At 31.6% G+C, this 108767-nt stretch overlaps 16 protein-coding genes across 21 annotated transcripts; 3 read left to right on the forward strand and 13 right to left on the reverse strand.

Annotated features, from left to right (window-relative positions):
• Nucleotides 1–5179: 5179 nt before the first annotated feature.
• Nucleotides 5180–6918, reverse strand: LOC107924954 (cytochrome P450 77A4). Its single transcript, XM_016855532.2, has one exon. It carries the CDS (start codon nt 6877–6879, stop codon nt 5344–5346), a length of 1536 nt encoding a protein of 511 aa, XP_016711021.2. The 5' UTR covers nt 6880–6918; the 3' UTR covers nt 5180–5343.
• A 4018-nt stretch (nt 6919–10936) lies between these two features.
• On the reverse strand, nt 10937–14602 carry LOC107925187 (beta-glucosidase 46). The gene is made up of 12 exons (XM_016855789.2): nt 14385–14602; nt 14247–14313; nt 13295–13356; nt 13130–13205; nt 12970–13044; nt 12799–12886; nt 12455–12707; nt 12255–12370; nt 11896–12151; nt 11713–11815; nt 11529–11637; nt 10937–11453 (listed from the first exon to the last, which is right to left on the reverse strand). Exons 1-12 carry the CDS (start codon nt 14562–14564, stop codon nt 11228–11230), a joined length of 1611 nt encoding a protein of 536 aa, XP_016711278.2. The 5' UTR covers nt 14565–14602; the 3' UTR covers nt 10937–11227.
• A 3590-nt stretch (nt 14603–18192) lies between these two features.
• On the reverse strand, nt 18193–26532 carry LOC107925188 (beta-glucosidase 46). Of its 3 annotated transcripts, XM_041079470.1 has the most exons (13): nt 26315–26532; nt 26049–26135; nt 25894–25960; nt 25662–25723; nt 25497–25572; nt 25338–25412; nt 25172–25259; nt 24829–25081; nt 24643–24758; nt 19050–19305; nt 18866–18968; nt 18683–18791; nt 18195–18595 (listed from the first exon to the last, which is right to left on the reverse strand). In XM_041079470.1, the coding sequence occupies exons 5-13, from the start codon at nt 25555–25557 to the stop codon at nt 18397–18399; spliced, it is 1260 nt and encodes a 419-aa protein (XP_040935404.1). In that variant the 5' UTR covers nt 25558–25572; nt 25662–25723; nt 25894–25960; nt 26049–26135; nt 26315–26532; the 3' UTR covers nt 18195–18396. The 3 variants fall into 3 exon arrangements, with proteins under 3 accessions (XP_016711279.1, XP_040935404.1, XP_040935405.1); XM_016855790.2 differs by lacking the exon at nt 26315–26532 and having other exon boundaries at nt 18193–18595; nt 26049–26247; XM_041079471.1 differs by lacking the exons at nt 25894–25960; nt 26049–26135; nt 26315–26532 and having other exon boundaries at nt 25669–25723.
• Nucleotides 26533–29406: 2874 nt separating this feature from the next.
• On the reverse strand, nt 29407–32078 carry LOC107925189 (beta-glucosidase 46-like). Of its 2 annotated transcripts, XM_016855791.2 has the most exons (12): nt 31910–32078; nt 31728–31794; nt 31592–31653; nt 31427–31502; nt 31263–31337; nt 31070–31157; nt 30727–30979; nt 30534–30670; nt 30199–30454; nt 30008–30110; nt 29827–29935; nt 29407–29741 (listed from the first exon to the last, which is right to left on the reverse strand). In XM_016855791.2, exons 1-12 carry the CDS (start codon nt 32039–32041, stop codon nt 29561–29563), a joined length of 1539 nt encoding a protein of 512 aa, XP_016711280.1. In that variant the 5' UTR covers nt 32042–32078; the 3' UTR covers nt 29407–29560. The 2 variants fall into 2 exon arrangements, with proteins under 2 accessions (XP_016711280.1, XP_040935406.1); XM_041079472.1 differs by lacking the exon at nt 30534–30670 and having other exon boundaries at nt 30199–30462.
• A 2531-nt stretch (nt 32079–34609) lies between these two features.
• On the reverse strand, nt 34610–38948 carry LOC107925186 (homeobox-leucine zipper protein PROTODERMAL FACTOR 2). 2 transcript variants are annotated; one of them, XM_016855788.2, is made up of 11 exons: nt 38359–38948; nt 37957–38241; nt 37763–37880; nt 37499–37687; nt 36920–37399; nt 36716–36817; nt 36136–36336; nt 35868–36042; nt 35505–35770; nt 35330–35425; nt 34610–35253 (listed from the first exon to the last, which is right to left on the reverse strand). In XM_016855788.2, exons 2-11 carry the CDS (start codon nt 38193–38195, stop codon nt 34885–34887), a joined length of 2235 nt encoding a protein of 744 aa, XP_016711277.1. In that variant the 5' UTR covers nt 38196–38241; nt 38359–38948; the 3' UTR covers nt 34610–34884. The 2 variants fall into 2 exon arrangements, with proteins under 2 accessions (XP_016711277.1, XP_040935407.1); XM_041079473.1 differs by having other exon boundaries at nt 37957–38246.
• Nucleotides 38949–42395: 3447 nt separating this feature from the next.
• Nucleotides 42396–44974, reverse strand: LOC107924995 (CRIB domain-containing protein RIC10). Its single transcript, XM_016855569.2, has 5 exons — nt 44569–44974; nt 44267–44397; nt 44053–44156; nt 43869–43914; nt 42396–43019 (listed from the first exon to the last, which is right to left on the reverse strand). Exons 2-5 carry the CDS (start codon nt 44328–44330, stop codon nt 42844–42846), a joined length of 390 nt encoding a protein of 129 aa, XP_016711058.2. The 5' UTR covers nt 44331–44397; nt 44569–44974; the 3' UTR covers nt 42396–42843.
• A 2328-nt stretch (nt 44975–47302) lies between these two features.
• Nucleotides 47303–48503, reverse strand: LOC107925093 (nuclear transport factor 2B). The gene is made up of 2 exons (XM_016855660.2): nt 48034–48503; nt 47303–47460 (listed from the first exon to the last, which is right to left on the reverse strand). Exons 1-2 carry the CDS (start codon nt 48334–48336, stop codon nt 47389–47391), a joined length of 375 nt encoding a protein of 124 aa, XP_016711149.1. The 5' UTR covers nt 48337–48503; the 3' UTR covers nt 47303–47388.
• Nucleotides 48504–50987: 2484 nt separating this feature from the next.
• Nucleotides 50988–53105, forward strand: LOC107924961 (probable xyloglucan endotransglucosylase/hydrolase protein 8). Its single transcript, XM_016855540.2, has 4 exons — nt 50988–51240; nt 51319–51419; nt 51507–51709; nt 52584–53105. Exons 1-4 carry the CDS (start codon nt 51093–51095, stop codon nt 52984–52986), a joined length of 855 nt encoding a protein of 284 aa, XP_016711029.2. The 5' UTR covers nt 50988–51092; the 3' UTR covers nt 52987–53105.
• A 2244-nt stretch (nt 53106–55349) lies between these two features.
• Nucleotides 55350–56600, reverse strand: LOC107925174 (polyubiquitin). Its single transcript, XM_016855771.2, has one exon. The coding sequence runs from the start codon at nt 56410–56412 to the stop codon at nt 55495–55497; it is 918 nt and encodes a 305-aa protein (XP_016711260.2). The 5' UTR covers nt 56413–56600; the 3' UTR covers nt 55350–55494.
• Nucleotides 56601–57880: 1280 nt separating this feature from the next.
• LOC107925122 (ubiquitin domain-containing protein 7SL RNA1) lies at nt 57881–59230 on the reverse strand. Its single transcript, XM_016855693.2, has one exon. The coding sequence runs from the start codon at nt 58925–58927 to the stop codon at nt 58118–58120; it is 810 nt and encodes a 269-aa protein (XP_016711182.1). The 5' UTR covers nt 58928–59230; the 3' UTR covers nt 57881–58117.
• Nucleotides 59231–59809: 579 nt separating this feature from the next.
• Nucleotides 59810–63750, reverse strand: LOC107924901 (tyrosyl-DNA phosphodiesterase 1). Its single transcript, XM_016855471.2, has 16 exons — nt 63590–63750; nt 63321–63500; nt 62976–63236; nt 62737–62898; nt 62593–62653; nt 62420–62496; nt 62079–62336; nt 61859–61948; nt 61622–61756; nt 61299–61448; nt 60983–61086; nt 60839–60892; nt 60608–60698; nt 60416–60502; nt 60190–60334; nt 59810–60086 (listed from the first exon to the last, which is right to left on the reverse strand). Exons 1-16 carry the CDS (start codon nt 63602–63604, stop codon nt 60019–60021), a joined length of 1938 nt encoding a protein of 645 aa, XP_016710960.1. The 5' UTR covers nt 63605–63750; the 3' UTR covers nt 59810–60018.
• A 1338-nt stretch (nt 63751–65088) lies between these two features.
• LOC107924912 (chaperone protein dnaJ 50) lies at nt 65089–67872 on the reverse strand. Its single transcript, XM_016855488.2, has 10 exons — nt 67633–67872; nt 67493–67555; nt 67330–67396; nt 67161–67220; nt 66931–66981; nt 66744–66824; nt 66432–66544; nt 66100–66217; nt 65791–65917; nt 65089–65534 (listed from the first exon to the last, which is right to left on the reverse strand). The coding sequence occupies exons 1-10, from the start codon at nt 67749–67751 to the stop codon at nt 65431–65433; spliced, it is 903 nt and encodes a 300-aa protein (XP_016710977.1). The 5' UTR covers nt 67752–67872; the 3' UTR covers nt 65089–65430.
• A 9748-nt stretch (nt 67873–77620) lies between these two features.
• LOC107925125 (gibberellin 2-beta-dioxygenase 8) lies at nt 77621–80880 on the forward strand. Its single transcript, XM_016855697.2, has 2 exons — nt 77621–78121; nt 80198–80880. The coding sequence occupies exons 1-2, from the start codon at nt 77676–77678 to the stop codon at nt 80751–80753; spliced, it is 1002 nt and encodes a 333-aa protein (XP_016711186.2). The 5' UTR covers nt 77621–77675; the 3' UTR covers nt 80754–80880.
• Nucleotides 80881–81943: 1063 nt separating this feature from the next.
• On the reverse strand, nt 81944–89835 carry LOC107925094 (uncharacterized). Of its 2 annotated transcripts, none has more exons than XM_041079474.1 (6): nt 89669–89835; nt 89365–89484; nt 89094–89270; nt 88854–88929; nt 88081–88282; nt 81944–82208 (listed from the first exon to the last, which is right to left on the reverse strand). In XM_041079474.1, the coding sequence occupies exons 2-6, from the start codon at nt 89389–89391 to the stop codon at nt 82127–82129; spliced, it is 564 nt and encodes a 187-aa protein (XP_040935408.1). In that variant the 5' UTR covers nt 89392–89484; nt 89669–89835; the 3' UTR covers nt 81944–82126. The 2 variants fall into 2 exon arrangements, with proteins under 2 accessions (XP_040935408.1, XP_016711150.1); XM_016855661.2 differs by having other exon boundaries at nt 89592–89835.
• A 5098-nt stretch (nt 89836–94933) lies between these two features.
• LOC107925117 (NDR1/HIN1-like protein 12) lies at nt 94934–95840 on the forward strand. Its single transcript, XM_016855689.2, has one exon. The coding sequence runs from the start codon at nt 94969–94971 to the stop codon at nt 95764–95766; it is 798 nt and encodes a 265-aa protein (XP_016711178.1). The 5' UTR covers nt 94934–94968; the 3' UTR covers nt 95767–95840.
• Nucleotides 95841–98152: 2312 nt separating this feature from the next.
• Nucleotides 98153–106340, reverse strand: LOC107925044 (putative disease resistance protein RGA1). Its single transcript, XM_016855611.2, has 3 exons — nt 105746–106340; nt 99001–99863; nt 98153–98863 (listed from the first exon to the last, which is right to left on the reverse strand). Exons 1-3 carry the CDS (start codon nt 106323–106325, stop codon nt 98153–98155), a joined length of 2154 nt encoding a protein of 717 aa, XP_016711100.2. The 5' UTR covers nt 106326–106340.
• Nucleotides 106341–108767: the final 2427 nt, after the last annotated feature.

The following is a 108767-nucleotide window of genomic DNA, read 5'->3' on the forward strand; positions in this document are numbered from 1 at the left end:
ATTACACAATTCGAGTTATCTAAAAATCTAAATAAGAAATGACAAAATTACGTCGTTTTGATAAATGTTTACTCATTAAGTTAAAAGGTAAAACAATTGTATTGTTTATGTAGTTCTTGTACTTCGTCTACTAGTTAAATAATCGATCAATATAAACGCAACATTGAGTATAAATAATATGATTTGTTAACTCGACTCTGACTTGACTCGAAATTTTTTGACTCGACTCAATTCAAAAAAAATTCAAATTGAGTTTGGTTGCTAAAATAGGATTTATCAACTCGACTAACTCGAATTTTTTTGACTCGATTGAATATTCACCCCTAATTGTAAGGTACAAATTAAGATCAATTCGACTTTTAAATTTTAGGGTTTATTTTAGTTGAAGCCAATTCCATTATTTCGGGTTTAATGTTTAGATTTTTTGGTTTGATTATTATAAGTTTTGAATCACTTCTAGTTTTAATCACTTTGAGCTTACTTCATTTAAGATAATTTTAAGTTTGAATCATTTAAATTTGAGTGCATTTAAAATATAATTAATTTGAATTTATTTTAAATGAATTCAAATTATAGTAAAATTGAATTTTCGAGTTCAAAAGAGAGTGAAAATAAAATAGTATTGACATGCCAAAGGCCCAAAATAGTGTCTCCAAACCAACCATAACATGAACTAGTGGGGCAAGAATTTTAGATATGGCCAGCTAGAAAAAAAAAAGCCCTATACTTTAGAGGCTCACACCTGCTTTAAAAATGGATTTATCATATTATTTATGGTTACCAGTAATTAAAAACAAATATATTATATTTTTCACATCATTCATTATTTCTTGTTGTCAACTGTACATAAGATGTTGAAAAAATATAATGTGTTTATTTTTAATTGGTAGGGACCAAGGATGATGTGGTAAGCATGGTTTCATAAAATAATTTCTCTTAAAAATGGGCAACGTTAATTTGATCCTTTTCTAGCTAAATTTTGTTATCAACCTTTCAAAAAGAATTAAATCGTTTTTCAAATAGAAATATTGATTAAAATATTAATTTTTAATGATATTGGAGTGCAAATTCATGTTGCAATTCACATGCACTTCATACTAATATAATATTATTTTTCTTACATGTTACGTCAATAAATAATTTAAAAGTTATAAAAATATTTAAAAATTCAAAATTCAAAAAATATTATAAAAAAACATAAAAATTAAAAAAAGATAAGCATGAAATACATGTGAATTACTATGTAGGCGCTACCATATTTAAAATTTTAAAGCTTTAATCATTATTTTCATTACAAAAAATAAATTCAACTCTTTTTAAAAGGTTGATTGTTAAATTTAATCCTTTTTAAAAAGTTAATAACAAATTTAACTCAAGAAAAGAATAAGAGCCAAATTCAAAAGAATGTAAACATAAAAGGCTAAATTAAGGTAAAGTACCATGGAGGTCCTTATAGTAAGAGTTAGATTGCATTTTACTCTATCTACTCAAAAAATAAGCAAATTAGTCATTGTACGTTAGATCAATGAGCATATTGGTCCTGTTAAAATTTTCATTCATTTTTACTGTTAAAAATTTGTAATTGTATATCAATATAAGGTACACGTGGTACGCCACATGTAACTTTTTAGTTATTTTGTTAGCTATGCTAGTTTTTAATAACAGAAATGGACAATATTTTTAACAGAAATAATCAGTTTGCTCTTTAATCCAACAAATATTAATTTGCTTATTTTTTAGGTAAGTACATAAAATACAATTTAACTCCTAATACAAAGATCTCTATTGTACTTTTACAGCTAAATTTATGACTTTAAAATATACAAAGTTAAGCATGATTCAAATTTTACTTTTTATATTAAAATATGGGTAAACTGAATAAATGATCATCTGACTATTAAAAATTTTCTTATTAGGTCACCCAATTTTAAAAAATTTAAAAATGATGAAAATGATGTGTATTAAAAATAAATATTAAAAAAAATTATTATTTTAACAGTCACATCAACCAACTGTTAAGTATTTAATAATTTTAAAACTTAAAAAATAAAAATATAAATCAAATAATTATTTTATAATTTTTAAAGTTAAATAACTTAAGAGTGCCCATTTTTTTTAGTTTACCCTTAAAATATTCGAATTAAATTTTACATTAAAAAAAAGGTTTAATGTCACATGTTTTAAGCTAGTTGGACTGAGCTTTAGACACTGCAAAAAACAGGAAGTGTGAAGCTCCACTCTTGGTCAAGAAACAATGTACATATTTGCTATGATTTAGTGGCTGGAACAGACCAGCTGGAAGTTAACAGTTGGCTGTTGAATTTTACAATGGCATTCATTGATAGGTAGACTTGTAATTGTCACATTTTTGTGCCGGATTCTGTGCCAAATTATTGCCAACATCTACCCGCATCATTTCAGAAAAGGAATGGATAAATTACAACTAAATTAATATTAAATTTATATTTTAGTAATTTAATTTTAAAAATTTAAAAATAGTCATTATATTATTTGAAAGTTTTCATTTAAATCACTAAATTGTTAAATTATTATTGTATGACTTAATTTGTTTGTACTACTTGAACTAACCAAAAGCTCTCATTTTCTTACTATTCTACAATTTATTTTTTTATGAAACAACTCTACGAACAAAAATCTAAATAACTTTATTATTTAATCTTCAACATATTCTGCCAAATTAACTTGGATTTAAAGTAGGTCTGTTATTGACATTTTTGGGCCCTAAGAAAAATAATAAATTAGGTTGCTTTTAAAAAAATTATAAAATATAATATAATAAAAGCTAAAAAGTTTCTGAAACCCTAAGAGATGAAGCATTTATGGTAAAAAATTGAAAGACTTGAGCATTTAATTAATTTATTTTAGTCTGCTATATTTTTCCGCATTAATAGCTGAAAAAAAAAGTTTAGGCCCCTTTCAGCCTTGGGCCCTAGGCGGCTACACTCTCAAACAATTCTAGAGTCGAGCCTCATTTAAGGTATATCATTCTACTCATTTATCGGTATTGATCTACCGTACCGGTCGTCGAATTCTCACTTAGAACTCGCTAGCCGGATTTAAAAAAAAAAACACAGTGACTTAAATGACGAAAACTTTCAAATAATTCAATCACTAATTTGTAACTTTTTTAAAGTTGAATGATAAAAATATAAACTTTTTAATAATTTAATGACCGTAGGTATAGTTTATCCAAAACAATATTAATGGATCTGAATGTTTTCATCAGATCATTTGAAATTTTTGAACATTCCACTTAAGCTCTCCAAAAGTTTTTAAGCTTTTAAATTTTTGAAAATTTTAGTTAGATACTCTTTTTTTAAAAAAAAAATCATTAAACCTATTAAAATTTTAATTACCCAAAACATAATACTAAAACAGGCTGCTGCATAACAGCACTTGTGAAATACCTGTGCATAGAATAAATTATTCATACAAAGAATACACATACACATGATGGATGACTTGCATCATTTAGTGAAGCAAAATCGTTGTGTTATGGCCAATAAATCTCGGCCAGTTTGCCCAATGCCGATGCCATAAATGTTCACCTACTACTAGCATTTAAGAGAAAGTGAAGTTGCTTGGTAGCGATTTTATTGGCCCTGAAACAGGTGGGCGCTGTCTTTAAAGTTCCAAATTGAACGAAACATATGAACTCCTTTCCCTTTTGTTTATGGAATGAGAAACATGGCGAGATCGGTGTGTGGTATAATCACAATAATAAACTTCCCATCAATTAGGTGCAATGAACCAATGACACTGTAACAGCAATGCTAAGGCTAAAAGGTTCACCCTTTCCCGCATTCCTAGGCATCATAATGGAAAATATTATATTAGAAGTGAAATTATATTTTATTCTTCTATTTAAAAATACTAATTTAGTCATTATATATTAAATTAAAAAATAATTTGATTTTTTTGTTAAAATTTGAATCTGTTTTTATTGTTAAAATCGATCTTTACATATCAAAATGAGATAGACGTAGCACGCTACATGTAGTTATTTGATTATTTTGTTAGTCTCCCCAATTTTAACAATAAAAATATATGATATTTTTAATAGAAATGACTAGTTTACTCTTTAATTTAATGTACTCAGATTAATTTGATCATTTTTTTAGTAAATAAGATAAAATGCAGTTGGACTCATAGTGTAAGTGCCTCCATAACTTTTACATCCAAACTCATAATGATTTTATTAAGAAAAACCCTAAAATTTAAACCTAAGTTATCTAAACACGAAACTTATATTCCAAAAACGGGTAAAAATACCATGGAGGTCATTATATTAAGAGTCAAATTGCATTTTACTCCTACTAAAAAATGATCAAATTAGTCCCTATACATATGATCAAAGTACAAATTGTTCATTTCTATTAAAAATTTATCCAATTATACGGTTAAAAATTAGTGTAATGAAATAATCAAACAATAACACATGGTATACCACGTGCGACCAATTTTTAAAAGTAAAAATAGATAAAATTTTTGTCAAAAGGACCAATTTGATCTTTAATCAAACGTATAATAATTAATTTACATAATTTTTTAAAAAGAATGATAAAATGCAATACAATACCAAATCCAAGTTCCTTCATAATACTTTTACTAAAAAAACTTAGATACAAGTTCAACAAACGTAAAACCATCCTTATCCTCCAAATGGCAGGTCTGGTCAAAGTGAAAGGATTTGAGGATAAAATATTCCATGTTACCTTATGTAGTATTATTGCATGTATTAAAGAGAGATAAATATGAAATCAGTAATGTGATGTCTGGTCGTTTATAAGTGAGTTTAAAAGCATCATTAGTCAAAAGATAGTCTTTACTTTTTAGCTCCTTTTGGTCTCTTTATTAAATGAAAATTTTGTATTTCGATTCCTCTTAGAAGTTAAAATTTCAATTTAATCCATTTAATACAAGCAAAAAAACAAAAGTACTATAAAGCTTTTTTTTTTTTTTGTATATGTTTTTAGCTATATTGATGGTGGATCTCTCCTTTATGAACCCATTTGGACTGGCAGCTAAATATTCCAATTAAGAAAAAAGCTAAAGACTTTATCTGTAAATCATTCACAGTCCACGAAAGTGAATGCAGCTCATGAAATTAAGTGGTTAACTATTAATACCATACATAAAACTATAAAAAAAAGAAAGATGAAAAGAGCATTGAAGAGGATTTAAATCAACCAAAAATTACATCTTTTCATGAAGCTACATCAAATCAAGTGATTTATAATTTCAGGGGCCAAAAGGAAATTTTACTATTACACTAGTTTATAATTTTTAATTTTTGAAAGGACTTAAAAGCAATTTCGCCATTTAAGGAATTTGTACTCGGGGCAAGATGACGGCCTTGAGAGGGTTCTTCATCACGACGGTGAATGCATAAGTCTCGGCAGGGTCCGGCGGAGCATCCGGTACCGGCAACCACTTGAAAGCTTGAACCATCTTTGCGATCAACAAATTTATGTGCAAAATGCCTAAGTTCCAAGCCGGACAAATCCGTCTCCCCGCTCCGAACGGCAGCATCTTCACCGCCCGAGTACCAGTCACGTCCACGCCGACCCCATCGCCGTGCAAGAACCTCTCGGGGCGGAACTCGCTCGGGTCCGACCAAATATCCGGATCCTCAGTAATCCATGCAGTGTAAATCTCCACGTAAACACCTGCCGGAATCGTGTAACCGGCGAGCTCAGTATCTTTTGTAGCTGCATGAGATAGAAGGAAATGACCCGGTGGGTGTCGCCGGAAAGTTTCTTTAACGATAGCTTCGAGATACGGCATTTTCTCCGCGTCTTCTTCTTTGATTTCCCCATCTTTACCTACGCAATCAATGATTTCTTGGTACAGTTTTTCTTGAATTTCTTGATTCATTACCAAGTGAAGCATAGCCCATTCAACGGTCGTGGCGCTAGTATCGGTACCGGCACTGATCGCCTCCGAACAAAGAGTCACGTACTCTTCATCACCTAACGGACCTCGGGTCGGTGGCTCGAGTCCAAAGAGTGAGTCTACATATGCAGCACCGATTGGACTCACCATTTCTTGGTTAGGGTTTTCACCTTTCTCCACAAAAGCTCTTCGGTTCTTTATCAATGGAACCAAGCACTCTAATTGTTTCTTCCTTAAAGCTTTAGCTTCTTTCATTTGCCGGCGAAACAACGGTGTAAGTACCGGCAAGAAATCCGGCAACTGTGGCGATGTTATCATCATTACATCTTTAAGTATACTTTCAATTGTTTTAATCCTTTCTTCAGAGATTTTAGCACCAAAACATAAACAAATTAAAATACTACATACAGTGAGTCTGCAATTACTCATCACTTCCAAAAACCCATTCTCAAACGCTTCTCTTTTGATTCTTTTCATATGATTTTCAATCGCCCATTTTCGTATCCAACTGCACTGTTTTACCCTCGTGGGTGTTATCAGCTCAGTGACGAAGTTCTTCCTCAAGGTTCGCCAGAGCGGTCCGTACTCAGCCGAGTTGATGGCACATTTCCCGACGCTGAACATAAGCCGAATCGGAGAGTCCGGCGGCCGGGAAGCGAAGTCCGGCCCTCTTTGAACTAACGCTTCATGAATGAGTTTGGAATCCGTGACGATCACCATCGTGCGTTGCCCCATTTGCATGGTGAAAATCGGACCATATTTTTTACGTAACTCACGTATTATGAAGATGAAATGTCGACGTTGGAGGATGACTTGGATTAAGTTTCCGACAAGTGGCCAACCAGGTGGTCCTGGTGGGAGGTTCTTTGGTCCACCGCCGGTGACTGACCAGTAGCGCCACCAGAAACGGATGAAGATAAGTGCTAAACCAATAATGAAAATGTCAATCAACTCCATTTTCATTTTTTTTTGAGAGGATACCACAATGTAGTGAAAATTTTTGTGGTAGGCTTTATAGGAGGTGAAGAAGAGGGAATTAAATGAATTTGGTCCACCAGCTATCCATATCTGTTAATTTCTTTCACCAGATACATTGATTCTATGTGTACAGATCATACGAGTAGTAGCAATTGGCAAATAATGTCCGGGTAAATTTATGAAAAAAAGGATCCAATATAATTTTTTTTATAAATAATTTAGAAAAAAAAAGTATGAGTACTTTTTTTCTGAGAAAAGTTAATTATTTTTTTTAAAATAGTTTTTGAGGGTAACAAATAACATTAACAGAAGGATCTTTTATAAAATTAGAAATATCGTTGAAACTTATGTATTTAGAACATAGATTTATAATTTTAAAATAATATACAATAAATAATAAAATGTATGATTTGAAATTAATTAATAATCACACAATTGATATGGATTCAAACAATATACATTCTTGCCCCATCAAAAACACAATTCTCACGCGCTTCATAATGATGGCTAGCTGACAAGTCCAACGTACGTTAACACTATATTATACAATACTCCTACCCATAAATACCCCAAGGCAAGGAGTGATGGAAAGGAGATCAACTCTTGAGAATACTAAGCTTATATTCTGCCAATACTCTTCGGAGCTCTTATCTTCGACATTCTCTCCACCCTAGTTCTCTTTAGCCTCCAACTTTTCATCCCGACTGGGTGAACTGAACTCCATAGCATCTACCAATCTCTTCTCTATACTCCCTCATTGTTGTATTATTGTATCAACAACATAATTTGTTAAGATAATATTAATTATTTTTAACCTACATAATTCTTTTAAAAATATTATCATTAACAATTAAATGTTTATGTTATTTTATATTATTACTTTAACCAATTTTTATATAATGAATTATTAGTCAATTATTAAAAATTTATTTATTATAATATATTTTGATAAGAATTGTTTATGGTAAAATTTTTTAATCAAATCTTTAGAATTAAATATGTTAACATATATTTCTTATCCAAATAAAATAACCTAAAATACATGTTTATGGTTTCTTAAATTTTAACGAACACGTATTAACAAATAATTAAAAATTATTTAATATTAAATATTAAATATTTAAAATTGGAATATAAATATCATAATCCCCTATTGCTATTAGTATATACTAAATTCAGGTCTAAAAAATATTTAATCTTTTTTTTTAATTTAAAAATAATAACGTATTAAAAATAAATTTTTATTAGTATCTATATATTTATATAATTAAAAATAAAAAATATATTTAAAATTAAATTAAATCTATTTGAATTTAAATTTGTCGAATCGGTTCAAGGATTAATCCGACAAGTCTAGTGCTAATAATTAGCATATTATTTAGAAAGGAAAATTATGTGACTATTATATAGTAATAAATATAAATGTCACAAAAAATTTCATTGTCATATAATATCCAAACTCCAAGCAGATAAAAAGGGAACAAAAATAATTTTGTAAATTTAGAATTTATTTTTTTAATTTAATTTTTCGGATTTTATTAAATTTAGTTTATTTATAATGTTATTTTTTAGTTACATGACTTCCAATTGAGTTTCTTTTTTCTATTTCAAAATGTCACACTAATAAATTTAATGAAAAAAATTTAACGGTGGTAACAATTTAACATGAATTTTAAAATTTAAAAAGTAGATTAATTAAATTCCCAAAAATAAAAATAAAGGACTAAATTTCAAATGTGGGAAGAGTAGAGGGATTGATAACATATTTTAACATTTAAAGATTTACCATGTGTGATTTCTATTCAGATATATTTCGGTTATTTTGTATTAGTTATTTATGGTTATAGACATAGTAACTTAAAAAAAATGTACAATTATTTGTAATTATAATGGCCGGAATGACAAAATTTAGACGATGAGTTAATTATTCGATTCAATATTTAATAATTAATTTTAATGATAATTCTTATATAAATTTAAGTTATAATTTTTAAAAAAAGTCAAAGGCGCAATTAATTTGGTATAAAATTGTAGGTGTTTATTAAATCACTTCTATTATTAGCTAAAAAAATTATTATCATGATTATTAAATTAACTCTATTATTAGCAAAGAAAATAGAAAATTATTAACATAATAATTAATGTGAATGCATTTATTTTATGAGTTGGAAATCAAATCAGAGATAGTTAAACTAATTAATGAATGAGTCTGCCAAAATCTAAACTTTTCTATTTTATTTATTTTTACAATATCAAGTGAAATGCATGCTATAAAAGTTTAATAAAAATTTAAAATATTTAATTAAGATATAGATATGATTAAAATTTTATAGAATTTTAAAAATTAAAACTGATTTCCAATATTTTAAGTGAAAATCTGCCTGCCCTCTTATAAAATTAATTCAAATTAAAACTTCACATCTACAAATTATTTTACTTGTACCCCAAAAAAATTACCTATCATTTATAATAGGTGCGAAGTCAAAAATTTTTTTAAGGGAATCGAAATTAAATTGTAATAGTAAAAATATAATTTCATCATTTGAATACCTTATATTTTTATAATTTTTAAAAGATTTAATCAAATTTCTATCATTTTTAAGTGGTTAAAGTATAATTTTAATTTTATTAATTTAAAATTTTAAAAAACTTAAATGAAAAATTTTCTATTTTAGGAGGATCCGGTTTGAGTCTCTTTATTTTCAATATTACTTCATCATCAAAGGCAAATCTAGAAGGGTTGACAAGGAGCCTGATTATCTCTAAAATGAAAAATTACTATTTAGACTATTTAAAAAAATTTAAATTTTAAATTAATAATATTATATTTTAATCTTTTTAAAAATATAAATTTAATTTAATATTTTAAAAAGTATAAAAATATACACTATAAAAATTAAAATTTCATTGTATAGGTAAAAAAATTCTTCTAATTTTGCCCTGTTCATCATTAATGGGTTGCCAATTTGATTTGATTTTTAAATTATTTTCTTTAAGCAACAAATTGGGTTGACAGTGGCATGCATTTGGCAGAAAAATTTATGAGTTGCATTGAAATTCACGAATTTCATGTCTCCAATAAAAAAACAAACCCTTTCACAGCTTCGCAAATGCCAGTCGGTTTAAATTTTCCTACTCTTATTTAATGCAAGGCTTACATCACTTTTATAGGTGATTAATTTACTCATCATGAATATTTAAAAAATAATAATTAATAATGAAATATGTTGTATATTTATAAGTAGGAATTAAATTATCGATTTTATAATTAAGAAATAAAATCAACAATCATTACATCACTGTCTCTCTTATAATTATTTGTAAAATATTCTAAGTTTATTATTATGTATTTTAAAAAAGTTTGGCAATGGGATTCTTGCTTCCATAAATCCTACGTCATGTAACTTTTTTAGGTTAAAATATCTTTGGAAGTCTTTATATTATAAGAATTAGATTAAATTAGTTATTATTATTATTAAATATATCAATTTAATCCTTATACTATTAAAAATAATAAAATAAGTCCAAATAATAATAGGATTAACTTTTATTGTTTAAAAAATGTCTTGAATTTTTTTCCAATTGCAATTAAAAGATTTTTCTTACATAATCATAAAAACTTTGAAAATATTAATTTTGTTAGACAATAAATGATATTTTTTAAAACAGTAAATATTAAGCTTATTTCGATTTGAATTTATTTAATTAACAGAGGGACTAATTTGATCCAACTCTTAATAATATAAAGATCTCTTAATACGTTGAACTCTTTTTGGTGTATAGTTTATATGATTTCATAATAATTTGGGCCTAAATTGATTTGACCCAAAGCAATACAAACTTGAAAACAATAATCTAAACCAAAATAACTTAAATAACATTTAAAAAAAATACTCAAAATGACTTGAAGTTAAACTAAAATTAAATTTAAAAATTTTGAGTCTCAAACTTAAATGATTCAAACATAAAACATGAAATTTGAACGAAATCAATGCAGATTAACTTGACCCAAAATCAAGCAAATCTAAAAAAAGGAGGGTAATTAATGATTAACATGAAAGAGATATATGTAGAATTGGGCCTAAAATATCCAGATTGATTACAGATAAATGGACCCAAAGGTTCAATTTCCAACCCAAGTTTTATCCTCATAATCTTAAACCCTCAAAACCCAAAGCTGAAAACTTTACAAACTATATGAATATGGGTTCATCAGGCTTATCTTTATAACATATATGTTTTATTTGAACACAAATAACTCTGGATATCGTTTTTGCCTACATGGTTACACCCAATAATTCATTGGAGCAAATATATAGGACCAAACTTAATCCTAGAAAGGGCTGTCGTCAGCATCTTCTAGTTGCTGCTGGTCTGGTCCTTTACATTTTCGATGCTCTGCAATTAAGTTTTTGTACCAAGTTGCTGACATTTTTGGTCTTCTCATCAGTGTCTTGTGATCAACATGGTGAAGACCGAACCTAACTGTATAACCAGAGTTCCATTCAAAGTTGTCTAGCAATGACCAGGCAAAGTAACCCTTTACATTTGCTCCTTTCCTAATAGCATTCACAAGAACAACATTAATCCCTTGTCTTCAATTAACCAGACAGGTTTTTAGTTTGTGTTCTTACTTGATTGCTGTTGACAGTGCATCTAAGTGTCTATCCATGAAGTCTATTCGTTTTTCATCGTGTAAAAGTTCATCAATGGTGGAATCTGCTTTGATCACATCACCGTATCCTATATAGAAACACGAAACATTATGAGTGTATAGGTCAGTTTCTTTGTGCATGAGAGCTTCGGTTTTTCGCCTACCGTTTTCGGTAATGATCATTGGTATGTTATGGTATTTGTGTTTAAGATATGTTACGATCTTGTCCATTCCTTGGGGATATACGTTCAGCCAACTTAACTCGGTCTGCATAATTGAAAAGCTTCGGTTGTTAGCTTAACCTGCTATGCAGCCTAGTTGTGATTTCGTAAATTCAGGTTACTTACAGGTTCTCCTATAGGGATGCCATTTTTCTGTGAGCTTTGAGCCCAAAATCCTTCGGTTTTCGAGGTCCCTGATCCTGGTTCACACGCGGAGAACATGCAATCCTTGACATAGAAACTTGTATAGTGGTTGACTCCGATGAAATCAAGCCCTTGGTTTAGTTTCTGCTTCTCGGATGTTGTGAATTCGGGTAAAATGGATCCGAGAATGTTTTGCATTTCGCGAGGATATCGTCCGTATATGATTGGCTCTAGAAACCTATATGCAATTTTCGTATTAGACACTTAAATCTCGAATCTCCACACCTGCATTACCTTCCCTAATCTGAAAACCGAGCAGCCTTACTGGTGAAGGAACGTACCAATTGATAGAGAAGGATTGAGCTCGTTCGGCTGCTAGCTTGTCGGCTACAGAGTTGCTGATCGGTTCATACCACATGCAATGCAACACGATTCCAATGCTACCTCTTTGTGATTCCTAGAGTTCGAGTTGGAAATGTTGTTTCGATTAAGCTTATAATGCATCGATTCGAAATTGGATGTTTAGTTCATTGATTGGTACCTGGTATTTGGTTCTATAAACATGAACAGCTGCTATATGTGCTAAGATAATATTATGGGCTGCTATAAACGGCTCCTTCTCCGAATCACCATAGGTACAATTTCCGAAAGGCCTAGAACATCGCGACGGTGGGAATGTACCTAAACGGTAACCATACTTGACCTGGAAATCGGGCTCGTTGAACGTAACCCAATACTTCACCCTGTCTCCAAAGGACTTAAAACAGATGTCTGCAAAGTACGCAAAATCCTCCCTGTGATTGAAAACAAGAAATAGAACCATTAGTGTCAAATGGCCATTTTAAGCCCCATGAAAGAGCTAAAAACTCGAACTAGATAGTTTACTGCGACTCCGGACTTAGCCAACTTCCGTATCTGTCTTCGAGTTCTTGAGGAAAATCGATGTGGGTCAATGTTACAAATGGTTCAATCCCTGCAGATAGTGAAAAAAAAAAAACATCATAGGACCAATATGTAGAAAGCTTAAAAACAGTGATTCAAGAAAGGCAAATAAACCTTTAAGTAGGAGACCATCAATAAGGTTGTTGTAGAACTTGATACCAGCTTCATTGATTTCTCCAAATCTCCCTTCTGTTAAGAAATTGAATTACATACATTCATTCATACATACATACATACATACAGATCATAACTGGGTGTTTTCAAAGGGACTTACTAGGTAAAATTCTGGCCCAAGAAATGGAGAACCTATAGCTATTAACACCAAGGGAATGCATGAGATCAATGTCTTCCTATATCACAAAACATCATATGCTTATGATTTTGGATCAGATGGTGAAAATCATGAGGGAATATGGTAAGGAAGTAGGTAGGCACATACCAAATACCTATGATAATGGTCCACTGCTATGTCTGCATTGCTTCCATCAACAATCAAATTTCCTGTAAAAACGTGTCCTTAAATAATATTAAAAAAAATATTAAAAGATAAACAAATGAGATATATAAATATTTTTGTTTAGTAGGCTATGAATAGCAAATAATAGCCAAATTCTACTATTAATACTCTAATTTGATCCAACTTTATCCATGGTAATTTTTAAATTTTTGAATTTCAATCATAACCTAAATAATAATAATTAAATTCGTTAGTTCAAATTATGTTATTAGACAACATTATACGTAAATGCTAGACTTAATCTCAAATTGATATTTTTAATCATTATAATTATGAATTTTGAAATTTCTATAGTATCAAAGGGAAGCCCTTGACACTTTAGCCAAAGGGTCAAATTACTTTTTAGGTCCTCACCAAAATTAAAAGATTTAGTTTTGATCTCTTTAACATTTGATTAAATGAAAAAATATATATAATTTTAGTATTTTTGTAAAATTAATAATTCAGTTTAAGATTTTTTTAATACAAAACTTTTAAGTTTGGTCTCCGAAACTTTATAATCTTATTTCGACTTCCTTAAACAAAATTTCTAGCTTCAACCCTGATGATGTTATACATATGATAAAATATTTAGAACATAAAATTTAGGAAATAGCAAATTTTTACTGTTTGGGTCAAGACTAAAATTTAAAAATTTAAAAAACTAAAATTTAAAAACTTAAAAAATATAGAACTAAAAATATAAATTAAAGCACAAGAACTAAATTCATAACTCATGCATACTATAGGGATTAATAATAGAATTTGACCTTAACAACAACAAAATAAAGTCAAGAACCAAACAGATAACATCAAAATAACTAACAAAAAAAAAAACCCAACTACCCCCTAGGAGCAATAATTGAAAGAGCAAAGATAACTTGAAAAATGTTACCTGGTTTATGGGAATAAACATCCCAATTGTTCAATCCTTTACCATCAGCTAAGTAGCCACCTTCATACTGTCCAAAAACCCAGAATTAATAGAACAACAACAACAAAAACAGAAAGAAAAAAGTGTTTTAATTTGAACCTGGTAAGCGGAAGAGGCTGTTCCAAAGAGAAAATTTGAAGGAAATGCAGACAGGTTGTTCTTCTTCAAGCTTTGTCTAATAACTAGCAGCTCACATGAAATGAAGTTGAGTAAGAAGAAGAACAATATCTGTAAGAGAATGAAGAAACTCATGTAAATCTTTTTCATGGAGATCTCCATGGCTGACTCACAAACAAAGCCTGTTTATCGGCTCTTATTTTGACACGTATATATATGTATTGAACTTTATAATGGAAGAAATGGACCTACCATACCTGTCTGCCTAGCGTAATGATGTGACTGAAATTGTCACATTTTTTGTCATCCTATTATATTTTAATGCAATGGGATAATTAGAAAATAAAAATAAAAAATCAATTCAATCTTTTTTTTTTGGGGGGTCTAAATTGAAGTCCAAATGTATTGATTCAACCTCTTTCTTTGGATTGGTCGGCCCCTATTCCAATAATGTTGTCACTGATCTTTGATGGTGAAAAATTGTTTGGTTAAGGTAAGGGTGTAATTGAATTGAGCTGAGTTTGGATACTAATAAAATATTTATTTTTAAGTTTGAGTTTAATCAAAATATAATTGAGTTACTCTCAATAATATAGATAAAAAATCTTTTTTTTGGTAGAATTAAATTGTATACTTTATGATAGTAAAAATATAATTTTATCATTTTAATAATTTATATCTTTATAATTTTTAAAGGATTAAATCAAAATTTTATTATTCTTGGGGGCTCAAGTATAATTTTATCATTATTAATTTAAAATTTTATAAATTATAAAGGGTCTAAATAGAAAATTTTCTATTTTAGGGGGGTCAGGCCCCTGCCAACCCCCATTGGCTCCGTCACTAGCTACTCGTGTTTGAGCTCAATTAAGCTTGTGTATCAATTTTTATACTCGAGCTTGATTAAAGTCGTAAGTATTCAAGTTCAGCTTGATAATTAAGGTTAGAGATAATAAATATATATTAAGAGTAAAAATGTAATTTAATAATATTAAATATATAATAAAAATCAAAAACTCGATAAGTCTAACGAGTTTTTAATATCAAGTATTATTAAACTTGAATTTAATTTAAGCTCTACTCGATAATTACTAAATTGAGTTTAAATTTTTTTTCTAAATCAAACTAATTTACTACTACAAATATAAAAGAAATAAAAAAAAGAAAGGATTATCCATATTGTTTGAAAACAACCAATAAGAGGAAAAAAAGAAAAAAAGGAAAAAGATGAAAGGCAAGCTACCTTAAGTGGGGAGAGATCTGACAATGAATATTTTTTATTAGTGATTAAGACTTGTTGTTTTAATTAATCCTAATAATGGAAACAAATGAGTTAACAAGTTGAACATTTCTTAATTAACAATCCAATCCTTGCTTTATTTCTATTCTCCAAATTTTCAAGAAAAGATTTGATGATTGAGGACATAATCAATTATTTTAAATCTAACTTGCGTAGAAGAAGATATTTAACTTAAAATTAGGTTTAAATAATAAAAAGGTACTTAAATTATATTAGTTTTTTTAAATTGATATTTCAAAATTTTTTTGGTCACCTAACCTATTAAACAGTTACTCATTTTATCTCAACTGTTAGTCCCGTTAAAAAAAAATCAGCCAATCATAATTTGTTATATAGATATCTATTTATTTTTTAAAAACATTAGTAAAATTCATAAATGCATTTAAAAATAGTTAAAAACATTTTTAAGCCGTAAGTAAAATTTTATTCCTCGAATATATCCTTAAAAAATTTTACTTAAAGTTCTTTCTTTCTTACTTGGCTGGGTGTAGTAGATGTCTTACTGCAAACTAAAAAAATTATGGTGGGTTGAGGGTTGAGGGCTGTTCATTGTTCCTCTGGATTAAGAGCTCCAAGGAGGAAAGGGAAGAAATTCTATGCTTGTTCAAAGTATAAGAGGTATTTTAATTTATTTTGTTTTGTTTTTGTTTCATACTATATTTGGCGAAAATAAATATTGGGTAGTTGTATATATCTATGAGTTTTTATGTTGAAGGCTTAATTTGACATAAATTTAGTTTTGTTCTGAATTAAAGACGTATTAAAAATTGGTTAAGGAATGTTTACGGTTAATATTATAGGGTTAATTTTTTAAATGAGTTTTGTTTGATATGAAGTTTAGTTTAATGATGTTGTTTAGTTTAAATGAGATATATTTATATATTCGAATGGTGTAGAGTGGTTGTGGTTTCTTTGAATAGGTTGAAAAACAAGATGATAATGGGAATATTGATGAATTAAGAAGATAGATCCAAATGCTATTGATTGAGAATAGAGAAATTAGGATGAGGAATACCGAATTGAATAAAATAGTAAAAGTGGATGAAATACAAAAGTTTGTGAGGAAGATTGCAAAGCAAAAGGAGAAATTAAGATGATATAAATTACTGGTTGCAAAGACCAAGAATAATGTGTACTTCTATAAGGTTGGTTTCATAATTTCATTGCATCATGGATAGATTTTGTCATCTTTAAATTTGTGGTCTAGAGAGTTCAATAATTATTTGTAATGCTTTTGCATTATTTAGTGACTTTGGAATGGAAGGTACTTATGAAATGTAATGAGATGATTTAGCTTTTGAAAATATATTTATAAGCATATTTATGTCGGATTATATAAATTTGGCATCCCCTTTTATTGGGAAACAACAAAAACAAGACTTTAGAATTGTACTTACAATTATTGTTAACTCGACTAAACAACTCAAAATTTGCCAAGAGGGGGAGGGGTTAACTTGGCCTTTTAAAATTTTGGTGAAACAATAAAAAAATGTTTCAATCGATTTAAAAATGTTTAAATTGTTTTCTAAGATGTTTGGAAGTTTTGAAATGATTTTTATGCTTTAAACTTAATAATTTCTTTCTTTGTTCAAAAATAAATTTTATTTAAAAATATTTTTATTTGTTATATCAAAATAATTTATCAAATAAAGCTAATTTAACAATTATTAACAATAATTTATCAAATACATTACAAGTATGACTGATGTAGTTGCCAAAATATTTAATAGTAGCACTCTTGCAGATGTAAATAAAATTCCATATAAAGATAATATAATACCAAAAATCTCAAAAATTGATATGTTGATATTGATGTTTTTCAATAATACAAACAGAACATAATACCAAAAATCTTAAAACTTGAGTAATTCACAACTGTAATTTAACTAATGAACTGTCTCTTTCAAGCAGGCCAATGACTTGATGAGGATGGTTGTGCAAGTCTTGATGAGATTATAAGCTAAGATAGTTCAGGTATTAATAAAGTAGCAGAGGATGTAGATGTTGAGAGGAGACAACAAATTGAGGGGATGCTGGTGCGATTGATGAGGAGGCTGGCTTGATGAGAACTTTTTCATCAGATTTTGAAAGAGTGTTGGCCCCTACATCATGCTGGTAATTTACAGGGTACTTAAAAAGCAAAGTTATTTTAATTCAATCCTATACTTCTTGAATTTTAAAATTTTAGTCCTAACCTAAACCGTAATGGTTAAATTTTTTTGGTTAAAGTCAATTACTAGTTATATGTTATTCGTGCACTTGTAGATTTAGTATAGATTTTCCAACCGGATCATTCCAAGTCGATCCCCTTTTTTTTTTAAATTTAATCTTGATGCGAATGACAATTGTTAATCCATTAATTGGATTTTTAGTGAGTACTATGTGCAAATAAAAAGCTAACATAGCATTAGACATAAATAATATGTTTGTCTCGTCAAAATTTGAAAATAATAGAACTTAACTTAATGAATTTAACATTTATTGTTGATGAAGACTGAAATTTTAAATTTTAAAAAATATAGACTAAATATACCAAATTAAAGTACAGGGACTAATAGCGTAATTTCAAAAAATACAACATAATGAAAAAACCATAAAGGATCCATTTAACCCCTGGTTTTATCACAAATGACCCTATATACAGTCTTGTGTACTCAAAATAGTATTACAGATAAGATTTAGTAAAGGGGGATTCTAAGAATGTTCTACTTTTGGTTCTTTTACCATGTGCTGTGATATGAAATTTTTGTACCAAGTTGCAGAAGATTTCGGAGTTCTCTTTAGCGTCTCGTAATCGACATGGTGAAGTCCATATCGAACCGTATATCCGTTGTTCCACTCGAAGTTATCAAGCAATGACCATATAAAGTAACCCCTTACATCTGCTCCTTTCCTAATGGCATTCAACAAAACAAACATTAATAGCTTATCTTCGATGTCACGGCAACTTAAATATCGAGCATTCAATAGAGAACCTTACCTGATTGCTGTTGACAGTGCATCTAAGTATCTGGCAAAATACTCGACTCGTTTTTCATCGTGTAGACGTGCTTCAGTGGTGGAATTTGGTTTGTTCATATCACCATATCCTACATAGGAACACTTACATGAGCATGTTAAAGTGAATGTATGCGTTTAAATGACATTGTTCCGTCTTGCCTACCATTTTCAGTAATGATTATCGGTATGTTATGGTATCTGTTCTTAAGATAAGTTACAATCTTCTCTATTCCTTCGGGATAAACATTCTTCCCGGCTAACTCGGTCTGTATAATCGAAAAGATTCAGCTGTTAGTGTTAAGATTCAGCATATACAGTTGTTGATATCATGTATTGATGTTACTTACAGGTTCTCCTATAGGTGTGCCGTTTTTCTGTGAGCTTTGCGCGCAATATCCTTCCATTTTCGAGGTTTCTGGTCCTGGTTCACACGCAGAGAACATGCAATCCTGGACGTAGTAACTTGTGTAGTGATTGATTCCGATGAAATCGAGCCCTTGTTTCAGCTTCTGCTTCTCGTTTGCTGAAAATTCGGGTAAAATGGATCCAAGAATGTTTTGCATTTGACGAGGATATCTTCCATATAAGATTGGCTCTAGGAACCTGTTGCGCGGAAGCGTGTGAAAGAGTAAAATTATTATACTGAAAAATCACACTAAGTTCAATTCCCAGGAAAGAGAGGTAGATCACAAAGATCACTTAAATACCAAGTCTTTCCTAGCCAGAATATCCCTCTATCGTAATTTAATAGCACAATAAATCACTACAATCACATTCACAAAATATGCAAAACAAATAATAAAGAACATCAGAATTTTAACGAGGTTCAGCAAATTTTGCCTACGTCCTCGGGCACTACCAAATATATTTCACTCCAAAAATTACAAGTGAAATTTACAAATAGAGAGAGAGAATAATGCCTTAAGTAGAGAATGACAATTATGGGATGAAGAAAGTAAGCAATGGTTAGGCCTATTTATAGTTGAGGTTCAAGGATCAACTTGCAATGTCCCTATACAATTAGGGACCAAAATTGCAATTATCCCATGCCAACTTTTAACCCAACTTGCCAACCAATATTACTTTCTACTTTCGGTGCCCACCCCATTTGACTTTTCAAACAATGGTGGGTTCCAATAATCTCCACCTTGAAGATTTGATTACGATAATCTTATCTTCATACAATTCTTTCTGCTTTTGACAACAATACTTGATAGTGCCTTCTTCAACTGTTAAACTTGCAGGATATTAATCAAGTTCAAACAATGTTCGAACTTGGTTGCTGTTACCACCTTGGTCATCATATCTGCGGGATTATCTGCAGTCTTGATCTTCTGAAGACAAATTTTCCCATCTTCAATAATTTCCCGCACAAAATGGAATCGTACGTCGATATGTTTTGTACGTGCATGGTAGACTTGATTCTTTGCTAAATGAATAGCACTTTGACTATCACAATACACGTTAATATGCTCCTGAACCAACCCCAAGGTTTTAGCCATACCTTGTAACCAAATAGCCTCATTTACAGCCTCTGTTACAGCCATGTACTCGGCTTCTGTGGTTGACAATGCAACTGTAGACTGTAGTGTAGACTTCTAACTTATTGGTCCTCCAGCAAGTGTAAACACATAACCGGTGGTTGATCTTCGCTTGTCCAAATCACCGGCATAGTCAGAATCAACGTACCCAATAACACATTTACCAAGTGTATTATCCTGCTTGAACAGTAATCCAACATCCACGGTCTTCTGAATATACCGTAGAATCCATTTCACAGCTTGCCAATATCATTTTCCAGGATTATGCATATACCTGCTCACTATACTAACTGCCTGTGAAATGTCGGGTCTTGTACACACCATTGCATACATCAAGCTACCCACTGCATTAGAATACGGAACTTACAACATGTATTCTCGTTCCGTATTCGTCGAAGGAGATAGTTGTGCAGAAAGCTTGAAATGAGAAGCCAACGGGGTACTTACAAGTTTTGTCTGCTCGTTCATGCCAAACTGCTGTAGTACCTTTTTCAAATACTGCTTCTGAGACAAGCTAACTCTATCATGAGCTCTATCTCTCCATATTTCCATGCCGATAATCTTTTTAGCTTCTCCTAGATCTTTCATCTCAAACTCGAGATTGAGTTGAGTCTTCAATCTTTCAATCTCAACTTTGCTCTTAGATGCTATTAGCATATCATCAACATATAAGAGCAAGTATATGAAAGTTCCTTCTTGTAGCTTCTAAAAATACACGCAATGATCAAATTTACTTCTTGTGTACCTTTGCCCTTTCATGAATTGATCAAATCGCTTGTACCACTACCTCAGAGATTGCTTCAATCCATAAAGCGACTTTGTCAGTTTGCAAACCCAATTTTCTTTTCCAACAACCTTGAATCCATCTGGCTGAGTCATATAGATTTCCTCTTCCAAATCACCGTGTAAAAACGCGGTCTTCACATCAAGCTGAACTAGTTCAAGATCATATTGCGTAACCAAGGCTAGCAAAATCCGAATAGACGAATGCTTCACAACTGGAGAAAACACTTCATTGTAGTCTATTCCTTCTTTCTGAGCGTAACCCTTTGCTATTAATCTAGCCTTGTATCGAATTTCATTTTTATCAGGAAATCCTTCCTTCTTTGCATATACCCATTTGCATCCAATTACCTTCTTTCCCTTGGGTAGTGTCACCAACTCCCAGGTCTTATTTTTATGAAGAGACTGCATTTCTTCATTCATTGCTTGCTTCCACTTTACACCATCAGGGTTACTTATTACTTCTGTGTAAGTAGAAGGAACATCATCATCTATAATTGGAAGTGCATAGGCCACTATATCATCAAAGCGAGCAGGCTTACGAATCTCTCTTCTTGGCCTTCTATATGCAATTGAATCTTGTTGTTGTAGAGATTATTGGGTAGGAACCTCTTCATCATTTGTCCCTTCAATATTAGCTGGATCATCGTTAACCTTTTCAAGCTCCACCTGCTGCAAAGTACTACTGGTTTTGTCATCCTTTTGTGAATCCTTGTACTTCAACATGGTTGATTCATCAAAAGTCACATCTCTACTGAAAACAATCTTCCTTGTATCAGGACACCAGAGACGATATCCTTTTACTCCATCAGTTATACCCAAGAATAATGCTTTCTTTGCTCTTGGGTCTAACTTAGATTCTTTTACATGATAATATGCAGTGGAACCAAATACATGCAAAGAATCATAATCAGTAGCAGATTTACCAGTCCACATCTCCATAGGAGTTTTTCCATTTATTGCAGCTGATGGCAAACGGTTAATTAGATGGCACGCATATGTAACTGCCTCAGCCCAAAATTCTTTGCCCAATCTAGCATTGGACAACATACATCGAACTTTCTCCAATATAGTTCGATCCATTCGTTCTGCCACCCCATTTTGCTGTGGTGTATCCCGAACAGTGAAGTGTCGCACAATGCCCTCATCTTGGCATACTTGTAGAAATGGATCGTTTTTGTACCCAGTACCATTATCTGATCGAAGTCGTTTGACCTTTCGACCAGTCTGAGTCTCCACCATCTTCTTCCATTTCAGAAATGCATCCAAAACTTCACTTTTTCTTTTCATTAGATACACCCATACTTTTCTTGAATAATCATCAACAAAAGTAACAAAATAGTGCATACCTCCCAAAGAAGCTACTTTGGTAGGTCCCCACACATCACTGTGAACGTAGTCCAGAATTCCTTTCGTATTGTGAATTGTTGGACCAAATTTTACCCTCTTCTGCTTGCCCAGAACACAATGTTCACAGAATTCCATTTTGCAAGAATTTGCACCTTTCAATAAGCCTTGCTTCACCAATGTCTGCAAAGCTTTTTCACCAGCATGTCCCAATCGCATATGCCATAATCTGGTAGCCTCTGAATCTACATCTTTTGTAGAAACTGTTGATGTTGATCCAATAACTGTACTTCCATTTAAAAAATACAAGTTATTTCTTCTTGTGCCTTTCATCACCGTCAGTTGCCCAGCTACTACTTTTAGTAATCCATCTCTCAAAGTGATTGTGAGCCCTTTAGATTCTAGGGCACCTAATGAGATGAGATTTTTCTTCAGGCTAGGTACGTAGCGAACATCTGTCAAGACTTGGATTGAGCCGTCGTGATTCTTCAATTGGACTGTACCCACTCCCATTGTCTTACAAGCACTATCATTGCCCATAAGAACAATTCCACCTTCTAGCTCTTTAAGACTAGAAAACCAGTCTTTATTAGGACACATATGGTAAGTACATCCTGAATCCAAAATCCACTCATCCGTTTGACATGCCATTGCCATGCCAACCAAGCTAAAGTCTGACTCCTCATCATGCTCCGCTACACAAGCATTAGAAATAGCCTTGCCCTTTTGTAGCTTAGGACAATTCTTTTTCCAATGCCCTTTTTCACGGCAAAAGGCACATTCATCTTTGGCGGGTCTCCCTTTGGACTTTCCCCTTCTACCAGATTTACTGCTGTGTGAACGACCTCTTACTATTAAGACTTCTGCGGTTGTATCTCTGTGATCTCTTTTATCTTTCTTTCGAGTCTCAGATCTATACAACGCACTACAGACTGCATCAAATGTGATCGTGTCCTTCCCATGAAGCAATGTGGTGGTAAGATGATCATATTCATCAGGAAGGGAATTCAACAACAATAATGCATTGTCTTCACTTCAAATTTCTCATCCAAATTTAGCAAGTCTGCTAAAATTTTATTGAATGAGTTCACATGGTCATTCATCGACATACCGGGTGCATACGTGAATCGATAAAGTTTCTTTTTCATATAAAGCCTATTTTCAAGACTTTTCGTTAGAAACTTTTCTTCCAGTGTATCCCATAACTTCTTCGCTGATGTCTCCCTCATGACAGAGTACTTCTGCTCTTTGGCCAAACATAGGCGGATTGTACCACACGCCTGTCTATTGATCTTGGCCCACTCCTTGTCATCCATCTTGTCAGGTTTTTCTTCAAGGGCTATATCTAGCTCTTGCTGACATAAGACATCCAGGATCTCACATTGCCACATACCAAAATTATTGGTACCGTCAAATTTCTCTACTTCAAATTTTGCATTTGTCACAGTAGTCCTTGCTGATGACGATGCTGCTACCATTTTTCTCCTCAATTCCGACTACTGTATACGTGAATAGTACCGTATACGTAAATAGTGCCGTATATGTGAATAGTACCGTATACGTGAATAGTGCCGTATACATGAATAGTATCATAAACGGTCGTATTCCCCAAGTACGAACCTGGCTCTGGTACCAATTGTTGCGCAGAAGCGTGTGAAAGAGTAAAATTATTGTACTGAAAAATCACACTAAGTTCAATTCCCAGGAAAGAGAGGTAGATCACGAAGATCACTTAAATACCAAGTCTTTCCTAGCCAGAATATCCCTCTATCGTAATTTAATAGCACAATAAATCACTACAATCACATTCACAAAATATGCAAAACAAATAATAAAGAACACCAGAATTTTAACGAGGTTCAGCAAATTTTGCCTACGTCCTCGGGCACTACCAAATATATTTCACTCCAAAAATTACAAGTGAAATTTACAAATAGAGAGAGAGAATAATGCCTTAAGTAGAGAATGGCAATTATGGGATGAAGAAAGTAAGCAATGGTTAGGCCTATTTATAGTTGAGGTTCAAGGATCAACTTGCAATGTCCCTATACAATTAGGGACCAAAATTGCAATTATCCCATGCCAACTTTTAACCCAACTTGCCAACCAATATTACTTTCTACTTTCGGTGCCCACCCCATTTGACTTTTCAAACAATGGTGGGTTCCAATAAAACCTATATGTAAGTGCAGTAAGGGTCATATACCCCTGTAGGTGCATGTTGCCACCCTTAAAGGTTGCATTCGGTTTGAATGGTGAATAAACTTACCAATTGATAGTGAAGGATCGAGCTCGTTCGGCTGCTAGTTTGTCAACCAAAGAGTTGCTGATCGGTTCATACCAAGCGCCATTCAAGACAATTCCAATGCTACCACCTTGTGTTTCCTGTAGTTTAAACCAGAAATGTTATTCATTAAAGCTTACATTGCATGATGTTTAGTGCATTGATTGGTACCTGGTATTTGGTTCTATAAACATGAACAGCTGCTATATGTGCTAGGATGATATTGTGGGATGCTATAAAAGGTTCCTTCTCCGAATCACCGTAGGTACAATTGCCGAATGGCTTGGAACAATGTGATGGTGGGAATGTACCCGTAAGGTAACCGAATTTGACTTGGGAATCAGGCTGGTTGAAGGTGACCCAATACTTTACCCTGTCTCCAAAGGACTTAAAATAGATATCTGCATAATATGCAAAATCTTCCCTGTGATTGAAAACGAGAAAATAAAGCCATTAGTGTCAAATGGCCATTTTAAGCCCCATGAAAGAGCTAAAACTGAACAAGGTAGTTAACTGCGACTCCGGACTTAGCCAACTTCCATATCGATCTTCGAGTTCTTGAGGAAAATCGATGTGGGTCAATGTTATAAATGGTTCAATCCCTGCAGATAGTGTAAAAAACATCATAGGACCAATATGTAGAAAGCTTAAAAACAGTGATTCAAGAAAGGCAAATAAACCTTTAAGTAGGAGACCATCAATTACGTTATTGTAGAACTTGATACCAGCTTCATTGATTTCACCAAATCTCCCTTCTGTTATACATATATATATGCAATATTAGATACAAATACTTAAGCTTCTACAGATCATAAATGGGTGTTTTAAAAGGGACTTACTTGGTAAAATTCTGGCCCAAGAAATGGAGAACCTATAGCTATTGACACCAAGGGAATGCATGAGATCAATGTCTTCCTATATCACAAAACATCATATGCTTATGACTTTGGATCAGATGGTGAAAATCATGAGGGAGTCTGGTATGGAAGTAGGTAGGCACATACCAAATACCTATGATAATAGTCCACTGCTATGTCCCCATTGCTTCCATCAACAATATTATTTCCTAAGATATCAACCAACCATTTATTATGGGAATCTCGTGGGACTCAAGGATACTTTTTTTCCCTCTTGTCCAAAAACTTTTTCATTAAAAGTCAAAAGGATAAGGAAGCTAAGAACTAAACAGATTCAGACACCATAATCACAAAGCAAAAGCAACAAGCACAAGTTTACCTGGTTTATGAGAATAAACATCCCAATTGTTTAACCCTTTACCATCAGCCAAGTACCCACCTTCATACTGCCCCAAAACCCAGAATTAATATAATAATAATAAAAGATTAAAAAAAAAAAGGTTTGCTAGGGTATTAACAGATTGAGACACAAACCTGGTAAGCAGAAGAGGCTGTTCCAAAGAGAAAGTTGGAAGGAAATGCAGACAGGTTCTTCTTCTTCAAGCTTTGTCTAAGAATTAGCTGGTCGGATGAAATAGAGTGAGGTAAGAAGAATATTTGTAAGAGAAAGAAGAAACCAATGTAAAGCTTATTCATGGAGATATCCATGGCTATTCAGCACAAGCATTGATCAAAGCATGGACAGAGATATTTTAAACTAATTTACTTTTTATAGACCTAAGAGTAAGGATGAAACTTACCTACTACTTTTTTTTCCTGCCGCCCGCAACTTGTGACGGAAACAGTGACGTTTGGTTATTTTATTTATATTAATGGAAGGGATTTATTCACCATTGCTGTTTGTTGTTAGTTTTGGAAAATCATTAAGAAAACAGAGAGCTGGAGTTGGAAGGAGACTAGACGAGAAAAATATCAGAAAATGTTTTGAATAGGGAAAATGCTCGGCACTTTCGTTGTAGTTTTGGTGAAAGACTTGTCCTCGCTACGGATCAGCTGGCCTGTTAGATTAAAAATTGATTAGGAAATTGATCCGGAAGATGGGTTTGAACCAGGCAGATTGATAAGGTAGTTAAAAATTGGTTGAATGTTCTTTTTTAATTTTTTTTAAATTTCTAATAATTTTTTAATTGGATTAATTGCACCAACAAATTAATGACCTAACCTATTCAACCATCAATCTATTTTAAAAAGCATTGGTCTAAGTTAAATTAAAATTTTAAAAGGGTATTTTTATATCTTGACTCAATTAGAGGTGTACATGGGTCGGGCTTAACTAAAATTTTAAGTCTGTTTGTTAGGCCCAAGCTTGGCCCTACCTAAATATGGGCCTAAAATTTTATCCAAGTCTGACCCCAAATAAAAATGTTAAAACTCAAGCTCGATCCGGCTCGCCTATATTAATTTTTATATTAATTTTATATAATTTTAAAATATATATAATACGTCAAAAATACTAAAAACATCAAAATAAATATTTCCCAACAAATTGAAAATAAATTTTAAAAAATATGTATACTTAAATAACACTAGGATAGATTTAACTTAACAAGCAAATGTCACTAAAATAATAACAAAATTAACAAATGTCTTTAAAATAATAACAAAATTAACAATAAAATAACTTTTATAGGATATCTAAACAATAACAATAAAATAGTAGCAACATAACAGTAAAATGGTAGCAAAATAATGAGAAAAAAATAAGAAAATAATATTTAAAAAAGTAATTTTTTTTGTCATTTAGTGAATTCGGGCCAGGCAAAAAATACCTTACCTGAGGTCCGGCCTGTTTTTTAAGCAGGCCTTATTTTTTTGTTTAAACTCATTTTTCGAGTCTATATTTTTGTCCACATCTCGAACAAGCCTTCGGGCTGGACTGAATAACCCGACCCATGAACAATTCTATCACTCAACTAAAATTTCAATTTACATTTTCCTTTTTAAAGTCTAATACGACTTACTATTACGTAACATTTTATTATATTACCAAGCTGCAAATTCATCAAAAATACTAGTCCTATTGTACATTCAATTAAGCGCGGTGAATGAAATAAAATAATTTAAAAATAATAATTATTGATAAAGTTCTAAAAAAACATAAATAATTATGTTAATTAGAGTTTGATAAAATAATAAAAAAATAAATAAATTTATTAATTAGATTTTGATTATATTGATAATGTTGAATTTTTAAAACTTAAATCATCTAAATTCAAACCTTTTTAGATTTTGACTCTTAATTTTTTAATTAAAATTTGTCATTAATATTTTAAAAAGTCGAATTTAACCATTAACATTTCAAAAAGAGTTAAATTAATTTTTTTAACAAAATTACTAACAAAAACGTTAAGTTTTTAGATATGGTAGCCTGTATGACAATCCACGTGTAAGTCTTTTTTGAATTTTTATGAGCTATTTATAATTTTTTATATTTTATATTTTTATATTTTATATTTTTGAATATTTTTAAATTATTTGTTGACATGACATACAAAACAAACCATGCCATGTCATCATGAAATATACATAGATTGTCTTGCTAGTATCATTAAAATTTTAATATTTTAGTGAATGTTTTCGTTAAAGAAAAGCACTTTGACTATTTTGAAAGGTTAATGGCCAAATTTAATTTTAAAAAGGGGCCAAATTGATAAAAAATAAAAAATATTGAAGACTAAATTTATCATTATACCATTTTCTTAAATAGATTAAATTACCTATATAACCTTTTAGTATATAACTTTTTTTAAAAAGTTTAATTCTTCGATAATTTCTTAATAAATTAATATCCAATTAACTCGTGACATCAATTTAATTAAAAACTTAAATAAAAATAAAAATATATATTATTCGTAAAACACTAGAAAAAAACCTCACATATCAAACATTCCTCTTTGAGATTTTTCTTGGAGATTCCAAACAATTTTTAGGAGTTCAAATTTACGTCTTGAGATAGTCTTAATATCCTTTCAAATGGACAACAAGATTGATTATTACGAAATTAAAAATAACTGTGAAGGTTTGATTAATTATTGTAACAGTAATTTTTAGTACACTAATATTTAATATTAGTTATATTTATGTTTAAATAGTATAAAAAAATTTATAGAAAATAATATAAAATTAATTCCTCCTAAAATATTTTGAACTTCATCTATGTTGCATGTTCCATAAATTAGTTTTCTTTAATATTTCTATTGCATTTTAATATCCCTAATTTTTATTATAATTTTTAAGGAAGTTTTTCTTAAAAAAAAGGAAAGTTTATATTTAAGTAAATTACATCAATATTTTTAGTGGTATTTTTATTTTTTTATTTTTTACCAATTGAGTTAGTGTTCAGTTAATTTATGATACTTGCTCAGCTAGGGATTTAATATTAGTAAGAATAAATCCACATGTTATTGAATATTTTAAGAGATAAATTTTAAAATTATACATGAACTTTAATTTTTGCAATTTTCATAAACAACTAACATCATTATCAATAAAACATCATTGTATGTTACATATTACACACACAAATACTTATATTTATTCAATATAAAAAATAAATTGATGCGCTCATTTCTTTAAACATGTACAATTGGATTAAAATAAAAGTTTTATATATACATTTAAACCAAAATCAAAATTTAAGGTGCATAATTGCACAAAATCAAAGTTCATGTATCAAATTACACATTATATCAAAGTTCATGTATAATTATGATATTTATCACATATTCTAATAATAATAAAGAAATAAACAAGGACCAGGGATTAAATAACCTGATTTTATCTTTGACAGTTCAATCAGGAATCTGCTAGGATATACAGCAAGAAAGCAATAGGATTGAAATATATTCTTCTGATATACCAGAATTGAACAATATATCATAACCAGACAGGACCAATATTTTAGTCCCTGGTTTTATTTATTACAATTAAACCTATAACATAATCTTGTCTAATCCACAACATTATTACAGAACATGTAATGTTTTTTAGTCTTTTACTATATGCTGCGAGATAAAGTTTCTGTACCAAGTTGCTGAAGATTTCGGAGTTCTCCGAAGCGTCTTGTAATCGACATGGTGAAGTCCGAATCGAATCGTATATCCATCATTCCATTCAAAGTTGTCTAGCAGAGACCAAACAAAGTAACCCCTTACATCTGCTCCTTTCCTGATAGTAACATTCAATGGAACAAAACAATAAGTTGTTCAGGTTCTTGTAATGAACCAGTTAATGGTTAATTATAGAATCTCACTTGATTGCTGTTGATAGTGCATCCAAATATCCGGCCAAGTACTTGATTCGTTCGACATCGTGTAAAAGTGATTCAGTGGTGGAATTTGGTTTATTCATATCACCATATCCTACATAAGAACACTTATATGAGCTTGTTATGCAAATGTATGTGTTTAAATGACATCGTTGGTCTCGCCTACCGTTTTCGGTAATGATCATCGGTACGTTATGGTATCGGTCTTTAAGATAAGTTACAATCTTCTCCATTCCTTGGGGATAAACATTCATCCCGGCTAACTCGGTCTGTGTAATAAAAAATAGAAAAGATTCTGCTGTTAGTGTGAGATGCAGCATATGTAGTTGTTGATATCAAAGTATTGATGTTACTTACAGGTTCTCCTATGTCGATGCCATTTTTCTGTGAGCTTTGAGCCCAATATCCTTCCGTCTTCGAGGTACCTTTTCCCGGTTCGCATGTGGTGAGCATACAATTCCGGACGTAGAAACTTGTGTAGTGATTGATTCCGATGAAATCAAGCCCTTTGTTCAGCTTCTGCTTCTCGGTTTTTGAAAATTCGGGTAAAATAGATCCTAATATGTCTTGCATTTCTTGAGGATATCTTCCGAATATGATCGGGTCTAGGAACCTGTAGTACTGTCTCTAATTCGTAAACTACGGCCTTGTTCGTATAGAAAATGAAGAAGAGAATGGTGAAAGGAATATACCAGTTGATAGAGAAAGATTGTGCTCTTTCGGCTGCAAGCTTATCAGCTACCGAGTTGCTGATTGGTTCGTACCAAAAGCAATGCAAGACAATACCAAGGCTACCGCCTTGCGTCGCCCACGGTTTAAAATGTTTTAACTCCGATATGTTTTTAAGTAGGCTTTAACATGAATGACAATGTGAATAATTAGTACCTGGTATTTGGTTCTATAAATATGAACAGCTGCTATATGTGCTAGGATGATATTATGGGCTGCTATAAAAGGCTCCTTCTCCGAATCACCGTAGGTACAATTACCGAACGGCTTGGAGCAACGCGACGGTGGAAACGTACCGGCTTGGTACCCCAACTTGACTTGGAAACTGGGCTCATTGAACGTGACCCAATACTTTACCCTGTCTCCAAAGGACTTAAAACAGATATCTGCATAATATGCAAAATCCTCCCTGTGATTGAAAACGAGAAAATAAAGCCATTAGTGTCAAATGGCCATTTTAAGCCCCATGAAAGAGGTAAAACTGAACAAGATAGTTAACTGCGACTCCGGACTTAGCCAACTTCCATATCGGTCTTCGAGTTCTTGAGGAAAATCGATGTGGGTCAATGTTATAAATGGTTCAATCCCTGCAGATAGTGTAAAAAAACATCATAGGACCAATATGTAGAAAGCTTAAAAACAGTGATTCAAGAAAGGCAAATAAACCTATGATTCAAGAAAGGCAAATAAACCTTTAAGTAGGAGACCATCAATTAAGTTATTGTAGAACTTGATACCAGCTTCATTGATTTCACCAAATCTCCCTTCTGTTATACATATACATACATATATACAATATTAGATACAAATACTTAACTTCAACAGATCATAAATGGGTGTTTTAAAAGGGACTGACTTGGTAAAATTCTGGCCCAAGAAATGGAGAACCTATAGCTATTGACACCAAGGGAATGCATGAGATCAGTGTCTTCCTATATCAAAAAACATCATACACTTATGATTTTGGATCAGATGGTGAAAATCATGAGGGAGTATGGTATGGAAGTAGGTAGGCACATACCAAATACCTATGATAGTGGTCCACTGCTATGTCTGCATTGCTTCCATCAACAATCAAATTTCCTGCAAATACACCAATCTTATTATCATCATTTCCATTTTTTGTAGAACATTGAGGATCAATTTGGGAATTTGACCTGGTTTGTGGGAATAGACATCCCAATTGTTTAAACCTTTACCATCAGCCAAATAAGCACCTTCATACTATCAAAGTTCAAAGAAAACCATTTTAGTACTACGTCTAACATTGGTTATAGTTTAAAACGAATTAAGGGTATGTTTAGATAGGAAATGATGAAGTAGCTGATCAAATCGAAACCTGATAAGCAGAAGAGCTTGTTCCAAAGAAAAAATTGGAAGGAAATGAAGATGAATTATTAGACAAGCTTTGTTCCAAAGACAACATGTATAAGAGAAAGAAACCAATGTAGAGCTTCAAAGCCACATCCATGGCTATATTACAAAGCTGCTGTTTGTATGTTACTATTACTTAACATATATATATAAACTCTATGCGGAATTGAAATAACTCAGAAAATTTTAAAATTCGAATTGATTTAAATCGAAATTGACCTAATCATTAGGTATACTGTTATGGAAGCAAAAGGTGAAGAAGAGCTTATCTATATTATGTTCTAAGAAGACAGTAAGAGAAATAAAACGACATGAGGGAAAGATGAGAGAGCAAATCTCCTTAGCTAGGAGATTTTGTAAAGACTCTCTCATGGTTAGGACTGGTTTGGCACTTCTCACGTGCTCTACTTGAAATTAAATATTAATTTATTCGTTTCGAATTTGATTTGAAATATATCAACAATATACTCGATTATGACTTAATTCGATATGCCGCAATTTTTAATTTTTTTAATTATTTTTATCAAAATAGAATTTTCTTTTACTTTTTAAGGATGTTAATAATTGGTTTTTAGGTATAATTATTTATAGAAAATATTAATATAAACTTTGTTTTCATATATTTTAAACTGATATTATATATAAAAAGGTATTTTGATAATTATATCAAATGAGATAATCTTTTCCTAAATTGGACTTTAAACCAACTCAACTAATTGAAGAACTAAACCCACCCAAAATTCGATTTCAAAAAAATTCCTAACCCTATAAAATCGAGTCGAGTTAGAACCTACCTTGTCCAAATTTTTAGCCATCCCTCTTATTAATTCAATGGTTCCTTACTATAAAATTACTTTTTTTACATTTATATTTTTTGATACATTACAAATAACTAATGTACTCATCATCCTATGGTACACGGACCTATTAGCTAGTTTAACCTAATAATTCATGTTTTTATAGATTTTAACATTTTTCTACGTCATAAATAAATCATAACTTAAATTTGTGCGAGTCTAAAAACTCCATTATCAGTATACCGAATATTTTCCGAAACAAATGTGATTTCTTTTGCAATTTGCAAAATTCGGCAAAGAAAACAAGAAAGAAGTAAAATCTACTAATTAATCGGAATGCCGTGCACTGCATCAAGGCTGACCTCTTTCATCCTTTTAAGGTAAAATTTATTTTCAAGTCCCTTTTAATTTTGATTTTAAATAAATTGGTTATTCCTAAAATAATCACTATCAATTTTGAAATTGAGTAACTTAGGACAATTAATTATGTGTTAATATTTTCCGCCACTTGTAAATAATTTTGATTGGTATAATAATAAATTTAGCCATTGGTGTTTATATATTCTACGTAAATGTTAGCAAAATGTGTAAATATTGAAGATTAGATTTATTAAATCAAGACTAATTGACAGAATGTGTAAACTTTGAAAACTAAATTTATTATTATATCAATAATAAATATATACATGACTAAACCTGTCCATTGAGTGGGAGGTTTGAATGAAAAAATAGGCCTAAAAAATAGGGTTTGACAAAAAAATAAGGCTCGTTTAGAAAACGAGTTGGGCCATTTTTGGCCTGAGCCTAGCCCGAACATGCAAACAAAAATTGTTTTCTTTTACTGTTTTGTAGTTGTTTTCTTTTTTCACTATTTTGCTACCATTTCAATATTATATTGTTATAGTTTGAATATTGTATAATTCTTATTTTATTATTAATTTTGCTACTATTTTATCTTAATGTTATTTAAGTATATATATTTGCTTTCAATTTATTTTTAATTTGTTGGGAAAAATTTATTTTAATGTTTTTAGTATTTTTGGTGTATTATATATATTTTAAAATATTTACAATTTTAAAATTTTAAATTAATAAATTTAAAATTTCCCATTTAGGCCTTATAAAAATTTTAAAATTTTAAATTAGTAAAGGTAAAATTAAACTTTAACCCTCTCAAAAGGATAAATATTTTTAATTTAATCTTTTAAAAATTATAAATATATAAACTATTAAAAATTAAAATTTAATTCCAACCCGAAATATAAGTTTTGAAAAGTTCCAGTACACCAAGCATGAACTGGTGCACCATAGCACGAGATCCAAACTCGGCAGCTACTAAGGCCTCCATCTTCTCAAACCAACGTGTGTACTGTTCTCTTCTTTCATAGCAATATCCTTCTTAGCTGTTTAATTAAGGCAGTGCTATATAAGTTTATTACTGTAGAATAAAAACGTTAACATACAACTAATAAAGGAAAAATAAATCAATAAATAGTGGGTCATGAATAACTATTATCTTAAAAATAATTTTAACTTGATTAGTGTAATCGACTATGAATGTCGCTTTTCAAAATTAACACAGTACTCTCAACTTCGTACGCACTTCTTTTTTTTTTTTATTAAATTGGATTTGACGATAGATTAAATTAGTTTTTCGCATTCCTTGTACCCCCACCAAAATCATAGCAGCCACTATTTCATGGCAGCAAAATTCAGTGATAAAACTGCTAAAGCCATCAAATTCCCAATAATATTTTACCAATTATATACTTCATGCCCTCATGATTGATTCTAGGCCTACTTGATTTTCATGCATTATTGTTTGGATAGATAGAAAACTTTTCTAACTGGGGGAGAAAAAGAAAATATACGAAAAAAGCTATTCATTAATTTTCAAAGATACCAAAAACATATAAAACCAGAAACCAAATGTTTGCCAATGGCTACTGTGGTCTGTGAGTCCCAATAATACTTCAAAAAACAAAAATATAAAAGAAAAGAAACGGTGAAAGCTCTCATTGTCTTTTTCCCCCGAGAAAGTCAATACCCGAACCAAACTAATTCTCCTTGCAAGGAACATGGAAGGTGCGTTCTTGACTTTCATTATTACTGTTGAGCTAGTCACCATTTTTTGTTTGCTCGGTCAAGCGTCATTACACATGACCGCAGTTCTGATCCTTTCAAGAGTGCATTTGATTAGGCTATTCACAGTAGCCACGGATCCCACAGAGATTTTCGAATTCGGAGCAGAATCAACTAAGATTTGGAACGCAAGGGTAACGAGTGACCCGCCGGAGCCGATTTCCGTGATCCCTATTCCTCTGTTAGGTCCTTCACGGTCGGGAAGTATTGCGAAACCAGAAGGTAAAAGCGCGACGTAATCAGGGTCTCCGCCGTTTAAGACTATGTTCATAGCGGCGAAATCGACCGGGGCATAAATCACATAGGACCCTGTAGCATCATTGCTGCTCTCTTGTAGGATTAACATGTTGCTTTGGCTTGCGTTTGCACCCTACAAAATTGGAAATGTTAGAATATTGATATCGAAATTAAAGAAAAAAATGTGACTGCGTTGTATTAGAACGTACTTTAACCCTAAGTAAGGAGACACAGTTGCCTGGATCACGTCCATTAGCTATATGAGCCATTTCATCAACAACACCACCGTTTGAAAGGATATCCCACTGTAAAACTCAAGTGTTAATAAAAAAAGCTACTGTATATTTAGGGTTTTGGATTTAGGTTTATCTTCTTTTTAACTACCTCGCTTCGAAATTTCTCGGACCTAAGGATATTGAATGCTTTCCTAGGCGGAACAGCGACCCAGAAGGAAGTTGCAGCACTTAGAACAATACCAGGAGGTCTGCCCGGATCGTCAATACTCTTCCTGGTCATGACCCTAATTTCATCGGATCCCGTTAAAGTCGTCCAAGCATGAGCGGTCGAAGCTCCGACTCCGGTACAAAAGCTATTCACCATCCTTTCAGCCAATTTCAGGATACTTTTCCTTCCATCAGAGCTATTTAAAACTGGCAGAACAATAATTGAAATGGTAATACATAATAACAATTAACAAAGAACATGAAGTATGCTACTACAATGGCATTAATTTTATTTATATATTACCGCCTAGATCCCCAGCTGGAATGTTATTAGCCATTGCACTTGCAAGACGTTCACATTGTCGATCTAATGTAGCCACCCATCGTTTAGCCCCAAAAGCTAAACTAGTATTCACTAATGTTTTGTATATGTCACTGACACCTCTATCATCCACTTCAACATTTTCCACCCATATAACCTGTAAGTATATACATATATATCACTGAATGAATAGATTTTGTTTGGTGTATACAGGGATTAATGTGAAATTAAAGAGTTAAACTTATTATACCTTTGAGTATCCATTTGGTAATTCTTGGATCAAACAACCCGAGGGTCGTCTTCTACATCTGGTGAATGGAGCATGGCGTAAATTATCCAATGAAACATCGACCACCGCCCAAATTCCGTCATGGTGTCGTTTACAGTACCTAGCGAAATAGTTCTCCCTAGTAGGTACGAGTGGTGAAGGGAGTTGAAACTCAGCTGTCATCTGAAAAATGTACGGTCTTAGGCTATATATGTGAAGACTTACGTCATCATACTCAAATATAGGTGCGCAGAGTAAATATTAATTGACTAATTATTTTAAGTCACAACAAGACACATCAGGGTCGATATATGTGAAGATTTATGCCGTTACACATAAATTAATACACGTAGAATAAACGTTAATTGACTAATTATTTTATGTCACAACACGACACAACAAGATCGATATATGTGAAGACTTATGTTGCCGCGCACAAATGAATGCCTGTAGAACAAAAATCAATTGATTAATCATTTTATGTTACGACACGACACGAGAAGATCGAGTTGGATTGTTACAATTATTATCATTGAATGTGTAGTATATAATTAATAGTTACCACTTGCAAGGCTCCATTGTAGTTTCCTGCTACACCAGTTGATAGAACATCTAAAGTCATAGCCCTTGAAACAATACCACAAAACACCGTAGACCATTGATTCTGGAAAAGGAAAACCAAAAAATTAGGAAAATAATTTTGGGGGTGATCAAAATTAGCTAAATATTTTGTATCAATAAAGAAAAAAAAAAGAAAAAACCATACCACATCCATGAGAATCTCAACTAGGTTAACAGGGTTCATAATAATAACAGCAGCTTCCCTTGAAGCTTCAGATCTGAACCCCAAATTTGCAAATGGTTTTGATCCAATACCCCTAGGGAAAATTCTCAAGTATTCATTTTCATTCAACACATCAATTGAATTCTCATCAGTAACCCACAATGGTTCACCAGATTGAGCCATTCTAATTAGTTCCTCCATTGCTGTAACTGCGAGCTCAACAATCAAAGGCTTATCAGCTTCATTGGTCACAGAGACTGGCCTTAAAACCTCACCAAGACCACCACCAGGACCACCAGCACCAACACCAGGGCCACCAGCAGCACCACCAGGACCACCATACTCTCCTAGAAACCCTGGTTGGGTTCCAAAACTGATAGGCGCTCTATCAGCAAAGCGAGAAAACGAAGGGCCTATAGGCTTGCCAACATATTTTGCTGTCACTCCAGATATCCTTTCAATCTGCAACAGAAAAAAAATATATATATCGAGCATCAAAGTAATAACAATAGATTACAATTACAAGTGTTATTTAATTTTAACGTTTTTTTTTTCAAGAACCTCTTCTCTTAACCGAGCATTTTCGAGTCTCAAATGTTGTTCTTCAAATGACATCTCTCCGAGAGCAGCAGGTCCACCACAGGTGGGGCATGAAGCATTGTTAAGAGCTTCCTTGTACCTATGGTTCTCAGCACGAAGCTTTTCATTCTCAGCCTTTAACAAACCATTTTCATGGCGTTCAGTTTGGGCCTGTCATTTTGCATATAAACATACGTAAGCACATATGTATGAGAAATCTATCTATCTATATATATGTATATATACCTTGAGTTGGGTACGCTTGTTTTGGAACCAAAACTTGACTTGCAGTGGGTCTAACCCTAACTCACGACTGAGTTGTTTCCTTTGCTTATCATCTGGATGAGGACACTCTTTGAACAAGCTGACAAAAAAAAAAGAATCTTATCACTTTCATGTCCAATTAAACAACAAGGCATAAAAAAGAAGAAGAGACATACGCTTCCATTTCTTGGATTTGTCGCTGAGTATGACGGTGGTAACGCTTCCTTTTTGCACGACGACGGCTAGGTCCACTAGAAGCAGGACCTTGATTATCATCATCAGCAGATGGTGCATCTACTTCAGTACCTGATTTTGTATCGTTATTATCATCGTCCCTTTCCGTCTGGTCACTATCAGACGGCCTTTGGAACATATCGAACATGTTGGGATTTTCATATAAGTCGGAGTTGAACATGGCTACAAATATAGCCAACCACCAAAGCTATCGGTTTCTTTCTTTTCTGTTCTACAAGAGAAACATAAACTTAAACACCATGGATATATATATAATCAAATCTTAAGTCAAAGATAAAGAGAAAAGCATTGGAAAATGAGTGAAAAACAGTAAAGAACATTACCTTTAGACAAAGGAGATGACTGAAAAGAACATTTAGCAAATGGAATTCTCTTGCTTTGCTTGTGAAGTGCCTATTAATGAAGGAATTTGGGTTTTTTATAAGCGAGTAAAGCCAATGAGATTGTTACAAGTTGCAACAGAAATGAAAGAACCGTGGAGGTTTCTGTGTAACCAAAAACAAATCTTTGGATTTTACTACGTGCAGATATGACTCGACTAAAGCAACTGAGTTCACACAGTGTTGAAAGCACGAATTTTTAGAATACCTACGATACTCCAACTTTGTAACGCTCAACTAAAGCTTATGCCAATATGTACTGTATCGAAACCACATTTTTTGTACTAGAATAACGGATAAATTTCTTTGAAAAAGGACAAAAAACAAGTTGATGGCATATCTGGAGAAGATGCATCAACATTGGTGTTTTTTGAGGTTTGTTTAGAATGGCGGTTTTTTAAGTTTAGGGTCACCTGAGAAACCAGCTATTGGAGGGTTAAGTATGGAGGAGATGAACTAAAAAGGTAACGAAAAACAAAGGAAGGGTAAGAAAGGGGGGAAATGCAGGGAAGAGGAGAGAAAAGGGTGTATGGTAGCTATTAGAGTTATTGCAGAGGGTGCAATGGCATTTATGGAGGGGTGAAATGTAATTGCGAGAGAGAGAGAAGGGGGGGCAGCTTTTCCCCTTTTCTTTGTTTAAATTTCACTTGTAAGAGTATTAAATAAATTATTAAAAATTAAAAAATTAAAAATTCGATTTAATTTCTTTCTTTGAATAGATATTTAAGTAATTCAGAATATATTTCGATTTTTTCAATTTCAATTAAAATTAAATTGAATATAAAAATAATTGAATTGAAATAGTTCATTAAATTTTTAAAAAGAATTATATATATTCTTTTGATGTGGTTGTTAAAATAAGATCGGATTAATTGGTTGAATATAAAAGAAATTATTTAACGAATTTAATCGATATCATAAAATAAAAAAAATGATTAATCGATAAAGAAATTGATCGAAGTGATAAAAAAACCGTTTGAATATAAATTAATTTAAATATTTAATTTTGTTTTTTAAATTTATAAAATAAATATTGATGTTTCTATTATTATTTGTTTTTATTTTCTTTCGAAGAAAATCAGATTAGTCCAACCATTTGTTTAATTCTTACAAGATAATGTTTTCACTAATTTAAGTATAAAATATATGTAATAACTAAATATAAATTAAATTTTAATTTTAATTTTTTTAATTTGTGAAAAAAAGACTGAACCAAAATTAATAAACCTTAATTAAAAACCAAAATGATTTTTTTTATTGGCCATGTGAATGATGGTTCTTTCACTCCATGGCTTTCACCTACTTTCACTGTAATTCTTCAACATTGATAGTTTTTTTTTTTTCATATAGGCAATTTAATAATCTAATTTTAGGTCCACTTGCTCTCTTTTTTTCATTAATAAATGCATAAATGTTTCACAAAATTAAATATATTTACCAAAAGAATTAATTAGGTAAAAAATAATTACTTCTGCATATCCACTAAGTTTCTTTAATTATCTAAAGGTTTATATATATATATATATATATCTTTTCCCCATACACATATAGAAAGCAAATCCTATATCTAAACAAGATGTCTTAAATAAATAAAATTTACTAAATTTGCATAAATTTAATGATTTTCTTACCAAAATAATGAGATTATTAGAAATATAAACCTAGATTATTATAACTGCTTACCAAATTAAGACCAATATTAGTCATTCTGTGGGCGAAAATAAAAAATATTAAGATAAATCTTAAAATTACATTTGAACTTTGGTCCAATGTGTACTATTATATATAGAATTTCATTTTGTGCAGTTTTATATATTAAATTTTGATATGATTCGATTTTTATGAACTATTAATACAGTTGTCAATGTAACATTGTTTTAAGTTTACATATTGAGTGCACAAATAATTTTATTTACATATTAAAAAAATAAATAGATGTATTTATTTGAATGTATACAATTGATTCAAAATTAAAATTTCATGTTTACTTCTGAACTGCAATCAAAGTTTTATGTATGTAATGGCTCTTGAATTAAAGTTCATATATCAAATTACATATTAAATCAAAATTCATGTATGATTTTGAGATTTATCTAAAAGTATTTGAGAAAAGTTAATGAAGTGATTTTTTTCCTTAAAAGAATTGCATGATAAATGATAGATAAGGTTATTTTTTAAAAAAAAATCTTATGAAATATGGAAAATAAATAAATAAATAAAGTTACATATATGTGAATTACTAAACCAATTATCTCATAAGGCTCAAATTTTAAATAGAATTTTTTTTCGTAAAATTTATGTTTTAGATTTAATATTTTTATTCAAATTCTCATAATTATTAAACCCTTCAAATTTTGACAAATAATCCAACCCTCTAACATAACATTATATTTTAAAATATGTTTTCTTAAGTAGTCTCAGTGAAACATTTTTAAAAAATTAAATTATAAAATTTTGGAACATTAAATTAAGTCTTAGACCTACTTTGTATTTATTTTTTTTAAAGACACTTAGTTGATTTTTTTTTGGAAGATTAATTTTATTATAAGTTCTTATCATATTTACTCTTTTTGATACAATGTTTAAAACTACCCATAGCCCCTCATTAACTCTTAAATAAGAGGATAATACGTTTTAGTCCAGTCGAAACCACGTCCTTCTACACTGATAACAATATTGATGCCAATCGAACTAAAACTCAATTGACTGTAATAAATACACTTTATATTATTATGTAACCCACCAACTTATGTACAATATGGATAAATATTATCCTCTTTCATGTATATATGATCCTAAGTGACCCTAACTACATTTTCTCTTACCCATTCCTCTCAAATCATCTATTAAATGTAGTGTATGAATCAGAGTCAAGTTTAGGCTCAAAAATTATTAAAATATTCTTTTAAGTTGATTTTTTTTAAAAGATTTGATAATATTTTTAACTAAAAAAATTAATAGTATCATTAAAAATAATAAATAATTATTTTTATTTTAATAAAAAATTAAAAATATAGCACATCGGGTCAGAATATAATCGAGTATAATTATAATTTTTAAGATTAAATTCGAAATAGATAAATTAAAATTCAATTTTAAATCAAGTTGAATTAATATACTTATCAATCTTTTCAAACAAAGAAATATTCATGAAAATATATAATTATACAAAAATGAATTTTGGTTGTAAAAGGAGAAAGAGATGCAAATAATAGGAAGATGTACAAGAGAGGAAATAAATAGGGTGTTTGGTTATAATATTGTTAATCATCATTAATGATAGGTTTAAAAATTCAGGATGTTTTAAAACATTTCAACCAAATTATTAACTAAAATGTCCTTCCATTCCTTCAATATTCTAATATGTACTAAGTTTTTATTTTCTTCTTTTGTTTATTTACTTGAGTTTTTTTTTGTTTATTTTGGACAAAAAAAAATGGAAACAGGGTTTGTAATTATTTAACATTCATTTTTGGGCATGCAAGAAGTGACATTACATAACAATTATTTAACAGTAGACTTTTTTGGCCAGTATTTTTTTTTCTTTTTAATTATAGGTTATTCGTTTCGAGGAGAATTTTTGTTTTAAATTTTAAGTCAATTGAATAGAGTTATTTTTGGATTAATTTAAAGAAGTATTTTAGTTATTCAAATTCAAGTTAAATTAAATTTTTATAATATGGATATCTGAAAAAAAAAAGTAATAAATTGATATAAATAGTAAATTTGGGTCCTATTCAATTTTAGAAATGACTAAATTGATCCATTTAAAAAAAAATCAAAAATAAAAATTTCAAAAAATAATAAAAACTCAAAAAAATTAAATTATATAAAATTTTAAAAATATTAATAATTTAATCCCAATAATACTTGTTTATTAAATAAATTAGCTTAAATGTCCGAAAATTTTTATTTTAACTCGGGTTCCATTACACTATTCCTAATTTTACCTCAGGACAAATTCTCTCAACAATATTTGCTTAATTCACAATACTCAAATCCAAAACTTTACTTCAAAAACATCGACTTCCATAGAAATTTCACTCATTTTATTAGTCATGATGAATGCATGCCACCACCAATAAAAATGGGCTTTAAAAAGCCTCTTTTATTATTGGGTTTCCACCAGGAACTGGCTGTAGGCCCAAACTCTTCTCTGCTATTATCAGCTGAGTAATGGGGCTTTAAGAAACTAAAACAAACAAAAAATTTCGATATTAATAAAATTTTATTCCGTAAGCCAAAATATCTTCATACCCTTTTTGGACCATAATCATTCCTTATGTTCATAAAATCAACATATGAAAATCTAATTTACACAAGCATTTGCTTTTTAAGTTCCTACAACTTACTTTGTTATCTCCATGAATATACCTTGAATCAGTTGTTTGAAAGTCAAAATCCACAATGCTGCATGATGATGATTTTCTAAGCTTCAAAGTCTGTTGATGAACCCAGTTGAGTGTATGTAGCCTTCAGTGAAGATTTTGATGAACTGCTCTTCTTTTTCCATTTTTGTTTCTTGGGAACATTTGGCATGTCCTTGGCTGATAGGTTCCTTATCATCTCTGTTGCAGGTTGGGATCCCATGGATTGTCCAAAATCTGTCACAACATATTGAGATCATAGTTAAAAGAAGAGGAATATGACAAAAAAGGGTCAACTTATGGTTTTGATCTCTCTACTATGCTCAAATTTGGATTTAGTCATCATGCTGACATGAATTTCTTTTGTATTGGAAAGGGTGTTTTTAAGAAATATCCAAGTGACTATTGTAACTGGAATAGTTAAATTAAAGTATAAGGACTCAATCCCACATTTGATCATATTAAAGGGATCAAAACCAAAATTTAACATATGAAAAACAAGAGTGAAGTTATTGCAAGGGACTAGAGAAATGATCTATTATTAGGACAAGGTAAACCTATATAGATTCCCCTTGAGATGAAAGTTTTGTCTCGTGACAAAAGAGCCAAAACTCTTCCTATTGGGAGCAAATAATCTAAAAAACTTTCTTCATATCATTCAAACTTAGCATCGACAAATTGAGACATTCAAAAAAAATCCCATGATATCTGAAAAAAGGTCTTTGTTTTTACTATTGTCTCATTATGAAACTACGCACATGATATAAACTTGACTTTTTGCCTACTATTCTCTGTATTTTAATATTCTTTTCTATTATTTATTTACATCTAAACGTCCATGCATATATATATATTAATTATATTTGGGTGTAGGGTGAAAGGCCTTTACCTCTTATGTTTACTACAAATTTCACTTTTCGTTTTCGTTTCAAGGGGAAAGAGATTACGAACAGAAACCAAACACAAACTTGAAAACACTTAAATTATTGTAACTGGACCAATATCTTGTTAGCAACGTGCACACATATAACTCTACATACAAAAAGATAAGGTAAATTGAACCATGTTGAAACAGGAAACTTATACCTATTGATGTTGTTGTGAATTCAGGGACTGTCTTGAATTCATTCATCTGCAATCAAGGGATCCAGGCCAAGGCAACAAATTAAGAGATAAAACACAACACACACCACTTTGGCCTACAATGATAGTAGTATTTGAATATCCAAAAGTATGTAAAAGTAATGCAAAATATTTAGAAAAAACATACCCAACTTGGTGCAGTGCCACTGCCAGGAGGGCCATCCCAGCCAATATGTGCTACATGTTTAACATCTGTGGGGTACCCAATTTCCATCTCTCTCTCCTTCACAACTACAGAAAAAAAGAAAAAAAACCCTTTTCCTACCTTAGTTGCAAAGCAATAATACCAGAAAACATGCTCAAATAAATGCATACAGAAGTGTATATGAAAAGGGAGTTACCAAAGAGTTGAGAAATGTATTTGAAACTTTTGTAGATCCCTTTGATCTTGGACTTGGTAGACATGATAATGGACTAAGAACACAATGGAACAGCCGTTTTCAAATAAATGTGAGAGAGATTATGTTTTTGCCTGGTGGAGAAATAGTTGTAATTTAGATCACCAAAAACACTTAAAAAACAGTAGAAAAAGGACAAAAAGTTGCTGCATATCAAAGGAGTAAAATACATGTGACTGAGGGAACTTTATTATTATTGCCCGTGAAACAAAGCTTAGTATTTATCGGGTGATATAAGAATTTACCTATAGAGCACGTTGATGATAGCTAAAAGATTCAAGAGAGAAGCAACTATTCCTTAATCTCCTCCAAGTATTGATGCAAGGTTCCATTGATCATGTTGTTTACTAATGGTATTGATGAATGTGCAAAAAGATGCAAAGAAGGGAAGGTCTAAGAGGAAAAAGATCAAACAGATAGAGATCAATGATCCATTTTTAAAAGAAAATGGAAGCAAATGAATGAAGACCATGAAATGAAGAAGAATGAGAAGGTGTGAAAGGTGAGATAATTGGGTTTTGAAAGACAAGAGATTAGAAACAACAGAGATCGAGTAAAATGCGGAACTCAGGTTTTTGATTATGTGTTTTTAAGGCAACAATGAAAAGACAAATACAAAATACTATCTCGTTAAATGCGGGCAAAAATAGCTGCAGATATCGGAGAGAGATAAAAAAGAAGTATATTTGACCACAGTTCATACACAACTGTTGCAGTTTTGAAGATTTCTTGTTAACTATGACGTAATTTTGTGAATTAATTATACCAAATTTAGATTTTAAATTCATCTCTAAATTTAAAAAAAATATATTTTTTAATTAAATCATCAAAATATTAGTGTTATATTATTTACGTGTTTTCGTCAGTTTCTGGATCGAATCATACATACAAAGGTAGGCAAGGGATTAGCTATAAGGGTGTAATCGAGCCGAACTCGAATATTGGCAAGCTCAAGTTTGGTCTCAACTCGAATTTTCGGAGCTTGATACTTGACTCAAGCTCAATCATACATCTATTTTTCAGCTCGAGATAGGCTTGAGATATAATTGAGTTATAAGCTTGTATGTATTCAAGCTTCAAACTTGAGAATAACAAAGTATATTAAGTTAATTAAATAACATGATTTAATAATATAAAAATATTTAAAATATATATATTTAATAAGGATCACGAATTGTTTGAATTGAGTATTATTAAATTCAAATTCGATTTGATTAATAGTTCAAACTATTCAAGCTTGGCTTGATAATTACTAATCGAGTTTGAGTATTTTTCGAATTGAATTTGAGTAGCTAGTTTATTCCTACTTTAGTCCCCCTTGATTGATGGTATAATTCCAACCTTAACCCCTCCCAAGTATTAATAATTCAATTTAAAACCTTCTAGTTTCTTTGTGAAATGAAAATTTACATTTTTGTCCCCTACAATCTTTTTACTTCTATCTTGACCCCTCATCACACAGTTCTTGTCTTTCGCCCCTATTGACATGGAATATTTTTAAAACATGTGCGTCAAATTGTAAATATATCTGTACCTACTATATAAAAAACTCAAATCTAATTTATTTAAAAAAAATAAAATATAATATCATTAAAATTTAAGAGTATTATTTATTTAATATATTAAATCTAAATCATTTGTGTAATAGGTGGATATATTTTTACAATTGACTAAGTGCTTTTAAGTATACTTCAAATCAAATAATTTGACCTCACATTTAATGTCACAAAGAAAACCTAATTATACAAATAATAATTTAAAATCTATCCTACAAAATATATATATAAAAAAAAAGAGTAAAGATAGAAATTTGTTGGTTTTTCACCTAACGCAAATATGGTAAAATTTCAAGGATGGTCCCTATAGAGGAAAGAAAGTATCAAAAAAATCAAAAACATGAAAGAATCATTTCATATTATTTGATAATTAACATATATATATATAATTTTCATCAACTATGGACCAATTTGAAGTTGTATATTGCTTATGAAATTCTTTTGGGGTTTATTTTTATAATATCATAAATTGATTGTCACCAAATCATATTGCAATCCAATACAGCTATTTGGAAATTAATAGCTGATTAGGTTAGTTATGGTGAGCATTGTTGCTTGTTGCAGCCACGTTTAGGGCAGCTGTCTCTTTCAATGAAACACAACTTTTATTATTATTAACATGTTGTCAACTCAAAATCCAAGGTTTGATATTTAGTTTAAGATTTAGCTTACCTTGAGATTTAATCGAATTATTTGAGTATAAATTTAATTAGTTCGTTCATATATGAGATTTTTTTTTCATAATAAAGGTAAAATGTAAGTTTATAATATAAAAATATATGAAAAGGAAAAGCTTATTAGGCTCGCGAGCCATTCGATCAAGCATCATGATGCTCCAATTTAACTTAGTATATGCTTTGAGCTCAGCTTAATAGTAATTAAATTGAATTTAAACTTTCTTTTGAGTCGAACTTGAATAATTTGTGAATATTAATATCTCATTTACACTTCTATCAACGTCTGATGAGTTGAGTGATAAAATGTTCGATACCCAAGTAAAAATTTCAAGATAATATATCTTTACTAAAAAATTCGAAAAAGCTTTACTCCCGGTTTAAGAGTCCATTTCACTTGCCTATTGACTACCGGTCCAAATATGAGTTTACTACAATTGGAGGCTATTGCTTTATACTTTGTGGCCCATCTGTCTTGGGCCATATATCCACCACGGAGGCACTGCATTGGCAAGAAAGCCAATAAGCCGTAACCCATATAGTATTTTTAAGAGAAATCCACATTTAAACTCGATTTGATCTAAGTAAAGCAATAAAGGGGATAAAATATGTGCAATGATTGATAATGGCATGAATGAAGATAATCAGAGTTCCCTAGTGAATAATTTGTCGACTTTGAAAAAATTGGGACAAAGTCGAATTACACAACAAATGTATCAAAATTTATATAAATAAACGAAATGCAAGGCAAGGCAACTTTAGCTTTTATTTTATTCAAGAAAAAAAAAAACACAAGTTTACAGCATAGATGTTTGGTCCATATGTAATATCAACATTAATAATTAAGGCGGAATATATCATTCAGCACGAAGAAGTTTCCTTGAGGAGTGGGACTTAAATGAAACATCTGCAATACATATAATTGTAATTAAGTCAGAAATTAACTAACATCCCGTTTTTCATTATTAGTACTTTTCTATAGCAGAAGCAACCAAGAATAACTGATTTTTGGGGTCAAAATTACAGTGTATTTAAGTGTTTTTGATTTTTGTGTTAGCAAAAATTATCAAAATACTCTTATTTATCTATATGGAAATCAGATTAATTTATAATTTATGTATTATTATATTAAAATTTTAAATATAATTTAATATTTTATTTAAGCTTTTAAAATATTTTATGTACAATTATATTAAATTATTTAAATATCTTATAATTTACTTGAATGTGCGGAGTAAAACATTTGGGTGTAATTGTGGTTCCAGTCCTTGTACTTTTTGTACATTTGATTTATTTTTAATCTTCTATTTTTAATCAATGATTTTAGTTCCTCTACTATTTAATTACGTGACATCTAATTTAATGAAAATTAGGTTTAATTATTAAATCAAAATTAAATTACTGAAATTAAAAGAAGAAGGAAACAGGGACTGTAAACATGATTACACCAAAACATTTGAGCAAAGAAATAGCAACGTACCTGGCTGAACTGTAGAGGATGGTTTTCGCCGGGCAATTGTAGACTACCACTGACGAAAACAACAATGCCACCGGTAACTGAAGCCGGTTGCGAATCGACGGTGCTGATCACATGTCGGCATTGATCGAATGGCAACTGCGTAAGCTTAGTAATGATGTCCTCAACCCCTTGTAATTTCTGTCCCTCGAACGTCAACATGGAAGTCGGCTGGTAAAGGGAAGACATCGCTTTTCGATCGTTATCGAAAAGATGGTAGTAATGATCGACGAAAGCTTTCCCCACCGAATCGATCTGTTCTTCCATATTGCCTATATCGCTCAATACGCAAGCAAGAAGGGTTCCTCACAATGGCATATTGAAAATGTAAGGAAAATGAATATGCCATAAAAGAACATAGCTTGTAGGTAAAGCAAAGCTAAAGGGTAATTTGGAAGATGGGGGAATCGACGCTGCTGCATTGATTCGCAATGTTTGCGAGGTGGATTGAAATTATAGTATAAAGAGTTCACTATAATTCGTAGACTTTTTTGGGATGAATGTTTAAAAGCCATATCAGCTCAGTTGTCACTTACGAAAAAGTGAGGAAAAAAAGGTAAAATATGCCATAAGTTACTATATTCTTTGTAAATTTAAAATTTAGTTTTTATATTTTTATTTTTAATGTTTTAAAATTCAGGTCCAATTGTTAATATTTTAATTTTTTTTTGTTAAATTCAGGTTCTTTATAAAATTATTTTTTTAGTTACATAGCAACAAGATGTATTTTTTTAATTTAAAATGTCATATCAACTAATTTAACAATGTTAATATTTTGACCTAAATATCAAAAATTAAAAAATAAAAAGATTAAATTCTAAAAATAAAAATATTAAAAAAACATTGACAGCCAAAAGGTTGAAAAGTGAGGAACTTGTAGGTGGGACGAAAGTAAGGAATATATCCTTTTTCACCTAATCCACTTTAGATGGATGCTATTATCATGATGAAAGAGGGTCATTAGATTAATCTTCTCCCATATGATATTTAAATAAAACCCTAATAATAACCATTTCATGACTCGAATTTACATTTTTTTCCAATCATTTGTAGATTATTATTAGATACTAGGTTTCCGCTTAATAAATAGTCTTATGGTGGAGTTAATTTTTAATTGAAGAGTTAATTTAAGTTTTAAATTTTTTAAGTTATTTTAGATTCAGTTTAATTTTAGGTTTAAGTTTTTTTTATTTTAAGTCGTTCGATTTTGGAATTTAAATTTTTTAAATTAAATTATTAAAAATTTAAATTGACGAATTATGATTAAATTGAATTGAACTCAATCGAATCTAGATACGAAAATATGTTTCGTTTACCTACTTAGTCCTCTTTGAACCAAAACCAAATGAAGGCAGACAACAAGAACCAAGCAATATGCATCAATAAATCTAGTTGTATGTATATGTATTACAAATTCGGACATGGACAAAAGGGTATGTTTGACAGTTAACAACCCATGTTTCTTATTACATTATTGCATGTGATCCCCAAGGATTATAAATATGGTGCATGTGAGTGCCACATTATGAGCATGTGTCAATTCCCTATCATGTGAAGAAGTGTTTTAACTATTATTAATCTCTCAAGTTGCAATAAAATATTTTGAGTAGTTTCTATGAGATGAAAAAAAAAGAGAGACTAAATTAATGGATAAAAAAAAGACTAAATTTTAATACAAATTGAGTGCCATACATTTGAGAGCTTATTGGGGGATAAAATATATGAATGAGGAAAAAAAAGTCATAATTTTTAAATGTGTTGAGGAATTTGTCTCATATCTTATTAATGGAATATTTGAATATTTATATATGTTATTATTGGTCACGATAAGACTTCACTATTTTGTTTTGATTCCGTCGTTCCTAGCACTAACATTTCGTGCGAATTTCAAACTTACTAAACACGTGTTTCACTTTAGTTGCCTGCAGAATACGCGTCCTTTTTATTCTCAATATTGACATTTCATACCGGCTTCAAGTCTGTTGGACACATATTTCTCTCTAAATTGCTTGCAGAGCATGCAGTCTCCTTTCTACGAGCTCTTTTGACACATGCAAGCTAAAATTGCGACTTTCCCTTAATTTGTACAAACTAAACTTGCGAGCCTACATATAAACTGGGTCTACAAATACCCCTTACTGTCCTCTCACGATTCTCTTCTCACTCAATCAATTGGAATGACCTATCTAAATCTCGAGTAGGTGACCCAAATTCTATCCAAGACTCGGGTTGATGTTATACGTAAGTATAACAAAATGCCATTTTTCCTACTTCATTAAAGAGTTTAAGAAAAATATATTAAAAGAAAAATGGGAAAAAGATTAATTTTGAATCTAATGTATTGATATATTCTATTTTCAGACAAGTCGATAACGATTGAAGGAATCAATTAAAGTGATCTGCTCCGGGGACAGTGAACAGCGAAGTAAGCAGTGTTGGTCTCGAAATTCAGACCGCCAAATCCAGTTGTCAAATCCAAGAACTTGCTGATTATTTATTTATAAAGACAAAAAAAAACAGTCATGTTATGACATGTAAGAAATGGACCCCACTCTCCATTTTTATAACTTGTAAATTCCAATCGGACTGCAGCCTGGCTTTTCAATTTTCTGTTCTCCATGGATCATTCCCTAAAAGACCCTCATCCCTTCTAAATTTAATTACAAATAATATTCTAATTTGTCTATAAAATCATCTTTATAACATCGGTTTGAGTCAAATTTAATATATTCGATTATTTTGATATTTTAAATAAATAAAAAGACTTTTTTACCTCTCTAATTTCATTATTGAAAAAATTATTTCATCTTTTTATTAATAGACATATTTTAAATAAGAAGTATCAGGGCAATTTTGAACATTCAAATCATTATCAAAATCATTAATAGACACAAATACCATTCTACCCCCTTCATACATGAACTCGCCCATCGTCAAATACTCATCATTCAATCCCCATCCGGCCCCCTCAGAGATCCATCAATCTCATCAAATCTAACAAAACGAAGAAAAGGGTCTCTCCAATGGCTTCTCTCTTCTTCATTTCAGCTTTAGCAGCAGCTAGTTCACAATCTCCATTTGAAGACAACTTCAGTATAATGTGGTCTGAAAATCATTTCAAAACCTCTGAAGATGGTAACACCTGGTTCCTCTCCTTAGACAAAGAAACAGGTATGTCATTAAACTTTGTCTCTTCATAGAATTTGATTCCATTATTGAATTTGATTGATTGATTTACCAATTTTTCAGGATGTGGATTTCAAACCAAGCAAAGATATAGATTTGGGTGGTTCAGTATGAAACTGAAGTTAGTCGGAGGTGATTCTGCTGGCGTTGTTACAGCTTACTATGTATGTGTTTTTCTATGATAATTTTTTATATTATGATATATATATTTTTTCCATCAGTGAAGTTTTAAAAGGGTGGTGGTGTTACAGATGTGTTCTGAAAATGGGGCAGGACCAGAACGTGATGAACTGGATTTTGAGTTCTTGGGGAATAGGACAGGACAGCCGTATTTAATTCAGACAAACGTGTATAAAAATGGGGTCGGTGGTCGTGAAATGAGGCATATGCTTTGGTTTGATCCTACTGAAGAGTTTCATTCTTATTCCATTCTGTGGAATGACCACCAAATTGTGTAAGTCCCTAAATTGGTCAAATTTTGATTTGGTCCCTCTATTATTATGCTTGAAATTGGAAAATATCTTACTACTTCAATTTAGTACAATAGAGGTCGTTGTACTAGAATTTAGATTGCATTTTGTTCTTTTTATTAAAAAAATTAGTAAATTAATCTCTATATATTAGATCAGAGAGCAACTTAGTTATTTTGTTAAAAAATTTATTTATTTTTTACTATTAAAAATTGCTCTCTGTATCTCAACATAAGGTATACATTACATCACAATTTTGATTAAGTTTTTAATAAAAATGACTGATTTATTCTTTGATCTAACATATAAAGATTAGCTTACACGCTTATAATATTTTTACCTAATCTAAATATAACAGTTAATTATGTCACTATGATGAATTGGATATTTTTAAGAAAAATTTTAGGTCATAATTTAGGGAGCGATGGTTAACAGTTTTTGTTAACACTGATATTAGGATTAATTATAATTTCATTCCTTGTATTCTTCAAATTTTAGAAATTTAGTCTCTTTATTTTTAATTTTAGAGATTTAATTCATTTATTTGTTTAATTTGAAAATTAAAATTCAATTGATAAAACTATTGATGGAATATGCAAAGGTTTGATATAAAAATTAAAGTTCAATTATTAAAATTTGATTATATATTATCAATTAAATTTTTAACTTCTAGAGAATATAGAAACAGAGAGCATAAATAAACCAAGAAAATAATAGTGACTAAATCGAAATTTTTTGCATAGTAAAAGGACCAAAACCAGAATTCGACCAAATAAAATCAGTCATTTTCAAATAAGTACTACCCAAGTACATTGTTATTCAAATCTGAAACTGAAAATTCAATCATTGAAAACACAGATTCTTCGTAGATAGAGTTCCGATCAGAGTATTCAAAAACAACGGCGAGAAAAACGATTTCTTCCCCAACGAGAAGCCGATGTACTTATTCTCCAGTATATGGAACGCTGATGACTGGGCGACTAGAGGTGGGCTCGAGAAAACCGACTGGAAAAAAGCTCCGTTCGTTTCATCTTACAAGGATTTTAGCGTCGATGGGTGCCAATGGGAAGACCCGTACCCTGCTTGTGTATCGACTACTACTAAGAAATGGTGGGACCAATACCAGGCTTGGCATTTAACTGATTCTCAAAAGATGGATTTTGCTTGGGTACAAAGAAACCTTGTGATTTATGATTATTGTAAGGATACTGATCGGTACCCTAAATTGCCTGCGGAGTGTTCGTTGAGTCCTTGGGGTTAGGATTTTTAAGGAGCTATTATCAGGTGAGAATTTTTTTTTGTATTTTATTTATTTATTTTCGAAATGGAGTTAAATAATGTAATTATTATTTATGATATGAGATCTGAGATGTTTGCATATTCCACCTGTCTTATATATAATTTAGTATAATAGAGATTTTTGTATTTTAGATTAAAGAATAAATTAATTTTTAAAATTTTTATCTTTTAAAAATTAGTGTGACTGATAAATAATCAAATAATTACATGTTGCATGTCACATGCACTTAATTCTAACATATATGAACTCGTTTTTAATAGTAAAAATAGATGGAATTTTTTAAAGAATAACCAGTTTGTTCTTTGATTTAAAGTATAGAGATTAATTTATTTTTTTAATAGAGCATAAAATGTAATCCGACTCCTAATACAATGATCTCCTCGGTGCTTTTATCTTTTACTTTAATTTGGATAAATAATATTTTCAATTTTAACTAATAAAATTATAATGTTTATTATAATAGTTATGTAGAGCATTAAATTGACTATTGACTATTGATTTAGTCTTAATTAAGTTGATATTATTGCTATTATAATAATTAAAAAACTATCCATTCCATTTTACTTAAGTGAAGAAGTAACGTTATGACTAGAAGTAAACATTATATAAAAAAAATGTTAAATCGATTTAATTAAAAAATTGAATATCAAATTTAATTTGACTAATCCCTAAATTTAACTAAGTAATTAATAAACATAAATCTTAACCAATAGTCAATTGAACCTTAAGTTAATTGACACTTTCGTTATTATAGTAACAAAGAAGACATAAAGTTACAAAATGGTTATTGAATTATTTGAAAGTTTTCATTTTAGTCATTGAGTTGTTAAAATCACTATTGTATGACCTTTATTCACACTGCCTATACTAATCAAAAACTCTTCTTTCGCTTCTCTTCTATAGTTCAGTTTTTTTATATGAAACAATTTGAACGTCATGAATCTGCGAACCAAAATCTAAATAGTTTTCTTTTTTTTTTATATCGGATATTAATCGATAAATCAATTTGGATATAATATATATTCTTCTACTTGTAGATATGTATTGATTTATTGTACCAAAAGTCAAATTGTAGTTTGAAACTCACTAGCCAAAGTAGTTAAAAGAATTTAATAGTCCAATGACTTAAATAAAAAATTTTACTTTTAAATAGTTTAATGATCATTTTACAACTTTTTAAAGTTAAGTAACCAAAACGTAAATTTATTAATAGTTTAGTGATCATGAACATAATTTTTTCTAAATTAATTAATTAACCAATTTCTTATAATTAATAAAATATAAATTAGAGTCAATTTTTTTGGTAGTAATATATTACAAATAGTCACTCAACTTTAATAAAATAAAAAAAATAATCACAAAACTTTCAATTAGCCATTAAACTTTAAAAAAATTAAAACAATCACTAACGTTATTAAAAAATGACAAATCAATTACTCACTAACATTTTCAATTATAGACATAACAAGATAAGTGACGTGACTCATTAATTAACTGATGTGACCAGTTAATTAGTCAGGTTAGACATCATTAGCAGCCGAAGGGACATAATTTATTTTGAGGAGGGAAGGGACGAGCAGAAAGAAAAAAAAAATAGAAGATTGAAATTTGGAAAAATAGAAGATTTTTCAAGCTGTTGAAAACATCATCCATGGCAGCAACGATCATCTTTCATCTTCTGCTTTTGTTTCCATTGAAGCACCAAAGGGTTGTCTCAAGTTCTTGTCCCTCGTTATTCTTATTCTTCTTTCCCTGCTGCTATTGCCTATTGAAATTGAGATGAGGAAAAGGAGGAGTTTAGCTCCTTGCGGTGGCGGAGGAGGAGAAGGTGTCGTTTGAGGTGGTGTATCGTTGTCGTTTTGGGAAGTGACACCAGTAAGGAAAAGTAAAGGGTTTCTTTGCTTGAGAAGAGGGGAAAACAAGAGAGAGGGAAATGGACTGCGGGAACAATTTGGATCTGGGTTTAGAGCAAAAATGGAAGGAAACATTGGGATTAAGTGAGAAAGGAGTGGTGGTGACGGCGGTGAAAGAGCAATGGAGGGCTAAACTCTATTGATTGAATGCCGAGAAAATCAACAGATAAAATGAGAGAGCAGAAACTCCGATTTGATTTGAATCCGTATTAGAAAAGTTCCTAGGCACATTTATTCCAAGGATTTGGCGATTTTCTTGATATAGCTTATATTTTCTCTGATTTTCTCGATGACAAGCGTTTATACCGTATTCTCTGATTTATTTTTCTTTGAGCTTAAAACCTTTCTTAATTCCAGATTATTGGAAATCTTTCACATCCAAGATAAATAGTTTACGAAGAATAGAGAATATAGGTAAATATGCAAATTCCATTCAAAGAGAAACCATACATAGATGCAACCGGTAAACAAAGACTAGAAATTATTTAAAAGGCCATTACAGGGCACAGTCCTTCACGTAAAACCAGAAAACCCACATTAAGGGAGACCTTAAGGCTTAGAACCCACCACGAAGACGAAGAACAAGGTGAAGAGTGGACTCCTTTTGAATATTGTAATCAGCCAAAGTCCTTCCGTCTTCCAGTTGTTTCCCAGCAAAAATCAACCTTTGCTGATCTGGTGGAATTCCTTCTTTGTCCTGAATCTTCGCTTTCACGTTATCAATCGTATCCGAGCTCTCCACTTCTAAAGTAATCGTCTTACCGGTCAAAGTCTTGACGAAGATCTGCATCCCACCTCGAAGACGCAGGACCAGATGAAGAGTCGATTCCTTCTGGATATTGTAATCGGCTAAAGTCCGCCCGTCCTCGAGTTGCTTTCCGGCGAAGATGAGACGTTGCTGGTCTGGCGGGATGCCTTCCTTGTCTTGGATTTTGGCTTTCACGTTGTCGATCGTGTCAGAGCTCTCGACCTCGAGAGTGATCGTCTTTCCCGTAAGCGTCTTAACGAAGATTTGCATCCCGCCACGCAAACGAAGGACAAGATGGAGCGTTGACTCCTTCTGGATGTTGTAGTCGGCCAAGGTACGGCCGTCTTCAAGTTGTTTTCCGGCGAAGATGAGACGTTGCTGGTCTGGGGGGATGCCTTCCTTGTCTTGGATCTTCGCCTTAACGTTGTCGATCGTGTCGGAGCTCTCGACCTCGAGAGTGATTGTCTTGCCGGTCAAGGTTTTCACGAAGATTTGCATCCCACCGCGCAAACGGAGGACGAGGTGGAGAGTTGACTCCTTTTGGATGTTGTAATCGGCCAAGGTCCGGCCGTCCTCAAGCTGTTTTCCGGCGAAGATCAGACGCTGCTGGTCTGGAGGGATGCCTTCCTTATCTTGGATTTTGGTCTTCACGTTGTCGATCGTGTCGGAGCTCTCGACCTCGAGAGTGATCGTCTTGCCGGTTAGAGTCTTGACGAAGATCTGCATCTTTTTTGGCTAAAGAGAAAATCGAGAAAGAAAATTTCAATATACAGAGCAAACAAATTGCTTCAGATAGAAAATAAGGCAAGCGGTGGGCTTCCTTTATAGGAAAACTTCGAAAATGACAAACGAATAAAAATTCGACACGTAAGAAGACGTGACGTTTAAATGTTATTGGACACGTAACGGTTACTTAATCAATTGGGCATAGGGAATAGGAATCTAATAATATAAGGTTAGGTGGTGGGTCTCACTGCCGTTAGTTATTCCGTTTAAAGGTGTTTGGTTTAAAGTGAAAGAAAGAAAAGGGAAGGAGACGTCGTCATTGACGGAAAGTTACTCGTTAAAGTAAAGTGGGCCCACTTGTCTTTGTCATTCGGCCCACATGGATTTAATTTTCTCTGCAAGTTGCGGGGTTGGTGCTTGGTGGACTGACTTTTACCATGCTTCCAAGAAGTTTAAATTAAAGAATCAAATTGTTTTTTAAATATTTTTTATGGAAATAATAAATAAATTTTTAATATTTAAAATAATAAATGGTAACTTTGGGGCTTTTTCTTGAATGGGCGAATGGTGATTCTGAGGGAGACGATGCCCATTTTTTGTTGCTAATGGGTTGTGCTTTAAAATAAGATCAGGGGAGGATTGAAATGAACAAAATTAAATTTTATATGTTTTTGGGATAAATTTTATATTAATATTTAATCTAATCAGATTTTTAAAAATTGAGTCAAATAAAAAATTTTATTTATAAAATCACACAAAATTAAAGTCTTTATATATATATATGTATTCGAGAGTATTTATAAATTTTACTTATCGTGTATATGTGAGTATCCGACTATTCATAAGCGAAGATGGTGTAGGATCATGTTTCCTAAATTGGTACCTAAATTTGACACTTTTTTTTCTAATATAATACTCATGTTAGTTTTTGAACTAATGTGATACCTATATTTGACAAAAGTTCTTCATGAATTTTGGTACATGAAGATAGTAATGCTTATTTCTGATTTTAGAGTTAATTTAATGAAAATTTATATTAATTAGCTAATAATATTAGCATTTAACTTTCATCAAATTTACCCTAAAACCTAAATTAATTCAGGTATATAGAATTGTATTTGACAAATTAAACATAAAATTAAACAGATTCATAATTAGCACTAAATTTATTCTATTAACAAAATAATGAAAAAATCAAACCTAATAATATTAATAATTAACTTTTATCAAACCTTAAAACCTAACTATTAAAGATTAAAAAGTTAACATCATTAGCTTTGAGTACCAACTATTGTCAAATATAAGTATCAGACTCGACAAAAAATAACCCAAATACCGCATTTAAAAAAAATCAAAATTATATATTAATCCTATATAATATAATATTTAGATTCTATTCATCCTTACTTTAAAAGGTAAATTTATCTTTACCATTTCAATGTTAAACCTTTCTCATCATAAACCCACATTGGATAAAACCCTAAGCATATGGTATATAGATTGCTTCATAACAAAAATCATATGGTTTCCTTTTAGAAATTAAACAAAAAAAAAACCAAAATAAAGGGGTAAAACTATTGATAACAAGAATATAAAATTTTGTAAAGAAAACCCAAGTATTATCATCTTTTCAAAATCATCCTAATTATCACTAAACTAGTTTAAAATCAACACTGGAAAAAGAAAAAGAACAGAAAAAAACATTTCATGATCCACCAGTAACACTACCATTAAAGATTTCAATGGTGTCACCTTGTCCAACTTGATGCCACCTAAACGACCGATCATCGTCCATAACGTTTTGTTTATAAATAAAGAAATACCCTTCTTGTGGTAAATGAAACTGGAGTCTTTGGTGCAACTTTTGCAGTTCTTTTCTCAGTTCACTCACATTATCCGTCGCATTCACTTCCACCGCTATCTTCTTCGTCCCACACTTTGGCAAAACCAACAGCTTCAGTTTCTTCACAGCCGTCGGAGTCCCCGCCGCTATACCCGCAGACCCAGTACCGGACCCGGTCGGGGATGGCTTTATATTAACATCAACATCACTATTCTCCGCCAGTTCACATTCCCGTGACGATCGGCTGTCAACGGGAACCGGGTCCATTTGGCCATGCACCTTCTCTTTTAATCGTAAAGGGTTGTCGTTTACGTCCGTTTCTGAAGGAACAACGGTTTTCGACGAAGGGGTATTGCTGTTGAGCTGTACGTTCTTGGCTGGCGAAGGAAGTTGATGGTCGGCGGCGGCGGCATTGGGTTGGGGTTGTTTAGTACTGTTACTAATATCGGAATCAGAAGAAACCAAGAGTTGGATACGGGAATTTTGAAGGATTTCACAGTACTCAACGTCACGATCATCTTGAAGGACATTGCCATTAAAGATTAGGGTTTGGTGAGGGATAGAGATACCATGGTATTTATGAATCTTTTCTTTGATTTCAAGAACAGTATCAAAGAAACCAACTTCAATGGAAAATGGTTTGCCTTTTTGGGTTTCAAAGATGACATCCATTTGAAAAGATTGAAGAAAAGAATGGTTTGGTGGTGAGAGTGGATTTAGAGAGAAAGTTGATTGTAATGCGAGGAATGTGGTGTTTGTTAACAGCTAATATCCGATATATTGCAACTGTGAGGCTGATTTTGCTGCAGATTTTTTGTTTTTATTTTCTTCTTCTGCTCTGGATTTCTTTCTTTTTTTGAAGATTTTGAGGGTGGAATTTATGTGATATAAATGCTCTTTAAAAGGTTCGGATTTTGTTCTTGTAAGTTGAAAAAAAACAAAATCAATGCATTTACAATTGGCGGATTTTTTTGCTTTTTATTCCTTTCACTGGTTTTGTAAGAGTTATGGTTAATTCTGTTAAACGTCCTTAAACTATGCTTTTTATTATAATTGGGCCCTCAACTTTAAAATCATTTAATTGAATATTTAATTTTCCGCCAACTCATGGAGTATATTTTTGAATCAAATTGAAAATATGTTTATATCTAAAGAATGAGAAATTGGATTCTAAATTCTATTGATATATCTTTATTTTTAACTCGATTTATCAACAATTTTTACCCTTTATTTATTTATTTCTTTTATTAGAAAAAAGGATGATCTATAATAATTTGTCATTCACCATAAATTTTACAAAAATGAATTTTATTAGGAATATTATATATATATTATCATTTGTTTTTACTTTAAAGAAAATCATTTGTTTTCAAGAGAAATAATCAAGAAACTTTTAGGCCATATCTTACAAATTGTAAATTTTGATAAACAAGATAATTAGTAAGAATAATATTTTATATAATATTATATGTTTTTGAAAATTCATTTTTATATAATATTTTAAAGGTAATTTCACTAATTTAAACGTTATATGCTTTATATTATAAAAAAATCTAAAAATAAATTTCGAATTAATTAAATAATTACAATTTTTAATTTGTAAATAAAAACCCAACTAACCAAACCAAAACCAAATGAAACTACAGTTTTCAATTTTCTTGGTTTTTGTTTAGCCCTACACTATACAAAATCCATATGGGCAAAAATCTAAAAGAAATCAACAATGAAGATGATGATTCATTTAAACAGCACTACTGTTGAACTTATCGAGGCCAAACTTGACCGTAAACATCCTTCTTACTGTATCGCCGGTCCCATGACCATGGAATATCTGTACAGTGAATGTGTGTATATGTATATACGTTAGATGAACTACAAAACGCAGTTTATAAAGATTGAAGGTGATGATGGCATGAGATAAAAGCTGTAGGAACCTTGGGATGAATATGGTTCAGGAGGGAGTTCGTATGGTACAGGCAATTGAATTACTTCGGATGTCTTGCTTCCTTGCCAAGCAAGTGTAACTAGCTTCGTCATTGCTGGTATGGGATTTCCGGATGACTTTGATTTACCGGTACCCTGATTTAGATAACAATGGTAATGGTTAAAAGCCATTTTGTTTATCGCATGATCTTCCTCGTGAAATTCAGGTATTTTTACCTTTGATGAACCTGCCTTATCAGTGCAGGAAAATTCACGACTGGGACCATCTACTTTGATACGAGATGGTAAAAATAGCACACCCAGCTAGATGGATATTTACAGAAAACATAGTGTCAATACTGTCAGCACAAACAAGTAGAGGGTTCAAATTATGAGATGATTATAGACATTCGGGTCGGATGTATGCACCTCGTAAGAACGGATCATCAACTGAGAATTGTTCTTCTGAAGGGTGCCCCAGGCAGCTTTGCTAAGGTTTGCTGAAGTTAGTAAGAACCAACTGCATGCATGAAGAAAGTTTCAGATATCCGGATGAGTAAAGGGGGCTAAATCCCGATTTTTTTTTTTTTGAGGAAATCCAAATCTTGAAAAATAAAAGCTTTTACGAGAATGATATGTAGGGCTTGAATGAGTTCTTACGCCAGATTTTGTCCCTTGTAGCGTGTATATGTCTTGATATGCGGCATTGCACGACTGAAACACCAAGAAAAATAGGATCTTAAGAATCAACACTAATAACTCATATTTATAGCTTATCTTTCACCAAGGATGAAAAAGGCATACCAGCGCCCGGTATGGCTGGCCTTCCACTTTGCCCAATACTTCTTCAAGAATCCTCTTTCGACATTCTTAAGTGGACTCGGAATTGCATTTCCAGCTGCATAACCCTAGAAAACCAGGTAGAATAACAAAATATAACAGAAACCCAATGAGAAATAGTACCGAAATCAAGCCAGAGTGAATTGGTTAGACACCAAATTCAGAATATGCTTTTAAAAAGTGAGTAGTTTTAGCTTATGTTTAGAACTAACAATAGTTGGTGGACGACCATGCACTTGCATATATGAACGGCTAATAGGAAAAACCGACTTGATAGTACCTCTAAGGAGCATCGGACATCTTCAACAGTGGGCCATATTATTAACGACTCCCCTATACCGAGGGGTGTTTTATCTTCTGAATAGCCTGATGACATTGACGATGCTAGCTCAGCCATCCATTTCTCATCCAATGAACCGAGGGAGGAGAACTGTAGTATGTCGAACAAGAAAAAGAATGCTATCAACAAAAGCAAAATACATACGTCTAGTTCTTCTCTTAATCTATATGGTGAAGAACCCACACACACAAGAGGACATATAGAAAATAAATTCACCCGAAACCACTGCATGACTCGACATAACAGAACTCCAACAACAATACCTGATAAACTAGAGGAGATCTCTGAAACTCTTTATCAAAAACAGAGTCTTGGAGAACAGTTCGCAGCTTCATATGGCCCCATTTTTTCAGATTGGAACCCGTATGATATCCAGGGACGGATGCAATTAGTCGAACCTGAAAAATTATCAAAGAGTTTATATGGTCCCATGTAATTATGAGATGGAAACAAAATTGGTTACATATGTAACGAAATTAGTTGAACAGACAAAATTATACCTTTGCCTCACTGTAATCGAACTTCTTGAAGAAGGCAGAATTGATGTTGAAGTTTCCCAGAGATGGTAAATTAGCAGTGAACTCGGGCCACTATGAAAATTCCAGAAAAGAAAGGCATTATTATATGATAATACCCTGACAACTGCCTACCAATCTACTCGAACTTGATTAGTAAGGCAAAATCGTATTCAGATCCACATATTGTACGAAAATTTGGTACCTTCAGTGTGCTGAGATAGTCAACCAAGTCATTTTCAAATCCACATCCTTTCGTAGAGTTACTTTGATCTTTCCAAGGGAAATCTTGCATCCATAAACCTTGACTTTTATTATTCCAGTCAACGTATATTAAGTTTGCTGTATGAACAATAACTCTCACTCCTTGAGGATACACAAGGAGCATCGCCTTCGAATGGTGTGTCCCAAATGAAATAGGTAAGGGCGGCTTGTGCAGAATCCAATTGGTAGGCTTGCTTCTCTATATAAGGAGCAGCAAATAACATGAAAATCCACAAGCCGTATAACTCGTGCTAAAATAATATATTTAGACCCTTAGCTGACCTTCATAAGATCCAGCCTGCTATCACCTTCTCCATGAATAACCAATACATTGGGAATTTTTTCAAGTTTCGGACATGCTACACAAAGGATGACATGAAAGCCGTATAAAACAGATAAGCAAAAAAAAAAAGAGGCTCATATTCAAACAAGAACTACACCAAAGTCGAATTCACCTGATATTAACCAATCAATATCTACCATATAATTTGAGAGGACTGCGAGTAGAACATCACCCTAACAATGTAATAAACAATCAAGCAGCAACATATGAAGTTAAAATAGGCTATGCATAACATGAATCACTAATATTAGACTACCTCAATCACATCCCCTATAGAAACAGAATTAGTATTTGCCCATGTTGGCAAGCCTTGAACTTTCAATAATCGAAATGTATGCGGTAACTTATCATTCGAAACGCAAAAACCCCGAATCGCCTCGACAGAGTTTTGCTCTTGATTACTGTTTTTGTCCTCTGCCTGTCAAGTAAAAACCATAAAAATTAAAGCTTTTAAAGAAAAAAAAATAAGCAAAAAATTTCAAATTTAATTAATACCTTCAATTTGTCAGCTGAATTTTCTTCATTTTTGGGACCTTGATTTCGTATTCTCTTTCCAGAAAGTTTCGGGCTTTGTTCATTGCTATTAGCTTCACTAAAATTTCTCTTTTTTTCACCAGTTGAAGCTGATACATATTTGAACAAGTGATTACCTGGAATCAGCTCTATGATATCACCATTGTTAATAGCTGTTTTCTCGCGGGAAACGAGCTTCTTTCTCACCTCGCCGGACCTAATGACCACTGGGTTAGTCCCTTCCTACAAAAATTCCACTAATTGATGAAAAAAAGAGAGTGAGAAGGAAAAAGAGGAATAAATTAGTTAAGATAACGGAGTTTTTACGACGAGTAAATCGGCGGAGCCGTCAGGGGAGGTGGTTAAAGCAATGTGTTTGCGGCTGAGTCTCTTATCGGGAACGGAAACATCGTTCCGGCCAATGAAATTAGGGCCGTGAAAGAGGGGGAGCTTCGGGAGTGAAGCCACCTCTTCGAGATTCTTATTTACAGCAACCAAGTGTCCAATCTGTTAAACAAAAAAATTAACCATGAAATTTAGAAGAGAATATTAAAAAAAAAGAGGGAAAAGAGAGAATCATTTCAAAGGGAATTGACCTGAGATCGAGGCATGGGTGAAGAAGTGGCGTTTGGTGCATGAAAGTGGAAAAGAAGGTAAACAGAGAAACAGACGCAGTATTTTGGAGAGGAAGGGTGGTATGGTTTGGCCTTTTGGGATTTATTTGAGTTTTAAATAAATTAAATTTTGAAGCAGGGACTGCGGTGCGGTGCATGTAAATTGATTTAGTAATTCATGATATTCACAAATTAACAGCAATATATTTTTATATTAATCTATTTACGATAGCTCTTAAAATATATTAGTACAGAAATTTTAATAGAAGAAATAGATAAAAAATTTTAATAGAATAATTAGTTTGCTCTTTAATTTAACATTTACAAATTAATTTATTCATTTTAAATATATAAAAAAAATAATTTATTTTAAATAAATAAAAATAAATAAAATTTAATCCGATTTCTAATACAAAAGCTGCAATCATACATTACACATCTACACTATATTCATTATGCTAAATAATATAAATAATCCACAAATTATAATCGTGTATCGCGTAATATTTGGATCACATATAGTATATAAAATGATCTACAATCATATATTACCACGTACAATCCACAAATACAATAGCATACGGCAGGGGAGTTCTGGTTGATGGAGGGTTCCGATTCAGATTCATGGTTGATGAAGATCGGTGGTGTATGAGATCAACGATAGATCGATGATAATTTGAAATAACTTGAAAAAAAAATTTCACGATTTAAGGTAAACGGTGAATAAAAATCAATAGTGAACAATAATCCAACTTGATAACTCGAATTAACAACTTAAATCGAGTTAATTTTCGAAGAAAAAATGTTTTTCCATTGCAGTTGCTTTGCTCGATTGAATTATTCACCAAATTAATTTGGATTTAAAAATAAAGTAAGTTAGTACTTTTTTTTAGTATTTTTTCATTTCTATTTTATGATTCATGTTCGAGTAGATTATAGATTATAATTGTTATGATAAGAACATTGTTTCAACAATCCAATATTCTACATCATTCAATTCTTCTAAGTTACCAATCTATGTTAATAACATAACATATCGCATAAGTACAAAATCTTAAATACAATTGAAGAAATCATATATGTGAAAAACTTTATTTTCTTTTTACCTCATGGTTTATGTCCGGAATTTGTGACTATCTCTTCCTAACAATGTTGTCTTTAATACTCAAACTAAATTTCTTTCCTTAAGAGTACAATGTGTTCTATTACTGCACCAAACACTTTTTATCGTAACCTATATGCATGATTGGACAAAAGCACATTTAGTTCCGCAACCTGCCACAACTGCCGAGCTGCAGTGACAATGAATGATTAAGTTCAAAAAAGTGATTAAAGACCTCGAGTCATTTACTAACTTAAGCATCTGAACATTCCCACTCTTCGAAGATCAAACTCGGATGTCCAAACATTTTTCAACTTTAGCATGAACATGACAACTTTCTAAACTCATCGATTTTCAGCTCTAGAAAAGGAAATCAGTATCACAAACGAGTAACTCAAACAATTTATCATCAGTGATACGAGTTAGCATGATTTCATATATGAATATAGCTGATCAGCAATTACTAGAACATCAACACAGCTATCTAAAACTATAACTTCGTATTTAGAAATATAGAAGATTATGCTAGAGTACCCTTGCTAGAAGAATTAGATTCGGATGCTTTCCTTATCAAAATTTGGTGATCAGCAATAACTGTCTTCTCTTCTTTCTAGTATAAATAAAATCGAAATCACCTTATGAGTAAAAAGGGTTTTTTTTTTTGCCTTGAATGTAGAAGTTTCCGTGAACAATCTCGAGCAAGCAATGTGATAAAGCTTTCCTATCTTCTGCGTTTATGCTCTTTCCGCATTTCTGATAAGTAGCTATCTAAGTTGGACTTTATCCATAACCGCCTCTGGAGAAGGTCCTCCTTTGTTGATTCATCTAATAAACACAAATAATAAGATTTGATTAAAATACGAGTTTAAAGGGAATGGATGAAACCCGCATTCATCTAATTAGTATAAGAGTACAAAATTACTAATCACTATGTTGATCAACACATATAACTGTACGAGTATATGACTACCTTGATAAGTCATTCACTCATTCTACGGTTCTATCATCTATCAAACCTCGTTTAAATGCCTAAAAGGGTGTGTTGCCTTTATGAAAAATGGAGGAACTTAAGCATAATTACCGATGTTTAGCCACGCATCAAGAGGCACTCTGAGGGAGTTTCTCGTCAGGTAAGCTGCGTCTTCCCAAGAATATGGAGCTTGTTTGACTTTGTATCTCCAGAACCAACAGCCATACCACAACAATAGCTGGAGAGACAGAAATTTAGCCAGTAACCAATTTCAGTTTAAAAACTAGGGTTGAAGTTTCTAGCTAATATAAGAACAGCGAGACCAAACACTCAACTATAACCAACATATTTGGTATTCACAAAATTACTAATCTTAACCCAAAATTGCAGCTATTTTAGCTTAATAGCCGTTATCCTAACCTTGCCAATAGTGTAAGGGAGGAGAATGAAACGGACACCAATTAATTCCCAGATGGATGGCTTTTCAGCTCCCTTAATGTCCAGCTCAAGTTCATTGCTGAGATCTTCCTCCTTTTTCCTACAAAGAAAATATGGTAATTTCTATTAAAAAAGAAAACAAAGTGTTATATGCCGTTGCTCAATGTGTTTTTAATGTAAACAGAACCACATCACCCTATACATGATTAATGTAAACAAAACCACACTACGGTATATATGCCTAATGTAAACAAAGCCACAACACCAGAGTCTAATTTTATGGGCCAAAAATGAAAAAGGTAAATGAGATATACTTGATAATTTGCCTGTTACTCTTCTTCTTATTTGTGGTTCCTCCACTGCGTTCAAGTTCCAACGCCCGCAGTCTGTTTTTGTAAGCTGGTGTCTTCTTCACCATATCTACAGCCTGAATCCAGAAAAGGGAAAGCAGGGAAAAAGAAAAAAAAAAAAGGTCAAATGTGTAACATGTAAACTACTGAGAGGTTACAGTGTGAAAAGTTCAATCTTATAAGTCTATCTACCAATATTAAGCATGTCCAAAGTCGACCAAATACGATTGACATTCAGAAATGCCAATATTTAGATAATACTCAATGGTAACTCACCTGATTATACCTTGTCAACCGATTGAAATATTGAAACACCGAAAGAATCAGCAGAACACCAACAAGGACAGCACGAGTATCCTAGAAAGCACACATATAGAATTGTAACAAACAAGTTAATCCAAAACCCCTACTCCGAACCAGAAAGAATATTTAGTAATCACAGATATAATAAAATAATCCTCACCGTTTTGTGACCATAATATGCACGGTAGTAACGAGCTGTATTGTAAAACACCTAAAACGAACAGAAATTAGATGATTAATTATACAGAGTAATGTACAAGGTCAACCGTATTGAAATCAAATGATCCACGATAGTAAGAAGAGTGACAAAGCTAAACGAAAACATAGTTTACATATTACATATCATTATATATTTCATAAAATGCCTTAAAACAAAAACTTAAAATTCACCTCCTCTGGATGTGCAATTGCATAATCATACTGCTCCCTTGTGGCTTCATCTTTCAGAATCTGCAACCAAAAAATCATTACTTTTAATCACTAGCTTTCACAGTACTGATAAGAAAAATCTCAAATTCAATGTAATGCACAAATTGAAAGACAAGGGAATGTAATTTACCTCATACGCATTGGCAATTTTCACAAACAGCTTTCTAGATTCCGGATCTGGATTCTTATCCGGATGACTAAAAGAAAAATTAATAAAAATTCTAGTTTAAGATACAATTAAATCAAGAAAGAGATCGAAGAATTTTGAAAAAGGAAAGAAGAAAAAAACTCACTATTTCAAGGAGAGCTTATAATAAGCTTTCTTGATCTCCGAGGCATTGGCAGATTGAGAAACCCTATAAAATATAAACTCAAAGTTAAAATAAAAGAAAAAATGAACGGAGAGAGATAAATTCGAAGTGAGGGAGCTGACCCTAGGAGATCATAACAATCGTCTTCGTCACAGTAAATGGCGATCGACGGTGAGATATAGAGAGATAAAAAGAGCGTCAATACGAGCGCGCACCACCGTATTGTTCCCGGTGGCGCCATCTTTGATTTTCCCTTCTCTGGTTTTCCTTCGAAATGGCTTCGGTTTTTTTTTTTTTTTTTTGCTGTATAGATGGAAACTGGTTTCTTTTGCTGTAACTAAAAAATATGCACCGCTTGATCTATTTGACTACAAAAGTCAACGTATTTACTTATTCAAACTTAGAGCTGGGCTGGTTGTCCATCAGATGCTGGGCCTTCTCATGGTTTATATGCGTAGGCTTAATTTACCGGGCCTTCTCATAGTTCGTATCTTTTTTTTAACATGAGCCCACTTTTTTTTGAGGGTTAATTCCATCAAAGGTCCTTGAACTATAGCCCAATCTTAAATTTGTTCCTAAACTGCAAAAATGTTTTAATTAAGAACTCAACATATCAATGTGTTACCAATCATGTCCTTTCACCGCCCTAGCCTTTAATTTTTTTTGAGGAAAAACACAAATATAAAATTATAAATATATGTATACTTATCACATAAATAACTTAGATGCAAGTTTAAATTAGAGATGAGCATATTTAAAACAAATTGATAAAATTATAAATTTCTGTGTATTTATCACATGAATAACTTAAATAATACGTATTTAAAAAAAATTGTTTTAGTAAAGCTTAAGAGGGTTCTTTCTTTCTTTTTCTTTTTTTTTTCAAACGTGATAGATCTAAATTATCCTTACAGTAAGTACATATATATACAATTTGATTCACATGTTTTAAACATATTCCACATCATATTTTAACTACCATTTAACACCAAAATTAGCATGTAAGCTAACAAAAGGGCCTAATTAATATTATACTAATACGTCGAGGATTCAATTGAAACATTAATTTATACTTTTTTGTCCTTTCCAATAGTATTGAAACTTTTTTTTCTTTCCAAAGGACTAAACTATACTATAGAATGATATAAGTATGAAATTACTTTGAATAAATATGGTTTAATACGTAAATTTAGTTTTAGTTTAATTGGTATTGGTATTATTACAATAAAATTTGAATGACATTTACTTAAATACGCTTAAGTACGTAATATCTTTTATTCTATAGGGCATAATATTGTTGTTTCGTGGATGTATAGTGTGCATCGCATTTAGGGTTTGTGTTTTTTCAAGTTTAGATCATTTAAGATTCAATGTATTAAGATTTGTGAATCGAGTTTTTAGTTGAGTCATTTCAAATTTAAATCTTTTTAAATTTAAATTACTTTTTATTTGAGTATGGATTTGTTAAAGTTTAAATTTAAATTAATTTTTAAATTTAAGTAAAATCGTTTTAGGATGGAGTTTTTTTCTTCTTTCTAAATCGTGTTGGAAAATGGGGATAAATAGTTCAAATTATAGATTTTTGGAATAGACCAAAATTATTTTTAAATAAAAAAATTAAGGAAATTTCAAAGAAATAGTGGTCAAAGGCAGGCTATATCGGGATTGCCCGCTAGCTTTGCGCATGATGGTTAGGACAAAGTTTACCGAAACTTAGCACTGATGAGTTAATCATTAGTGTTTAAGCTATTTAGACGTTTATCATGTTTCTCAATGGTAATAAATCCTTTACTTTGTGCCCACATATTTTCCTCTTTTCTCGAACTCTTTTTTTTTTAATAATTTTATTATAAGTTCTGATCATATCGGTTTTGTTTGACGTAATATTTAGAGCAATTTATAGACATATCCTCCAACATAAATAACAATACTCATACTAGTCGAATTAAGACTCAATCCAATATCTTTTCTTGAACTTTAATTTTGTTTATGTACCTAAATTGGCAAATTTTATTGTAATGTTACATGAATTCTGTTTTACACTTATTATCCAATTAAACTCTATATACGTGTAATTACAAATGCTAATAAATTAATAAGATCGTTTTATTAGAATTAGAATTAGAAAAAACGAGTTAAATTAATTTTAGACTCAATTAATTTAAATTGAACAAATTTAAATTTTAAAATAATTAACCTCTTTAGATCAAATCATTGATGTTTAATCCGTAAATAATTCCGGTTTTGAATAATTTTAATTGGAATCCCAAATGGAGGCAAATGCACATGAGATGTTGAGCAGGTCGGCATGGGTGAATGGCCAAACAATCGCGTGCCAGAAATATTAAAATTCAAAAAGTTTGAAAAAGGGACTCTTAATGATTAAGTGGGAATACAATGAAAAATATAGGGACCAATAGGGGGGCCCAATCCCACCACTCAAACATTGAACCTACTAGACTCGTCAATCCTCCATGTGGATAATAATGGAGGCAACAGTGTGTTTAATAGATTGCAGATTTTTTTGTTTTGGTCCTTTGAAAAAGGATCCACGTCCTAATAAATTTCTACATGTTTCAGGCTGGCTGGTTAGCTCACTGGTATTGACAGGACGTGAAACTTTTTGATGGCCCATTGGTAAGCAACTATAATGTGCTGCTCTTCCTGGCTGGTGGCTAGTTGGGAATTATCGACACTGATCCTCCACCATTTCATTGTCGACTGTGATTGAATCAAGGTTATAGGGAATCAATTTTTTAAAAGAATATATAATTTGTGTATGAGCTATGATAAAATATCTAGCAGCACTAAGGCATGCAAGTAGGCATCAGTGAGGTCTGTTTGGACATTTTTCCCAATCATTCTCGCAACAATTTGGTGTTTGGATAAACACGAGTGTGTTGAGTTTAGCCGAAACTTTTCATTGGAGCTTCCAAGTCTATTTGGACTATTTTCCCAGTCTATTCTTTTTTAATTATTTAATGATATTTCAGTCATTTTTTTATATCATTCATACATAATTTTGACAATTTTTTTATCCTTAACTTTAAACCAGAACTCCAAATCTTGACCCCAATCTTGAATTCGAATCCAAAACCTTAAACTTGAATCTTAAACCTTGAGTTCAAAATCTCGAACTCTAAACCTTAGATCACAACCCTAAACACAACCCAAAATTCTAACCTGAACCCGACCTTCGACCTCAAACCTTGAAATTAGTTTAGGATTCGAGGTTTTGGGTTTGGAGTCAATATTTGGGGTTCATATTTAAGGTTGGGGTTTAGGTTTAGGATTTAAGGTTCAAAGTATAAAAAAAATTACCAAAATTATATATCAATAATATAAAAAAATTTGTTGAAATATAATTAAATAATTAAAAAATAATACAGGATTACATGATGCCCTTGTTTCATACAATTCTTTCTTTAGTGAGTAGAGTGATAGGAAAAAGAACTAAGTTTACCTTAGCTTTATTTCCTATCAAGTTAATTAAAAATAATTTCCAAGTAGATAGTTTAAAAAATCATCCGCGTATGATTTTTTTATTTGTGGACATAGTACTTGGAATTGTTGTAAACATCTTGATTAATTATAAAAAATAATTAAAATAATTTATTATTTAATATAATAAATAAATTAAATAATCACAAAATAATTAATTAAAATTTCAAACTTGTAAGCATAACTTCATCACCATCGTACGAGCGGCTAAGTAACTCATAGTAGAGCGCCATAAGTTCGAACACTTTACTTGAACCTGTGACTACGTTACCATGAATTGAGAGCCTGAGTTGCAATGTGATATCATTTAGGGTGATGGTGCACTCCCTACACGGTAAATAAAATGTGTGAGTCACCGGGTGCCACCGTTCAACCAAGGCGGATATTAAGTCGGCCTTCAACTTAAACATCCATATCAATGTCGCTGGTCCAAACCTAATGGCATCCAAATGTGGCATAATACGTTCTTCCGGCCGGTAGCTCAGACCATGGACACGCGCCCTCAACACATGATACTCACCCTATCCATATTAAATTACCGCATTAGTTAAATTCTTCCAATTAAATAAAAAATGATGTGCAACTTTATAAATATACATGTGAATAACAAATAACAATTTTTTTTCCAGCACATTAATCATCATTGTTGTGTGATTGGTTGCTCTAACAAAAAAATCATTTTTATATCTGCACAAACAATAAAAATTTTAATCACCGACTAAACAAAAAACCAATAATTTACCATAACCCTTATTTTTTAATTGAAATTTAACTATCTTTATTAGAAAATATATAAATATAAACACAAATAAATTGTAATAAACAACCCATCCCCGTAATTAAATCTTCCTCCTATTTAATTTTTTATATTATTTTTATTATCTTAAACATTAAATTTAAATATCATAATATACAAATTATTATTACAAAAAAAAACATACACTAAAATTATCTTAATCTATACATACATCTTAAACACAAATCAATTCTTTAAAACAAAAATATAATCTTAAAAATTATATATAAAAATTAACAATAATCTGAAATATAAACATATATCTTTTATAAAAAAATTAAAATTAAAAAATATATTAATAATTATAACACTTTTTTCCTAAAATTCCAACATAAATAAACTTCCTCCCAAAATTTCAACACTAAAGACACGCACACAAATAAATAAAATAACGCACTTTATTTTCCCCACCGGTGGATGATGTGGTAGGGGGACCAAACCCCACTTTATATAGAAAGAGAAAAAAAAAACTGAAAAATGAAAATAACTTTTACACAGTTAATTTTTTTTACTTTGACCAGGCGGTGCCTTGGCACATCGGCGACAACATTAAAAATAAAATTTTTCACCGATATACCTTTAATTTCACGGATGTTTTGGAAAAAAAATATTTCAGTGTCACTTGACATAGTAGCGACATTAAATTTTTTTTTAAAACACATGATTGAGTGATAATTAAGGAGAAAAGGAATGGTGTTGTGTCAGCCAGTCCCGACAGGTATTATTCAAAACAACCCATTTTCATAATTAATTTTTTCTCGGACCTATTTTTATAATTAATTATTTTTTAATATTATTTTTATAAAAAATCCTACATAATTGCCCTAAATTTGAAAAACCTTAAATTTTATTTTAAACTTACCTAAATTATTCCTAGTTATTTATAAAAAAAACATGTTAGATTAAAGATAGAACAACTTGATTTTTTTCTATACATAGTATTATATTATTCAATTTTTATATAATATATGTTAAAATCTAAACTTAACCTATATTTTAAATATAATTTTGTTTTTATCTTATTTTTCACGTTTAATATTTTTATTAAACCCATTCAAGTATAGTTTTATAGTGTGCATCACCATTATATAGCAGGTGGTAAGGTGAGGTTCGAGAAGCTGATCTAGGAAACTCAGTGCCCTTATCCTCTCCACCAGTCCCCTCAACTCAGTGACTCGAATAATATTGTATCACTATGAGTCCAACATATATTTCCATATATAGATGCAAGTTGACTTATGTTAGGTAACGATCAACAACCAAAGCCTGTTCATACCCTGTGCTAATGATCCAGTAGGACTCACCGATAAAAAATTACAGTTGAAGTGATAAATAAAGTTATTGTTCATAACATTGGAGGACACACCTGAATTAAAAACCAAAGCCTGTTTATATCCAGCCCCGCAAGCCATGTTGCTTTAATTGCAACCTTTGGTATCTTCTTAACAAAACAAAAGTCAGTGTGTCCATTGAATAACACTGAGGGAAAGGGATATATTGTGGTAAGTCCCATTGCTTCAAGTATTTTAAGCAATAAATCCTTCACTAAGGATCCTGATGTCGTTTTGTATCAAAGCATTGCACATGGAAGCTCTCCTACAAAGAATTTCTCTGTAAAAATCACATATATATATAATAAAAATATTCATAACCTGCATGTGAGTCTGGTTTGTGCTACGTATATTACAGACATGCTACTTTTTATATATCAGAGACCATGGGTTCTTTTTTATGATTGGGTTCAATTGGTGTAGATTCAGCCAAGTATATATAAACGTATACCAAAATTTTCCTTCACAAAAATTACATGAAAATTTTCATTTGGTTCTCCTTCTTCCAAGTCTCCCCTTTATCTTTCACTCCCATTTCAAACACTAGATATAAATATATATATATGTATATGTTTGGAACAACATGACAGTGCAGCCATTTGCATTTTCTCTGATAATCACATAAGACGCGTGTTCTTCTGTAAAGCATAAGCTCACAATCACCACCATTGTTTTTGCCTAACCTAATAATTTACATCAATAATTATAATGATTGAAATCTTTACTATATATAGAAATATCTGTCCTTTATTCTTCCTCTCAACTACACAATTTAAAGCATTCACACAGTGTCTCCCCTTCACCTATATATATAGGTGTATATGACTACTTTATATATATGTATATATAAGCATTAAAGCATCGTTTTCCTTAAGTATAGTTGTTTTCAATAAGGATATATAGATAAGCTTAAAATGTATTGGTAGATGTAGATATTTACGTACAGTGATGTTCTAGTTGTTATCTGATACTTGACTTCAAATTTCATCTTTTAATTTTCCATTTTTGTTGTTTTTTTTCTTTTTTTATGTTCATACAGGTAAATATCATATTATAGCTCAGCACGTTTTCAACAACATGGTGGAGACTCATAGCCATAAAGACAAATATTAACCAGGTTAGATGAGATTATATGGGTAAAATTATTAAGAGTAGGATTATATTTTTACCCTTTTAATTAAAAAATAGTCATTAAAATATCTTTTCTACTTTCTTGGAAAAGAAAAGGATATTCATGTACCACAGCTTGAAGGGGTCGCATTCTTGATTTGATTTTAATGAACGAAATTTATGATTGCTGATTGCAGCACACTATATCTAAATTAATTACAGATTTTGTAAAAAAATAATGCTGATTAGATCGAGTGATAAAGAATTTAAATTTTTATATAAAATTTAAAATCGAGTACTATAAATAAAAGATTATGTTAAAAAAATATATTTTATTTAAGAATTTTCTTTAATAATTACCAATTGGTATAAGTATTGTTGTTAATGCAGAAGAATATAAGTTTGAGTGTGTTGAAACGCGTTATCCTTTTATTTAAAATTTTCCACTCAATAATTAATTAAAATGTGGAGATATATATTTCAAAAAGTGGTGTGACATCACCTAAAGTATTCTTTTTCCAACTAAAAGTCAATTATATTCTTTTATATAAAAAGGAAAATGTAATTTTTAGTTTCTAAATTTGGTTTTTTTCTCAATTTGATCCTTTTTTTTAAGTTTACATTAGTTTTGAAACTTAGACAATTTTTTTTTCTAATTTTGATCCTTGTGAACACATGGACTAAAACCAAGAAAAATTGTTAAGTTTTAGAATAATATAAACAACAAAAATTTTAAGGACTAAATTGAAAAAAAAGCTATTAATTAAGTTCAATGAATGATTGGTGCTTTATCCCTGTATAAGAATCCAATAGGAAGATTTGTGCCACTTTTCCGTTGCAAATCCACGTGATGTGAGTGTGCCTAAAATGGAACATTGAGATGACCCAAATGGCCATTCATCAATCTATGCTAAAAAACAAAGCTTGTTGCTCATAAAGAAATTTACCAACTTCCAAATATAGTGAAAGATATAATGATAATTTAGTCCCTATGTTTATTTATTTTATTATTTTGGCCTTCAACTTTTAAATTTTAGTTAAATTGTCTTGTTTTAGAAAAAAAAATTATTAACTTATTAAAATTTTAATAGATCTAATGTGATAATATGTACGACAATCTACATGTACTTTATTATTGATATGGATAACTTAGTTTAATGTGATAGTACGTGGGAGTCGAAATGACATTTAGCATTAATAACAATAAATTTTTGAAAGGGACTAATATATAATAATTTTAATAAACTGTCTTTTATGATCTTTATATGTAATATATAGTTGGGAATGACAGCCGACATGGAAATAAGGTCCTACTCAATGAATGCATTTTGCATGGGTCTCTTCTCTTGTAGCTGTCAAATTCACTGCCATTTATTATTATTTTACATCCCCTCCATTTGCATTTTAATTTAAAGTTCAAATTTATCTAAATTTTGATAAAAAAATTGTTTTTGGAGATAGTTTAATTCTAAGTTTTATTAGCAATCACGAAGCCAAAATAATTATTTAGGGGTCGAAAGAAATTTTATTTTTTATAGTTTATTTTTATAATTTTTAAAAAATTAAATCAAATTTTTATAATTCTAGGGGTTAAAGTATAATTTTATATTTATTAATTTAATTTTTTTTAAATTAAAGAGCCTAAATAGCAATTTTACATTTTAGGGAAACCCCTAAATTCGCCTCTCTTGATTGATTTATTTTAGAAAAGAATAAAAAATTATTGGACTCTTGATTTTTGTTAGTTTTTTTTTCTAATTTGTTGTTTATAAATTGTTTTGTAAATAAATTGTTGAAGTGTTAATTTTTTTAATTATTTAATGATAAAGTTTAATAATATTATCCAATCAGATTAATGTTTTAAAATTTTCTAAATATGAGAATCGAATTTAATAAAATAAAATGAAAACACTAACTTCTTAATTTTACTTTTAATAAAACTTATTAATTTTCGTAAATTAAATGAATGAAATTTCGAATTTCATCATTTTAATACATATCCACGATATGGGTGAAAAATAAAATTATGTAACAAATATATTTATAAATAATAATTAAGGCTTTGGTTGAATAGTAAAACATAAATACGGAAAATTAAAGAATTATGTGTTCAAATTATATTTTGTGTATATTTTTTATTTTTTATATAAAAGATATTAAATGATAAAATACCTTAAAATATAAATTACTTTTAAAAAAATAAAAGTATTTTTATTTTTTTAATTAAATAAATATTCAATTAACCCGTGATGTTAACTCAGTTAGAAGTTTTATAATAGATATGTGGGAAAGTAACATAATTACCAATATTAATTTGGTGTAATATACATATAGCGAATATATATTACAAAGCTATAATATTAGTATAAAAACATTTTGCATGATAGGTTGAATCCGTGCATCGCACAAGTATAAAATTAGTAAATGTTTATATCTTTATACAAAATATATATATATTCAACCTATATATTTGGTTTGAAGGTATCTGTTGCAAGATTAATATTATTCATTAATGGGGAGAGATCTACTTATATTGCTGTAATACTAACATAGTTTTATATTTTTGTAATTGTTTTTATAATTGATATGTTAACAAATCAACAGTTGAATTCATCAATATATTTGTATTTGTCATACGTGTAATTTTTTAAATTGATCTGATATTTTTATCATATTGATTTAGAATATTATTTATATTAACATATATACTAGGTGAAAGTTTTTTTTTTCACAAAACAAATAATTTTATATGGATATACTCTTTAACTTTAAAAGAGATTTTACCTTTCTTGGTGAATTATAAGAGATGGGCAAAACCCTAATAACAACGTGACTAACGCGACTCAAATCTATGGGTGGGTTTGGGATAGCGGTGCAGTGCGTTTAGCTTACTTTTTGTCTCACGCTACAGTATTACTGCAGTATCTAATCTCACCGCCACCGCTGTTTTAATACTAACAGCAAGTAAACGCACCATCCATCCAAACTCAACCCTAAGTCATATCTAAAATGAAGAACACCCTCACTATCATACCAACATAATAGATAATCCTATTACCTTTTCACAATCCTTATCTATGTTTCATAATTTGATATAGGAAAATGGGAAAGTAAAATCTTTAGAATTCAAAAACCTATGATTGGATATATATGATTGGATTAGAAAATTAACAAATTAGTGCATAGAGAGAAAATAGTAATAATAAATAATATTAAAAGATGTGTAAGAAGAAGAATGTAGAAAGATGATAAACATAATAAATGCATAAACAAATACCAATATAAATCTATTGACTCCACCAAAAGTGCTATAAAAAAACACATGCAAATTCATCTTTGTCTCCAATGTCTTTTAAAAAGAATTTGGGGCAATAATAATAATATCATAATGTTCTATCTTTATTGAAATCATCATCAGTCCTTAGGCATGGATTCGGACCCACCATTCCATGAAACCTACAAGACCCTTTTTGCCGCCACTAAGCCTTTAAACAACGACTGGCTCGCGGCGGTGGCGGCGGTGGAGGAACTTGAGCTTCCTTCGATTGATCTGACCCGATTAAGCCTCGAGTGGCCGGAGAAGGAGAGGTGTAAGAATGATATAGCTAGGGCTGCTAATGAGTGGGGTTTTTTTCAAGTGGTGAACCATGGGATTTCGAGGGATGTATTGGAGAAGATGAGAGAAGAGCAAGTCAAAGTGTTTAAGCAACCGTTTCAACATAAGTGTAGGGAAGACAAGTTCATGAATGTGTCGGCCGGTAGTTACAGGTGGGGAACGCCGACGGCTACTTGTTTAAGGCTACTGTCATGGTCTGAAGCTTTTCATATCCCCATGACCGATATCTCTAGCCTTGGTGATACTTCTACTTTCAGGTATTTATGAATGAAACCCTTCTCTTTTTTTTCTTTTTTTTTTCCTTTACAATCTTGAAACTTTGCATGCATTTATATTGAACTTTGCATATGGTTCCTTTTTTTTTCCAATTTAACATGAAAAAAATAATTTGTGATTTAAAAAAAGGGAAAATACTTAAATTAAAATCCAACATTTTAGAAGTTAGTTAGATAAGCGTCAAACCTTTTAAAATGTTTATATAAGGGTCTAACTTAAAAATAAAATAAAATAAAATAAAAACATAATTTGAAACGTAATATACGAATTTGAGAAGTCCTTATTTGAATACATTTAAAAATATTTAATCCTTATTTAATCATTTTAAAAGATTTGATCTTCACTTGAATATTTTTGTAAAGGTTAAATCCTTATATAAGTATGTTGAAAGGTTTGGCCATCATGTGAATAACCCTAAAAGGTTAGGCTTCACTTTGAGCATTTAACCATTAAAAAATTCACTCAACCTTTGACTAATGAATATTTTTATCCAAATATAAATGATTTGGATTAAGTCATAACATTTATAATAGTAGTAGGGTCAAATTAACTCAAATTAAAGAATATGAACTAAGTCTAGGGACAAAATCATTTATAATATGGCTAGTTAACATGGCATTACATTGTAATAATATATTATTGTCATATCAAATTTAATAGCAGCCATTTAATCACAACTAAAAGTTTTAAATTTTAAAAGTACAAGGATTTTCATGACCAAAGGTTAAAGTATGTTATAAGTCCATGTACTCTTCAAATATTTAGAATTTAGTCTTTCAACTTTTATTTTTAAGAATTTAGTTCATTTATTTTTCAGATTTCAAAATTTAGGTTCAACTAGTAACATAGTTAAGTGTTTTTTTTGTTAATTTCAAGTTAATTATGTCATTATTTTTACTTAAATGGCTACCAAGTCAGTATTTTTTTAATTTAATAAAAATTTAACAACAATTAACAGTATTAACAACTGGACTTAAATTTTTAGAATCTTAAAAGTAGAGGGACTAAATTCTTGAAAATAAAAGCATAAGGACTAAATTATAATTTTTTTACAAAGAACAAGGACTTATGGTATATTTTAATTATGACCAATGATTAAATTCAGAACTTATGCATCGTATAAGGGCTAATGACAGAATTTAACCTAAAACTTATTACCATAAAACCATTCAACGTATCATGAGGATTTCCTTACCTTGCAATTGCATGCATATGTTCTTTTCCTCTCTTCCATGTATCCGCCAGCAGTATCGGCACCCTTCTCACGTACCGAGTCTATTGCTAGTTAAAAAGTTCTTGATTAAGATATTGTAATATTTTTCGAAAAATGAATATTTAGTTTTTATATTTTTAATTTTAGAAATTTAGTTTATTTATTTATTATGTTTTAAAATTTAGTCTAATTATCCATTTATAATATTATTTGTGTGTTAATTAAGGTTAATTACATCGTTGTTATTTAATTTCATAGCTATTAAGTGAGAGTTTTTTTTATTTCAAAATATAACAAGAATAAATTTAACAAAAAAAATTGATAATGTTAACAGTTATATCTGAATTTTGAAATCTAAAATCTAAAAAATAGAAGGGCTAAGTTCTTAGAAATAAAAGTACAAACACAAAATTAAAAATATTTTATGGCATTTTTTAACCAAATCGTAATGATTTTAAAAAATATATTTTTGGAGCCAAACAAAAAGTTAATGTTTTTTCAATGATATTTGAACTAGATTGGACTAACTTATTGGATTAATTGAATCAAGAATCAATTAAAATATCTATATCGAAAATGATTTTAAAGGAATTGATACCAGTTCAATGATTTTTTTAAATTTTTATGATTTTTTTGTACAACTGGTAGACTGGTGAACGGGTGAACTAATCAGTTCCACCATCTCTCTGGCATTTTTTTTACCTTTGCATGAGGCTCCTGTCAATACAGTATCACCGTTTTGTTTTGGACCCGACTCTTCACAAATAAAAGCAATAATCATAAGTCTCAAACTATTATTATTTTACTCATTTAGTTTGTTCTTTTTTTCAATGTGTTAAACCAGTTCATCATCCCTACACCAGTTCGCTACAAAAGTTGCCAGTCTTGCTCAAAAACTAGCCGAAATTTTAGCAGAGAAATCAGGTAAAAAATCCACGTTCTTCCAAGAAAATACATTACCGAGCACTTGTTATCTCCGGTTGAACAGATACCCACCATGTCCGATCCCTTTGTTCGGTCTAATGCCACACACAGACAGTGATTTCCTCACTGTACTGTACCAAGACCAAGTTGGAGGGTTACAATTAGTGAAAGATGGGAAATGGGTTGCAGTTAAACCAAACCCTGAAGCTTTGTTTATAAACATTGGAGATTTATTTCAAGCATGGAGCAATGATTGTTATAAAAGTATACAACATTGTGCGGTTACTAATCCGACGAAAGAAAGGTTCTCGGTTGCTTATTTCCTTTGTCCATCGTATGACACCGTGATTGAGAGTTGTAGTAGCAATAAGCCTTCGGTTTATAGAAGGTTTAGCTTTAAGGAATATAGACAACAAGTACGCGAAGATGTTCAAAATTATGGTTATAAAATAGGGCTTCCAAGGTTTCTTGTATAAAAATAAATATTTGCCGAGTAAACATCGATCAGATAAAGCTTACTCAATCGATATTATTTTCCTCGAACTCGAGACTTTTGTTAAAGACACATCAAGTTCTACACCACTTGATCCAATGGATGATGACCTTCTAGATATAGTTATAAGTTAGGTTATTATTTGTAAGTTAAATTATGCTATAAGTTTTTATATTTTTTTCAAATTCAACTGTCAGAAGAATATGAGATTCCACTAAAGATTTGTCCTAGTCTGCTCATGTTTATGTTATGCTATTAGGCTAACATTAATTAAGTGCTCAAGTGTATAAGTACAGTTGAAAGCAAAATCAGCCCTTTTAAATGGTTTTCCATTGCCCAAGAAATTTGCAATATAATCTTTTCAGCCCAATTTAACTTTTGGGCTACTAAATTCTGTTAGTAAGTTTCCACTATTGTTTTAGGTGCAAAGTAGTAATTTGTCATGGTGTTGGAGCCGAATGGAGTCGGTCGAATAAATCGGTTTGATTGAGAATTAATTAGCATATTGGTCTACATGTTTAAATTGAACATTGAGTGAACTGCTTGAAATCAATAAAATATCAGAAATAGAGACCAAAAAAACAACAACCAACTATTGAATTGATTTAATTTTAATTAATTTTCAATTATTGTTAGATTCACAATTGAACTGAGAATTAATAATTTTTTCGATTTGGCGATTGAATTTTTGAAACATCATTAATTTGAAAAACAATCTTGTAAGTACACCCTTTAATCCTCAAGACAATTTTTGGATAAGAAAATGTAAGAAGCTTCAAAACCTATTAAGTTGAAAAGTAGGGTTAATTTTGTGTCTTAGTTAATTTGAATTAAATCAAATTTTTTGAATCGTTTTAAATTTGAGTCGTTTCATATTCAGATGATTTAGGGTTCAGATTTGCTTTAAGTTGTGATGAATTAAGTTTGAGGTTTATTTTAAATTAAAGTTTGAGGCAAAGTTATTTTGACTTTTAATCATTTTATTTTGGATACTTGTATAAATTATTTTCCATTTAGATTGTTTTGGGTCTATTTGGATTCAAGTAATACAATCGAGTTTAAGTTGGAATAGATCCGAGTTGAAATTTCTAAATTTGAATGCTCATAGTGCAAATATACAATTTTTTTTTCTAAAACTTTGGAAATTTTCCTTCACTAACCGGTGTTATATAATTCTCATCAACAGCAAACATATTTCTTAATAAAGAAAGGAAGAAAACACTCACAATCAACCACTTGCACCCATTTATATTTGTCGGGCATGAATTAAACTCCCATGTGTGAGCTACATATAGCAACATACATTTTAATCAGCTTATATAGGTTGGCGAGAGGGTATGGTTCCTAACTACGCACTTAATCTAAAGCATTCTCATCTGCATTTGTTCGGCTAATTGTCAATGTGAAGTATATCAGCAAAATTGTACCCATGCTCGACCTGCCATTAAAATAAAAAGAAGAAGAAAATTTTCATTTTCAATATAACATATTGTTGATGCAGAATCTAGGGTTGACTGTTAAAGGCGGTTCATGTGTGCCGAAAACTACTAAGAAAGTTAACCATATCATATACATACCCCAAAGAAGGGATGGAAGTTCGTTTTATAGGCCAAAAGAGAACTAGGGATCTGCACACATATGGATGATTTGACTGGATAGTACGAGTTAGAAATCCCCTAGATGAGCAGACATTTGTATTGATCAGCTCTTGACGGTAAAGTCCTTTTATGGATGATTTGATTGGATTGTACGAGTTAGACAAAGGAAACTGGCGGTGGAAAGCGAGTGTTTTCAGTGTAATGGACGTGACTTGCAGACAAGCAGACATTTGTATTGATGAGGTTGTTGTTCCAATAGGGTCGGAAGCGTGTAAATTATTGTACTAAAAAATCACACAAAGTTCAATTCCCAGGGAAGAGAGGTGGATCACATGGATCTCTTAAATACCAAGTCTTTCCTTAGACAGAATATCCCTTCTATAGTAATTTAATAGCACAATTAAATACTACTATTATACCTTCAAATATTGAAAGAAAAATAAGACAAGAAAGAACACAAGAGATTTAACGAGGTTCGGTAAATTATACCTACGTCCTCGGGCACTAACACCAGATGATAACTTTACTATCTCCAAAGTATTACAAACAAATAGAATTCCTTAAGAATTCTCAAATGGGAGAAGAGAGAAAACTAAGAGAGAAAGATTGGTTGGGATGATTGAAATGAGAAATGAGAAAGCCTATTTATAGTTGAGGTTCAAGGACCAAACAATAAATAGCCCATTATCTCAAGGACCAAAAAAAAATTATCCCATGCCACTTTTTCAAAGTCAACTTTAGGGTGCTAAACTTGCACCACTTTGTATTGTTTGCCATTAATGTTGTCTCCCATTAATGTTAACAATCTCCACCTTGAAGATTTGATTAGGATAATCACATCTTCACACACTTCCTTCAACTCCCCAAATTCGATAAAGTTATCTTTTGTAGTGCCTACAAATGCACTCTCGAGCGCCATACACCTGAAGGTGCTCAAATTCTCAGGATGTTAATCAAGTTCAAACAATGATTAAACTTGATTGTTGTTACCACCTTGGTCATCATATCTGCTGGATTATCTGCTGTCGGAATCTTCTGAAGTAGAATTTTTCCTTTTTCAAAGACTTCCCGCACAAAGTGATATCTTACGTCGATATGCTTGGTTCTTGAATGATAGACTTGATTTTTCGCTAAATGAATAGCGCTCTGACTGTCACAATATAAACTTATGTGACTTTGAACAACTCCTAAGTCTTTCAACAATCCATTAAGCCAAATAGCCTCCTTAATAGCTTCTGTAACTGCCATATATTCTGCCTCTGTAGTAGACACAGCTACTGTAGACTGTAAGGTAGACTTCCAACTCACTGGGGCTTTCGCAAGAGTAAACAGATACCCCGTAGTTGAACGACGTTTATCTAAATCACCAGCAAAGTCGGAATCAACATATCCAACTACAAACTGACCAAGTGCTTCATCCTGTTCAAAAATTAAACCAACATCTACAGTTTTTTGAAGATATCGTAGAATCCATTTCACAGCTTGCCAATGTCCTTTTCCAGGATCATGCATATACCTGCTCACAACTCCAACAGCTTGTGAAATGTCAGGCCTCGTACACACCATCGCATACATCAAACTCCCAACTGCATTAGCATATGGGACTTTCGCCATATATTCTCTTTCATCTTCAGTCTTCGGAGATAATTGAGCACTAAGTTTCAAATGAGAAGCAAGTGGGGTACTTACATGTTTTGTGTTTTCATTTACACCAAAACATTGTAATACCTTTTTCAGATATTGCTTCTGATTTAAACAGAGCTTGCCTCTCGGTCTATCTCTACTTATCTCCATGCCGAGAATCTTCTTGGCCTCACCTAGATCTTTCATCTCGAACTCTTGATTCAACTGAGCCTTCAGCTTATCTATCTCATTTTGGCTCTTCGAAGCGATTAACATATCATCAACATACAAGAGTAGATAAATGAAAGATCCGTCATGCAGCTTCTGCAAATATACACAATTGTCATATTTGCTTCTTGTGTACTTCTGCCTTCTCATAAAGCTATCAAATCGCTTGTACCACTGCCTCGGGGATTGCTTCAATCCATATAGCGATTTGTTAAGCTTACAAACCCAATTTCTACCACCAGCATCTGTGTATCCTTCTGGCTGAGTCATATAGATCTCCTCTTCTACCTCACCATGCAAGAAAGCTGTCTTAACATCAAGTTGAGCTAGCTCCAAATTCAACTGTGCTACCAAGGCCAACAAAATTCTAATGGAGGAATGCTTCACAACAGGGGAAAATACATCATTGTAGTCAATTCCCTCCTTCTGAGCGTAGCCTTTAGCTACCAATCTTGCCTTGTAGCGAATATCCTTCTTGCTAGGAGATCCATCTTTCTTTGCGAATACCCACTTGCATCCGATTGCCCTTTTACCTTTCGGTAATTGCTCTAACTCCCAAGTATTGTTCTTCCGGAGAGACTGCATTTCTTCATCCATGGCGCTTTTCCATTTATCACTTTCTAAGCTTTGCATTGCTTCTTGATAAGTGATAGGAATATCATCAACAACGGGAAGGGCGTAGGCCACCATATCAGTAAATTGAGCAGGTTTACGAATTTCTCTCCGTGGCCTTGTAACTGCAACTGGTTCTGGTGTACTTAGTGGTTCTTGGGTCAGAACCTCTTCAACCTCTAATTCCTCCATTGTGGCTGGAGAATTAGACTTATTAACTGGGCAAATCCCCATCTGCTCAAACTCCACCTGTTTTGGAGTACACTCCACCTGCTGTGGAGTATTGCTTGTGTGAATATCTTTATCTGCTACCTTTTTCAATGTGGCAGATTCATCAAAGGTAACATCTCTGCTACAGATCATTTTCTTTGTGCTTAAGCACCAAAGACGAAATCCCTTCACTCCAGAAGTGATTCCCATAAAGAGAGCTTTCTTTGCCCTCGGATCTAACTTTGACTCCTTCACATGGTAATATGCAGTGGTTCCAAACACATGTAAGGAATCATAATCTGTAGCCGGTTTTCCAGACCATACCTCCATAGGAGTTTTTCTTTCTAATGCAGATGATGGCAAACGATTAACAAGATGGCCAGCGTATGTCACAGCCTCAGCCCAAAATTACTTGCCCAACCCAGCATTGGACAACATACATCAAACTTTCTCCAGCAATGTTCGATTCATACGCTCTGCCACTCCATTCTGTTGTGGCGTATCCCTAACTGTGAAGTGTCGAACAATACCATACTCTTGGCACACATCGAAGAACGGATCACTTTTATATTCCCCTCCATTGTCCGTCCTAAGCCGCTTGATTTTCTTGCCAGTCTGGTTTTCGATCATAGTTTTCCATTTAAGAAAAACTCCAAGCACTTCATCTTTAGTTTTCATGGTATACACCCAAACTCTTCTGGAAAAGTCATAAACAAAAGTAACAAAGTAGTGTTTTCCTCCCAACGAAGGTGTTTTGGAAGGCCCCCACACATCTGAGTGAATATATTCCAAAATACCTTTTGTATTATGGATAGTAGTGCCGAATTTCACTCTCTTTTGCTTTCCCAGAACACAGTGCTCACAAAATTTTAATTTGCAAGCCTTTGCACCTTTCAACAATCCTTGCTTTGCCAGAATTTGCAAGGATTTTTCGCTGACATGTCCCAACTTCATATGCCACAACTGCATTGAGTCCAAGTCTTTGTTACCGGAAGCTGCAACGACTGCTCCAATAACTGTACTACCTTGGTAGTAATACAAGTTATTTTTTCTGATGCCCTTCAATATCACAAGTACGCTAGATGTCACTTTCAAAACCCCATCTCTCATAGTAACAACTGAACCATTGGATTCCAAGGCTCCCAATGAGATGAGATTTTTCTTCAAACTGGGCACGTACCGAACATCAGTCAGAACTCTGGTTGATCCATCTTTATTCTTTAATTGGATTGAACCTATCCCAACAGTTTTACAGGCATTGTCATTGCCCATATAAACAACTCCTCCATTTAGTTCTACTAAATCAGAGAACCACTCCCGGTTAGGGGACATATGATAGGTACAACCCGAATCCAATATCCACTCATCTGAATGGAACGACGATGATGATGCAACCAGTGATAGTTCAGAGTCACTAGTATCATGCTTAGCAACACAAGCATCTACAGCAGCTTTTCCCTTATTCTTCAGCTTTGGACAATTTTTCTTCCAGTGGCCTTTCTCATGACAAAAAGCACATTCATCTTTCCCGAGTCTGGACTTTGACTTTAATCTCCCCTTTTGAGTTTTCTTCCGAGTGTATGAACGACCTCGGACTACTAAAGCTTTTGTATCTCTGATTGAGTTTTTCTGTTTGTCCTTCTTTCTCTGTTCATAACTGTATAAGGCCGCACAGACTTCGCTCAGAGATATATCACTCATGCCATGAAGTAGAGTAGTTTCTAGGAACTCAAACTCCTCAGGAAGTGACCCCAACAGCATCAAAGCCAAATCTTCATATTTGAATGTCTCATCCATATTCAGTAAATCAGTGACTAACTGATTAAATTTGGTGATGTGATCATTCATTGTGGTACTTGGGACGTATGTGAAGCGAAACAGTCTTTTCTTCAAGTGGAGCTTATTTTGACTGTTTTTCTTCAAAAAATTTTCTTCAAGTGCCACCCACAACTTATTTGCAGAAGTCTCCTTTGAAAAAGCATACCTCTGCTCTCGAGAAAGGCATGATCGAATTGTGCCACATGCCAACCGATTGATCGCCTTCCAATCTTTCTCCTGTATATCATCTGGTTTCTCTTCATCAATGGCAATGTCTAGACCCTGCTGAAAAAGGGCATCTAGAACCTCACTTTGCCACATACCAAAATGGCCCGTGCCATCAAAGATCTCCACGGCCAATCTTGCATTTGCAATTGTCGGTCTTGTCCACATGGACGATGTTGAAGCTCCTACACCGACCGTTTTCTCCATAATCTTTCAATATACCTAAGGAAATCTTTTCTGATGTTGAAGATCAGTTCAAACTGCAACCACAGAGCATACTACGATTAACCTTCGGCTCTGATACCACTTGTTGTTCCAATAGGGTCGGAAGCGTGTAAATTATTGTACTAAAAAATCACACAAAGTTCAATTCCCAGGGAAGAGAGGTGGATCACATGGATCTCTTAAATACCAAGTCTTTCCTTAGACAGAATATCCCTTCTATAGTAATTTAATAGCACAATTAAATACTACTATTATACCCTCAAATATTGAAAGAAAAATAAGACAAGAAAGAACACAAGAGATTTAACGAGGTTCGGTAAATTATACCTACGTCCTCGGGCACTAACACCAGATGATAACTTTACTATCTCCAAAGTATTACAAACAAATAGAATTCCTTAAGAATTCTCAAATGGGAGAAGAGAGAAAACTAAGAGAGAAAGATTGGTTGGGATGATTGAAATGAGAAATGAGAAGGCCTATTTATAGTTGAGGTTCAAGGACCAAACAATAAATAGCCCATTATCTCAAGGACCAAAAAAAAATTATCCCATGCCACTTTTTCAAAGTCAACTTTAGGGTGCTAAACTTGCACCACTTTGTATTGTTTGCCATTAATGTTGTCTCCCATTAATGTTAACAGAGGTCTTAAGTGAGTGATCAAAGGAGGCCTGGGGATCTTGCACACAAGCCCTAACGAAACATACTTTCATGGATGATCTGACTGGATGTGACTTAAAGATCATAATAGTTTAGGTTAAAAAAACTTACAAGGTGGCAAAGAACATGAGAATCCTCTTGGGATCTAATAGAGGAGATCGCTTGATACTATTTCTCCTTAAATTGGATCTACTTTCAGTTGCTGCTGTGATACTATTACCAGATGTCATACTAATGAGCTGATGATGGACTTGTGGATTGCTTAAATGATCGGTGAACTCTTCCGCCACCACCATTAGCTTTTCCGGCGACCCTATCATGTTTTAGTTCAACATTTAATAATCCCATCCCCAATCTCAGAAATAAAATATATATGCAAATTAACAGTTAATTTTTAACATAAATTTCACGACAATACGTGCATACAAAGAACACGCGTCCAAGAGAATCTATACTTCAAACCAAACAATAAAAAAACAGACATGTGATAGATATACGTGTGATAGATATACGTGTTTATAATTCGATCCCATATAAAGATATTTGAGTTGATATTTCATGGAAGAATTCAATTAATATTATCTAATATTTTGAAAAATTCAATTAAAATATTTTTAAACTCGAGAGTGTATTGAACTACTAAAATCTACATTACGTGAAACAACAAACATGTCACTATTGTCTACTAATTGTTCAGCATATGCAAATTAAGAAGCAACGGACCAATATTCAATACAGATAGAGAAAATTAAAATATTCAATACAGATAGAGAAAATTAAACCACTATAAGCTTGGGAAAAACTGGTAAATTCCGTCCATTATTTTCCGGGAAAATTTTCTCAAGAACAGACAAAGTAACAATGGGACGATTTAAATTTTGTACCTCCTGATGAAGAAGAAGAGTTGGAAACAAAAGAATCTCTATCACCTCTCTGAGACCCTTTGCGAGAAAGGCTTCTCTGCAATTAATAAAAAGAAAAAAAAAACACAAAATGTAATTCTTGAGAATGACATTTTAATTATATATTATTATATTGAGATGGCTAAATGAAAAATAAAACTGGGAAGCGAAATAGCATATTTGAGATTTTCCAAGAAAATAAATTAAAGAGGGAAAACTTACTGTGATCCTTGAATTTGGGATGGTTTCTTTAATATTGGATCCTCCATGAGAGAAACTTTCAATATCAATAACAAAACTATCGGGTTTATTATCTCCATTGATATGATCCGAACCCGAATTCTTTTGTGTGGATATCCTTTCTTCCGACCCACCACCATCGTAGGAAGATACGAAATCCTAAATCAAAATCAGAAATTAATGGAATTGAATTTTCCGTTGGGAAAAATATTTGCAGAAAACTGAAAATCCCGGAGAGAGATATTGTGCTTACCAACTTTGGATTTTCCGTCATGGCCATAATTTTCTCGGGAAAATGAAGGGAAATTAATAATAAAATATAATAATAGAAGAGATTCTATTGCGTTTTCCAATGGGGAGACGTAATTAACACCTGATTGAAATATAAAATAAGAATTAAAAAAAAAAACTTTGAACACACACATACATATATATATGCATGTATATGTATATGTATATGAATATATGAATCAACCAAACCTGTTTAACGAAGACAAAAAAAAAAAAAACCAACTCTTGTTCTTTGTTGAAAAAAAAAGACAGGTAGTTTAACTGACATATATGGTGTCAAATGAGCTGAGTTTGCTGAAGCTACCAAAGAGAGAGATTTTGTTTCAGTTTTTTGTTAAAGAAAACGAATTGGGAATTTTGGTTTAGAAGAAGAAGAAGACGATGATGACGATGATGGTGATGGTGATGTAATTGAAGCATGCAAATAAAAGAATAAAAGAAAATTTGGAATATATATAAAATGGGATGAGTTGGTGGTATGGCACTGATTGGATTGCATTGGAATGGAATGGAACATTTATGTACTTCATAAAAAAAAAATTGTGAATGTTTTTATAATTTATTTATAGTAAGTAAAATATACAGAGTGGGCAGCTGATCATGTGGAGTTTGGTATATAATAATTGCTTATATACCCTTTAGATTATTACTTTTATTAAAAGATAAAAAAATGTTTTACTTGTTGAAGCAATGTCATATCTTTTTATACAAAGAAATTGTTTAAGATGGGTTTTTGAGATATGTTGTTGATTAAATCTTGACTCGATTGATATATGTATTGTTGTTGATGTAAGAATATGTGAGTTTAAACGTGCTGAAGCGCATCATCCTTCTATTTATCAATTGAGGAGGAATTATAGATAAATTTAAGCATTATGTTAAAAAGAACAGAAATAATTAGAAACTAGAACAAAATTCTTCAAAAAAATATATAAATTATGTTATATAAAGTGAAGAAGTAAGAGTTGATATTGGACTTTATTTAGTATTAATTAATATTATAATAGGTCAAGTTTCCTTAAAAAAATGTGAATGTGACGTCCTTTTGTTGTCACATGGTTATTTGAAAAAAATTATACCATATTATCCTTAAATCTTTTGTTTATTATTATTTGAAAACTTGATTGAGTTGATATCGGTATTGTTACTAGTACAAGATGACATGAGTTTGAGTGTGCTAAAATAGATTATTCTTTTGTTTAAAGGTTGAGGAGCGGTTATGGGTAGTTCTAAGCATTGTATCATAAAATAAATATTAGGAATGGTGATGTTATATGAAAGGAAGTAAATAAAAAAAATTCAATTTGAAGATTATACCTTTTATATTTATATTTATCTTTTTATTTTCTTATGTTTTACTAAAATAATTTATTTGTAAATTAACTAAAAAATTAATACCAACAAATAAGAAGTATAAAAAAAAAACAATTAATAAGAATCTGACACATGATATATTTTTATTGGACACTATATTAACTAAAATGAGACAATATATATAATGAATTGAGGTATAATTCACGAGCCAATTTAGTCGTAAAAAATTATTAAATATATAATTAAGAAGATATATGCCAACTGAATTAATACTCGGTGAGTTATATATAATGATTAGGTGGTGGGTATGAATCAATTTTATGTACAAAATAAAAGGGACAAATTTATATTTGAAGGGCCTACCAAAACTTAATGTGCCAATCATCGGTTCATTAATTATCTCTTTCAATTGCAAATTTTATGTTTTTTCCTATTTGGATTACAATTTTGATAATGTCTGCTTGCTGGTATTACTTCAGGTTTCGACCACCTAATAAATTTATATATATATATATATGGAGATAATATAATATAATATAATATAAATCAATTAAATACTTGTGTAATTGCAAATTATGGGTGTTGTTGTTTAAGTCTATTGATATTAGATTTATACTCTTGCTACACCCGGATTCAAATAATTAATTAAAAATCATAATTTTAATAATAATAAATTATGTGAAATATAAATTAAACTGAGATCGAAATTATACAATATGATTGAATTAAAATATGATACCACATTCAGTCTATTAAAAAAAAAGAAGAAATAGTTGACAATAATTTAGTGAAATTCAAGATTAGGGATCAAATTAAAAATATATTGTCAAATTCTAGAATTAACGTGGATAAAAAAAATTTAAGGACCAAGTTAAGAAAAACTGAAAAGAAAAAGATTAAATAACTATAACTACATATAAAATGAATATAATGACACTTATCATACTCTCAATCCGTAAAAATATATAATTTATTAATACATAAAAAATAATAAATCTTTAAACAAATAATTAAATAACACAAAAAAAAAAGAATCTTTTGTTTTTCCATTTTTTTCTTCTTTTTATCCTTCCTTTATCTCCAATTTTTTTCTCACCCACTCATCCTCCCCCGCCCCACACGCGCACACACACACAAAAATAAAAAAAAACAAAAAAGCGCTACTATCCAAAAATTTATAAAATTTTCCTTAAGCTTTTAGATTTTTCTAAAAATAACATTTTTAAAATCATCATTAAACCCTCAAATATTTAATTAAATACTCTCCAAAGCTTTTTGTAATATAATATTGAAAGTAGAGATGAGGGTTACACGATTTGAATACGTGTCAAACAAACATCTCTAATAAAATTTTAACAACCACTCCATTCAAGTCATGATAAATCTTCCGAAAACTTAATGCCATGTACCACCCCTTCCTTGTCTTCAAATATATAATAAATATTCTCTTTACTTTGCTTATAATTTTGTTAAGTGTTAGGTGATGGAAGTTAGGAGATTAAGGAAGAGAAGAATGATTGCAGCTTCCACTTAGATTTGGTGTAGGCTAAATAATGATGAATATTTACATAGTTTGATAATCATATGGTAATACTTGTCCCTTTAACCCTAATCACCACCAATAATTATCAACCATAATTGATGCAGATAATCAATACCATAATCATACACAAGTTGGCTACAACTACAACCACAAAACACTATGCCTGCAACTTTGATGAATGCCATCATAGAAAAAAAAACACAAAGCACCAACTTAGCTTATCTTGTGTGACAATTTTTTAACAGCATTAACCAAGGCTATAATAGCAACTGCTAAGAAGACAAAACAGTTCCATCATGGGCCGGCATGAATATATATATATATATAAACTGAATGTAAGACAAAGGTGTTTGAAGGAAATGGACAATGTAACAGATAGGAATTTTGTCCAATGCAATATGTTTTTGTCAGCAGAGTTATAATTGTTTTTGTTTTAAGTGATGGATGTTCCATATGTTATGTATGCGGTTAACATCCATTTCAATGCCTAACACATGTCTGCAAACCTGTTTACTTCGGGTTTAACACATCATATTTTAAATCCTCTTATTCTTATCATTTAGGGTTTCAAGTTATTTCATATTTACGTTAATTTTGAGTTTAATTTATTTTGAGTTTTAATTATTTAAGTTTGTAAATTAGGTCTTTCATATAAAACCATTTTAAATGTAAGTTATTTTTGGTCTGTGTCAATTTTGAAATCTAATTAACCGAGTTTATATTGTTGTCTTTTTGGGATTTGAAATTTTGGGTTCGAATCAAAATTCATCAATATTTACTTCAAATTATATATAGGTTAATGGGCCGTTTGCTTAATGGGCCGTTCACCCCTCGAGCATACCCTATTTGGTCACATTGGATCGGCGCAATTGGAAAGAATTCATTTCAATAAAAAAAGATGGAACCAAAATTGGTCCTATTGGCATGAAATTCTTATATCTTCAATGGCATTATTTTTATTTGGGATAAATTTTATACATGAATTTTGATACAATAGAAAACTTGATATTCAATTTTGATTTAGTATAATTATACATATGAAACTTAAGTTGTTGTTCGTATGTATATGTGAAATTTTGATTCAATCGTAGACATTTCAAGAAATAAATATGTACATTTATTTTCATCTCAGATTAATATAAGCGTTTGTGTATACAATATATCAACGTAAAATGGTACTAATTCCAGAACATTGTTAGTAATTTGTGAAGAATGAATCAGTTCAAAATTTGATGTATAAAGTCACATAAAATTAAAGTTTATGTATAATATTGCACATTCAATCAATATTCTTGTATAGTATTGATATTTATCCCTTTTCGTTTCTATATTAATATAAGATGTGTTTAATAATCATTTTAATTTTTTACTTAAATTAAAATTTTCAACGATAAAATCACTAGATATAAAAAATATTAAAGTTAATTTTATTTTATTAGAAAATTGAAATAAATTATCCTTTTATAAAAAATCTAAACCACTAAATCTAATCCAAACATCAATCATTTACTTTTTAACATCAAAATTTGAAATTTAATCTTTTTATTTTTATTTTAAAATTTTTATTTTTTATTTTTAAATTTTAAGTTTAATTATTAATCTATTAAAATTTTTCAGTTAAATTTTCTAGTATAATATTTTAAAAAAATTACTTATTTAATAACCACATAATAAAAACAATTGTATTGAACTTAAATTTAAAAGAAAAAAAATTAAAGGTGTTAATAAGTTGTAAAAAATAATTTTGAAATAAAAATAAAGTAATTAGATTTAAAATATAAAAATATAAAGACTTGGATTCTATTTTAAATAGTTTAAAAATAATATTCTTTATCCTAAAATATATACAAACTTTTCAGCTCCCACATGCCATAGCCCATAGATTACAAGAAACCTTTACATCTTAACAGCTTTAACATTTCTTAAATTCTTCTTTATCCTTTTCTTTAAAGTTTGATATTCTGAAAATTCATATCCACTGTCATTCAACCTCAAACGCAAGTTAGAAAAATTTTTTAGGAAGTGAAATTAAATTATAATTTTTAATAATTTATATATTTATAACTTTTAAAAGATTAAATCAAATTTTTATAATACATATTAGTATTTATTTAATTTACATTATTGTTATCGTTAGGGGCGTAGTTAGGGGATGACAAGGGCCCCGACCTCCTCTAAAATGAAAAATTATCCAGTTAAAATTTTAATTTAATAAAGGTAAAATTGTACTTTATCCCCCAATAAAAATTTGGTTTAAATTATTTTTAAGATTTTTGCTTGCCGTTTTGGATCATCCAGGGCTGATTTCATTATCGTAGTAAATGCTTGCATTTACTTAGATATCTTATGCTCGAGTTGTGACAAAACCAATTTTTAATGTGTCATAATATTCTATTAATGCTAAGGCTAAATCATTTATTGTGTTGATAGAATTTGTCCTTTACCATCTACGATGAGTGTTTACTATTTTTCTCTCTCTGAATTGTATGATTCCATTCACGGGATGAATTAATAAATTTACCTTTCAATATATATTTATAATTAGCTCCTGAGCATATATTCTGATTTTGCAGCATATGATCCAACACAAAAACTAAAAAGTTGATGCAATAGAATATAAAGATCATACCATAATTTAAGGTATCCATAACCCATTAATTGAGTAAACAAAATGGCTATTTGATTTGATTCCTTTCTTCCACCATAGCCATGCAAAAGAAAAGAAAAGACTCCAATTTCTTCAACATGCACCCTTCCCTACAAATACTTCCCTTTCATTCACCAAACCTTCCTCGGAAAAACCCTTCTCCGATTCATCGAATAACAATGTCCAGTTCCGACAAGTTGCCGATCCGAGACAACCGGCCGCAACCACAGCCCGTCAAACACCACCACTCTGCTCGCTACTACGCTCAGCGTGTTCGTGAAAGCTTCACCACTAGAGTCACCAAAGTACTATGCTCCATTTTCTTGTCATTGCTTTTAGTTGCTCTAATTGTTTTCTTCATTGTATGGCTTAGTTTACGCCCTCATCGTCCAAGGTTCCATATGATAGATTTCACGGTTCCTGGTTTGGCTCAAAAACCAGGGCTCGACAATGCTGTCATAACGTTCAATGTCACAGCCAGAAACTCCAACCAGCATATTGGAATCTATTACGACTCAATGGAGGGTTTCGTTTATTACAAAGATAAACAAATCGGGTCGACCCCATTGTTGCACCCTTTTTTCCAAGAGCCAAAGACAACTACGGTTGTGTACGGTCAGTTCGGTATTGGTGCAGCTACGCTTGCTGTGAACAGCAGGCGGTGGAAGGAGTTTGTGAATGATAGGCAACATGGGATTGTGTATTTTCGATTAGGTATAATGTCGGTGATTAGATTTAAGGTTTCGACATGGAAGAGTGTGCACCATAAAATGCATGTAAATTGTGATGTTGCCGTTGGTTCAGATGGGTTGATATTGCCGGCTTGGAAGAACAGGAAATGTTCTGTCTATTTCAGTTGATTCTTTGCATTTTCATTTCTTGTTTATTTCATTTGATTTGTAATATTTTTATGTTTAATGGAATTATGAGTGGCATTTGGAATAAAATTATATTTAAAAAAAAAGTTAAACATTAACTTAGAATTTTATTATTTTTTAAAGTAGAAATAAAAATATAATTTTATTTCATATTAACATATAATTTTATGTTCAATTAAGGTATGAAACTGACCTTCATTTGATTTTTCTCCTCCTTTCCATGAATTAGTTAACCTTCCCTCCAAGTTAATCCCCAATATGGGATCTACATTATTTCTGCTGCCCATACTTGGCCCTAAATCCCTCAAATTATTTCCCAAAATTTGTCTTCCCTCCTTACTTTCACCCCACTCCCTCTCTCCTTCTTCCCGTAGCCACACACTATTCATCGTTCTAGCTCGGCATGATTGTGCCTTTAAAGATAAGTCCCATCCCATTTCAACAATTTCCACTCCTAAAGTCATCTTTGCATTGCAAAAAGAGTCACTATAGTCCAGTTGTCCACAATAGAAACAAAATAGTGATAATCTTTCATATTTAAATCTGACATAGGAACACTTTAGGTAACACATAATCTGTTTTTTTCCTCTTCAAAGGCCGTCATATATCAATCTGGACTCTTATTCCAATAAAATTACTGTTTTGTTTTCCCAGATTTGAACCATCATACTCCATGAAAGTTCCTATAAAATTGCCCATTTGAATTGCCAGATTTTCCGAGAAAAAACCAACAGGAACATCATGTAATTGTACCCAAAAAGGGGAAAAAGTTAAAGGGACTTTCAAAGGATCCTCCCCCCATTGCAGCCTATGTAGAACCAATAAGTGATTATTAAAAGTTCATGGTGAACCCTTTATCACTCTCTCCAAATCCATGATATGAAAAAATTGAAATAAATACTTTTTCTCCCCTAGATTTCAGATTTGAACCCCTGAACCAGATGTCATAAATTTGCCATTGTGCTCTTCATAGCTGGGAAGTGAATCATGCTTGCTGTCAGAAAACACCCCACCGGTTGACAAACCCCCACTCCTCTTTCTGTATTCGGTTCAACCGGTACTTGTAATACTGCTTCTTCCTCTTCATCCGCCAATTCTACTTCCATAATGATGCGTAAACTAGATTGGCTGAATCAATTTGCTTAAGGCAAAAAATAAAATTGAATAAAACCCCTGCTGTCACTCCAAACAATTAAACAAAAGAAAACCCTAAAAAATCCCACAGAGAGCAGACAGAAACGTGCTAGGGTAGCAGACTGTTGTTGAATTAATTGGGCCTCCTTTTTAATTCGTTATAATTTTTACAAATTTATAATAATGTTTGCAATTTTTAAAAGTTTTAATGTTTTTCACATTATTAAAAAAATTACAATTTTTATACTGGTTAAAAAATTTTAAATTTTATAAAAAAATATAAAAATTGTAATTTAAAAAAGAAACATAAAATAATGTGAAATAATTTTTACAATTAACTTACAATTTTTAATATCTTTTAAGAATTTGTACAACTTTTTAATATTTTGAAATAATTCTATATAATTTTAAATAAATTTTAAAATTTTCTAAATAATCTTTTTGCTAAGCTTTATATATATATATAGTTTTTGCAATTTTTCTTCATTTTAAAATATTTTTAATGATTTTTGATCGGTCAACACTGATGAATGTATGATCAATGCTTCATCAACTTGGTCAATGCACCAAGTCAAAGTCAACTTGCCACATCATTGGTCAACTTACCATGTCATCAATGATGTGATGTATTCAAATTGACTGATTTATTTTAACGTCTTAACTGTGAGATACCAAAATACGAAAATATAGAAATAAAAAATTTAGATATCAAAGTACGAAAATAAGTATAATTTAAAGATTAAATTAAAGCCAGAAATATCTTCAAATTGATACACTTTGTCTAAATAAATGATTACTAAATGAGTTGCTATTGTATGATATCCATTCCATGAGGTAGAAATAATAATACTTATGGTTTTTACTTTTTTAGATCACTGTAGGAATCCCTTTGAGAAATGATACTACACTTTTATCTATTTATGATTTGAAAAATGCTAATTCATCACTTCAAAATTTGTTTTTTTTGCCCAAAACTCTTTTGATATTTCTTTAAAAAAAATTATATTTAATATGAAAATAAATTGCGTTAAGATATTCTTAAATACATAAGCATATAAAAATTTTATTATATATACATCCACGATCTCCTCTTTAATTATTTCCCATTATATATAAGGCATATTGATAATTAAAATAAAAATTATGCATTACCATTTAATTAAACCCTTTTAAGATATCATTCTAGAAACTAAAAAAATAAAACAAAAACAATATTTTAAACGAAGATTAAATTTTAGTTTGTACCTCTGGAACCCCTGTAATGTTCCACAATGCCTCCCTCTTCAATCCGAATGCGTTCAATGTGAGCAATTTTAGGCCAGTCCAGACCAGTATTCCTTTGGCATCTTTTCGATAATTGGGGACAATCAATAATTTCCAAGTGGTTCAAAGAGGTGAGACCAGGCATCCCCTCTGGCATTGATGTCAAGTTAATGCATTCCCTAATCATCAATGTCTGAAGAGAAGTTAGGTTTTGCAGAAACTCCTCTTGTAGAGAATGTAGATCTTTGACCTCATCAATTTCCAGAGATACCAGTTTGGAGAGAGGATGTAGAGTTGATGATGATGGTGCTTCTATTTTGGTCATCTTCAACTTCATTGTCTCTTGAAATGGCTTTGACCTAGTATTCTTCAACTTCAACGTTTTAACAGATGGAAACAATGGCATAGTGGTTAGATTAGGGCAATGCTTGATAATTAAATGTGAAAGGCAAGGAAAGCACGGCAAGTGTGGATTTGAAGCTTCACCAACATCACCCTTCCACCATCCTTTAAGATTTGGGCAATCATTTATCTCTAGTTCTTCCAAGGATGGAAGAAATGTTGTTGTTGATTTCCCCGAAACCAACTCTTGCATTTCAGTCTCCGAAACAATTTCCAAAGCTTCTAATCTTGAAAGCCTAATAACTTTGAGGGAATACAACTGATGCAATGGTTGCAGATGCTGGCAATTTGCAAAACCGTATAATATTAGTTCACTTAAATTCGTGACGGAAGACAGCCAGCTTGACATCTTGCTTCCTGGATACCCTATCACGCGCAGCTTTCTAGATTTGGGTGTGGTTGGATGCATTCAAGAACCGTTTCATCCTCACCTCCCCTGCACCCCCACCCCAATACTAAGGATTTCAAATTCAATTTGTCTTTCAAGTAAGTAGATCCATGTTTCGCAATAGCATTTTGTAAACCTAAAATATGCAGCTCTCCTTTAAGTTTGTTCAGCCCATTTAACTCGCTTAACTGACCAACATTCTTACCTGTTGTTCTCCCCACAACAAACCAACGTAATGCTTGCAGGCGAGTTAGTTTCCCTAGTCCACGTGGCATGTAATCCAATTTATGACAACCATCAATTAGAAGATGCTTGAGGCTGACTAATCTGCTTGTTTTGTTAGGCAATGTTCTAAAGTTACTGCACCCATTGAGATCTAATGTTTCCAAGAGTTGAAGCCTCGACAATGAACTAGGCAATTTTAATAGATATCTATTTCCAGAAAGATAAAGAGCCTTTAGATGCTTCAAGTTTCCAATGGAATGCGGTAACATCTTAATATCTGAGCCAGACAAATCCAGCATGCGCAGATATTTACAATTGGCTATGGAAGCCATATAATTCTGTTGATACAATGGCAAATCCATATTTCCAGCAAAAGACCTCACTTTGGTTGCTTTAAGGAGGGTGTTTCCCATTTCCCCAGAGGAATTGCCAAATGAAACATGGCGACTTCTTTCACTTACATTTTCTTTTTCCAAACTCACGATGCAATACTCTTTCCCAGCAACAGAGCAGGCAAGATCATGCATGAGATCGTGCATTGTGAACCAACTCTTACCTAAATAATCCATTGATTCACAATCAAGAAATGATCTCCAAACCAGATCCTTGAAATACTCATAGCCGGTGTCTTCAAGATCTTTGTCTTCACTTAGGGGCTGGACAAACCCTAAGGCCATCCAAAGCTGGATCAACATTGGCACCGAAAACGAAGTATCCTTTGGGACTAAATGTTAGTACAAAACTCCGGTAAGAAAAAAACTCGAACACACGATCGGAACTCGAAAAGAAAAAGAAGAAATAGGACAGGCTCCAAGGCGTGTATCAAGCCACTATCTTTAAGGTTATATTCGCCCCCACTTATCTTCACTGTGCAAACAAGTTCCAAGCAAATTAACCTCGAGGATACAATGAAGCCAATGACTATTTGCGTTTTGCACTGACGAGAATAGTCCACTATGCACTGAGTAATGTATAACAAAAACTCAATTTCTACAAAGGATTTCTGCAGCAATACTTTATAGAATAATCTAATAATATTAGAAAATGAAGGAAGAGAAGAAATAATATTAGAATTTGTTGATATGATTTCCAAATGAAATCCTATTCCTATTTATAGGAATTTTCATGTCTCTTCATAGAGACATCTTTCAATAGGTGTCTTTATGAATAAATAAATAATAATAATTATTCATTTAATTTTGTAACTATTCAAATAATATTTTTTGAATAGTTATAATTCTTTTTTAAAAAATCAAATGATATAACTTTTGACCAATGACCAAAAGTTTTATCTTTTGATTAATTACACCCATTTATTTATAGTTATTGGGATACTATAAATATTTGAAAATATTCCAACAATCTCCCCCCATTTTCAAAATATTTAGATTTTGATATTCTTGGAAATCAATTTGCATAAATAAAGGTGTCTTACGATTGAACCTTCACTTAGTGAAAACATGTTAAAGTTAATCGAAATTGTATGGTAGACTAAGCTTTGAACCAACTATTCCATTTGATTAACTGAACACATCTCACACAATGATTTCAACATCAGTCAATGCATAGTATCTAGGGACACTATTATAGCCATGTGTCTATGTCCTCTTTTCATGAGTGTTGTCAGAGCCAAGCCCTTAAGCTCCTAGAAGCGGCCACACTTCCACTCACATAGGTAGATCCCATCAAAAGTGTTCCCGTAATTATAACACTCTAACATATTTATGTTATGGGTCCATTAAGAGTACATTACTCATCCTTCCCTTATCATTACGGGTACCTAGCACTTTAATCTTAGGATGGATTTATTTATAGTGTTAACAGTCACATACTAATGATGTACTTTGTCTCATTGAACTCAAGACTTGACGTTATACCAAGCGTTGAGTCGAGTTTCCATCATGGGTGACTCTAATTAATAGGCTTGAGTCCCATCCCTTTTGAGGTCCTTTTTACTACATCTCTAGCAAGACTTTTTGTCAAAGGATCTGCCAAATTTTCACTTGACCTCACATAATTAATAGTGATCACTCCATCAGAGACTAATTGTCGGACATAACTATGTCTTAATCCAATGTGTCTAGACTTTCCATTATATACTTGGCTATATGCCTTTGCTAGAGTAGCCTCACTATCACAACGGATAGAAATAGGTGAAATTGGCTTAAGCCATAAAGGTACATCATAAAGCAAATTTCTTAACCATTCTGCTTCTTTAGATGCAGCGGCTAATGCAATAAATTCTGCTGCCATGGTGGAATCAGTAATACATGTTTGTTTCTTGGAACCCCAAGAAATGACTCCTCCACCAAGAATGAAGATCCACCCACTAGTAGATGGATGATCTTCCAAACTTGTAATCCAACTAGCATCCGAATACCCTTCTAAAACTGGAGGATATCCATTATAACACAATCCATAGTTAATAGTTTTCTTTAAGTACCTAAGTACTCTATTTAAAGCTTGCCAATGCAAACTACTTGGATTACTTGTGTATCTACTCAATTTTCCAATAGCATATGCAATATCTGGTCTTGTACAAGTCATTATGTACATAAGACAACCAATTAGACTTGCATATTTCAATTGATCAATTTTCTTACCAGCATTAGATACTAATTTTAATTGAGGATCCATGGGTGTAGATGCTGGTATACAGTTGAAAAGATCAAACTTTTTAAGCACATTTTCAATGTAATGTGATTGTGATAAAGCTATAGTGCTTTCATCTCGGGTTATTTTAATCCCAAGAATAACATCTGCTACACCCATATCCTTCATAGCAAAGTTGTTTGACAAGAATTTCTTTGTGTTTTCTATTTGTTCCAAATCCGTGCCAAAAATGAGCATGTCATCTACATATAAGCAAATTATAACACCCTTTCCATTATCAAATTTACTATATATGCACTTCTCGGATTCATTTATTTTATAGCCATTAGCTAAAACAACCTTGTCAAACTTTTGGTGCCATTGTTTTGGTGCTTGTTTAAGCCCATATAAAGATTTAACAAGCTTACATACCTTATGCTCTTGTCCTGGAACAACAAATCCTTCCGGTTGCTCCATATACACTTCCTCTTCCAATTCACCATTTAAAAATGCAGTTTTAACATCCATTTGGTGAACAACCAAATTATATATAGAGGTAAGTGATATTAATAGTCTAATTGTAGCAATTCTTGCTACTAGAGCATAGGTATCAAAGTAATCAATACCTTGTCTTTGTGTAAAACCTTTTGCTACCAACCTTGCTTTAAATTTATCAATGGTTCCATCGACCTTCATTTTCTTTTTGAAGATCCATTTACAACCTATTGGTTTGGAACCTGGTGGAAGATCAACTAAGATCCAAGTTTGATTTCCCATTATTGAATCCATTTCATCATTTATTGCTTCTTTCCAAAAAGCAGAGTCTTGAGATTTCACTGCTTCTTCAAATGTAATAGAATCAGATTCGGTATTATAACAATAAGGTATCTTATTGCATATACTTTCACCTTTTCCTTCTACAAGAAACATAATGAAATCTGGTCCAAAATCTTTGACCTTTTTAATCCTCTTACTTCTTCTTAATTCTTGACAAGATTCATCATTATTATCAATTTGTTTCAATGGAATCTCATTCTCATTTGAAGAATGAATCAATTGTTGTGGTTGTAATTGTCTTGATATAGAATTAAATTAATTTTCATCAAAATAACATCTCTTGATTCAATAACCGTATTAATTGAAATTGAATCATTTGGTTCAATTACTATGAACCTATATGCCTTGCTATTATGTGCATAACCTATAAATATGCATTCAATTCCTCTTTCACTTAACTTTTTACGTTTAGGTGTTGGAACTTTTACAATAGCTCTACAACCCCAAACTTTTAAATAATTAAGGTTTGGTTTCCTTTTCTTCCATTGTTCATAGGGGGTTATTTTAGTTTCCTTATTAGGAACTCTATTCAATATATGACAAGCTGTTAGAACAGTTTCTCCCCAAAAACCCTGTCCAAGACCTGAATATGATAACATTGAATTTACCATTTCAATTAAGACTCTATTTTTCCTTTCAGCTACACCATTTTGTTGTGGTGTGTAAGGGGCTGAAACTTGATGGACAATTCCAGTGAGTTCAAAATAACTTGGATTATAGTATTCTCCACCTCTATCCGATCTTAAGCACTTGATAAATGATTCACACTGAAGTTCAACTTCAGATTTATAAACTTTAAATTTATCAAGCGCTTCATCTTTTGAATGCAATAAATATACATAACAATATCTAGAACAATCATCAATAAAAGTAACAAAATATTTCTTTCCACCTAATGTAGGAGTATTATGCAAGTCACATAAATCACTATGTATCAAATCAAGCAATTTTGTTTTCCTTTTAACCTTAGGGAAAGGATTTCTTGTAATTTTAGTCAACATACAAGTATTGCATTTTTCAATATTATTATTAAAAACAGGAATTAAATCTAATTTATACATGTCATTCAATTTTCTATAATTCAAATGACCTAATCTATAATGCCACAAACAAAATGATTCAACCATATAAGCAGAAATAGTATTTTTATTCTTATTAATAATATTAAGTTTGAACATGCTTTCATACATATACCTTTTCCCACAAAAATTCCTCCCTTAGACAAAATAAACTTATCTGCCTCAAAAACAAGTTTGAAACCAAACTTATTCAACAGACTTCCAGACACTAAATTTTTCCTAACTTCTGGTACATAATATACATCATTTAAGGTTAAAACCTTTCCAGAAGTGAATTGTAGTTCAACAGACCCTTTGCCTTTAATTGTTGCGGTGGAAGAATTTCCCATGTACAAGACATTGTCATTTTCACATTGTGTGAACTTTGTGAACATGCTTTTGTCTTTGCACACATGTTTGGTTACTCCGGTATCAATCCACCATGTATTATCATCTTGTGCCATATTAATTTCAGATATCATTGCAACGAACTTTTCATTATTATCAGCCTTAGAAGATGATTTCTTCTTTAAAAATCGACATTCATTCTTGAAATGTCCCGGCTTTCCACAATGATAGCATGAGCCCTTTTGTTTCTTTTTGAACTTAGGTGCTCTATCAGTCTGATTGAACTTTCTCTTGAATGGTTTAGTAGTCTGTACTTCCTCCGTAACATGTACTTTGGCATTTTCAGAATTTAGGTTCTGATCTTGTTTTCGATACTCTTCTTCAATACGAAGATGATTTGCCAAAGCCTCAAGAGATATTTCCTCTTTCTTATGTTTTAGACTTCTTTTAAAGTCTTTCCAAGATGGAGGAAGTTTGTCTATTATGGAGGATACCACAATCATTTCATCCATTTTCATATCATATTGCTTAAATTGATTCAGCATCTTTTCAATATCACGAAATTGTTCCATAACAGAACGACCATCAACCATTTGATAATTATTGAAACGACTGACAAGAAATTTCTTACTTGTAACATCTTCGGTCATGTATCTTGCCTCCAATTTGTCCCATAATTCTTTAGCGGTGACGTCGTTTTGGTAGGTGTCGAACAAACCATCAGATAAACCATTCAATATGTGGCCCATGCACATGTAATCAGCATTGTCCCATTTTTGTCTTTCTCGGGTTGCAGCAACAGATTCATTTTCATTCTCTTCAGGTCTTGGAGTATCCAAAACATAAGCAATCTTCAAAGTTGATAACAAAAAGTGCATCTTTTTCTGCCATCGTCGAAAATTGCCACCATCAAAACGATCAAGTTTAACAAAGTTGGAAGCCAACTCCCTTAGTGTTCCACTTTCATGTGTTGTGGTAGTCATCATGAAATATAACCTTAAAATTGTTAGTACAAAACTTCGGTAAGAAAAAAACTCGAACACACGATCGGAACTCGAAAAGAAAAAGAAGAAATAGGACAGGCTCCAAGGCGTGTATCAAGCCACTATCTTTAAGGTTATATTCGCCCCCACTTATCTTCACTGTGCAAACGAGTTCCAAGCAAATTAACCTCGAGGATACAATGAAGCCAATGACTATTTGCGTTTTGCACTGACGAGAATAGTCCACTATGCACTGAGTAATGTATAACAAAAACTCAATTTCTACAAAGGATTTCTGCAGCAATACTTTATAGAATAATCTAATAATATTAGAAAATGAAGGAAGAGAAGAAATAATATTAGAATTTGTTGATATGATTTCCAAATGAAATCCTATTCCTATTTATAAGAATTTTCATGTCTCTTCATAGAGACATCTTTCAATAGGTGTCTTTATGAATAAATAAATAATAATAATTATTCATTTAATTTTGTAACTATTCAAATAATATTTTTTGAATAGTTATAATTCTTTTTAAAAAAATCAAATGATATAACTTTTGACCAATGACCAAAAGTTTTATCTTTTGATTAATTACACCCATTCATTTATAGTTATTGGGATACTATAAATATTTGAAAATATTCCAAAACTAAAGAGCAGTAAGAAAAACATTATTTCAAATGCGATGGAAAATGATCATAACTCAACTTCAATATTGGCATGATACCTTCTTCATGAGTAAGGTATTTATGTACATTTTTATTGACCTTTACCCATTCTGCTTCTGTACGTTTATATAATACCTTTTCAATTGCCCTTAAGGCAAGAGGGACCCCTTTACACTTGTCTACAATCTCCATTCCAATCGCTTCTATGCGTGAATTATTAGATTCTCGACTTGCTTCTTTGAAGGCCGTTTGCTTCAATAGAGACCAAGATTCACTTCCTGACAGACCTCGAAGATTATGATGTGGCTCACTGCCTGTGATTTCTGCAACAAATCTACTGCGTGTAGTGATAACAATCCAACCGCCTCTCGCACCACCTGATAGCAGATTCCGTAAATTGCGCCATTTCTCAGGATCGTCGTTCCACACATCATCAAGAACCAGCAAGTACTTCTTTCCTTTAATGCTGTCTCGAAGATGATGTTGCAGTGTTTCCAGCTGAAGGTCCCTTTCAGGCTTTGTCTTAGTCGCAGCCTCAATGACTTTCTCTACAATGACCTTTAACTCAAACTTTTCCGAAACACAAACCCACATTTTTAGCGCGAAATGATCTCCAAGCTTTTCATCATTGAACACCATTTTTGCTAACGTGGTCTTTCCTAGTCCTCCGATGCCTATTATGGGAACAATTGAAACATTTTGTTCTGGTTATGATTTCAGCAGCAGTCGTACAATTTTGATTTTATCATAATCTCTCCCAATTATTTCTTCAGAAAGCTCAAAGGAATATGTTTGGTCCCTCTCCCTAACTTCAATTGGTGTCTCTACAGGGCAGTCACTTAGCTGAAAATTGGCTTTATCAGCTGCAATTGCATCTAGTCTCTCTCTAATGGCTTTAACTTTAGGAGCCATCTTGAGACCATAAGCAAGTTGGTTTGATGTCGAGAAGAAAAGGCGTACCTTTTTCGGCTTGCCATCGCCTGCCACTATTTTCTGTCGAAGAGCATCACAAGTGAACTCATCCAACAAGTCTTCCACATCGTAAAGCACATCCTTAAGATTTTCCAGCCAGAAACGTACTTGGTGATTATTTCTGTTGCGCTGATCTTCCGCATCACGTAGCACTGCTCTGATAGCCGAACCAGTTCTGGCCAGCTTTTCCGTTTCCTCCTTCAAACCCAATGCCGCTTCAAGCTCTTCTGCTGCTAATGATCCCAGACCCTCCGACACTTTTCCAGCAAGATGGAACAAAATGCCCTCTGCCATTGGAAACACTATTTCAGATGGGTTTTCCCGAAAGAATGAAAGGCTGTGTTGAAAGAAATTTGATGCCAAGGTCAAGGTCAAGATCCGATCAAAGATTACAGTGAAGTGAACTCGTATTCCTTGTTTCTTTTTATTATTTTTATTGCAAAGTGCATACGGATATCCTTTACAACCAATCATCATTTATTAGAATAATTAAAGGTTACAAATGTATCATGAGTCCTTGAACTGTTAGTCTAATACTTCAGTTTCTTTACTTTTCAGAGTTCAAATTCAACTTTTGTTAATATTGTTAAAATTATTTTGTTAAAATTAAATTCATGATAAAATTATTTTTTATTTCTTATTATCAAATGAGTATTCTTTTATTTTAAAATGTACTCCTAATAAATTGAATAAATAAAATTTTAATTGATTAAATTTCAACTAAATAAAATTATAAAGACTAAATTATAAATTTATGAATAGTAGATAGTGTTATGACTGATTTTAACCTTAATTAAATTATGGAAATCAATTACTTCTTTCCCTTAATTCTGTCTCGAAGATGGTGCTGTATTTCTAGCTGAAGGTCCCTTTCAGGCTTTCTCCAAGTCGCAGCCTCAATGGTTTTCTCCACCATGACTTTTAACTCAAACTTCTCCGAAATACAAACCCACATTTTTAGATCGAAATGATCCCCAACCTTTCCATCATTGAACACCATTTTAACTAACGAGGTCTTTCGTAGTCCTCGGATGCCTATTATGGGAACAATAGAAACATCTTGTTTCGGTGAAGTGAACTCGTATTCCGAGTTTCTTTTCATTAGTTTTATTGTAAAGTGGATCCGAAGAACCATTACAGCTAATTACTAGAATAATTAAAATCATAATCAAAACACAAATTATATAAAGTTTGATGCAGTAGAATATAAAAGCATACCATCATTTAAGACATAGATAACCTGTAGAGTAAACAGATATACTGGTTCCTTTCTTTGACCATCGCTATGCAAAAAGAAAAAAAAAAAGAAAAGAAAAAGACTCGAAATTCTTATTTCTTTCCCTGTACCACCTTTAGATACAAAGACCCGTCCTACATATACTTCCTTTTCATTCACCAAGCTTCCTCAAAAAAACCCTTCTCCAAATCATCGGGAAAAAAAAAACGATGTCCGGTTCCTATAGGTTACCAATCCGAGACACCCGGTAGTAACCTCAACCCATTAAACACCGCCACTCCGCCCATTACTACGAGCAACTAGCGTGTTCGTTAAGGCTTCACCACTAGAGTCACCAAAGTACTATGCACCATTGTCATGTCTTTCCTTTTAGTTGCTCATACTGTTTTCTTCATCGTATGGCTTAGTTTACGCCCTCATCGTCAAAGGTTCCCCATGATAGATTTCATGGTTCCTAGTTTGGCTCAAAAACCAGGCTCGGCAATGCTGTAATAACGTTCAATGTCAAGCTAGGAATTCGAACCAGCATATTGGAATCTATTACAATTCCATGAAAGGGTTCGTTTATTACAAAGATAAACTAATAGGGTTGACCCCATTGTTGCAACCATTTTTCCAAGAACCAAAGGCAACTACGGTTGTGTACGGTCAGTTAGGTGTCGGTGCAGCTACGCTTGCTGTCAACAGTCGATGATAGGCAGCATGGAACTGTGGTTTTTCGATTAGGTATAATGTCGATTTAAGGTTTGGACATGGAAGAGTGTGCACCATGAAATGTATTGGAACCCACCCATTGTTTGAAAAGTCAAAAAGGGTGGGCACCGAAAGTAGAAAGTAAGATTGGTTGGCAAGTTGGGTTAAAAGTTGGCATG

Source organism: Gossypium hirsutum, chromosome A10, assembly GCF_007990345.1.
Source record: "Gossypium hirsutum isolate 1008001.06 chromosome A10, Gossypium_hirsutum_v2.1, whole genome shotgun sequence".
NCBI classification, from domain to species: Eukaryota; Viridiplantae; Streptophyta; class Magnoliopsida; order Malvales; family Malvaceae; genus Gossypium; species Gossypium hirsutum.

Bases quoted from the DNA above. Each gene is read 5' to 3' on its own strand.
- LOC107924901 (XM_016855471.2), bottom strand. The intron at 62,497-62,592 runs GTGAATTCGACT...TCCTTTGTGTAG, and splicing joins TATTGATTGGTTAATATCAG to CATGTCCGAAACTTGAAAAA. The intron at 61,087-61,298 runs GTACTATCAAGT...CTGGTTTTCTAG, and splicing joins ATGTCCGATGCTCCTTAGAG to GGTTATGCAGCTGGAAATGC.
- LOC107925044 (XM_016855611.2), bottom strand. From the start codon at position 106,325: ATGGTGTTCAATGATGAAAAGCTTGGAGATCATTTCGCGCTAAAAATG. The intron at 99,864-105,745 runs GTATCATGCCAA...GGATGGCCTTAG, and splicing joins ATACCTTACTCATGAAGAAG to GGTTTGTCCAGCCCCTAAGT. The intron at 98,864-99,000 runs GTTCTTGAATGC...GCAAATTGCCAG, and splicing joins GGGGAGGTGAGGATGAAACG to CATCTGCAACCATTGCATCA.
- LOC107925187 (XM_016855789.2), bottom strand. From the start codon at position 14,564: ATGGAGATCTCCATGAAAAAGATTTACATGAGTTTCTTCATTCTCTTA. The intron at 14,314-14,384 runs GTTCAAATTAAA...GTTTTTGGACAG, and splicing joins CAGCCTCTTCCGCTTACCAG to TATGAAGGTGGCTACTTAGC. The intron at 12,887-12,969 runs GTTTATTTGCCT...CACTATCTGCAG, and splicing joins TGATGGTCTCCTACTTAAAG to GGATTGAACCATTTGTAACA.
- LOC107925174 (XM_016855771.2), bottom strand. From the start codon at position 56,412: ATGCAGATCTTCGTCAAGACTCTAACCGGCAAGACGATCACTCTCGAG.
- LOC107925093 (XM_016855660.2), bottom strand. From the start codon at position 48,336: ATGGAAGAACAGATCGATTCGGTGGGGAAAGCTTTCGTCGATCATTAC. The intron at 47,461-48,033 runs GTACGTTGCTAT...TATGTATTGCAG, and splicing joins ATCCTCTACAGTTCAGCCAG to ATGTTTCATTTAAGTCCCAC.
- LOC107925188 (XM_016855790.2), bottom strand. From the start codon at position 26,222: ATGGATATCTCCATGAATAAGCTTTACATTGGTTTCTTCTTTCTCTTA. The intron at 25,413-25,496 runs GTAAGTCCCTTT...TATGTATAACAG, and splicing joins TTGGGCCAGAATTTTACCAA to AAGGGAGATTTGGTGAAATC. The intron at 18,596-18,682 runs GTAAGGTTCTCT...GAATGCCATTAG, and splicing joins GCACTGTCAACAGCAATCAG to GAAAGGAGCAGATGTAAGGG.
- LOC107925122 (XM_016855693.2), bottom strand. From the start codon at position 58,927: ATGGATGTCATCTTTGAAACCCAAAAAGGCAAACCATTTTCCATTGAA.
- LOC107925189 (XM_016855791.2), bottom strand. From the start codon at position 32,041: ATGGATGTGGCTTTGAAGCTCTACATTGGTTTCTTTCTCTTATACATG. The intron at 31,795-31,909 runs GTTTCGATTTGA...GAACTTTGATAG, and splicing joins CAAGCTCTTCTGCTTATCAG to TATGAAGGTGCTTATTTGGC. The intron at 29,936-30,007 runs GTAGGCGAGACC...GTTCTTATGTAG, and splicing joins GATGATCATTACCGAAAACG to GATATGGTGATATGAATAAA.
- LOC107925094 (XM_041079474.1), bottom strand. From the start codon at position 89,391: ATGGCCATGACGGAAAATCCAAAGTTG. The intron at 88,930-89,093 runs GTAAGTTTTCCC...TATTAATTGCAG, and splicing joins TCCCAAATTCAAGGATCACA to AGAAGCCTTTCTCGCAAAGG. The intron at 88,283-88,853 runs GTACAAAATTTA...AAAACATGATAG, and splicing joins CTCTTCTTCTTCATCAGGAG to GGTCGCCGGAAAAGCTAATG.
- LOC107925186 (XM_016855788.2), bottom strand. From the start codon at position 38,195: ATGTTCAACTCCGACTTATATGAAAATCCCAACATGTTCGATATGTTC. The intron at 37,400-37,498 runs GTTCTTGAAAAA...TTTCTGTTGCAG, and splicing joins ATGCTCGGTTAAGAGAAGAG to ATTGAAAGGATATCTGGAGT. The intron at 36,818-36,919 runs GTATGGTTTTTT...TTCCTTTTCCAG, and splicing joins TTGAGATTCTCATGGATGTG to AATCAATGGTCTACGGTGTT.
- LOC107925125 (XM_016855697.2), top strand. From the start codon at position 77,676: ATGGATTCGGACCCACCATTCCATGAAACCTACAAGACCCTTTTTGCC. The intron at 78,122-80,197 runs GTATTTATGAAT...GTGTTAAACCAG, and splicing joins GGTGATACTTCTACTTTCAG to TTCATCATCCCTACACCAGT.
- LOC107924995 (XM_016855569.2), bottom strand. From the start codon at position 44,330: ATGTCTACCAAGTCCAAGATCAAAGGGATCTACAAAAGTTTCAAATAC. The intron at 43,915-44,052 runs GTATGTTTTTTC...CCTTGATTGCAG, and splicing joins GTGGCACTGCACCAAGTTGG to ATGAATGAATTCAAGACAGT. The intron at 43,020-43,868 runs GTATAAGTTTCC...ATGTTGTGACAG, and splicing joins ATTCACAACAACATCAATAG to ATTTTGGACAATCCATGGGA.
- LOC107925117 (XM_016855689.2), top strand. From the start codon at position 94,969: ATGCAAAAGAAAAGAAAAGACTCCAATTTCTTCAACATGCACCCTTCC.
- LOC107924954 (XM_016855532.2), bottom strand. From the start codon at position 6,879: ATGAAAATGGAGTTGATTGACATTTTCATTATTGGTTTAGCACTTATC.
- LOC107924912 (XM_016855488.2), bottom strand. From the start codon at position 67,751: ATGGCGCCACCGGGAACAATACGGTGGTGCGCGCTCGTATTGACGCTC. The intron at 66,825-66,930 runs GTGAGGATTATT...TGTGCTTTCTAG, and splicing joins CATATTATGGTCACAAAACG to GATACTCGTGCTGTCCTTGT. The intron at 65,918-66,099 runs GTTAGGATAACG...CTGTCTCTCCAG, and splicing joins TCCCTTACACTATTGGCAAG to CTATTGTTGTGGTATGGCTG.
- LOC107924961 (XM_016855540.2), top strand. From the start codon at position 51,093: ATGGCTTCTCTCTTCTTCATTTCAGCTTTAGCAGCAGCTAGTTCACAA. The intron at 51,241-51,318 runs GTATGTCATTAA...CCAATTTTTCAG, and splicing joins CTCCTTAGACAAAGAAACAG to GATGTGGATTTCAAACCAAG. The intron at 51,710-52,583 runs GTAAGTCCCTAA...TTGAAAACACAG, and splicing joins TGGAATGACCACCAAATTGT to ATTCTTCGTAGATAGAGTTC.